Source organism: Pholis gunnellus (genome assembly GCF_910591455.1).
Source record: "Pholis gunnellus genome assembly, chromosome: 2".
Classification (NCBI taxonomy): domain Eukaryota; kingdom Metazoa; phylum Chordata; class Actinopteri; order Perciformes; family Pholidae; genus Pholis; species Pholis gunnellus.
Window position 1 is genome coordinate 23236961 of NC_136536.1, and position 144179 is coordinate 23381139.

Below are 144179 nucleotides of genomic sequence, written 5' to 3' on the forward strand. Positions count from 1 at the left end.
AAGCAGGTTCGGCGCAGAGGTGTGTTCGGTGGACTGCTGTGGTTCTGCAGCTTCCTGAGATGTTCGGCTAGCTGACATCGACTGCCGAGTGCATCAGGAAAAGAGTCCTGCCCTGACACCCCAAAACAGATCATGAATATTGATCCATATGTGATTAAATAACATGATGATATGTAGAATATTTAATCTACAAACAGGATGTAATGAGCTACTATGAAGAACATTCACTTTCTGTGATTTTTGTGGTCCCTGTGCACTAAAGCGGTAGTGTTTCTGAGCACCTTTTATAAAACCTCATTTTACTGCAGCAGTGTCTAACAGTTATGTCATCATGTGTAGTTCAAATGACTTACTTGGTGGACTGAAACACCTCTGCTGTCCAGTTTGCCCTCCTCATCCTCTTGACTGCTGGGGGGTGGAGGTAGGGTGTTGGTGGGGCTGGCAGTTCAGGGATCCAACTGATGGGGGGAGTTTGGTGTTCAGTGGGCTGCCACAGCTTCCTGGATGATGGGTTGGTTGACATCCACCCTCAGGAGACACAGGAGTCCTGGCCTGACATCAAAATCAAGTCAGGAGTATTTAATATCGTATCATCAGCATACAGAATGTAGCGCTAACTGTAGCTTATCACAACTGTATGTCAGCTACGTTGGTCGTCTTAAATAGATGCCTACTTACTTTGTTGACTGAAACACCCCACGCTCTTCGTCTTGTCTCGTCTTCAGTCGTCCTTCTGATCTGGTCGGGTTCTTCTTCTTCGTCCTCGTGGAAAGTCTGGATGAACCGCGGTAACGTTGAGTCTCGGTCTTCCACATTGTCTTCTCTCTCCGGTGGGAGTAGCCTACAAACCTATTACAAATTGAGTAAGATAAATAATTAATAATGCATTAACTACTAATAATTAGACTCTTTTGATAATGTTATTAATGATCTCCATACCTGTATCTCAAGATATCTTCACTTCAGTATAAAAAAAACAAAGAAATCAAAGAACAAAAGAGTGAGTGATCTTTAACTTATGAGTTCTATTAAATGAATAAACAGGTATATCACATGTAAGGTAACTTTTTATCCAAGTCAGAATTTTGTCCTCACCATTTCCCCCAAATGATCTGGGATCAGCAGGAAGCCCACTGAACCTCAGAGCAACATGGCACACATAGAGCCAGTGGAGATATTTCAATCTAATACTTCTACTGGCTCCTATCAACATAAAGGAGCAGTGATACGGATGTAATCAGGCCTGGATCAGGCAGAGCGGTCTCCTCTTACCACCAGACCTAAGAGGAGGGTCCCATCTATCTGCTATATGTATAGTTATAGTATCGTCACCGCACAGGTAGTCCCATTCATATAATGGAAGTCATTGTTCCCTGACCTGTAACCCATCCTAAGTATTAAGGAGTTGTGGGGTGCTGTAAAGCGTTCGGGGAGCCAGTTGTGCTTCAGTGTCTCCCTGCATTCAGGAGCTGGGAATCGCACCGCCAACGACCCGCTCTACACTGAGCCGCAGCCAGAAAGGATGAAAGGTGAGTTGGACTCATCACTCCTCTTGGGTCACCGATCGTCTTCCCTGACAGGCTTTTGTTCAGAAACCAATGAATAGGAAGAATAACTACCATGTGACTGTCAAGTAAATATTATATATATTTCATATTATTAGCAAGCCATTAAATTAAATTAAATTAAATTAAATCAAATCAAATCAAATCAAATCAAATCAAATCAAATCAAATTAAATTAAACCAAACCCGGGGTGGAAGACGCGACCAAGGGTGCTAACAGTAATGCCGGACGCAAAATACGCGGCTGCTACTGTCTCCAGATGGATTGTCAGTACTGCTGCATACAGAGCTAAAATCCTAATCTGAGTCGCTGTCATCGTACCAGTTCGGCCTCCGAGCGACGACCCCCCAGCATCGCTCCCATCTCCAGTTTGCGGAGGATCCGAGGCCAGTCGTTGACGGAGGGGCATCACCGTCTGATGATAGTTTCATCAAAGACGGCCTGGAGTGTGGGATGCTGTCTGACTCATCATTTTCATGGCTCTTTGTGTTAGCCCGGTGATCTGGGCTTTCAGCTGTACACTGAGGTTGCCAAACCAGACGGAGATGCCAAACCGCAGGACGCTCTCAACTATGGCGTGGTAGAAGAGGACCAAGACTTTCTGGTATCATGGTATCATGTAATTGTTCATTAGTGTACAGGGTGAACAGGACTGGTGAACTGACACACCCCTGGGGGGGGCGCCGTTGCTGATGGTCAAGGGTTCAGACGAGGTCCTGTTCACCCTGACCTGTTGGGTACGGTTGGTGAGGAATGAGTGGTACCACTTAGTAGTGAAGGGGTTGACATTCATCAGCTGCAGTGTTTTCAGGAGAACATCAGGCTGTGGGGTGTTAAAGGCTGAACTGAAGTCTACAAACAACAGTCTAGCATAGGCCCTCGGATTCTCAAGGTGTTTAGTCACTATGCACTATGCTGTTGGTTGCATCATCATCAGTGCCTCTCTGATGTGTGTATGTGAATTGTTAGGGATCTAGCTGTGGGCCTATCCAGCCGTAGTTAGCTCATAATAATTACTCATGTTGTTAAAACACAAACAATGCCGTAACGAACTCCACCCTAATGTTTCCTCAGAAGGAGCCGGACTAATAATACTGGTTTCTGTCAGCGGTGAGCGGAGTGAGCAGGTATGTCTACAAAGAGCAACGCTGAAAAGACACACGGTAAACATGTTCCATAACTGTATTGTCACGTGTGACTCCTTCGCGTCAGCTGAGGTGGTTCCGGCATCTAATCAGGATGCCTCCTGGACGCCTCCCACTGGAGGTTTTCCAGGCACGTCCAACTGGGAGGAGACCCCGGGGAAGGCCCAGAACACCCTGGAGGGATTATATCTCCCAGCTGGCCTGGGAACGCCTCGGGATCCCCCAGTATGAGCTGGAAAATGTTGCGGGCGAGAGGGAAGTCTGGGTCAGCCTGCTTGGCCTGCTGCCACCGCGACCCGACCCCGGATAAGCGGAGGAAAATGGATGGATGGATGGTGACCAAAATCACTCCTTGCATCAATGAACTCCTTCTGATTATATATAGACACTTATTTCAGGGAAAAAAACGTGCTTTACATATTTGGTGTTTTTCTTTTCTTTTCCCGAACTTAATTCTTATGCATTGTAGTGTCGCCAAAATCCCTTTACATCAATGGTCTCCTCCTGATTAAAATTTAAAAAACATTAAACCATATTACAATGGTCATATATATACACAGGTATACACATCTGACCTCAGCATTTAACCCATAACCTTTAGGAGCAGTGGGCTCCTCTCAGGGTTCAGTGTTTTGCTCAAGGACACCAAGCAGGAAGCAACATCCGGTTCGGCCAATATGAACATTCAGGCTCCCTCATGTGGCTCAAAAGGTGAACTGCAGATATAAATATTCACTTAAAAGACTGGAAGAAATTGTGCAGATTTATTTGGCGACCCTAATAAATTCTCCTGCGACCCATCAGGTGGGTCCCGACCCAGTCTTTGACAATCACTGCTGTAAACTTTCAGTGTTAAAGCAATGATAACACTTTGATCACAAAAGTGTCACAAAAGTGTCTCTCTGTATCAGTGAAAACTTGAAGTCACATAGAGTCACTGGGCTGTATTAGGAGGGTCTCACCACAAGTCTGATAGCTCTACCTTTTTAAAATGTCACTCACGGCATCCTGAGGAAGCAGCAGAATCTCAGTGTATGACATTGTGTCATCACAGGCTTTATGATAATCACTGACCTGAATTGGTTCTATTTGTTAACAGAGTTGATGGTGGAACAGAACCTCCAGAAGCTTTATATTTATATATATATATATATATATATATATATATATATATATATATATATATACATTTTAATGTTTCAAACCATTTCAGAGATCCAACATTACACCCCTCACACCCCCTAAACTGATGTTGTAGGAATTTATGCCAGGGGAAATATGGTTGGGATGATTCAATAAGCAAATGTTTTGCAAATGTTGGCAGAAATGGTTGACGGGTGTCAAAAGCGTGTCAGCAGGTGATGGAAGAACTATTCAGATCATTCACTTAAAGGCCCTTACCTCCCTGCTCGTAAAGAAGAAGCCTTGACAAACTGTACATTTAAGGATTTTGGTATGATTCAGTGAATGAGTGAATGAGAGGAGAGGCTGGTCTTGGCCCACCTCCGACCGCAGGTGAAGTTCTCACTGGACCCTCTGCAATTTGCATACCAGCCCCATGTGGGAGTGGACGATGCCATAATCTACCTGCTGCAACGAGCTCAGTCACACCTGGATGGAACTCTGGTGGTGTAGAGGGTGGTCAACCCGGATGGTGGATGGTGGCTCTGTGAGAATCACTTTCTTTGATTTCTCCAGTGCATTCAACACCATCCAACCAGTGCTGCTGAGTGAGAAGCTGCGGGTGGTGGGAGTTAACGCGTCACTGACTCACAGGCAGACCACAGTTTGTCCGACTGGGCCGTGTGCTGTCTGATACGGTGGTCAGTGATACTGGAGCTCCACAGGGAACTGTTCTGTCTCCCTTCCTGTTCAGCTTGTACACCACTGACTTCCAGTACAACTCGGGGTCATGCCATCTGCAGAAGTTCTCTGATGACTCTGCAGTGGTCGGGTGTATAAGGGACGGACGGGAGGAGGAGTACAGGGCAGTAGTGGAGGACTTTGTGGAGTGGGCCGGTAGAAATCACCTGCTTCTGAACGTGGCCAAGACCAGAGAGATGGTGGTGGACTTCAGGAGGAAGACGACGGCTCCACAACCGCTGAGAGTTCTGGGAGAGGATGTGGACATGGTGGAGGAGTACAAGTTCCTGGGTGTCTCCGTCGACAACAGACTGAACTGGAAGACCAACATCAACGCTGTGTACAAGAAGGGGATGAGTCGACTCTTTTTCTCGAGGAAACTTCGATCCTTCAGCGTGTGCAGTGAGATGTTGGAGATGTTCTACCAGTCTGTTGTGGCCAGTGCACTGTACTTCTCCGTAGTCTGCTGGGGGAGCAGCATTGGAGCCGGAGACACCAACAGACTCAACAGACTGGTTAAGAAAGCCGACTCCATCATTGGCAGCAAACTGGACACTCTGGAAAAGGTGGTGGAGAGGAGGACACTGAAGAAACTATCCATATTGGATAACCCGGACCACCCTCTCCACCACCTTTCTCCAGCTCTGCTGTCTCAAGGACAGATGCAGGAGAACATTCCTGCCCACTGCAATACGACTTTAAACAATAGTGCAAAGATTTAACCAAACAACAGAGTAACGGTGTTATAGCCGTGTGAGTGATGTGGCCAGAGGTGATTTATTATAGTTAGCTAATTCAATATTATTCTATTTTATTGTATATATAGTGCATTTTTATATTTCATATTTTTACAAAGTAAAGTGTTGCTGATGCTGTAGGTTGCCAGGCAAGTGGAAAAGCTCCCGTCTTTTTGTATCTAAAACAATAATCAAAATATGATCAGCTTCATCTGAATAAAATTAGATTGTGTTTTCAAGCAACGCATTAGTGTCTTAATAATGAACCTTCCATTTATGTATAATTAACAACTCAAATTGGGATTACGGTTTAGTGATTTGAGCAACAATACCTGGCAACCCGGTTGGAGGCGTCGTCATTGTGAGCTCAGTCCGGCACTCTCTCTGACAGACAGCGTGGACAAAAGATGGTGCTCGACTTGGACCTGTTTCGCACCGACAAAGGTGGCGATCCGGAAACCATCCGTGAAACCCAAAGGAAGAGGTTCAAAGATGTAACGCTGGTTGATAAACTGGTCGCCGCAGACACGGAGTGGAGAAAATGTAAGCGCCCTATCAGTTCAGTCATAGTGGCTAACGTTAGCTCGGTGGCTAATGATGCCAGCGTAGCGTGTCTTCCGCTGGAGAGGAGCTCACGCCCAACTCCTTTAAGAAATCTGGCATTTTTATTGTTAGTACAGAAATATAGCTGTCTGTTACATCCTATCTGGGACATTTAAAGATGTCAAGCATTTATAGGACCGAGTCTTCTATTCGGTACCTTGAAATGTATTTAAACGGCTCTAAAAATGTCTTTTTACAACGAATTTGCTTGTTAACTCCACGCTGTGCTACGGCAGTAACGCCGGCTGAAGGCTCGCTCGATGCACTGCAGTGGACTGCGAAACATTTCAGAAAGTAAACTAGTGAACTAGTTAGAGTGCTGCTTGGTGCATTATATTTATGCCGTATTTACCACTGTATACTATTGTAACAGGGTGTAAACGAATGTACCTTGTACAATGAGCGGGTTTTTGTCAGTAGCGTTGGCAACAATTCATAGCCCGATTTGAACGAGGCTTGGCATGATGATACCACAGAGGAAGAGAACAGCACGCAGTGGCGCTAATGCTAGCGCGGCTAGCGGCGTCTACGAATCCAAATGAACCATATGGTTACTCTCCACGGAGCGAACTGTGGTTACTTAATAGCAGGCTTTTAAGAGAGATAACACAGGCTGTAGTTAATCACGCGTTCCCATAAGTTGTATCGGCGGATACGATACAGAAGGTTAGCTAATGCGGGGGTTAGCTTAGCGATGCCGGCTCATAACTTGAGATCTGATGCAATCCCAGCCTGCAACACAAGTCAACCGCGCCCCGCAGTGTGGCTACAAAAAGAGTCATTCTGATCCAGCATGGATCAGCACCAATGGTTTGTATCAGTGCATTGTTGCTGGTGTTTAAGTGACAAAGTTAGATTTTTGTTTTTACATTTTTTTAATCAGTTTTGCTTGCGTGAGGGTGAGTTGCCACAGACAGCCACACCTGTCACCAGGTTACCAGTCCTGCAATTCCAGCTCCCACGCACACACACACACACACACACACACGTAAGCACAGTCCCATGCACTGACTGACTTTTATTTAACCTCCTAACAGGCCGCTTCACTGCAGACAACCTGAACAAAGCTAAGAACCTCTGCAGCAAGAGCATCGGGGAGAAGATGAAGGTACGGAAACATCTGGACATTAAGAAGACACAATGAGTCATTGTTGATGTAGATTTGAGACGGGAGGAATGAAAACCTCTGTCAGTATTATGTGTCCACTAGCCAGTCTTGATGTGGAGTTCTTCTTTAACACCTTTCTCATGTTGTAAATGCAGAGAAAGGAGCCAGTTGGGGAGGATGAGTCTGTACCTGAAGAAGCACAGAACGTGGAGTCCCTAACAGCTGAAATGCTCTCGGTATGACGGGCTTGTGCACTAAGCACCCTCCCCCCCACACACACACACACACACACCTGTGTGGCGGTGCTTTTGCATGTTGTTACACACAAATCTCAACAAAAATAAAAACGCAGACGGAACGCAAACATTTCTTTCCTCTCTCTCTTGTTTGAACATCTACATGTTTATATTTTTTTATGTGTCAGCCCCTGACGGTTACCCAGATCAAGAAGGTGCGTGTGATGGTGGACGAGGCGGTGGAGAAAGGCGACAGCGAGAGGATAAAACTGGAGGCGGAGCGCTTCGAGTACCTGAGGGAGCTCGGCAACCTCCTGCACCCGTCTGTGCCCATCAGCAACGATGAGGTGAGACGCAGTCTGGTTCAAGTAGCGTTCCGTTGCATTGCTCTGATTCAGTCAGACATTTCAAGTAGCTGTTAATCCATTGATTGACGTGGTCTTCGCCAATAAATTGGATTATATAAGAAATGATGCAGCAATCTTCAGGACATATACCTAAATATAAATATGATGAACTATTACAAATAGTGTATTAATAGGAACAAACACTCAACGTTTGCACTCACAGGGAGTTCTCTGGAGCGTTTCTGGGGTTGTTAGAGACTTGAAACGTCTTCGTATGTTTTGTCTGCAGTTCTGCTGGACTCCCACACTCAAGATGCAACACCTCGCCGTGTAAATTACCGACGCCGCTTCACACACGGATCGGTCTTGAAGTATTACTTTTCTCGCACTTCATCCAATCCCCGTGCTTCCTTTTCAGATGTGGATGAATGTATTCTGTCATACGCCGTTAGTTCTAAACGAGAATAATTGCCGGTACCCATCTCTACCGTAACTGTTCTATTTAGCTAGAGAGAGAGAGAGAAATGAAGAGAATCTTGAAATTCAGTTCGTAATTACGTAAAACCAGAAAGGAAGCCGATCCTCACTTTTTAGAAGTTAGAGCCATTGTTGTTGCCATCGCTTTTCAATGAGTGACTCGTTTAATCATCTAAAGTGTCGCAGATTGACTTTCTTCCAGCCGACTAAGTATCTTAGTGTAATACTCGCTGTTGTTGTTTTCTTCCTGACAGGACAAGGACAACAAGGTGGAGCGTACCTGGGGCGACTGCAGCGTCCAGAAGAAGTACTCCCATGTGGACCTGGTGGTCATGATCGATGGCTTTGATGGAGAGAGGGGGGCTGTTGTGGCTGGGAGCAGAGGCTACTTTCTGAAGGTGAGTGCAAAATGTTGCCCCAAGTCCTGCACCTCTATGGAGACCGCAGAGTACTCAACCATGTTGTTTTCTTTCTGCAGTATTAACAAAGTCACCATGCCATAAATCATAAAAAACACAAATGGCAGATTTTTAATGAAAGAAGTAGATGGGTCAACACATGCATGACGCACACAGGACATCGCGGCAGACGGCGCAACAATCCCTCTACTTTTTGAGATTTTTCTCACCACGTAGGAGAAACATTTGCATCCACAGAAGACTCACAACTGCCCTTTTGTGTGCTGCAAATAACGAAAGCCGTTGTTCTTCCTCTCCTCCGTTGTGTTCAGGGCCCCCTGGTGTTCCTGGAGCAGGCCCTGATCACTTACGCCATGAGGATACTCTACAGCAAGAACTACACCATGCTCTACACGCCCTTCTTCATGAGGAAAGAGGTCATGCAGGAAGTCGCCCAGCTCAGCCAGTTTGACGACGAGCTCTACAAGGTACGGAGGCTTTTACTGAGTCCCTGAACTTTCTCCCTCAAAGACGGATGTTCTGTCCCGCAGATGAGCTGACGTTATTTTAAGCAGTTTGGAAATCAACCACCAGCCATTGTTATGGAATGAGATGTTCAGGCATCCACATACTGTTGGTCATGAAGTGCCACCTGGAGGCCCAAAGGGAGCACTGCGCATCGTTAGATAGTACCAGCAGTAGTACATGTTGTACTGTGACCAATAGCTTTCAGCCGCTACAGAAGTTTCTTCTAAAGCTTCAAACAGTTCACTGCATTAACAGTCTATTTGATTATGTTACATGATATATACTTCATACGGTAAAATATTAATATTGTGTCATTTACTGTTAATGGGAGACACTCCAGGTGAATAGTGTAAAAACGTGACAAAGGTCAACAGACCTTTTTAGGAATAAAATGTTTAAATCAGGCTGTGACTGATAAATGAAAACCTTCAGGATAGAGAGGAATGAAAGTGGAGCGTTGGGTGGATGTGGTGCTACGTGGAGATTTCTGACTCCGTCTGAAAAAAACTCAGTTTGAGAAAAAACACCTTTTTATAAATACAATAGCCCAAAATCTAAAAATTGCTCAGTGCATTAAATAAACCCAATGATTTTACCCGTAGTGTTTCCCCTTAAAGGGATAGTTCACCAAAACCAACATGAATGATATTTAGTACACACCTCGAGGCTTTCTGTGATGGTAGAACATGTTTTCTATCGAATAGCGTGAAGAAGAGCAGAGCGCTGACAAATAAAAGCATATCGGTGCGAACAGACCTCGACCAAGGCCGAAAATAACAAAGAAGTTTTCAAAAGGTGTGGATAAAGTTATTGAAATGTCTTGTACAGCATTATCCAGTGTCTTGTCTCCTCTGTGGAAATCCAAACAACCTTTTTTTTGGGTGTGTAGAGAACGGCGTGTGTGTGTGTGTGTGTGTGTAGGTTGAGACACTTCCTGCGTAGTATGCCTTTTAAGGTGTATTCAATTGTTGATGTAAACACATACACAGGTTATTATTAATACTGATAATCATCAAACCATAGTATTTATGAAAAATGTTCTATGACTCTTCCCAAAACATTAGGATTTCACTTTTTCCCCAAATTTACCTGAACCTGAAATAATTCAAATTCAACGAGCGTTTCCAGGTTTCCTGATGGCCGTGAACCTTTCTGTCCGCTGCATTGGTTTTCTCCAGGTCATCGGTAAGGGCAGCGAGAAGTCGGATGACAACTCCATCGACGAGAAGTACCTCATCGCCACCTCCGAGCAGCCCATCGCGGCCTTCCTGAGGGACGAGTGGCTGAAACCCGAGGACCTGCCCATCCGCTACGCCGGCTTCTCCACCTGCTTCAGGCAGGAAGTGGGCTCCCATGGCCGAGACACCCGCGGGATGTTCAGGGTCCACCAGTTTGAGAAGGTCGGTCGTGTTTTCTGTGACGTTTCATCGAAGTACAACATTCAGATAAATAAATGACGGAGGATCTCTTTGCAGATTGAGCAGTTCATCTACGCCTCCCCGCACGACGGCAAATCGTGGGAGATGTTTGACGAGATGATCGGGACGGCAGAAGAGTTCTACCAGACTCTGGGAATTCCTTATCGCATCGTCAACATCGTCTCCGGTAGGTCTTCAGCACGCACTCGTGGACCCTTCTACAGGTTGTGAATGCTGTAGGGGTGGGAGACACCAGTATGTACTGCGGTGATGTTAATTCATCACGGTATTACAAAATAGAAAAGGGATACTCTGCTCAAAACATGATTCTACCAATCTCCACTTTATTGGCAAAGTAAGTGAACACATCTTAAAACCCGCCAGAGGGAAGAAGCATTTCTCCTTCACACAATCGCCAAAACTACACCGTTGATCATCGCCAGAAGCTGTAAAAAACATAATCATCACATTTTCTTCTTTCCCGTGGTCCTTGAACGCATCATGTGTAATGAACGCTGCTGTCAGACAATTCAACTGAACCTCAGTTAAAATTGTGATATTTCATCAAAAACCCTTCTTTTTTTTCTGCACGGCTCATTTAAAATCTCGCCACAAATAAACCGTTTGAAGAAACCACTTTCTGTAAAAATCATTAAATTCTGAGCTCCTCAGCGAAACTATGACGCCATGATTGATTTGTCTGAGACCAACTGTCACGTGACAAAAATCCCGTGAAACTTTGACTGAACTGCTGCTGAACACGGAGCGGATGTGAATAGATTAATACTCATAAACAGCTCGTGGACCCTCTATTTGTTACTACACTGGTAACACTTGTGGGCACTTGGAACAATGTTGCATATATAGATTCCATTGTTTGCCAATTTTTGTAAAATAATATCAAACTAATGAAATGATTATTTATGGCATTGTAACTGTGTTATTGCACAGAAGACAGTTTTGAGTTCTCTCTACTTCTAGTATGATTGTTTCCATCGAGGTGCAGAACTTATAAACTGCAGTGAAAATCAAGACCACAGAGAGGAAGATGTGACGGAGTGAAGAACGCAGCTTTGGGGTTCAGAGGGTTTAGAATGAAAAGAATATTTAAAACCAGATACTGGCTCTAAACAGGAATGATAATGAGGTTTAGACCGACATGTTTCTGGATGAGCCTGCCCCATAATGTGAGTCAGTGGCCTCCGAATGTGACAACGTCAAGCTCCGGGAACTACAAAGTGAAGACGTACTCTAGAAATAGAAGTTTGTAGATCGTACATTGCAGACATCACGTTTGGCTTTAGAAAAGTGTGATCAGCATTATTCACAATTTTCGGACATTTTAGAAACCAAACGGTTAGCGGAGGAAATAATGTGCAGACGAATCCATTCTGAACATATTGTTTACACTCAGGTTTATGTTTGATATAATATATAGTGTTTACCAAAAGCGTTTTCCGTTGAGGCAATGATTTTAATTTGGAACAGCCCGGAGGGTTTTGGTTTGCTCCACGTCTAACATCTCTGCTGCTCTATAATCACTGGAGAGGAATCAGGACTTAATGACCAGCTGCTGTTGGAGCATGAAGATCCTACCGTGATACCGGCTAACTGTCTGCTGCTCTCCGTCTGCACAGGTGCCCTGAATCACGCCGCCAGCAAGAAGCTGGACCTGGAGGCCTGGTTCCCCGGCTCTGGTGCCTTCAGAGAGCTGGTCTCCTGCTCAAACTGCACGGACTACCAGGCCCGGCGCCTCCGCATCCGCTACGGTCAGACCAAGAAGATGATGGACAAGGTGAGGCGCGCTGTTCCAGATCTTTTTTTTTCCCCCGACAACGTGACCTCTGCTGTCGTTGAGCGGAAGGTTTAATTCCAGAATACGGTTCCAGAGGCTTCATCCAGCCTGCAGCCGCTCTAAACACTCCTCTCTGTGCGTCACGCAGGCCGAGTATGTGCACATGCTGAACGCCACCATGTGCGCCACCACTCGTGTGATGTGCGCCATCCTGGAAAATTACCAAACCGAGGAAGGCATCGTTGTTCCAGAGATGCTCCGGCCGTTCATGCCTCCTGGTAAGCGGCGCCCAAGGGTTTCACATCCGGTGTGTGTCGAGTAGAACTATTAACGGATGCTGTGAAGCATTGTGGTCAATGAAGACCTTAAGTGAATAATGAAGGGACTTATTATTATTATTATTATTATTATTATTAGCTTGGCTTGTAGTTCTCTTGGTCAATGTATTAATTAGAGCTACTGATAAATCAGCCAGACCCAAAATGTTAAACTATTCCTTTAAGTGCCGTCACAGTAAAAACTTAATTTGGTGGTGTTTTCCAGGATGTATTTTCAATTTTATTTCTTTCACCTCCAGGTTTGACGGAGATCCTAAAGTTCGTGAAGCCCGCTCCCATCGACCAGGAGATGTCCAAGAAAGCCAAGAAACAGACCGACGGAGGGAAGAAGAAGAAGCAGGGAGGGGGGGGCCAGAACCTTCCCAACGCCATGGAGACCATGTCCGTCGACGACTCGTAGGCCGCGGCGACCCGCCGCTTCACCAGCGCCACGCAGATAGACACGGATGGAACGGGGCGTCCCGGGGGGTCAGCGCTGCTGTTACTGTTGTCCTCTTGAAGGGGAGCTCCGTCACGTCTGTGTCTATCTGAATGTGTGTTCATCTCAGCTGTTTCCCCCCCCCCCCACGTTCCTACTACATCTACTGTTCACTTCCTCACCTCTGCAGCAAACGGACAGATGACGCTACTGGTAAAATTCCAGCTTCACATCATTGCAGTAGTTACGAAAACGTAAACATTACAAGTGAATGTTTTCCTCAGCTTTTTGGGATCTGTAATAGACAATAAAAGGTGATCGGTAACTGAAATCTCCATTCATCCGCTTTTTTTACGAGAACGACTCCTGCATCTCTTCTGTGAAACTTATTTCTTTGAGTCTGAAACGGTTTTAAAGTTGATCTAAATTCTACTCTTTAGAAATCAATCAATGATCGAGTATTTGAACCTGTCTGGTTTAGGCTTCCCTTCGTCTTCTCTGACCACAATCATCATCTTCGACCATTGATGCGCGACGTCATTGTTGACCATAATGCTTTTCCTGGCTTATGATTGAGACATTGTATGAACTCGCTATATAAATAAATTATGATTGAGCATTCAAGAAGTGGCACTTATTGTAAAACAAATAAATAAAAACAGTTGATATGGAAGATATTTTTTGTGTTTTTTTCTCCAGTGTGTCTAGAGTACATGTGGTTTATTTGTGCAGTATGTGTATATTTACAGTGAATTACTTGAAGTATGCATGTACACAAGACAGAACACTAAAATGTGATTCAGCTCCGTGTCAGTGGGAACTCACTGGGTTCATTTACACAACTCTGATGTAGAATCTGTTTCTCAAAGCATCTGATTGCAGGAAATACCAGCTTACCATGTTGGAGTCGGCAACATAGCCTTGTTTTGGCAAAAAGAACCTCAGAATGAACAAATCCAGTCTCCGGTCACCATGGGCCCAATCCCACGCTCCTCACTCACCGACTCAGACTTTGATGCGCTCCCGCAAAGTCCGTGAGGTTTTACTTTACTTTACTGTCCCACTGTCAACTCATCGAGTGTCTGAGTCTCTGGCAGACGTTTTGAGCCCTTTATAAACCCTTTCCATAAGTCAGCATTAGATGCAGACTTTGCCCAAGAGAATTACCCACAATTCATTGCAATGTGACGTTAAACACGGGGTAACCAGTGGATTGACGTAAACAAAGAGGATGGCACAAAAACCGGATCATATGAAATGACCTCATGTGAGGAAAGAGCCTGGAAGACGCTCTAATCAGGGAGTACAAAGTATAAAATACACACAATTGTACATATTTGTTGTCGTTGTCATGGTAACGTGATATGTTGCTGTCCCATTCATATTCGCACCATGTCAAGCCCTTATAGTGTGAGGCCTTGGTCTCAGTGGGAACTCACCATAACCATGTTTTCATTTCAATGTATACAAATCTGAACCTTTTTAATGCAAGAAGTTGCTTCATTAAGACGGTCTAAATGGGCTTATTTTGGTGAAAGAACCCTACATTGTAAAAAGACTTTCTCTAGTGAAAGCTCTGCCCTTTGAAGTCAGACAATTCTGAAACCTTGTAATGTAGAAATGGGTTTCTCACACCGTCGAGCGAGAAATACCAGATCCTTGAACATGCTGTTCCATTCAGGACTCTACGGTGGTTTTTAATCTTCCACGCTGGATCTCTGATGGAAGAGCAATAAGGAAGACGAGAGTTACTCATTAACACCAACAGACTTTACACCCTTAAGTTTGTAGTGCAATAAAAAGCCGATTTCCTCCAGTGAAAGTACATTTGCACACAGGTAAGATGAATTTACAGTATCTGTTTAAAACATTCATGTTTCCATGAATGTCTTCATGTTTCATCTTGACGTCCGCCTCCAGGGTTCAGTTTGACACCAGACGGGTTAAAGATGAGTGACGCCTCGGAGGATGATAATGAAATTTACTTTCCGGTGAAGGTAAATACGGACTTTTGACTGCTCAAAATGGCATTCTGAATGTAGAGAATCGAGTAGCAGGTGAGACACTTGTGATCAATAATGGCGGCTGATCAATAGTGTGTGCGCTTGGTTCCGTTTGGCTTGTATCAGCAGCTTTTCTTCATGTCACTTTAATCTGATAATCAGCCTTCTCTAAAACGTTTCACTTTCATGTGTATTCTCCAAACTGTAGTTTCTTGGGCGAGTCGAGGTGGTCCGCCCCGATGGACTACAGGTCCTGTCTGAAGCGGCTCAGAGCCTAAAGGTCAGCCACTAGCGCTCACATCCAATTGTAGTCGGGTCTCCCCCATTAACAGGGAAACAGACTTTCCCTTTATAGCATTTCCATGTACATCTTAATGCAACTCTCTGACTTGGATGCTGGGATTCTTCTGCACATCAGTAACTTGTATTCTAGTGGAAACTAAGTTTGTATATCATATCATCACTATATCATATCTCTATATGAACGTGTCGGCTCTACAGATGCTGTCACTATAACTAACATGACGTGTAAATCCATCGACTCTCATCCCCAGACGCCAGATCAATTCTCCTCAGAAAAGGCAGCGAAGAAGAGCAAAGTCCATCTCTTCCTGTCGCTGAGTGGAATCGACGTGTTGGAAAACAAAACCAAGGTGTGTGCCAGTTACTCGCACAGGCCCGAGGATGCACAAGATTCGTTTGCACGTTTTCTTTACTGTTGAATTATCGCTTTTAACCTCCTCGTTGTCTCTCCTACCCTCAGTTTTTGTTGTACTCGTGCCCTCTGTCCACCATTTCCTTCTGTGCCGTCCTGCCGTCTTCGCCCAAAGTCTTTGGGTTTGTGGCCAGACACCCTGCAGCAGACATGAACCACTGTTATCTGTTCCAGAGCAAGACGTTTGTGAGTTCATCCAGTGCAGCCATCCATTCCCTACAGGAGCAATTTGGTGGTTTATTGTTTTGTTATTTGAGCGGGAGATCACCGATATTAATATTGGGAAGTATGAATTTTTCAGTCTCACGTGCTGGTCTCAGTTATCGGGGATACCTTCCGAGCCTCAAAAAAGGAGGAGAGCATCAGGGGAGGAAGAGACCTGATCGTGGAGGCCCTCAGACATAAGGTCAGTTCTGCTCTGGATTTGACATTACTATCAGAATTTATTTTTTCAATTCTTGGTTCTCAGTTTACCTTCATTTTTCTCATTATTGTTTTTTCCAGAACAAAATGCTGCAAAGAGAGAATGCTGAGCTGAAGAGGCTGCTTGCAGGACAGACTAACTAACTACAGCTACTAATATATGCTGTTGCACTTATGCACACATACACACTAAAACCTTGTAAAAGATAAACTACTGACCCTGTTATATACTATTTACCCTCATAATTAAAAATAATAATAATAATACATAATAGCATGTTAAAAAATGCTGAAATGCTATTGCATTTTGGTAAAAGTCATAAATAAGCCATAGTCAAATCTAATTAAAAATGTATTGTTACGAACGGTGTGAGAGGCAGGTGTGTTTAGTCCTTGAGCACAACAGTCAAGGACTAATATCAGGTAAAACACAGAAGGATAACCCTGTAAACACTGAGGCCAATATCTACTGCAATGATAGCGGTGACAATCTGTTAAAAAGCATGTGATATAGAAAAACATGTGTGTGTATTTTACACTTTTTTTAGACGTACTATTTGATGTTTATTTTTTGTTCTGTGTGATATTGTAACAAAAATAAGGCAAAGTACACACACAAGAACATTGAATAACTATACTGATCGGAGTGACTAGGAATAATCCAGCCTGGCTGTTAGACGGTCTGGAGCCGGCTAGCTGCACAGAATAGTGGAATCTCTAGGGTCATGTATGTGCCACTGCTTTCATGAACCAGATTCACGGCTAAATGAAACCAGGATAACTAGAAAATCACAGCTTAATCCACCATCTAATGTTTTTGATGCCAGCAACTACTGATTTGCGTCTACACAAGTGGATAATAAATCAAACCTGCATGTCTAACTGTATTTTATAGCTTGAAGCTGGTATTGGAACGTTCATGTGTGAAACTGAAACTGTGGAATATTAAACATTGCAAAAACAAACAAACACTGATTTAATTAGTGAATACTAATGTTATAGTGTCATTGTCCTTGATATTTCCAAGTGCCTTCCTCATTTCAAGTGTTAATCGTGAAAATAAACATTGTGTGGAGGGCAGAAACCCACTTTGAAAGTAACCAACATTGGGAAGGAGTATATCCAGGAGTGATGCATTCAACTGCTGTAAAACCTCAAAGAAGCAGCAGAATGCATGTTTTTACTGATGGATCAGAAGACCCAGCTACAGACAGTTCCTAGTTACAAAATGTCAACGCATATTTTTTTTGCTGTGTATACAGTTGAGTTGTATACATTTTTGTATTTATTTATATGGATTCCAGCTCACACAGGTATCAGAGGAAATGAAAAAGTGGACAAACTAGCTGAACAAGCACTACAGAAAACTAATATGGACATCTGTATCAAGTTATCCAAGGAAGAGGGGAAAGGACAGCGTCAGGAAAACATATGGAAACAACATTGGGACCAGTAGACGAGGGGGAGACCCCTACATTAAATGCAAAATAAAGTGGGCAGTGTAAAACAAATATCCTCCCCTATAACAAGGCTGAGAATAGAACACTGGAATCCTCCAACCGGCCTCAGTGAGCACTGCCCGGTACCAGAAACTGTGCTAACATGCTATCACCACTTACAATAGACATATTTTAAAAAATGAATGTTGGGGGGGGGGGTATGCTGGAGGAAATGCAAAGTCTGGGTATGAGAGGAAGAGAGCTAAAGAATATTCTGGAGTGGGGCTCAAGTAATCTGGGCTCTACCAACTTCTTGCGAGTGGCGGGACTGATGGGAAACGTTTAGCAGGTGGACAAGGTGGAAACTGACTGAGACCGGAAGGTGGCAGTAATGCAACTAATAGGATGCAAGCGGCCGTTCAACACCACAGAAGAAGAAAAAGAAGCAGAAGACGGATGTACGCAGCTGTACGTGAAGGCAGCACATCATGAACGTGGGTATGACGGAGGGAACAGAGTGTTCGCCGGTGTAATCCCAACTTTGGGATGGATACGTTGAGCTGTTTGGTCTAAAATGTAAGTAAAGTTTGTAAGGAAGCTAACTGACGTTACGGATGGCTACAGTCACTGAACTCTAAGAGCTCACTTGTAGAACACGTCTGTTAGAAAACTAGCTAGCAGATAACAACATTGAAGCCCGCTAACATTACATTTTGACTCCGTCAGCTGTATCGTTACTGGCGGACACAGGAGGGGCATTCTGTCGATAACCAGCTGACCTATCGCTCCTGAGTCAATATGCTGGCGTGTGTATTCATGGCTGAACGGCTCGCTCTCATTCCCACGCAGACCGCCCGGGTACTCGTTGGGAAACTGGCTTGACCGTCCGCGCGTTGAGCCCTCTGCCATGGGGACACAGTGGTCTCGCAGCGGCAGCAGCCTGTCGCTCCTCCCGGAGAGGCAGCGCTCCGAGCGGCAAGATGAGGATTCGGACAACGCCTCTCTGGACGGGCTCGTCCGACCGGAGGACATCGCTCAGTTCCCGTACGTGGAGTTCACCGGCAGGGACAGCATAACGTGTCCAACGTGCCAAGGCACCGGACGGATACCCTCAGGTGAGTAGGACCAACGCTAGCGCGAATGAAGCTAAGCACCTCACTGAAGATGGACCCTAACCTGGACAACAATATTGTTATTTAAACCAAGGCCTAAGAAGTGTCGCCTGAATGATAAATACACATGTAATACATATTCAATATCAGGCTAAAAAAAATGTAACTTTGTTGTTGTTTTTTGCTTGATGAACATTTGATAAGCAGACTTTTCTCATAGCATATCATTGAATGCATTGATGCAATCTGAGGCTTCGCCCTGTGTCCCAACCAAATGTACTCGAAGGGGGAGACACTAATTATCAGCATGTTGCATGACCCGCTATCTCCCCTCCCGATAGATCAAGTGAATGAACTGGTCGCATTGATCCCGTACAGCGACCAAAGGCTGCGGCCCCAAAGAACGTGAGTAATCTTACGGCGAGCTGAGCGGGCGAGTCCACAATTAGTGAGAACACTTGTTGTGGTTATGACAGGTCAGCTGCCGTAAACCGGTTTGAATGATTTTTAGTTGAGTCACCTGAGCCATTAGAGCAACCACATTGTACTTTTGTTGTTTCTCATTTATTCGATTTCGTAATGATTTCGACCTTCATCAGAGCACACGTGGTTCAGCTGGAGTGGCAGGTGTAGAGAAGAACAAATCACACCCTAATCACTGGATTCAGGACACCTGTGTGCACCCTGGTGGTAGAGGCTCCGCCTCCTGTTAGCTACAGCTTTAAAGTGCTGAATGTACCACTGAGAGGTTTACAAGTGGATGCCACACTTACTCAACAACAAACAAAGCACAGTGTATACAGACATGCGTATATACAATCATGGAGCACCCTATAGTGTTATCATATCAGTTTATTTCATAGTAAATTGGGCTAGAAAGGGATCAGACCTGAGCCATCGTTAATCAAAAATCCCCAGAGCTATAAGAAAAATAAAAACAAGGTGCTGTGAAGGGTGAAACATGGATCCCAAATTCTAAATTAATTCACTTTATAAAAACAATTTACAGCAGCTGACCTGCCGTGACAACAATAGGTGTTCTCACACATTGTGGCCCCCGGCCGCTCCGCAGCTTCTCCACGGGTGCCGAGCAAGGGGCCACAAGGAGGAGCTCGGCCATGCTGGAGAAAGATGAGAAGCTTTCTGTTGCACGCTGTACATTTTCTGTAGTTCTCAAAGTCAAGTTGTTTTTATTCGTCATTCAAAATGTGTATCCAAGCTTTAGGTGAGAGAGGACCTACTTTTAGTTTGTTGTTGTTGTAGGAAGCTGTACGTGGTCCTGTCGGTGGTGTTGTGCCTCCTTGCTTCCTCGCTCGTGGCCTTCTTCCTCTTCCCTCGCTCCGTGGTGGTGGTGGACGATGGGATACACTCGGTGACCGTGCTCCTCAACCCCTCCGGCATGAACGTCCTCATGAACATGACGGTAGGGTTGTTTCTCATTTCAGAGAATGAAGGTTGTGGCATCACACAGAGCGGTTTCTCCCTCAGTGATTATAAAAACTTCAACTCTCTAAAATCTGATTTGTGTGGTACGTATAATAAATCGTATTTGTTTGCATCCTCACTTTTGGCAGCTGTGGTGAGTGAAAAACATTGTTTTTGTCATAATGACCGTTAACCAAAATGACTTTTTTAAACCTGAATTACAATAGTTTTTTAAAATGTTGACAGAACGATGAATCGATGCATTTAGTGTTGAAAGTAGTTGTTAGTGGCAGCCCTAATCCAAATGTCCCTATAAATGATGAATGTGTCCTGGTTCCTAACTCTTATTCTGTTTCTGTGTAAGTAAATCAAGAGGGATACAAAACGACAGTCTAACTCCTCGTATGGGCACACACGTACTTGTGTGATGAATAAATGTGATTCTGGTCTCACGGAAAACTCTCATTGGAGCAGTTCTCTGCAAATGGAGCCTCTGTTATCATACGAGAGTCTCATTTTTTTTAATCTAATACAGGATCTGCGCAAGACATGTTTCCTTTTGTCAAGCTTCTCTTTTTTTACTTTCTTCTTTCCCTAGAGCACTCTGAACCTCAGCAACCCAAACTTCTTCTCGGTGCTGGTGCAGAGCGTGAGCTGCCAGGTCCTTTACATGAAGACGGTGATCGGGACTCAGCAGCTAGACAGTGTCACCACCATCCTGCCGCTCGGTCACAGTCAGGTAAAACCCACTCATTTACACTGTGTGTGTGTCTATAGCTCACACACACACACACCAACCATCCAGTGGTGATGTTTACTTTGTGCATAATAAACATTATCACTGGTTGCTCCCGGTACAGAGTTCAGTATGCTAACAATCACTTTTTAAGCATAGACGTGTTTACAACATGCGCTAAAGGGTTAAATGCTCCTGAAGACACGAGTGCAACAACACACTGACAGAATGAGGCTGACGTCATTCTTCATTACTGTCAACAACACCAGGGCTGACTCGTCCTGCTCACTGTTGACTAGCACGGAGATGGGAGCTGTAGTTTATAATCATCCAGGAGTACAGCCCTCGCTAATGTGACCATTCTAGAGCTGCAACAATAAGTCAACAGATAACTGATTCAACATTAGTCATTTTTAATATAAATAATGCTGTTTTTAGCCTCCCAAATGTGGAGATCTTTAACGTTTTGAAGACATCGCCTTGGGCTTTGAGAAACCGGACGGACGTTTTTTGTATTTTCTTTATATTATAGACCAAAAGAATAATCTAGGGAATAGTCGGCAGCTTAATAGATAATGAAAGTTAACCGTTAGTTACAGCCGTAGACTAATAAATCCGTGGCGGGGAGAACCAGTACATGTACAAAATGAATCTGTGTCGGTACATCTGCTAAATGCTACAGTACCAGCTGAAACAAATCTCTGGTAGGGATGAATTGCCTCGCTGCTGACAGCCGGAGACAGATTGGGGACGTATTGAGAGAACACATTGTTGGTTTTTGGCCTCATTGGATTTGTTTCCAATAGCAAAGATGTCTAACTTCATCCTTTGACTTTCCCAGCTGCTCCTCACTCCTCACACACTGGAGTATGACGTCGTCCTCGGCTCTAGCGAAAGTTAAGCGTGCTGTGTTTGTGTCTCCTGCAGGTGAACTACACCGTCAGCGTGGAGATCGGTAGCAGCGCGCCCTACGTCTAGTAAGTGTCTCCGCCCAAACCTGCCTAAGCTGCTCAAACTGATTTTTCTAGTGGCTTCATAGAAATACAACTTCTTTTATTCCATATTTGATGATAATCTCCTTTTGAGCTGTTCTCATCGGTTCAAGGGTCACTCTGGTGGTTTCTACATGTAGACTTCCATTAAGTAGGGAGAGAGACAGATTAATGAAAGAATGGTCGAAGTTGAAGCAGCACAGGTTGAGACCCCCCCTCCCCGGCTTTAAGTCCCTAGTGTGGGTCAAGATCTAAACACGGCTGAGCCTACGTTTCCCGCAATGCAACGCGACAGCACCTCCAGTTTGTAGCACAGGCTTTTTTTCTTTTCTTTTTTACTTAAAACACATTCAAGTTTTTTTTGAATTTATTTTTTCTGTGTTGGCAATAAATCCACGTGTAAATGACACAAAGAGAAGACGGGTGGAATAACGTTCCAAGTCAGTATTCCAATCTAAACCTGTTCTGTTTCTTTTCCAGCGCTTTCTGCTCCATGCCCAGCATTAAGGTCCACAACATTGTCGTATATATGCAGTAAGTATCTCTACCTTTCAGGAGTACTTTGATGCTATACTGATACTACTGTGTGAAAGTACTCCGTTACAAGTAGAAGTCCTCTGTTGAAAATGTCACTCAAGTAGAAGCTAAGAAGCACTGGCAGAAAAATACTGTACACTTAATTATCAAAAGTAAAAGTACAGTTCTTGTTCCCTACATTCTACAGTTCTGGGCAAAAACCTCCAAACTGTTACTTCATTCTTTTCTAGTCTTTTTCCTTGGACATGAAAGGATACTGCAGGTTGCAACACACGAATGTCTTTAGAAAATCCTCAACCAACTACAAACATTTGTCTTTTTTTTTTTTTTTAATAGGACTGAAATGACTTGATCGTTGGGAATCATCACATTTTAGAAGCTGAAAATATATTTTGTTAAAAATAAAAGTACAACAGCTGCAAAGTAAGCCCAGCTGTCAGATAACCATAGCTGAGTAACGGGTACTCTATTTCCCTGTGAAACGTAGGAGCATGAACCAGCAGTACTCGAGTGCTTATCAGTCAATAGGCAGCTGGGTGTCACACAAGAGCAACTTCCTCAAAGTCAGTGCTTGTGTGACACTGCGGTGCCAGTACTTCTATAATTGTTGCTTTTGTAGTTCAGACAGAAAAAAGCACTCCGTGTCATCTCCACACTGGAGACTGAAGTGTTCTTTCTGCAGCCTGTCCTCGCTAGTTGTTATGAAATATGACAGCACATAGAGTTATGGTCATTCCTGCTGCCACATCATTGCTCTTTGTGATAACTATTGGAATGCGCTGCTTGTTTCCAGAACCACGGTGAAAACCTCGTACATGGTGCGAACGTCCCAGAACAGCCTGGAGGCCTACCGCTACATAGACTGCGGCTCCAACACCACGCGCTACCGGGCGGCCGGGCAGCACCGGCACCGCTCGCCGCCAGCGCCGCCGCCTCTTCTGCTGTGAGCGGCGAACGGATGGACCCCTTCTCCGTCACCAGCAGGCAAAATACCAGATGGTGCTTTCTATTGAGCTCACTCCGACACAGGGAACCTAAATGTTAACTTGTGCCATGAATGATGAAGTCTGTTTTAAACTGCACATTGGTTTTCATCGGACATCCCAGAATGCAACAGATATAGGGGATTGTCGCGCTTGTTGTTTGGCTTATATTTTTCTTGCCACTTATTTCAGGTGCATTACTGGGGCTGATGATTGCCTGAACTCACCATGTCTACAATACCAGTTCAGACCTGCTGAGTGTTCTACTGGGGAGAATTTGTCACGAGTCATTGCAAACGTATCTTAGTATTGCAACACAGTCTCAGACAGTCCTGCTGACCTTTCTTTAAAAAATGCAAAGACTGCTGGGTTTTTTTTTCTGTTTTTGGATGCGATGCAAAGGAGGGATAATTTAATGGGCGATGTATTTTTTTTTTTTTTTTGGCACCTAAAAATCCAGGACCCACTCTTAAACATATTGCTTTTACGGTGTTATTTAACGACATTCAACGTATCCCAGATGTTTTTAAATGTTATTAAAAATTCTTTCACAGCAGGTCTAAGCTCACTGCTTTTAGATTCGGGGTGTACGCCCATATTCGTGTCATAGAGGGAAACCGCTCACGAGGTATCAGCTGATGCTGAACGGGATCCCACGGACTGAATTACTAGATCAGTGAGGTCTTCATCATTAGCGACTATAATGTGCTTGTTGAGCGTCGGTATACAGCATCGACACCGTTCCGTCCTTTTGCCTCATCTGTGTGTTTCAATCACTCCTCTGGGTGTCAGACCAGGAAGTACGTTTAATACACATCTTAGTGGTGGATTTAACATCACAAAGTATTCTCAACTGAATTCTGTTATAGTGGATGTGTCATAACAAAAAGTGTCAAAGCAATTGTGATTACATTTTTTTTAAAGGGAGTTATTTGTAAATTTGTGAATGGGAATTTTTACCAGGGTTTTTAAAAGAATTGTTTATTTTGTCTTGCAATTAAAGGGACGTGTGAATAAATAAAACTAAATGATGAACTCCAATGCTTGTTTCAGATTCGTTTGTTTTTCAATTTTCCTCGTCTTAAAGTGAATATCTTACCTGTGTAAATTAATAATCAATAGCTGCGGTCCTTACGACCATTAACCCCAAAAAACCACCGACCCAAAAGCACTTCAGGTACCACATCATTTCAGTTTAATTCTTTTCTCTTTTTTGCATACAAAATAGCATAATGTCCTTTTCAAACATACAAATGTTTCCTTTTTTATGTCTCATATGTTGTCCTATAGCTGCATGTGAAAATATATTACTACATAATACAGATCGACAAGACAACAGACAATATATTATCGCTGTAATACAAAGTGTTTTTCTAGTTTTTATTTTATTTATACCAAACAAGGCAACGCACTAAATAAATGCAATAAGTACAAAAATATAGCTGGATATAAAGCTTATTAATACAAGAGTGCTTTGTCTTTGGTTAAGTACATCTGTCTTTAGGCCAGCGCCTCGCTTGTGTTTACCGGTCCTCTCTTTGTTAACTTGTGTGTTTACCGGTCCCCTCTTTGTTAACTTGTGTGTGTTTACCGGTCCTCTCTTTGTTAACTTGTGTGTGTTTACCGGTCCTCTTTAACTTGTGTGTTTACCGGTCCTCTCTTTAACTTGTGTGTTTACCGGTCCTCTCTTTAACTTGTGTGTTTACTGGTCCTCTCTCTGTGTTAACTTGTGTGTGTTTAACGGTCCTCTCTTTGTTAACTTGTGTGTGTTTACCGGTCCTCTTTAACTTGTGTGTTTACCGGTCCTCTCTTTAACTTGTGTGTTTACCGGTCCTCTCTTTAACTTGTGTGTTTACCGGTCCTCTCTTTAACTTGTGTGTTTACCGGTCCTCTTTGTTAACTTGTGTGTTTACCGGTCCTCTCTTTAACTTGTGTGTTTACCGGTCCTCTTTGTTAACTTGTGTGTTTACCGGTCCTCTCTTTAACTTGTGTGTTTACCGGTCCTCTCTCTTTGTTAACTTGTGTGTGTTTACTGGTCCTCTCTCTGTTAACTTGTGTGTTTACTGGTCCTCTCTTTAACTTGTGTGTTTACCGGTCCTCTCTTTAACTTGTGTGTTTACCGGTCCTCTCTTTAACTTGTGTGTTTACCGGTCCTCTCTTTAACTTGTGTGTTTACCGGTCCTCTCTCTGTGTTAACTTGTGTGTGTTAACTTGTGTGTTTACCGGTCCTCTCTTTGTTAACTTGTGTGTGTTTACTGGTCCTCTCTCTGTTAACTTGTGTGTTTACCGGTCCTCTCTTTAACTTGTGTGTTTACCGGTCCTCTCTCTGTGTTAACTTGTGTGTGTTTAACGGTCCTCTCTTTGTTAACTTGTGTGTGAATGTTTTATAATCTGTGGACACCACACATTTCACGGCAAAGGTTTGCTCCAAACACAACGTCCTTTCCCCATCTAGCTCTTTCACATACCTTTCTCTTTAAAAATGGACGTTACTGATTCCCTTACCCGACATTACCTTCCGAAAATACCCTCAACACGCACACACGCCACTCCCTCACACACACACACGCACGCACACACTTGTTAAAAGTTAAAAACCTCACATTCACGTTTGCTTTCATCAGAGACTTTCGTCGCTCGCTCCGATTATTAAGTGTACGTGAGTTGAAAAAAAAAAACATGATTGTCGCTTGTGATTAAACGTGTCACAACTTATAAAAGGTGCTGTCTTAAGGCAAGAGTGGCTGTAAATGCGTCTGATATACCTGAACATCTCTAGATATAGGAACTAAATTACATCGTCAGGGCTTTGGCCACTGTATATTCAAACGAATAAAACAGAAACAGAAACACCTGCTGTGTTTAACGGCAGTTGTGTTGAAGGTTACAGGGCTCCGTGGGCCCTCGAGCAGTGCAGGGAAAGGTCCTCTTTGTAGCCGCTCCACACAGTCTGCATGTGTGCGTCCTTAGAGCTGCCGTTTGGCACTTCTTCTGTCATTCTTCTGTCATTTGTACACTGAGCACCAGTCGGACCCAGATGATAAAAGCTGTGTTTAACCAGGGCGTCTGTGTCACGCAGTGAGTTCAACTTAGTCTGGCACTCTGGATAACCGGTGTCATGAAGCTGTTCCATAAGCAGAAGCATGAGTGAGTGAGACACTTGAGCTGTGTTCCATTGCATACTTTTTCCTTTTAGTACGTACTGTTGGAAGCAGTATGCACTAAATTGGGAACAACTGCTTCCTCATAACATTGGCACCTTGAACTTTGCCCCTCTTGCTCCTCAACATAAAGGATTGTGGGTCAGAACAGCCAGAAAAGCCCGCTGGCTTGCGTATTACAAAATGTGACCGGATGTAGCAGAACATCCTGGTATTTTTGACGTACACTGCATTTGACATACTTTGTATTGAGACGTACTAAATCTTTCTTCTGGCGTTCCAAATAGTTTAGTAGTACGGGTATATGAACGCACAGCGAGGCTTTAATTCACCAGTGACATCAAATATTCAAGACTCATTACTCCATACTCAGTCGAGCAGGAGTATGGAAAGTAAATAGATTAAACATTGGTTTACCATCGTCACATTTTGGTGCGGTTTTGTCTAATGAGTTATGAATTATATGTATTATGAATAAGTGATACTTAAGTACAGACAGTAAAAGAATAAAATGTCTCAAGAAGAGGAATGAATGCTTACTAAGACCAATCTCACCAGAATGTTAGATTTATGATTTACTGAGTTGATCAACGGTGTGCACAATTAGTATGCATCTATACTTGGCATTTATTGTGTCTGTTAATGTGGCGCTAAAAGTCCCGCTTTGACACGTTTCATCTATCTCTTGACATAATTATCAGGCCATCACACGTCACTTTGTTTTGTAGTTTTTGTCCAGGTCAGCATCTTGATCCATGTTGACTCTGAACTGAACCTGCTCTGAAAAGAGAGCCAGCTTCATGACACCAGTAAACCCAGAGTCATGCCCAAAGACAGCTGGATAACCCACTCATTTCCTCCTCATGACACAGGCCCCTGGTAGATGGTTGTTTTTGTTCTTGGAAAGCTTCAGTGGATTTGTCTGAAGCCTCCCTGTCCTTGGAGGAGTTGTAACACTGTACATATTAGAAAACAATTACATGGAGTGTTATAATGTCAACCAACCTTTCAGGAAAAGGTGGACATTTCAGGAGCAGAGAGTGTAAAACTGAACAAATGAAAAAGCATCAGTAGGGAGCATGAACTAAGATTTTCAGCCTTCAAAATGGTCTTCATGCCAACTGGTTGACAAAGACTGCATTAGCGCCACGGCCCGAACAAGCACTGGCACTAGGCCACTTCTGCACAACATAAGCAGTCACTTCTGCCTCCGCTTGTCTGCTCTGAGCTGGCTCTCCTCTCCGTCTCCCTCTACCGGCGCTGTGACAACATGACCTTGTTGATGAAGTTGACGATGGCGGAGGCCGGCTGTTCGGGATCCAACTCGGCAAACAGGTGGCAGACGTTCTCGGCCAAGCTGCCCGGCTTCTTGGCCACGAAACCGAACACCCTGAGAGGGGAGGGGGTCGAAGGAAGAGGAAGAAGGGCGTGAGGATACAAGTTACTGAGCGTGAGAGGAAGTGCCGGTCAGGCTGGAGGAAAATCTAAATGGTGATCCATTTTCTAGGTCTGATCTAAATAGTTTTCTCTTCTGGGGTTTTATTGACTTAAAGGGCCAGTGTGTAGCATTTCAAACAAAACACTGGTTCTAGTGCTACTTTGGAGTTTTTACGTTACCTGACGTTCTCCAGCTCGTTAGTGAAACTGGAATAACGTGAGCCGCATAAAAACGTGGTACCGCCAGCTGCAGTCTGACTTCTGCTGCTCCTAAAGTAGTGTTATTATGGTATGGATGGCCTCTGAGCGGCGATACCGCGGGTTTTTACAGTCAGCATCTCACGTTACCACGGGGAGGAGTGAGCAGCGGGGTGTTCAGCTGGTTGCAATCTGCAACCACTTTGCTAGCTGCCGTTAAATCCTACACACTGTCCCTTTAAGAAAAGGGGAAGCATTTTTTTGCAGGAAAAATCTTGATAAGTTCTTTTTTTCATCTGTGAAAACAGGTGGGGAAAAAGTTTTGATAGTGGAAAATGACATGTTTTGTCAACCAGTGTTTGTTGTTGTAATACTCATTTCAGCCACAGGTGGCTGGAGAGCAACACAAACCCATAAATATACTTCTCACTTTAAGTAGTAGTAGATTTTCTCCTCCCCAAAATTTTAAAAAAACTTTCAGATCTTTTCCTTTGTATGCCACGATATACCATAAAAGATTATTGTTAATTGGAGTAAAAATACAAATCACCAAAGAAACGTCCACAGAGATTCTTTTTGTAAGGAACACAGGAGAGAAAACAGATTAGATCAGAGTTAGATAATGGATCTCCTGCATTTTTCTTTTTCTCACTTGTCTCTCAGGGCTTCCGTAGGGTTGACTTCCATGAAATAATTAGTATTATGTAATATGGGGGTCATGGGAAACTTGATTTCATTGTTCAATCCTGTTTGCGGGAATTCATTTTAGCCAAGGCTCACACGCAATCTGATGCCATGCAGAGGCTCTAATGTCACTTCTCAGCCACGGGGGTTAATCTACACTCCCCTTTTTGTTTGAAACATGCATACACTCCTCCTTTCTCTCCGTCATCAAACACAAACAGAGCACTTACTTAACGGCGGTGTTGTCTGAGTTAGTCCACCTAAGGCCAAGAGAGAGAGAGAGAAACCAGACTCAGACACACACACACACACAGAAACACAGGCAGAGCTGCCAAACAGGCCGATGCAGCCTCAGCCCTGGCCGTCATGCTCGCTAACAAAGACAGACGTAGGGTCCATGCGAAGGCTCATAGCAGCAAATGCAGAGAACAATCACGGGTGCAACGGACTGCGGTGACGAGTCTTTGATTCCTGCTGATTTGAGGTTAGTTATAGCTCAAACTGCAGCGACAGGAATCAAAAGGAGATTATTTATATATATATATATATATTTTTTCATTGCCTACCTCCTGTCCTTAGGGTCGATGCTGCTGAAGGTTACGCTGCTCACTGGGTAATGTCTCCTGAAGAAAACCCTAGAAGAAGAAAGGCACAGATGGAGCAAGACAGGAGAGACATCACTGAAGTGTAATGACAGCACAGCGCGTTAACTCTGTCGCTACAGTGTTGTCCGTTGTTTATTAGGGAATGCCTAGGACTTACCTGCGCTGGCTGTCGGTCAGCGTGATGCCCTGCGACGTCACCTTGAACTGGACCAGAGTGGCGGCGGGACGAGGGTTACGACCCAAGGAAGCGTCCGTCGCCTTGGCGATGGCCTGGGGGCCGGTTAGGGACTCTGTTTCCACTGAGTTCAGGTAGAGGACGTTACAGGCTGAGGGGGCGAGGGGCAGAGAGGAGAGAGAGGTGAGCATGGATGACCACGCCTCAAAAGGTGTTTCTGTGTTTCAGGAAGAGAAGTCACCTGCTCCTTGTTTCAGCAGGTCAGCGGCCGTGCTGACGTTATTCACCGGTTGAACCTCCGGCACCTCTCCTATCAGATCTGAGATAAATAGAATAAGAACGGATCAGATAAAAGAAGATTTCCTGTAAAATACGTGAAAGTTCATCTCCGAACACGTAGAGCTTATCAATGTGAGGTTTAAAGGGTCGATCTGTTCAAATATCTGTTCTCTGTTCTGTAGATCAACAGAAAATTAATCAACCACTATAGTGACAATCTATTCATTGTATGTATTTATAGAGAAAATGATGAATGGAGAAAATAATCTGGAGATGAATCAAAAAGATGATCTTGTTGCAGCCGCTGGAGTACCGACCTTTCTCCGTGATCCTAAGGGCGCAGGGCAAAGAGATGGGCGTGATGGAGTGCTGGTAGACTAATGCAGACAGACTCCCTGTGGATAACAGACAGCAGTAACACATATTTTACATTCCCTAGAAATAACAAGACGTACAAATAAAAATAACGATCTTTCCTGAAGGTGCCCCATTCCTGGGACTAAAAATATTATCCTTGAAACCCAGATGTCAATCCGGAGCAGGAAAACCTACCGAAGTAAGGCTCATTCTGGCACCCTTTAATCTTGACTCCCCGAGGGCCGGTTTCTATCAGGAAGTGTCTGACCAGCTGTTCCAGAGGGTCGCTCACTGTAACAGCAGAGATTCACTGTGAACAAGTGTCATTGCCTACCATTGACAAAGCAACTGCTGAATAAGTCAAATGCTGCATAAAACAGCTGGAGGTCGTCTTTACCCTTGCTGCTGCTGTGGTTGTTGGCATTGGGGGGAGGGGTAGCCACCTTCAGGGCCAGGCCGTAGGCCCCCTGGAAAGAGTTGCTGTCCCTGAACAGGAAGGTCCCCGGCTCTCTCTCCTTCAGAGCAGCGATTGCTGCAGCGAAACACAACCAAGACGTTAGGAAATGTAGTGAAATGCATTTGCAGCAAACATTTTTATTTGTTCAAATTAGAAAAAAAGACACAAAAAAAGAAAGAATGGACTACCTTGCTCTCTGGAGATTCCAGGCTTGTACCAGAACCTTGAACTGTCCTGGACAAACTTCACACTGACCCTGTTCACGTTCTCACTCTCCACAGACGCCACTCCGTCGTTTTTGCCTGCGGGGGGGACAATTTCCCCCACGGTGGGAGAGAACGTGACATGGAGCTGATGCTGGGCGGCGGCGGCGGAGGGAGGCGCGTGGCCCGCCGGCCTCAGAGTTGCCGCCCCGTCGTTGGGCGAGCCCGACTGAACGGGTGGGTGGCGCTTCTCTGGCAGTGGTGGCTGGGGATGAGGAAGGGGGATGGAGATGGTGGAGTAATTGGAGTAGGAGGACGGGTAGAGCTGAGGAGCGTGAGCGGAGTAGCAGGGCCTCTTGTTGGTGTCCGGAGCGGATGTGTGCCCAGCAGCGCTGTGCTCCGTGCCTGGGTAGTGGTGATGCGGGGGTCCGTACTGCTGGATGTGGTTGGGGTGGTGGGGGTCAGGCCCACTCAACATCAGCCTCCTACCCAAAGTGGCAAAGCCAGGAACTGGGGCATCAGAGACCGGGGAGCCCTCCGTACTGCTGGAGGCCAGCTGGGCGGATGAAGATGAAGCTGGGGCGGGAGACGCGGGGGCAGTGGGGGTTATTGCGGGTTTTGCGGCTTCTGGGTGTGGCTCCCTGGTGGGAGAAGATCCGGGGACCTGGGTTTGGGTCTGGCTCTGAGGCTGGGGCACCGCCTGAGCCACAGTGGAAGGCAGAGCGGCAGCCTCGGAGGGATGGGGGGTCTGGAGAGCGAGAGGGCCAGACTGGGAGTGTGCAACTGGTGCAGACGAAGCACGGATCGGGGATGAGGGAGCCCGGCAGATCCGCTGGTTTGATGTGGTCGGCGCTGCAGAATCAAAAGGAGACGCGTTCTGCGTCGCCGAAGCTGACGGTGTATTTGGGCAACAGTGCTGCTGTTGGGGTGCGGTCGGGGTCGGGTCTGTTGGTGCAGTGCAGTGGTTGTGGGGCTCCGTTTGCGCAGGTGTGGTTGTGTGTGGTTGTGCGTCTCTGGCCGACGGCCGCTCCGTGCTGCTTCTTTGGCATTCCGGGGATTCCCTGGCGATGAGATCAGCGCGACAGTGTCCGTCCTGGGGCCCGGAAGTCTCGTAGTCACTGCCGATGATGTCTGTGGTCCGGATCTCATACTCCCTCCCTCCTGGACTGGGGCTTAAAGGGACAGACGTGAGAATTACTGTCACAGAGCTGCTCGTGATCCAGTGAAATGTTTCTAAATGTAAGAATAAATAAATCTTTATTGACATCAATGATAAAGCTGTATCTGGATATCCTATCTAAGGATAAGGAACACCGGATGATGACTGATGTGTAAATGAAGAATGCCATATGATCGGATGAGCCAGATCACATCTGGAGGCGGTCTGGCTCACATTGTGATTAGATCTCTGCCGGGTGTAAATGCGGTCCGATCACATTCTTCCTATATGTGGTCCAAATCAAGATAACAAGTTTGCTTATTAAAGGAGCCCTTCTTTATTTGTTAAAGCCCATGTTTTTGATCTAAGTAACTAATGGGGACAAGCATTTCTTAAAATGGTCCAGTATTGAGTGAGAATGTTGCAGACAGCAGCCGCTAAACGGGCTGCAACGTAATCACTCGGTGCAACAAACAAACAGGCCGGATCAAGCAAAAGGTCAAGAGAAAGGTTTTATTTCTCTGTAGGGTTCTTTCCATAATGTGATAATAACAATCTGAGCCTGTCAGCCTAAAAATGCACTTTTATTGGAGGTACCTTGACGTAAGGAGTTGCCTGATGTGATTACATTGCAGCCCGTTTAGCGGCTGCCAACTGCAGCGTTCTCTCGCAATTCTGGACCAATTAAAAGAATGAATGTCCCCCATTAGTCATTTAAACATAAAAAGAATAAAGAGTCCAGGTTAAAAAATGCCAAAGTTACCCTTTAATACCAGGTATAATGGCCCATGGATCAGATTCCATTATCTAGATACATTCATTCATGTTTCTCTCCACCCTGGTGGTGAGGAGCACCCCGACGCCACCGTCCCTCCTCAGTAAGAGAAAGCGTGGAATACCTTTCCTGTGTGCGTAGAGGGCTGCTGGTGTGGACAGGGGTGGGCGGTCCAGACATGTCGGATGGCGTGGAGCATGCGGCGTGGCCGTCTCTGTGGACCCTCTTAAAGGACCCGTGGGTAATGTGATCCCTCCAGCCCACACTTTCAGCGGAGCTCCGGAGGCCATCTGAAAAGGACGGGACCAAAGGAGAACATAAAGGAAAAAAAGGAAGCTCAGTGGAGATATTATGAGCTTATATGAGGCAAATGTCAAATCAAGAAAAGATGGCGAGAAGACACAATTTGTGAGTAATGTGTAAGGCATCTGTCTGGTTAAGCATTACTGATTCAGTGCATGCTGTTGTTGGTTATGGATAATTAGTATCTGATTCAGTGTGACTCACCAGTGTGTGAGTCAGAGCCGTATGACTGCTGCGAGTCTGGATGGTGATGGTTGTGGTTGTGGTCTGCCGGCCCGTTGCTATGGCTGCAGGGCCCCGTCATGGATGAAGCCGGGGGCAGCGGGGACGTGGACTCAGACTGGTAGCCTGAGGCGTAGCCCCTGCTTTCAGACGGCGAGGGCTGGTACGGTGAGCAGGGGCACACCTGGCGGGGCGTTTGGTAACCGCTGCTGCTGCTGCTGTACTTCAGGTCCAGGTGGGAATGAGCATGGGACCTCGACGCCTCTGGATAAGCCGGGTGACCCGATGGCAAGGGGTCAAACGTGAAGGCCGGAAGATCGTGGCCCTGGGGGCCGTAGGAGGCCACGGTGGCCCTCCTGTGCCAATACTCCGCCTCTCTGTCCCGCTCCCACTGCAGCTCCGCCTCCCTGTCTCTCTCCCAGTGGAGGGACATCTCTCGGCCTCGTCTCAGCGCAGGATCCCTCTCCCAGTGGAGCTCTGACCCTCTGGGTAACTCCGCCTCCCTGGCTCTCCTAAGCCCCACCTCCCTCTGCTGAAGCTCCGCCTCTCTGTCCCAGTGGAAGCCGTCACCTTGGTCCAGTCTCAGGCTGTGATAGGCCGCCGAGTCGTCTCTCCTGATGCTGCAGTCTCTGCAAGGGCAGCCAGGGGGGGGCAGGCCATCCATTTGCATTATATCGTGGTAGGTAGGGCTGGTGGAGGGTTTGGGGTGGTGCGGGTGGGGATGGTGGTGGCTGTGAGGTGGAGGAGGGTGGTGATAGGGGCCGTAGTCGTCCTCTCGACAGCAGAGGCGACCCGGGGCAGACAGGGGGTGGTGAAGCGGGTGGTTGTGAGAGTGAGGGTCTGGCGATGGGTAGGGGCACATAAGTCGAGATGAAGGAGCCTCCGAGCAGGAGCGGTGCAGGTAGTGCGGAGGCCCACTCTGGCGGTCCCACACCAGATCTGGAGGCGGAAGGTTCTGGTGGGAGTGGGGGCTGTAGTGCTGGCACAGATCCATGTGTGATGGAGGAGAAACTGGGTTGGGGCTGGCAGAAGGGGTCGCCCCGTGGTGCCCATTGGTGCCGGGGGCCCGGTCGAGGCAGTAACCATTGGGCATGAGGAGGGTGCGGTCGCAGCCAGGCTCGGCGCAACGCTGGGACCGGTACCCATTCCGGCAGGAGCAGGACCGACTGAGCCTCAGCGTCGCACTTCTCTCGGAGGGCAAAGAATCGCCGTCGTCCAAGATGGCCGTCTCTCGCTCTCCACCCCGGTTTCCCTCTATGCCTCCGAGAAGACGCTCCAGCTCCTCTCTCTCGTGCCTGGTCGGGGGCAGCAGGCGGATGGGATCCTCCTGGCGCTCTGGATGGACGGATGATTGGTTCAAATGGACGGAGTGGCCTGAGAGGGCGGAGTCAGAACCGTGAGCGGTAACATGATCTGGCCTGTCTTCCTCAGGGCCCGCCGCTGGGCTGCTGCCATTGGTTGAGGTGAGGGAACCAGAGCCGGGACCTCGGCGCTTCTTTATCTGAGCGTAGAGACTGCCATCCACTGGACCTCTGGTGTGGGCAATATCTACTGTAAGAGAAAAAAAGAAGACGACGATCAGCTCTCACAATGACAGTAGTCATTGGCATATTGCCATTTATGAACCGGAAATCTACTTGAAGTCTGTTTTTACTGACGTCTGCCAACTTCTTGTACTCATCCCTCTTTAGTAATTACATAAAATCATACTGAGATTGGATCTGAAGAGAACAGTTAGTGTGTTACCCTCCAGGCTGTCCTGGTATCGCTGGTTAAAGTTCTCATAGGAATCCCAGCGGACCACAGGGTCAGCTGTGTTGTAGTCGACTGTGACAGCCGGGTCGTTCTTCTGGTACTCGCGGCCTGGGGAAAGACACATCCACTTTACATTACTTTGGCTATTAGTATTAGTGCAGTGGAGCATTTCATTCAACGTATCTTTCACCCATTTGACAAATATGAACTAAACTTTCAAAGTGGGACAGGTATGAAGGAGGATTTGAAGTAGAGAGAACCCACCTTTCATTTTCTCAGGTCCAGAGGAGAAGACAAACTCAACTGTGGCATCAGATGGAAAACGCTCATCTGGGGAGAAGGGAAGGAGAAACAAAACATAGAGGGATAAATATGTTACAATTCTCAAAGAACATGGCAAACATCCCAATATCCTAACATAAAAATACAGTTTCTCTACACCAGTGCTTTAAAGAAAGGAATCAAACATGGTCTCTGCTCCAATACATCAAACACCTTCCACAGATGTGCTCTGAGTTGTGAACACACAATGGTGCGTTTATGTACATTTGAAAAAGAATAGTTTTATGGATTGAAGACCACACACACACACACACACACACACAACAGACTTTTTTCATTTCAGAGAAAGTGAAACCAAGGAGGAAATGAGGTAATGAGCATATTCATTACAGACTTCAGCATCAGGCCGGTGCTCACTGAGGCTCTTTGCTCTCTCTGAGGGGTAGTTAGAGACACTCCCTCCCTGCACACAGTACAACGCATTCTCGATATATACTCACCTCCAGGGAGCTGTTATTATGTCCAGGATGGAGCTTAAGATACTACTATTATGGGATTTATTCAACCCCAGTAACATGAGGCCATTCTAGGCAGCAAACCACTGTGAACACATTCCCACAAATGGCTGCTGTTAAACAGACCTATTCATCTCAGTAAGCAGTGGGAAGCTGCAGAGTTGTGGGTTCATAACTATGTGTGACCCGTCTCATGTTTAAGTAGTCGTGTGATCCATTGTAAATACTAAAAATATATTATAGATGCTTTAAAGGGATCCTGATAAACTTGTAGCCATTGTACACGCCCCATACTACACAGGATACCTGCTTCCCAAAAGAGGAAAAGTTAATCAAATACTGTAGTACCAAATGCATACAGGTAGAGGATTAAAACATGCTCTATACCACCTAATTAAACGTACCAGTACAAGCTTCGTCCAACTCCCCTTTGCCAAACCAGAGCTGGGATCCGTGGATGGTGCAGGTGTGAAACTGCAACCTGAACACGGTGTCTCTGTCAGCGCTCTGGGCTCGCCTGTGGTAGCATTTGACCTGCAGAGGGCGACGGAGAGGAGGGAAGAGACGCAGCTCAAAATGCATGTGGGATAACGAGGGCAGTAAATCCAAGGCTTTGTGCTCCAAACGGAGCGGCACCTACACTTTCCCAAATGATGGGCAAATTGTGACTCCTCGTTAACAAAGCAACAAAACCTTTTTCCAGACCAACATGTATAATTTAGAGGTGACATATGGCAAAAGTAATTGTCAGTGTATGTTTCATTTATTTAAATATTTCTCCTCTCCGTTGAAGATTAAAAAGCTAATAAGTCATTATTGCGACCCCGTCCACACCATGGGTTCCTCTGTTTGTCGTTTCCTTCCCATGTGAACTCACCATGATGTCACCCTTCAGCAGCAGCGCCGGTTCGATGGTCACACACAGCCGCCGGCCTCCGGTGCCCTGAAGGTCACTGTCGACAACACAGCAGACACAAACAAGCCCGTTAAAAAACTAAAAGATAGAAGGAACGCAAGCAGATAGTGTGGTACCAACTGATTTGCTTGTTTGCGTGTCACAGACATTTCCATCATGTTTTCACTTGACAGTGGCTATATTCACGTGTACCAGCTTGGAGAGGCCTTGACGTAAACAATCAAGTTACAAGATATGAGTTCAAAGCTGGATCGAAGAAGAAAGATGCCCTTTGTGTAATATCCGTCACTCCTATCTCTTTAATCACTCCATGACGGTGTTGAAACCTCAGCTCATGAGCCAAAAACACCCCAGAGCCAACAAGTACGCCCTGATCCGTGCTATCAGTTGGCCATGTGACGGCAAGAGAGACTCACTATATGCCTGAAGTGTAGACCAGCTGCATGGACTGGTAGATCTTCAAGAAGGGGTAGTAACCTAAGAGGAGGAAGAGGAGGAGAGAAATTCAGACTGAGCAATCTTTATCAACATGAAGATAGAGGAATGTGCTGTCTGCCACCCACCCTCCCTCTGGACTCGATCAGCAGATTAAAGATAAACACGAGTGGAATGGTTTGCGTGGGTGGAGGGTGAATGTGACCACTTGTGAGCGCTCTGCAGTCAGCAGAGCAGCATTGCTGTGATTCAGCAGGGAAAGCCTGTCAGAGCGCCGTCACATCACATGTGCATTTAAAGATGCAAGGGAAAAACTAATTGCCTCTTAGGCAAACAAACAAAATGAACTGTGAGGATTCAAAAAGACAATGAGTGTAACCCAGAGACCGTCCCATAAAAGTCTACGGGTGTAACCGGCAAAAAGCCATTAACCAACCTCCACTATGCCGAGGAGGGATTGTAACTCTGTAAACTCATATCTCATATTCATGGACTACTTTATTGCCTTTGTACAAGCTCTGTAAAGAAACAAGTCAAGTATTACATGCATTATAAAGAAACTAAGGTTGAATATCCTGTAAACTATTTGATTTGGCTGCAAAATATTTACTCAAATTAAGATTTGTAAGTACACCTGTTTCTAAAGCATTTAAATATGAATTGGACTTCTTTGTATAATCCCTGCTTTTATAAGTCAACTATTTGTGACAGTCACGTGATCGCACACGCCGCACCATCTTACAAAAAAGTGCACGACCGAAGCCTAAACGCCCCACGCTCAAACGTGATTGGACAATACTACTCGGACTACAAACAAAACCAGAAGGCGTCCGATACCAACATCTTGTCCCGTTGCAGACAGATTCTACATTCACATGTAGATATCTGCTTATTCAAATTGATAGCTTTGTAATGACTTTCTATGCATTGGAGTTTGTATTTGCAATACAATAATGATAATGTGATGTCATTGTTACTACTACTACTACTACTACTACTACTACTACTACTACTACTACTACTACTACTACTACTACTACTACTACTACTACCCCTTACTTAAAATCCACCCACACAAACATTAGTGAGGTCATTCTTACTGTGTTTGCTTTATAACCTGTCAGACCACATTTTGTAAACTGGCTTCTAAATGAACTGCTCAAACCATTTCCACTGGCAGCAATACAATCATTAAACGTATTCATTATTTGCTTCTGATTGCATTGATATTCTGTATGTAAAATTACTATTTAAAACTCTCGGTCCCATCATTTTGAGAAACAATATAGTTGGCTAAATTGGGTATAGAACTGGTGTTTTGGCTAAAAAGACGAAACAAACACACCTCCTTCGCCCTGGAAGTTGGGGAGTGACGGGATAAGAACTTGGTGGAGGAAGAGAGGACTGCTGTTCATCTTGATCGTCCCGGACAGAAGGCCCCCGAAGTAATAGATGTACCTGAAAGAGACAGATTGATGCGATACGAAATGAGTGAGACTAACATGTGGAATAACAATAACAGATGGAGACGTGGATGGAGAAGTGTCTTTACGAGGGAAGAAAAAAGACAAACAGCCCCGGAGCAGACGAAGCTGTTGTCAGAGTAGTTTCTTCAAAGGAGAGAGCGAGGCAGGTAGAAAGACAGGAAAAACATCTTTCTGAGTCTTTTCCTAAAACGATTTGCCCGTTGGTTTAGGGCATATTTCTTGTGTCTGTCACAGTTGAACTGTATTCAGGGATGTTTTTCATTTTATTATCATTATTTAATCATTTTCTTTACTCTCACATTGCTTACTTACATTTATTTTTGACTGTTTTCTGCGCCTATTTCAAAGGAGACATTTTGACTCATAGTAGGACAAACCCATGTGTTACTAACAGCATTAACATTCGGCCTCTGTTCTATTCAAGTGTCCCGGTAAGCCGTGACAGTGAGGCAGCATGCACAATACCAGGACCCTCAAAACTGAGGCAGCTAAATGGAATTTGGCCATGCTAACTGGGGATGCATTTAATAACTTCTGTTATGATGTGGAATCCCATAACCCCCCCCCCCCCCCCCCTCACCCCTTGCCTATTTCCCCTCACCTGTTTTGGGACGGCTGGAGGGAAGAGGACACCTTATCTTCACAGAACTTCCTCATGGCCAGAGTACTGAGAGCCTGGTCCGCCCTGCACACACACACACACACACACACACACACACACACACACACACACACACACACACACACACACACACACACACACACACACACACACACACACACACACACACACACACACACACACACACACTCTTTAAGCCAACAATTTCCATCATGGGACTTGCACCAGACCCTCCAGATGCCAGAGAGTACATGGAGAGGATACAGCTGGCTTTGGCTACAGGATAAACCAGTTTCCACTGTTCCTGCACAAACTCCACTGGGCTTAATTCATCAAACGCCCTATCAACAAAAGCCTGAATGGAAATCATTGTGCTGCGTATACTTGAATTAGAGATCAGCCACTAGATGCACTAGTTTTGAAACACACTTGTGAAGTGTTGACCTTAAATCCAGTGTGTTTTAGCGCGTCAGTTCAAATAACCTTTAATGTGTTCCAAGTGCGGATATTCTGACGAACCACAAAATGTTAAATTGTGGCTTTTGGATGCCTCCACACTCACCCCGCGGAGATCTTGCTGTAGTGCATGTAGGCTGCAATAATCACGCCCGTTTTACCTTTGTGGCCCTGTAGGGAGAGAGAGGGAAGTCATGATGAGCTGGTTTCCACAGCTTGTAATATGTGACATTTTATTTCTGCAGGGGTTAGACAGAGAGAAATGACGGAGATACGCCAGGGACAAGCAGCTTTGAATTCAAATTAAAAAGCTCCCTGTGGTGTTTTTTTTGTGTCACTCCGGGTGCTCCGTACTTCCTGACACATTCCGAAGACATTCCAGCCTCAAGCTGCTAATGCGACCCCTCCAGATACCAATAAGGAGGCTGCACCTCCGCTCAGAGCACAAATTAAAGCTTGTTTTGCTCCGTGTGGAAGATTCTTCATTGACACAAACTTGTGTTTACTCCCGTCCCTGGCGTGATGTGCAGCTGGGGAAGAGTTGCCTGTAGCTGGAATGTTCTGGGAAGTCAGCGGACCACAGAAGCAGTCTGCTTTTAGCATTTAAATTCTCCTGACCAAAACCAATAAATAAAAACGACCAGACAAGCTGTGTGAGCTCGGTCGCTCTCAGTGAGAACAGGAGAAAGTTCATATTGACACTTCTTTCCTTAAGGGTGACGTCAAATGGGAGTTAAACATCGAGTTGACACAGTGTGATGCAGATTGTAGGGTTCGTTTTCTGGCTCATTGGTTACGTGGTGCACTCTGTAATTTTGGTTTTAGTCAAGTTATATTTTCACTGCAATATCTAACTGAATTTATAGCACTTTTACATCAGTAGTGAATGGAGAGATTACGATTGATTGAACGTACAAGCAAGTGAGGTACATTATCACACATGTTCATGTTTATCCATGATGGCAGCTGCTGCAGAATGTAATCATAAAGAAGCATTCAGGTGGTTAGTTGTTTATTTCTGTAACATTGTTCCATACTGTGTTAAGATCCTTTCCAGCTATCTGGCAGAGGTGGAATGCACCTAAGAACATTCAGCATACTTTAGTATCATTTGGGTGTACTTGTACTTGAGTATTCACATGTTATGCTACTTTGAGTATCATTTGGGTGTACTTGTTCCTGGGTAATTCATGCTGCTTTATACCCCACTCCATTTTAAAGGGAAATATTGCACTATAACATTATACACTTCTGGCAGTAATTTAGTTGCTTGTCACTTTGCCGATCAGGATTTTACACACAAAACACAATTTACTTCTAAAGATGACACATTGTTACAGACCATACTGCAAACAGTGTAGTTACACAATTCTGTTGCACAAAGAGATTTACTCTTGACAGCTTCATTACATTTTTCTGATGAGACATCTGTATTACACTTCACATTTTCCACTGTGAAACTTTAAATTGCAGGACCTTTTTTTGTTTGTTAGTTATAACTTAAAACATATATTGAAAATGCTGATGTTGCATAATGAAAAAAATGCTCAAAGTATTCTGTGTACTACAATTCTGCTGTGACACTTCAAAACTTCACTCATCACTACACTTCGATGCTTCTGCCCGTTTCCGAGCCTGGGAAACAGTGTGGACAGGAAAAACCCTGGCGGTCCCCTAAACTCTGACCTTGCAGTGCAGGACCACCACGTGCTGGGGGTCGGAGGTCAGCCACGTCTCCATGGCCTTGCATATGGCACAGATCTTATCCAGCGGTGGGGCGTGGAGGTCGGGCCAGCCGAAGTCATGGACCTGGAGAAGGAGGGGAGAAGATCGTGTGGTTGAAGGAGATTAAACCAAAGGCTGTGAACTGAATTCAGTGACGAGAACTACAAGAAGAAAAACTCAACCTTAGTATTCAGCCGGTTGATGTCGTGGCGCCTCTCGGAGAGGTTCAGGAGCTGAAGGAGAAAAGATGTTTATCACTGTGACCAGTTATTGTCTCAGCTGGTGTATTGTGGGTGTCACAATAAGAAAAACAGACTGCTAATTTGTGGGTTGCTAAGTGTACTTGCTGTGTCAAAACCTATTGTCTCTATTGTGCAACAAGCATCCTCAGCTGAATGAAACTAAGGAGGGAGGTAGAATCTATGCTACAACAAAACACCACAGACAAACTACTACTCCTGTAATTACTGTGCGGCGCATCTCTGCTCCCTCACCAGAAACTTGTCCTGGTGTTTGGACTTGAGCATGGCAGCCACCTCCTTCAGGTTGAGGCGGTACCTCTGCTCCTCCAGCTTCGGGGGGAAGAACACGGAGATGATCCTCTCGGTGATGTAGGTCAGGTCGAAGTCGTAGTGGCGCTCCATCACTCTCTCCATCACGCGGTCCACGCTGAAGCTCCTGGAGGAACGGGGAGGAGAATAAAATGGAAGGGGGAGGGGAGCGTCGCAGACGTGGAAACCCATTGGTGTGATTTGCGTTGAATGTTTTCTGCAGAATGAATAGCTCTTTGGAGCAAAGCGACAGGCACTTCACAAGAAATGAATGAGATGACCTTTACCTCGGCAGGGTGTTTCTCTGTTTGCTATAGGTCAGCGACTTGGTGGACCCCTGTGGGGGAAAAAGATAAGGTTGGTTAATGAGGCCATCCCATAACATAAATACATGGTGCAGTCAAGTTCAAATGCTTTTATTTTATTTCCACATACTGAACCAATACATCAGATCAACCATACAGTATGTGTCTACAGTTACAATCACAAAAACAAGGAGGGAGAAGATGACTAAAGTATTTAAATTGAGTTATCTGGAACTATAATTTAGTTTCAAAGGTTTTCTCTCTGATACAATGTTTTACTTCTCAAAATCATTGATAAAAAAATACAATATTCTATATAGATTTTTGATAATGTCAGATATATAGTTTTATTCTTATCAGACTCATCAGAAAGAAATGTTTTTGTATTAAAAGGTGCTACATTCTAAATTCAGAGCATATCTATGATTGAGGGATTGCCTCCAGACGCTCTCTTGACATGGCGACGACTGAGCCGGCAGCTAGAAGCTAACAGTGTGGCGGCAGGGCTGACCCGAGCTAACGGTCTTATTATACATTTTGACTTGTAAAGCTAAAAATACACGGTAGCTAAGGGATTACAGCGCGTGCCATAGCACCTAAACCTCCCAGGTTCCATTCCGGCCTTGGGACCTTTGTTGCTTATCATACCCCTCTCCACACAAAAACATGCCCTCAAATATTTGCCCTCGATCAATATATGCCAAAACATTATTCCATTCCATTTATTATTTAAACAATGACGTCAGTATTCACATCCCCAAGGATTGAATTCTAATGTTTTTGGTGACCCCCTGACCTTCCTTCTAGCGCCACCACCAGGCCAGATCATCCACTCTGACACAACACATCAGCTCTGGTGGGCTGATTGCCATGAAAGTCACAAGGATGCAACATTTCCTCTTGCCTAAGATATCAGCTCTAACATGTCTCGTCATCTAGTCGGCAGATTGCCATCAAATCTGCTGAGCACATTCAACATCACCTTTTGACTTGAGTGACTTTAACTCGAGCGCAACCCTCAGAACAAACGTGTCGGACACTTTCCTATTAATTATTTCAGCAAATTGAGCAGGTCTATGTGTTAAATCAAATTCAATGAAGCCACAAATGGGTTTTTCTCTGACAGGTTTGAACATTTTTCAAGATGGATAGCATGACACTGGGGGGAAGAAAAAGGGAAGATGCAGAGAAAAAAGTGTGCGGGTTAGGAGGACAAGGGATAGAATGGGAGGTGTGCTCACCAGGTGCTGGATGTGTCGGGACGGAGCGGTCCCTCTACGCTGCTGGATGCGTGGAAGGAGCGGTGACAGGACGAGGGAGAAGAGAAAGAGGAGGATGGTGGGAAGGAAGTAGGGCAAAAGGAGGAGGTTGAACGGAGTTGAGAGAGAGGAAGAAAAGAGGAGAGAAGGGAGCGAAAAAGAGGGGGGCATCAGAGGAAGGAAAGGAGAGTTAATTAAACAAACAGACTCTCTAATGGATAAACATTACTACTTCCTGTAGCAACATCAACAATTTTCTTTTTCTTTTTTCGAGACAGGAATCCTCCAGTGCTCCAGGAATGAACCCGAGTTCCAACTACGTTGAGGGCTCGGCTTCCCAAAAGGAATTCAGCCGGAGGAAACCATTCGTGGTTTTTGTGAAGCCATACCTTGAAATAAGACCAGACGAAGAGGGAAAACTCGTCGTTGTAAACAGAATGCTATTGAGGAAATGAAAAGGAAACTCACCAGATCATTGGCAGGGACCGGGATGCACGCCGAGGTCACCTGGAACACACAGAGACAGACAGACACATGTGAATGCAGAGGGAATGAGTCAGAGTTGGTAGATGATGAAGAGCAAATGCTTCCTCAGACAAAAAAATTAAGATGGAAAAATCCACAAATAAAACTTAAAGCTCATGTTATAGGAGTAGGGAAATATGCTTATTCACTTTCTTGCTTAGAGTTGATGAGAATATTCATATCTCCACTGAATATGATGCCGGAGCCAGGAGACGGTTAGCCTCACTCAATTAGGCTATGCTGTTCGCTTTGCTAACGAAATATTAGCAGTTCGTGCCGAACGGATAATTATGAAACTGAAGCGTTTCAGTGAGAGAGCACTTTAAAATAAAAATGGTAAAAATGCAACTGCCTCACAGTAATGTTAGCTTCCTGCAATGTTAGCTTGTAACGTTAACTTTACTAGCTTAGCTAGACTGGCTACGAAAATAAAGTTCCAGCACCTAAACTCCAACTTACTGTTTTTATGTTCCTTTTTTTGTACAGGATTTAACAAAAAGAGACATAATGTGTAAATGTTATAGGTGTTGGTAGGTGTATTATTTTTAACTTCAAAGCAGACAGAGCCAGGCTTGCCGTTTCTCCCTTCTAGTCTTTGTGCTTAGCTAAGCTAACTGTCTCCTCACACCATATTTAGCCTAACTGACTGACAGGAGAGTGGTATCAATCCTCTCATTCAACATTTGGCAAGGAATTAAATGGATATTTCTTAAAATGTCAAACAAAAATTTTAAAGCCATAACTTTTGTCGCTCAAGCAAGGCAGGGGACCAAACCTAGGGAAGAAATAAATAATTTACAATAGACAATAGACAGTAACTGTCTCTGTATTAACATGTAATTACACCAAACAAAAAGAATCCTGTCATTTTTACATTGTATCTCAATTTGTCAACCGCCACCGGGAACGCTGCCCAATCTAAGATCAAGATAGTATTTCACCACTTACAGCTCAGCAGTGCAACTTGTTGAGGCCAGGCTGTGGGAGGGCATACACGACATTTTTAAGAGCTACATGACGGTGAACGGAACCCAAACACTGTCTGTAAAGCTACTTAGACGCACTTAAGAGCCGGTTAAATACAAGTGCAGCTGATGTTTGAGGGCATGTCTGTAAAATGTAAAGCATACTGAGGCCAAATACACAGCTGGAGGAGCACCGGAACAGAAACACAGAGTCCAACTCCCATGTCTGTTATGGGCCGACAGGTTAGTGAACTGTGACCAAAAGAAGCAGGAGCCGAACAGCAGCCCTAATGAAGGGCCGCAGTCATGCTTACGTAACACACACACACACGCACACACACACACACACACACACACACACACACACACACACACACACACACACACACACACACACACACACACACACACACACACACACACACACACACACACAAAGCAGTGTTCCCGCAACATAGCCCTTTTTTGGACTGTTTATTTGGATACAGGAAAAGGGCAAGGGCTTGTGTATATCTCATTGTGCACAAAGGGGAAGTTGCACAGGCCCTGAACCTGCGGGTGTGTCACCACAGTGTGTGTGTGTGTGTGTGTTGTACAGTTAATCTTTCTTTCTTCAGTCTTTCTCAAGCAATCTAGCCCAGTCTCCTACCGATGCTCGTACGTAGCTACAGACATCAACAGGAAGCCAGAGGAACAGATAATGAGCTAAATCCAGACTCGTCTCGTTTTGACAGAAGTCGCAGGAAACAGGGTTCAGGTCCGGCCATCAAACAACTAGTTGGACAATGTTCCTGTGTGACTCACTCGCAGAATTAATGTTTTTTTTCCATCTCTGTCAGGAATTGAATCTCAAATCGTATCCTGTGTTGTGGTTATTATTCTTTCTTTTTAATTCCCTGCTTGAACCAAATTCACAACCAGATAGTTTGGAGCCGGGCCGGGCTCTAATTTCTTAGTTCCCTCTGGCTGATGCAGATCAGTTTCATTCTATTCACTTTCTTTCTTTCTTAAATCAGAGCATGTGAAACAATGCATTGTGTTTAGATAGCACAGTGGGCTTGACTCTGCAGCGACATGTGAAACTCATCTGCCATGACATGACACAAATGTGCTTTTCCATCGGGTCTGTGTTCTTTAGATACCGCAGGGCCGGGCTTGATTTCTGGGCTCTTTGCATGCTGTGCCCTGCTCCTGTCATTCTTGTAAACTAAACATCCAACTGCCATCATAAGCAAGCAATTACCCTACTTCCTGTCCCGGTCAAATGTCTCTTTACAGATAGCAGCACTGGTATTTTGCATAACACATGTCCACAGTTGGATGCAGGGTTGAATATTCCCCTTTCCCGGCATGAATTCCCGTGGGATCCTGAGATTTTTTTCAATGTATTTGCTTGTTTGTTTGTGTGTGCCTGCATTTACTAAAACACAGGCGCCTTCTCCAGAACTCATTGACACTTTTGCGCAACTGCGGGACGGTCTGACCTCAAAGAGCAAGTTTTTTAGAACAGCTGTGTGGCATAAAAAAACGTTTGGAGTGCAGAATGTGATGACAGTTCAACATTTCTTCGTCTCCCAGAGCACGGCATCACGTTATCAATCAGAAATGGATGTGTACTCTAGGGCCTCAGAAAGCCATGACGATGGTGAAATGTATTGTTCTATGAGTATTTTTCTACCAAGCGAGGACGATGTAAATTGGGAAAGTCCTCAGAAATCGGAGAGGTTCGGCGAGTACTGCACGTCACCGGGTCAGCGAACGCATCATTTCCCGCTTTGCCAGACATTCGATGAAAGCCACGGCGCAAAAGTCATGATGAAATCTGGTGGTATTGTTGGAAAATTCCAAGCAAATCAGCATTTAAACTCCTCGCGAGACAAATAAAAACCTTCTGGAATCATCTACTGGTTCCAGTTTCTCCTTAATCCTGGAAGTAGTTCACATCACTTCAAATTTAAACTTGTTATGACAAGAGTTTTAAACCCTTAACTGCTTTTATTTCTGATTACAGCGTGAATCAGGCGACACCTGGGTTGCTATATCTCGTTCTAATGTCTCCCTCCTCTCCTCCATTCGTTCCTCTGTTCATCCCTCTCTCCCCGCACCCAGTGAAGGGGCCAGCTGAGGGGCGGTCGCTAAGCCAGAGCAAACACACCGAGACAGATTCCATCTCCCTGGGCCAACGCTTACGCACAAACTTCCTGCTAACAGACCTCCACCCATCTCAACTCGTCCAGCTCCAGTTTTCATCCCTGTTCACATCCCTCTTTGCTTGGGCTTTTTGCTCTGTCGTGTTTCTGCAACTTCAGCTCTTCAAAATCTTGTAGTTTCATTTTCTCTCTTTTCCTGCCATTTTTTCTTTCCCTCTATCTTTTCATTCTCTCTCCAATTTCTCCTAGCCTTCCTCTCTCCTCCTTTGTTCATCCTCTCCACTTTCCCTTCCCTCGATCTCAACACTTCCTCCCCCCTTTCTTTTCTCCTCTAATTGATTTTCCAACAAACACCTTCCCATTTGTCTTCACCTTGACAAGCTCGTTCCCTGCGCCTCCCTTTTTGAACCTCCACTGTTGTTCTTGCATCTTTGTTGAAACTAGGAGATCACACAGGTTTGAAACCAAATACCCTTGAAAAAGACAAAAGACCCACGCCTAGCTTGTTCTGACTTGCTCCGGATTCAAACTGCCCGTTACATGTCTAAAATGTTCTTAACAAATAGAAAAGTAAACACTGGAGCAGCCCCCCCCCCCCCTCCTTCCTCCATCCCTTTCCCTGCCCTCTTCCTTCCTCATGTCCGTCCGACCAGCCCTCTGTCCTCTTCCTCCGTGTCACGTTTATTTTCGCTCTGCCACAGCGGCTCTGGCTGCTCCAGCTCTTTGACACGCTCTTTGATCCATCAAAGTCAGAAGCAGCATGGCTAATGGATAATGCACAGCTCTCTGCTCTCAACGCATGGCTTAAGAGCTGTGGGCTCTGGGAGGGATAACTAGGGGGTGAGGTAGCAGCCTTGGTATGTTATTAGTGTGAGAAACGGGTGCGTTTGGAAGGGGCCCGCCAGTTTGAGAGCGATTCAGTGTACATGTGTGAAGAATAACATATATTTACTATGTTATTCATTTTAATGCTTCCATTGGGGAAGTTGCAGTTTGATATTATTCAATTCCCGGATTAGAACATCTCAATTTTCATTTTAAAGTCACTACTAAAAATGTTTCTGTTAAGACCTGCTTGAAATTCAAATTTCACACTGTAGAAGTGTCACTACCTTCGTTCCTAGAATACGCTGTCCACAGTCATGGGCATCCCTGTTCAGTCCCTCTTTGCTTGGGCTTTTGCGATGTTGTGTTTCTGCAACTTCAGCTCTTCCAAATCGTGTACTTTCTGTTTCCCCCCTTTCATTTTTTGCCCTCTCTTTTCACCTCTATCTTTCTTTCCCCCCCCATCTCTTTTTTTCTCATCCTCTCTCTTCCTTTCTTCATCCTCTCCCCTTTCCCTCCTCTTGATCTCAACACTCCCTTCCCTTTTTCTTTTCTCCTCTAATCGATTTCGAGCCATTTGCTCTCCTCATGTCTGACTTCTGCACTTCACACATCGCTCTCGTTCCCGACGCAAACATTAGGGGAACTTCATTGTTTAAGGCCAGCCGGCGTACATTCATCACGTGATCATTTTATCCTGTCAGACATTTGTGTGAAATTGTCGTAATTAGCAGGTGAATTCTTGCATTATGGCCAATAAACATGTTTTGTGAGAGCGCAGTGACCTTTGACCTTTTCACCATCAAATCCAGGGGGATGGAAGTTGAAGAAATGCCGCCCAGGTGTTCCTGTGATATCGCTTTCAGAAGAATGGACTGGACGGACAGACAACCCTAAAACATTCACCGATTACCGACATGCTAATTCCGGGTTAATGTACCGAAGAAGCTAACCACATACCGAAACAGAGCCCTGTGCCTTCAAGGCTATATTGCTCAAGCTGGTCATGAGTTTGAGCAATATGGTATGTCTCACTGTCTTACACCTGTTTCCTGTAATAGCTCGAATTCCAAACAGGTGAACGGTAAAAGGAATGCATGTAAAGAAAAAAGTGGTCTGAACCAATTCAAATCATTTTAAACAGGAGGAAAATACATAACAAGGAATGATAATGTGTGTGTGTGTGTGTGTGTGTGTGTGTGTGTGTGTGTGTGTGTGTGTGTGTGTGTGTGTGTTGGACTAGGTTGGTAATCACATGCTCTATTTTTGGACATTTCCACGTGTGATATCCACCTGTTAACTAAAGCCCTTATGGTTTTCCTTTGCTCTTGCTCCACTCTGTGTAGCATTCTGTGTCGCTTAAAACCTAAACGTTGCCCTGTGGGCTACACGTGCAAGCACAGAGTCACCTGGCTCGGCTTCACGACTACCCGTCAAATGCACCCCACATGTCTAACGCCCCTTAATCGTGACAAGGTGGGCTTCGGGAGGAAAGCACCCAGCCTATAGCGCGAGGGGACTTCAAGGGCCACGGGTGAGCAAAAACAACACCTCTGGGTTAAACACTTCTATCCTCTGGACTCTGTATGTTATCCGTGTTTTCTTTCCTTCTTTGTATTTTTCAGCACGTGTTTCCTGCTCTCTCACTCGTTCGTCCCTCATTCCCACACTTTCCTTTGACCCCCAGGAGGAAAGAGTCTCGGTCTGGAGCCGTTTCGGTTCTTGCTCCGAGCAGCTGAGAGGGAGGCCGAAGACATCGCAGGTCACGTGGGTTCCCCGCGGTGGAGTTTTTTAATGACCAAGGGGGACGCAATTCCCTGTTATGGAGCTTGGTCAACACTTTACACACATGCGCAGATATACTCCTAAAGATATGCAGAAGTCCGCCCATCTTTACCCTCCAAACACGGGCTGGAAGCCCTGAGCCGGATGAAAATAAACGCGGGTAAATAAACAAAGCAGGAAGTGGTTCGGGTTGAGATTGTCGGAGAGGTTGACAATGGGAAAGCCTCCTGTGCACCGACGAACACGGGGCTTTATTACAGATCAGGCCTTCCCTCGCTCCGCGGTTGAGCTTCGCCTCAACTGCGTCTCTGTCATTTATCCTGTTAAAGAGAATGAATGCTATTCCCCAGAGCGTAACTTCCCCTCCTCTGCAGCCTCAGTGTTTACCACAAAAAACGCATTCAGACAGACATTGCGCACAGTTGCTTCGATCTCTGCTGGAGCCTGTGGCTCATAAACAGGCCGGCTCCGTCGTCTTTATTGTCTCCCTGTGATTACGTTTTTTCATCTTCCGAGGAGTCGAATTTAGAAAGACAGTGAGACATTTTCTATCGCTAAAATCTGTGACTCGTGTCCCGCACCAGGAGGCGTGGGCGTCAATGGTTGATTTGTCCCCGGCAACGTAGACATCCAAATGGGTCTCTTCCCCCGATTCATGAAGGGCCGTTCCCACCAGCCAGTGGCGGGCCGTGCATTTTATACCTGGGCCTTCAGTGCTGTCCTGCAGCTGAAACAAAACCTAATAATCTCATTATGTCGCAAGCTATGGTTATTTGTTTCTAGGGGTGTAACAATACACGTATTTGTATTAAACCATTCGGTACGAGGCTTACGAACCGAACAATACGTTTGAATAATACTAGCGCATTTGGAAAATACAGAAGCTTAAATTGTGGGTAATATAATGTTTTTGGTGGACTGCGCTCACGTAGGAGACAACAAACTTTGTGACCTCTGAACCCGGAACAAAAAAAAAAGAAAAAAAAAGACCGCTGAGGCACCGCACTTCTGGGAGGCTACGCTAAACTAGCTTAACAAACAATAACTCTGTGCATGACGGTATGCTTCGTAATTAACGGACAATCCATATAGTTCAAATCTATATAATTAACACAATGACAATTAACAACAAACTCACAAGAACCAGTCACATATATTACAACAAAGCATGACAAATCAATCCAGCAGACCTGCAGCAACACGCATTCTGCTACACACTCGAGGGCTATTCAGATATTAGATGTAAAAAAACAAACGCAGTTGACTTACCAAATGCTGTTCACTTAAAGACAAACTCCAAATGCGAAAAATGTCCTAATTTCTTCCATATCTTTCAATTTGACTAAGCCTCTGATGGCTACTTTAAGTTTCGTTTCACAATAGTCACGTGCTCGCCCACTGACCAATCACAGCACACGGTGCACCTCACTGCAGTGCTGCACCTTAAAACTGAGCTGCCCGTTAATGCTGACGTACTTGTAGGCCAGCTAGCAGCTCTGGCACGTCAAAGAATACGCCCAACATGTCAAACTAAAGATCTGATTGGTTGAAGACTATGACAATCAACAATATCGTCCCCATTCGCTTAAACTTCAAAGGGATTCACCTGTGAATCTGAAGGCCTCGGGCCTCTCTTCTTACCTAGAGACACAGAGGTGAAATCTGATTGGATAAAAGCTCTACTTAAAACAAGCTGCACTGGAAGCAGAGCAACTGAGGAAGACAGGAGCTGTGCAATGAGAAAATAAGATATTTTTAAAAATAAAAATATTTTTTGAAATTATAATACATGTAGTGTATTTAAGAAAAAATATGAAATTATAAAATAGCTCTAACTTTTTGATTCTGTTTAGGCCAGCAGAGAAGGCCTTGCTGGCCCTGACGGCCCACCACTGCCACCAGCCAATTAGTATGTTGGCCGGGTCCCAACTCGGCGGACTTAGCTTAGTCATGCTTATGGTTTTAACTCTCATCAACGTCGCTCACGGCTCTAACTCGAAACACGCCGGCCTATCTCGGCAATTACCAAGGCCGTCTCTGACAAGGTGGCGGCTCCTGTAGTCATGGCCTTTGTGATGTCAAAGCGATACAGTTGGATCCTGTTATCCCGAGTGACTCACGCTGATTAACAGGAGTATCTGGTGAAGTGCAGAGCCTGCAGGAGGGAAACCAGAGGCCCTGGAGCTCAAGGCCACAAAACTCCAACCAGAGATTACTCACGTATTGATGTCACTCAGATCCCCCCCTCCTCCACCGCCTATTGAATTGATTCAGAAGGTTGCTTACAGTAAACTGTTTCAATGCATGGTTCAATACCTTAACTTGCAGCCTTGGCACTGAAAACCACTAAACGCTAATCTGACAGGAAGTCTGTCGGGTGAGGGTCAGCTGTGATGTTTGAGCTGTGCGTTGGGTGGAAAACACAGTGGTCTTTTTCTGACAATACCGCCATCATTCAGTCTCCTCATCGCTTCCTTTGTTTCTGTTTCTGTTAGAAAAATATAAATAAATGGGGAATGGCTCCAGCTAAGACAGAACGGGGCTGAAACAGTAAGTTCAGTTAGCAGACTGCAGACCCCCCCCCCCCCCCCCCCATGCTGCTGCCCTCTACATGTTCTTTACTAAAAATAAAGAGGGGCTGAGGAGGGAGCGGGACTCCAAACCGCATCTGTCCCTTTATGTCGGAGAAACATCAAAAGTTGTTGCTCTTCCTCTCATCCCTGCATCCTCCCCCACTTCCGCACCATCTAGCTGTACTTGATTGGACATCCTCTTCTTGTAAAGAGGAGCAGTTCTCAGCTCGGTCTCATGTCAAATGTTTTTTTTGTACGTGTTCTGCGGATAAGGACGAGAGACGAGGGCGGATCCTGATGCGCAGAAGGGAAGCAGGGATTGTAATTACAGTGATACACGGCTCTGCCAACATGCACCATCTGTAGGATGGTTTATCAGTCAGTCAGTCAGAGTTTGAGTCTGTTAGTCGCATTTGTGAAGAATCGCACAAATGTCGATGGTTATGGTAAATCGCACCATTCTGTTATATCATTCTTATTGATTGATGTCAAGTACACCAGGAATGTAACATCTTAGCAAATGTGAGCTAAATGGGTCCATTTTTCTACAGAGAACTAGGCAAACAAACAGCGATTCTTTATCTTTCACCCAGGAGACCGCTGATCGCTCCCCGTGTGAAACGGGTCAATGCTTATTTATTTGTCACGTAACTTACGTAATGTAGTTACGGCACTAACGTGATTTATTGTAATCCATACGATGATATTTCCTAAACCTAACTAAGTAGTTTTGTTGCCTAAACCTAACTGAGTAGCGTTAGTTTCCTGTGAAGACGGAACTTTATTTTGAAAAGACCGTAAGCATGTAACGTGTGGAAATTGACACGTGTTGCTGGCTTGCGTAGGGACTTTTTGTAAGATATCATACATGTTGTCTTAAGATACGTTGATGTAGAATATAGAAGATACGTTTGTGATAATGCTAAGGTACTCACAGATTGTTTAATACTATACTTTGTAGGCTTGTAGTTTCATTCATAGAAAATGATCACTATTTACAGTATACTACAGTAGCAATATTGAAAATTGCAATTAGAAATTTTGCTCATTGTTCAGTCTTAGTAAACACCATGAGCGATGTTAAACAAACTAAGAATTTGGTCAAAGCGCCATTACTTGGTGATTCGATTAAGCGGGTCTCACCGGAAAAATGTTACGTTTGTTGTTAGATGGCGACCTCTAGGGGCCTCCGTAATTATGACAGGAGCAAAGGAGGAAGTCAGCTGATGTAGTGTGAAGAGCGAAAAAGTCTGCGTGGGGAGAAGGTTGGGTCAAACAAACAGAGGACATCAAACAAACAGGACTTTCACCCAGAACACCGCTGTTCGTGTCCCACGTAAAACCAGAAGTCAACACGTTGAGTCATTTAAAGTTACGTAACTAAACAATCCACAATCTTTTCAGAAACCATACCAAGTAGTTTTGTAGCCTAAACCTAGCCAAGTAGTTCTGTTCCACAACATTAACCACGTGCTTAAAACTGTGACCGTTTCACAAACGTTAAAAACAACAGTCATACATGTCGTTTTGGGAATCAGCGGCAAACAACTTGTTCTGTCATTTAGGTATCGTCTCATAAAGAAACTCAAAGTGGTCACACGCAGTCTGCTTAGGCATAACGGTCAGACGATCGCCAAATACTTTGAGTGAGTCCATGTCAATTTCTAGTCTACTCATGAGCCAGCCAATAAGAGTCCTCGGTTTTCGGCTATGCAGTCATTCAGTGAACCATTTCTCCTGGGTCTCTCTGTCTTTTTCCCCCTGACCAGCGGAAATGCCTCTTCTTGCCTAATTAGGCCGGCATGCCAGTCAACTCGTCACGGGCTGCATTTCACTAATTCTAATCCTTCTTCCTCCCACTGTTACACCTCCCCCCCCTCCCCATGTCTTTCCCAAACTTCAAGTCCTTGCGGACTAGATTTTCCACTTGGGATCAAAGATAAGGAGGAACGGTTTATCTGAGAGAAGAACATGCTGGGGTAAAGCTGTTGATGACCTTCTGTTCTAGAGTCTGTGTGTGTGTGTTTCTAATAGAACAGAGATGAGTCAGCTGGAGGCTGTTGTGGCCAAAGATCAGGGAACACAGTGACAGAAGAGAAGAAGAAAACATAGACTTCACATCATTACCAATCGTTCTCTCTCTAGGAGGGGAGTTTCACAATTAAGTGAAGGGGTTTTTCCATAGAACTGGAGCAGACGCACTAATGGCGTACCGGACGGTGTGGTACTAAAATGATTTGTCACCGAAGTTACGGCAACCCCATGCCGGGCGGAAATGTAAATAGAAGCCTGGGGAGAGCGGGATGGTTTACAGATGACAGATCTCCACGGTGAATACGCTCGTGGAGGAGGGTGAAGGGGGAATGATTCGTACGCAAGGTTATTGGTAATAACTGCCAAATGTGAATGAGGTGCAAGCGAGGGGAAACACCTTGAACTAATAAGGGCATGTAAGAAAAATGCTCTCTGGAGAAGGAGGTCTAAAGCTAATCAGCTTGGCAGGCAGACCGCTGGGATCTGCTATTGACATATAGGAATGTCTCCATCGTTGCAAAATAATCCCGATTTTTAGAAACCCAACAGATTGATGGCGTCCCAGCTCTGTCCTGCCTCAGATCTCCCCCTACATGCCATGTTAGATAACAGCTTAGATGGACACAGCAGCCTGCCTTATCAGACCTCTCCCTTCCTGGGCAGCAGCGATGGAAATCACTGTCTTAACAACCAGTCAACAACCAGACGTCAGGCGGTCACAGTAAACAACAACCCGCTCCTTTCTGTAGAGCGATACATTTCTTTGCTTAATTTGCTGTTTCAGCTTTTCTGCCTCTGATATTCATGTTCTGTGTGGAGTACCTATGACAGAAATAGTTGGAAAAAATATATTAAAGTTCAAATTAATGGCGAAAGAATTAAAATTTCCGGTGTGTTCAGACCGTAACTCTGCAAGTTAGTAAATAGGCACATTTCCCATAATGCCACTCAAAAACAAAAGAAAAACTTGCCCAGAAGCAAACCAACTTGTAAACCCTAGTCAAGGACAAAAGCATACATCACAAGTTGTCGTGAAAAGCGTGATTTCAAAGCTTTCGTTTCTGAACTCATCCTCAGTGCTCGGCTCTCCTCAAATAGAAGACGAGAGGACGGAGTGACGCTCGAGGAATGAGGACCGTCTTTGCCACATGCCTTCGCCCCTGGCCGTCTCTCCTTCGCCCAGCTGGCTCGCTGCCTCAGCCTCTATACCCCCCTCTTCATCACTTTGGCCCCGGCTGGCATTCTCCCCCTCTGCATCCCTCTGTCTATTCATGGCGCCATCCCCCTCCGTCAATGATCCTTTCACAGGGGCAGCAGCGTGGGGTCGGAGCGCGGCTCGCAGCTCTTTCTGAGGAATGCGAACCGAGCGGCCTTCATATGAGCAGAGATGTCCAGACTCCTGCCCCTCGTAGGGCCACTGTCGTGCGCCATTTTTCACACCTCACTGGCATAACAATCAACTAAACAGCTCAGAAACACATTCACATGTTGTTCCTTGACACGGGTGGCTATCTCCCAGAGGGCCTGTCCCAGGAAGATTAGTGGATCAGCATCTGGCCTTAACCTTGAATTAGTGGGGTCATTCAACCTGCTACAGAGAAGGTTGTGTCAAAACTGATGACTTCAAATAGTTTATCATACTACAGTGATCAATACTGATTGATTTACTTAATATCAAGCTGTATTGATTTCATGGAATTATATCTAATTTACAGTGTACCGGAATTATTACCGGAAATCTGTCACCAATGCTTATTTATATGACCTATATTTAAAGATGTAATCCTTCTATGGCTTACAAGTAGCATTGCCTTTCACATTTATGTTCTATTTTTCTTCATCCGTTTATTACTTGAGTGTTTTGACCTTGTTTCATGTGACATCTCTCAGGTTGAATCCATTTCATTTGGCGGAGCTCGACAGTCGTCATTTTTCCGTCCAAACGTGGAGCACATTTGAACCAAGTTTACAGGAAAAAAAAGGCAAAAGCAAATACAAATGAATGTCTCCTTTTTCCATTGCACTAAGTCGCTGTCAATTTTTTCACCACAGCTAAGCATAAAATTTGCAATATTTCAGCGTTTTCCTCTCTAACGTTGCGTTGTTTCTGCTTCGTTTTCTTTAATGCGCATATTGAAAAACAAATAAATAAAAATGACAGTGGATGAAAGCGCACACGGGAACAACCAACTGCTCAGTGGAGAATAAAGGTAAGAATTTGGGTTGATAAAAAAATAATGATATCCTCTGTCCCGGCTGATTACAGCACATTCAATACTGTCCATGAGTGTATCACAACTGATGATACACTGATTATTCTGAGGCCGTGCTATGAAAGCGTGTGTGTGAGGTGGATCCTTACCTTGGCCTCACACTTCCTGTGGGTGGCTGTCTTGCATACTAAGAGGAGTGAGAGTAGAGAAGGAGGGAGGGGGAAAAAAGAAAGACGACAAAATGAGTATATAGTATGAGTTTAGTCTACATATGAAGTAATGAGGTCAACCCGCTTTGTATTTGTCAGAAACGCAACTACAATCTTTGTTTAGTTGCATGACAAATTCTACAGCGAGTAAAGATCACCCAAGTAAAGATCTTGACATCATCCTGCTGTATTACCATACAATACATAATCTCTGCATGCTGAACAGAAACACACGGCAAGATTATGAGACGTGTCAAAACACCTTTTTTTTGGATATGCTCTTACAATATAGACGCATCAGGATATGTAACTGTCCTACTTTGCGTCGACTCGTGATGAAACTCTAGAAACCAGGCGGAAACCTCAGAGTGCCTTCAACCTGCATTCTTTCTAATGGCCATCAGGGGGCGACTCCTCTGGTTACAAAAAGAAATCTGATTTTAAGAAAGACTGAGAAAATGACTCTACTTTTCACTTCATTTACTACCTCAGCAAACATTGTGAACATGAGTTTATGTTCAAGTCTTCTTCAACACAGCATGATGTTAATTTAGTAAATTATGGTCCATTTAAAGTCAAATTGACTGAATTGAGTCGTTTCATTCGCTCACCAGATTTGGCATCCGTACTCGTATTTTGTCCGAATGTCAAAGTCCGGTATGAGCGACAGGCATCGACAGGGTGCAACGTGACACAGCTGGTGTGTGCGCTGCCCTTCATTCATTCATACGCGACACATCCTACATCCTGCAGCCTGCCATGATGACGCTTAGCACGTTTCCTCTTGGTGTTTCAGACTCACTTGGTCCCGAGTGACCAAACTGCTCTACCACCAACAAGTACACATTGCTAGCAACATTTACCTCTGCAGAAGGAGCCGGCGTTGTCCACGTTCTGGCGGCACACGCTGCACTGCCGCTTCTTCTTGAAGGTCTTTTCCTTGAAGACGTGGGGCTCTCCCTTCCCCCCCTGCTCTCACACACACACACACACACACACGCACAGGAAAACGAAATTCAGGCAGAGTTAGAAACCCGATACAGCACAGAACCAGACGTGGCAACGCAGTCTGTGGAGCTGCCTACCCTCGGAAACAAATGCAAGAATCCTTGTTTGACCTTCATCCAAGAGTTTAACCCTCTATCCTCTTCCATCTGACAGGATGAAACCAAGAAAGAAATTGAACACTCCCAACTTTTTTCATAAAAGGAGAGGAAGAAAGCAGAGTAATGGTGTGTGAGTTAGCGGACTGTAATAATGACAGGAGCTCAGGACTGTCAGCTTTAACCTGTGTGTAAGACAGACATGGGTGCATAGTATGTATGTGCATAATATGACTACATCCATTCTCTACTCCCTTTGCCTCTTGAACTCCTGTACTGGTTGTGTAACTGTCTTCCAGTAATAATCCTTGTGGTTCCCGCCCATACCACACTATAATCCTTAGAGAGTGTGTGTGTGTGTGTGTGTGTGTGTGTGTGTGTGTGTGTAGGTTCGGGAAAGAGAAAAAGGAGGAAATGTGTTGGTCTAATTCTTCATCGCAATTCTTTCTGATGTCCATATTTGTCACAATGTCTGTGTTTATACCTCAGTCTGTGTGTGTTTGAGTGTTTGTACGTCTGTCTTTGAATGTAGACCAATTTGAATGTAGACATTTTGGCTGATCCTCACACCTTCAGAGGGCCTGTTTGAGGGTTCAGACTTTGTTTTAATGTTTGGGTTGGAATTAGGTCACGGTCAGGGTGAGGCATTTAGTCGTGATGGTCAAGGTTAGGATAAGGGGCTTGAGAAAGCAGTATTTCAATGAGGGTCCTCACAAATATAAAAATAAAGGGACGTGTGTGTTTGAGGTATTCCCGCCCAGAGCCTCTTTGTTACCCAACATGGGATTACGTCTACAGATGACTGGGCCTGACGTGACTCTGTGGGGGCTTTGAACATGAGAACTCTAACAACTCAGGGCTAAGTATGGGGATTGCTTAGCATGTTTTCTTGCATGGCTGAATGACGGCGGGAGAAAAGTAAGTGTAGGGGGGTGGGCCTGTGAACTAACAGTGTGTGCAATGTAATGCTGAGGGGAAGCATGCGTATTCTGGAAACTGGCAGGAATCCAGTCAAATGTGTAGGACTTGTGGCAGAAAGTGTTTTATCCGTTCACTCCTCTGAGAGCAAATGACAGTTGTTGCGTTGGGTAAAGGTCTTCGATACAACCTAAAGAGCTGGACCAGATATCAGCGAGTACGTGGGTGCATGCACTGATTGGATATCACGTCATGTCATATCATTTATCAGCTCAGTTAAGCTACACAGGAACAACAACACACGTCACTGGCTATCCAATCCGTACATCGTGCCAGATCCGGACTGCACAAGTGCAAACTGATGATGATAATGCACTGTGAACAACACATCTGCGTTGAAATAAGCAGCAGGAGGAGAGCTAGTTAAGGTTAGCAGCCGGTGGCCTGCTTGGCTAAATAGCGGAGCTAACAGCTAACGTTAACGGAGGATGCAAGCTCTTTTCAGGAAAAATGGGCAAAAAGGTCAATTATGACGCTATCATGACGTGTTCAAATGTAATCTTGAAAAATGTAGGTTTTGGCAAGAAACTTGAATAAATCCAGTTGTTTGAAAATTTCACAGGAATATTAAATAGATACTAGATGGGGAATTGAAGTTCCTAACACTAGCTCTAAGCAGGTCATATTACATCATTAAAACTATGTATGCCATATTTTTTTCTCTTTGGCATTTAATTCAACCAAATATTTAAATACAAATACAGTCATTTATTTCCTAATCATTTGAATGGTGTTTATATGCAATATACAGCTCGGTATCTGAACATCTCTAGAGCAAATATGAGCAAACACATCATCAACATCATCACCATGAGAAACCAGCTTTCATGCTACAAAACCTACTCAGTGTCTGTAGCTTTGGATAATTAACCGGATACACATGAACCTTCTTTTTGTTTGGTTTCCTCTGTGCGTGCGATTCCTCCTTGGTAACAAAGAAAGGGTGCTGTTTACACACTCCTTTTCCATTATCCTGGCGCTCTTGGCTCTGTTCTAGGGGCTGGACAGTGTTTGGACAGCTGCCTGCCTGGCATCACCCTCTGCCCGCCGTGTGAAGCGGCGGCTGGCCCTGCTGCAGTACAAGTGTACCACAGCCACAGCACGGATGGTGGAAGTGGAACCGGGTGGGCGGCTCAGGGGCTGTTATGGTGTGGTCATGGGGATTTTAAAACTGTGTCGTCATTACTTTGTGGAAAATCGCACATTTCTTATGGTTTCATTAATCTCTATTTGACTCGGTGTGACTCAGCCTATTCTCATTTACACTTTTCTAGCAGCAACAAACTCCACACAGACTTCATGAAAGTTCTCGTCTCATCTCGATCCTGTTTTGATGAATCCTTGATTTATCTCTCCTTCCTTGCTCCAAGTCCACCCTTTCCTGAACCCTAAACATGACAAATGCTGCTTCGCCTCACGACCAATTCAACAACGTCACGTATGCCTCGCTCATTATCTCTGCCTTGACTTTTATGCCTGCTGCTGACCACACGTGTTGGATATACACTTTGACCCATTGTCACAAAACACCCAAAATTATTCTTGTCTTTTTGTAGATTTAGTCTGTAGCATGCCCTCCTATTCTGTGAACGTGTGCAATAACCTTGTGAAGTGTGTGTGTGTGTGTGTGTGTGTGTGTGTGTGTGTGTGTGTGTGTGTGTGTGTGTGTGTGTGTGTGTGTGTGTGTGTGTGGATAGGCACGCATGAGTCTATAGACTGTGAGTTTAAAAAAGCAACCAGTTACTGTCAGTTAAACCACAGCGGTGATGTGGGCTGAGAGATAAACACACAGATGAGAGGTTGGCAGCATTCTTCCTGTTACAGACCCAATCAAGACCACTATATAGTGCAGCCACAGGCACTCACGGTCAGACAGTGACACTGGATGCTGCGCTACTGGATGCTGTATAAAGTCTGGTGTGGATAAGCTGCCATACTCTGGTTCATGCCATGAACTGGATTTTGAGTATAAAAGGCATGACGTGCTGAAAGAAACAAAGATCTTCCAAATGTTACGTTTGGGAGAGCAGCTTTTCTGTGTCAAATGCAACGTGATATGTTAGCCAACTTTTTTCCAAAAAGGCTGCAGGTTTGAACTCCGCAACTAATATTCAGAGAAAGTAGTTGTTTGCTGCTGTATTAATGCTCAGAATTTCGAATTTAGCAACTTTAACATTAACATATTATGCTAAGAAAGAACAAACAAATATTTCCAATGCATCATCACCTCAAAATAAGGAAAGCAAACTTGGTTCGCTACCAAATCTCTCAAAACAAAGCTTCACAACTCGGGAGTCCGGCCAGAGGAAACCTCCGTGAGGGAGGTTTACAACTTTAAGGAGGACTTCAACAGAGGAAGCAGACAACAGCTGGAAGAGTGTAGAGTGAATAAGGACAAAACAACCTGTGATGCTGAGCCCGGTCCCCAGGATAGTAATTTCCGTGACCACTGTAATGGATAAAGAACATCTTCCCCTGATAACAACATGTGTTATTTGTCACTGGGTGGGCTAATAAAGACACCGGGTTAGATCATTTCTGCTGCCGGAGAGAAAAGAGCTGAACAACAGAATGAAACGTTCAAAACAAGAGCACAATTATCATCTACTTAGCAGGAAATGAACATGTAAATCCATTCACTCGTGCTGTAGCTGCACGCAGGTGAACCAGACTGGGACCATCTGCCTTCACAGACAATAACATCAGCACATGTGACCATCTGAGCAACCAGCTGGGAAACTGCCCACATTTCCACAGAAGTGACTCGCTTAGTAAACAGCTACCTGAGACCACAGGACGAAAAACTCACGTGCAGACGTGTATCCCTCCAAGACAGTCCGGTGGACACAGACAGCCTTCCCCTTTGCTCTTTTCTGTCCCCCACCTCCCCCCCTTGAGCCAGGACAGACCCCACCTCTCCTACGCACAAGGAGGTCCTTTTTCTAATATTTGTAGCTTTTTTGGCAAAAAAAAAAGAAAAGGAACCAGAGGTTTACTGGAGTCAAAGAAACGCTTTCTAACCAGAGACCCCCCCCCCCCCCCCCCCCTTTCCTCGCTGAACGTCTGCCACCCGTCACAGAACAGTAGCTGGATTGAGGGAGGGAGGGGTCGGACACTCGTACACACACACACACACACAGACATTTATGCGTACGAATGTAAAAAACAAGATACACAGAAGCTATTTGTGCACACACACACACACGCACATCCCTGGAAACTCTCTCGCTCCTTTTCTCTCTAAAAATAGTCTTGATATTTACACAATGATGGGCATTGTGTGGGACTGGTACATTACTGACTACCGGCCTGTGACCTCAGCTTCAGCTGCAGATGGTCAGTGAGGGCACACATTGAAGGAAGCCTTGAGGGGAAAGTCTTCCTACTGATTTTGTCATTAGAAGAACTCTGTGAATGTACCTTTTGTCTTCAGATCATTTTTTTTCAGTAGCCTTGCTTCGGGTCAGTTGTACTCAAACCACAGGTCTGCTCATTTGATCCCGCTGACCTGTTTTCTATGTGACGCACTTGAATGTCTCTGATAACCACCAGGTCAAAACTGCATGAAAACGTTCTCATCATTTCATCACTGACATGGCTCGCCCACTCACTGACAACTGCAAATAACAATAGTTTTCTTTAATAAATAAAGATGATGATTACTCTGCTGATTAACTTCTGGATTAAAAGAGCACTCCTCCGATTTAGCTTTACTCATGTTGTCGGATGGATACGTTTTTTTTATTCTACGCATTCTTCATTCTTGTGAGAAACCTGGCACCTACTACATTAGACACAATGCAATGCGACTCCATTCACTGAACTGTACAGATTTGGGTGGGTTATTCTAGTATTACGGCTAATGTAGCCTCTAGCCTCAAGCAGGGAGGTTGGGGAAGCTAACTTCTTTCTAACTCCACGCTCCCAGAGTTTGTAATTTGCAAACTTGCAGCCTTTAAATTCATTTTCATGTAAACCACTTAGTAGGCAATACTATCTTTATTTCAGAATATGGGCAAAACCCAGAATGCTTTGTGCATATAAACGTAGTCAATGGCTCAAGTGACATCATGGAAGTACATTTATCAGACTTTGTGCCGCTCCCTCTGCAGCCACAAAAGACTTTATACAAACTATTTGTTATGCAGTAGTGCTCTGCAACACCTGGAGTTCCAGGTTAATCATTTGGTCTCCAAATCCAGAACGTCTTGGAAAAACTGACATCATAATATCCATCTTTTTAAGTAACATGTTGAAATTGCTTGTTTAGTCTGACTCTAGATTGTGTATTCAAGTGGCAAAGCTAAATTCTTTGGCACATCTTCAAGAAATGTGTTGTTCTATTAGCTTGCTGACGTAGGGATGACAGCGGCAACATGCTAGCACTAGTCAGTGACAAAAGCTCTCTGGGTTTCTTTCTGTTTTCACTGTACTGGACTGTTTACTCTCCTCCCTGGTATTTGTTCTCAGGGCATCATTTCATTCAACATAGAGTCAATGAAGGGTAAAATGCTCTCCCCTCCTCACTGATAGTTAGCAAGCTTGTTAGCTCTGTTGCTAACATGTATCAACCTCCAGATCTGAAAAGTGAATCCAATGCAGAAGTGACCTAAACTTGCATTCTCTCTAACGGCCTTCAGGGGTGACTCCTCTGGTTGCAAAAATAAGTCTGATTGTATTGAAGTCTATGAGAAAATGACTCTACTTCTCTCTTGATTTATTACCTCAGTAAACATTGTAAACATGAGTTTATGGTCTCAATCTGGTTTCAAGTCTTCTTCAATACAGCATGATGTTCATTTAGTAAATGATGGTCCATTTACGAAAGGGCGAGGCCTCAAATTTGGCAGTCCCAAAACCAAGGGGTGACGTCATGGTGACTTAAGGTGTGTTCACACCAAACGCGATGAACGCGGCGCGAATCGCATTCATCGCGTCCATCGCGCCGCCGGCATCGCCGGGGACTATTTGTGTTCATTCGCGTGCATCGCGCTGGACGCGCCGAAAATGGGGCGTGGCTTATCGGCCTGAAAGCTGTTCAACTGTCCGCCATCAACCGTAGAAAAATAGCCTCTATTTCTGCTCAGTACGTGTTGTGGAAGTCCCAGATATCACGGGGAACTAAACGCCGTCATGTCTGGTTCATAACATAGTCCGGAGGAGCTCCGTGGATTTCATCGAGCTCACTGTGTCTAGCGAGCCACACGTCGGCTGTTTACTACAGCTGTATGAACACACAATAAACTGACTTGGCTGTGATTTAACGGCAATAAACCGACAAAAAGGGACTCCGAAATAACTACGTAATGATGCCGATTTGTACTTGTTTTATCAATGAAGCTCGGATCGATCGGTGCTAGGCTATGCTAACATTGTAGCAGCTCCATCAACACTCACGATAACGTCATATAGACGTAAATACGGCAGCGTCTATTCATTGTTTGTACCATATGGTTTACACACACACATGTCTACACATAGTTTGGTCCGGTCTCTACTGATATGAGGGATCGTAGAGCTCTGGGTGAACATGGCGGCTACAGCATTTATTTTCTGATTTAGCAACGGCAGGACTTCACTGATGACTGGGAGAGCAACTCAACGCTGATTGGCTATCGCGCTGGAGAGTCACGCGATTTTTTCGCAGAAGTTCAAATATTTCAACTTCTGCGTTTGGGGCGTTTCGGCAAATGCGCCGCGTTCATCGCGTCTGTACATAGACTTTGTATGTAATCGCGCCGCGTTCATCGCGTTTGGTGTGAACACACCTTAAGTCCACTTTACAGTGTATGGTTGCTAATAGGACAACTATTTCACAAAGATTATTCAAGAGATGTATTTGTTACAGTCCAAACCTTTAAAGATAATTACTTTAATATCGTATAGACGAAGACGGGCAGCGACAGTTTTGCTGATGAGTTGATGACTAATCAACTATCAAAAGCAATGCTGATTATTATTCTGTCAGAAGACGAATCAATTAGTAGTTTGAGCCGTTTGCCACATCAAACTGCATCATGGTTGGCAAACGTTTGAGTGCAAAGCAGGTTTTCCCACTGAAAGTCACATACCTAGTCTACTAAAATAAGAGGGAATAATCTAAAGAAATGAACAGACTTGACCCTCATTTTCAATGGAAAATAACCTGAGTCTCCTTTTCTGTGAAAGGAATGTTCATTAGAAATGGACAACAAGCCAGATCTTTGTAATGTCTGCTTATTAAAGTATGTTTTATGCACTACAACTCAAACAGCCATTCAATTCAGTAGTGTGTTTATGACTCCTCGCATACTTAAACCCCACCCTCCATTGAGAGCGTCTCACATGGGTCTGGGCATCCGAGTTCCTGCCTCATTCTGTTGGGCATCAAGGCCAGCATGTGTGTTAATAAAATGTGTGTCAATTCACTCGTATACGAGTGTGCACGGGTGGGTGTGTGTGTCCAAAAGGGTGGGACAGGCTGTGGAGGGAACAGAGACTGCCTGTTCCCGAGGTGAGGTCAGCGTGATGCACTTCCGTTCACTAGGACTCCTGCTGCTAACACACAGAAACAAACAAACACTCACACACACACACACACACACACACACACACACACACACACACACACACACACACACACACACACACACACACACACACACACACACACACACACACACACACACACACACACAGCGGCATCCAAAAACACTCTGACGCCGTCTACCGGGGTTAATAATTAGCAGGACATCTCTGAAGCCGACGGTGGAATCAGCTGCTAATCTGTTCTCAACTCTTTTGCCTGGCTGGTCCATGGAGGAAGAAGAGGTTGCTCCTCCTCTTTTTTTACCAAATCTCAGGATTGATTAAAAAAAACATTTTTCTCTCTCATTTGCTATGAATATAAAAAATCATTGAAATTGTAACTGAAATGCTTTGTAATGAGACGTCTCTATTCCAGATGTCATGGCATATTGGAATCGGTTTGCAAATTATATATAGATTATTGGGAAAAAGATGCTTCCTCATGAATACTTAATTGTGAATAAGGTTAAGGAAATGTTATTCTGATGAGCCAACTGTCTTCCAGTTGTTGGTCCAGTTGGATGCTCCGGGTGTACTGTCCATGACCCTTGGCCCTCTCTCTCTGGCGAGTCTTGGTTTCATTGGTCTCTGACTCCAGGTTTGGAGTTTGAAGGCTGTGAGTTGTTAAAATCCTGAGCATGGACTTAAACACGCACACAAGTCTCCTCTTGGCTACATTTTTTTTTAAATTAAAATCACCAGAGGTTTTTAGACATCATTTTGGCATGATTTAAAGTATGACCAACTGGGGACTTCCAAAATATCCCCTGTTGGTGAATGTGTATTGAGGCCGAAGTCCACTGTTGGATAGGAAGGTACACACGCACGATGGCCTTATTGCTCCAGCAGCACCACCACCAGTCTGCTGCAGTTATTGATATTTACTGGCAGAACACAACATCTGTTTTCCCTCAAAATGTTACCCATGTATTGTAAAGGGGTGTCAGTAAGTTGATGACATCATCCAGTGGTGATGATTAAGTGAAGGTTGAGGATTTTAATTAGCACCAGATCTGATCAGGTTGATGTCACCCACTGGTTTGTGGAATACGATTTTGAAGCCTTGAGTTCCGCATTTTGGCCAGTGCCATATTAGTTTTTGGATGTCGCCATCTTGTTTTATTGCAACCAGAAGTGACACAAGAGGGTGGAGCTAAGTACAACTGAACACTGAATGAGACATTTTTAGGTGACCAAAATGTTACAATAAACTTTCATGAACAGAAAACACACTTTGAAAGGCAAATACACAGACAAATACACAGACAACACCAAGCTGCTGTGGTAGTGACCTGTCAATCACAAGTTAGCCCCGCCCTAAAGCATACTCTGCTTCATGGTCTGTTTGACTCTAAATGGACCATCATTTACTAAATAAACATCATGCTGTATTGAAGAAGACTTGAAACTAGAGATTCAGACCATAAACTCATGTTTACAATGTTTACTGAGGTAATAAATCAAGAGAGAAGTAGAGTCATTTTCTCATAGACTTCTATACAATCAGACTTCTTTTTGCAACCAGAGGAGTCGCCCCCTGCTGGTCACTAGAGAGAATGCACGTTTTGAGGAACTTGAGTATCGGCTCCACTTTTCAGACCTTGACTCGCAGAAGTTCTGTTTCAAGGAAACCTGTAGCTGCTCCTGATGGACTAAAACGTGAATCACTTGGAACCATTGTGTTTTATTCCTGCAGGATTTTTCCAGGTGAGACTGAATGGCCACCACTGTAGATTGGAACTCAGCGTAACTGCATCCGGCAAGAGGGAATGTGAACCAGACTCTGTTTCAGCCTCTCAGCTTGGCAGTGAACAGGGGGCCCAAGTAAACCCAGCCATCATGGGCCATTTCTGGACCATCAAACCTCTTAGTTACACCCAATAATTACAAATACAGAATACCAACTGCACACCGGGTACAACATCAGTATTGTGCTGCTGCTTACTCCAGCGGAGCACTCCTGTGTTTTGCTCCAAGGCAACAGTGTTTGTTGTTGCCCAGGTGGCAAGAAAAGTTAATATTTCTTTTTTTTCTTCTTTTTTAAATAAAAGCTCCTTTTTCAATCCGATCATAATGCTGACTGACCACATTACATACGGTCCACACAGGAGAAAAAAGTGCTAATGACCACACCGTTATCGGCAGAGGAAAGCTTGGAGAGGTTGGACAATGTTATCTTGTTGTTACGTAGCCACTTTCCTCATGTCGCAAAGGCAGGATGGGAACTCTGACAAGGGATCCTGATACGGAGCCAACACTAATTGAGGGGTGTGCGAACCGCCATTAACAGGCATTAATCAGTGCAGCCATGCGTACATTCACGCACCTACAGTAAAGTGTGGTCATGCACACAACAATGAAAAAATGCGTGTGTTGAAAGCATCCTTTTAGTGAACTCGTGCTCTTGGTGTGGCCTTCGGAAAATTGTGGATTACACGCATTTGTGTAACTCAAGTCTGCTTTTTCTTTGACAAGGCACTACTTTTTTGACCAAAATTGCCGTGTAACTCAACTATCTGGGCACGTTTCTTTCCCATCGCAGTACAAAATGGTTAGTTAGCAGTGTGAGTAAGAGAAACAAGGTAAGGAGCTCTTGTCCTTGGCTGTAACATTTTACTGATCCATACTTAACAGTAAAGTTATTCCAAATACTGTAAGATTGGCTGCTTTCAACTTAAACATCCTAAAAAAAAATCCTAGTCATTTTCGGTTAAAACCTTGCTCGCACACACGCGCTCATGAGAAACATCCCCCCCCAAACATGACTTTGCGACATTAACAATAACTGACTGGCGCTGACGTAACTGAGGGGCTCGCGGAGGGGGCGCTAAACGCATCATATGACTCTGTTCAGAACACTTCTATGTCAGTTTAATGAAGTGCGACGCCTCAGAGAACAAGTCCACTTTAGTCACCATGTTTTTTCAAAAATGTTTGCAGTGAAATAACAGGCAACACATTAATAAGCATATCCTACTATAACACAGGGTTATCAATAAGAGAATATAGCTTGAGTAAACACGCCGTCAGGTCACATTAAATCTCTCTATTGAACAAGCTCAAACTATTTGCTCATAATGGAGCCGCCTGCGAAAAATAACCAGCAAGCAGACAGCTCATACGGGGCAAAGCGGCAACAAGAAGACACATTCACCCGAGAGCGCAACTGCGCAGCCAACACATGGAAACTCAGCATCACACGGACATCCAAAAATCCTCCATGCTGACTTTTAGGTCACTGGAACTCAACCAGACCCTCACTTTGCCTCTCCGCGGGCTCACAGACTGTACGGTCTTACCTTGTTCATTTTCCCGCTAATCATATCCCCTGGTTTTCAAGAGCTGCCCCTCATTCTCAGTGGAGACCCTCAATAACATGGCCTGCCACTGAGATAACTTGTTTTCTTTTGCCCCGGTCCAGCCCCTCCGTACAGGGGCTGCTGGGCGGAGCTACACGCGGCTGAAAAAGCATGTGTGGAGTACAATTACTGGGATTTCAAGCCCCCTCCAACCTGATTGGCCACTTTCTGGAGGGGAGCGTAAGGATACTGGATCTGGATTGGCTGAATTACACACTGTGATATTCCCTGGAATTAAAACCTCTGGTGTGATTTAGGTCATTACCGGATCATCCCCTTCATAGTATTTTAAAAAATGTTCACATCATATCACATACATTTACAGTATTTTTTTTTATTGAAACTTTATTTATACAGGTGGTCACATTAAAACGCCAGGTATTCTCAAGAGAGAATTGTGCAACAGCGATACCACACAAAGTTACAGAGAGACAGCAACAAGTGATGAAGTGCCAAAGTGATAGTAATACATGAGTGATATGGCCGTGCAATATTATGGTCATAGGAAGTTCAAAATATACAAATATAAATAACTGTTAACCATAGAATCAACCCCTTTTCCTTCATAACAAGGTCAACACGGTGGTAGTGGATCTGGGTGTGACTCGGTCATAAAATAGGCCTTAGCATGTAAACAAACATGTATCCAGCTCACGCACGCACACACACGCACACACACACACACACACACACACACACACACACACACACACACACACACACACACACACTCACGCACACACACACATTTTGAGGCGTTTTTTAAATTACGGGCCTTGTGGCTCTGGGGCCTCCTCCTCTCCTCCTACAGTATAACACCACCATTATTACATGTGTAACAGACATGTTCATGTCAACAAATAATGCATGAACTTAATGCAGTCCGAACGAAAGGTGTTTTAGTCAAGACACTCCAGCTCAGTATTTCTCAACTCTTTTTTTGCCCGACGTCTCCCCACTGCACAAGGAGCTCCTCATCACTCTACTTCTCACTTGATTTATTACCTCAGTAAACATTGTAAACATGAGTTTATGGTCTCAATCTCTAGTTTCAAGTCTTCTTCAATACAGCATGATGTTTATTTAGTCATTTACGGTCCATTTAGAGTCAAATAGACCATAAAGCAGGGTGAGCTTTAGGGCGGGCTTATTGCTTATTGTGGTTGACAGGTCGCTGCCGCTACCAGAGCCGTATACGGCGTCTCTATGTCACACCTCCGCATTCTAAATATGGTAACTTTTGTTCATTGGTTGTAAAAAAACAACACGGCCGTGATCCAAGAAGGCGATGGTAAAATTGTCGAACTCGAGGCTTCAAAACGGCAGTCCATAAAGCAATGGGTGACGTCTCAATGACTACGTCCACTTGTTATACAGTCTATAGCAGGGGTCTTCAATTAAAATACCGAAAGGTCCAGATTGAGAAAATCTCATCGTGCAAAGGTCCGGAACATTACAATAATATCTAACTTGCGCTATTTAGTGCAATATATATATTCAAGAAGCCTAGTAGTAGTAACAACGTATCTGTGTAGTCAACAACTGTGAAATCAAATAAAGAAAGTACACATCAATTACATTTTAAAATATAATATATAATTACGTTTTAAAATTTAACTGGATGGATTAAAAATAATACATGTCTATGTGCAAATCTCACTCGGCTCACGATGCGTTTCAGAATAAAGATATTTGATTGGTTGAGTAGCGTCACGTGAGATGATTTTACAACGTATGTGATTGGTCGGTGTATTTCCTGGACTGCTGAACGAGTGCCGTAAAGGCTGGAAAAGCTGTGCAGGTTAAAATAGAAGCGCTCCGCCAAAATGTATAATTCTCAATTATCCATCAGTTACACGTCCGGGTCCGGATAGGACAGCGTCTGGGTCCGGATCCGGACCGCGGTCCGCCTATTGGCGACCCCTGGTCTATAGGTAAAACCCAGCCCAGTGTCACCAACTCTTTTCCAATGAAGGTAGCTAGCAGCAAAATGACCACAACGAACCAACATGGCTATAGAGTCCCGCAGGGATGTGTTTTTGAAGGCCCACCCCTGAAGTTAGCATCACACTGGTTCCCTCGACAAAAAAAGACAATGGGATTTTTCCATTTGATTTTGGATTATGTTGGAAAATAATCTCCGTGGCAAACACACATTTATTATACTTACACGTTTTGTTCAGCAAGATACATTTTCAAAAAAGAACACCACTTTTATGATTTTTATGAAATAAAATGCTAACGCCAGGCTATAAACCATCTACATCATGGTTGGGCTTACAGTCCTGCAATGTCCGCAGATACCAGATTTTATTTTATTTTATTTTGTCAGAGCATTTCATTTATTGATCGCTGTCGGGATGTAAAGAGAATTCCGACAAAAAATGTCCAACCCTACCTATCTGTAAAAATGGATATTATTACCATATTGCTTTGTATTTGCACTGCTACCAGTTTGTAAATTCTTTAAACAAATATATAGCTTTAATGTTTCAAATAAACTCGACCAGATCTACTCTACAATTTGACCCCGTAAAACCCTGCTAACTGATGGTTGGGAGTCCTTGTTCAAAAGTCCCTCCTTCATCTTGGACGCTGTCAGCACCCCTGTTCTCTCACATCATGCCCCCCAACACACACACACACACACACACACACACACACACACACACACACACACACACACACACACACAGATGTGCCTTGATCAACATGCGTGGACACTGCTGGGTAGTGACTAGTGTGCTAGTAGCAGCACCAAGTGGTGGAATAAGAGAAATGCACCAAGTGAGGTATGGTCTTGACAGTTTAAACATGCCTTCTCTGTAGCTCGTGAGTGTCATCAGAAAATGTTCAAATCTTTCCTCACCTACAAATATCTAATAATGCAGTGATAGATGTTTGAAATTAGCTTGAAAACACTAATAAAGCAACTCTGCTTTTCTTTCTTTTTATTTCAAAGACAAAACCAGTCTGAGATTGATGATATACATCTTTGCGTCCTTACCAACCTTTCTGTACATGCTAACTGCTAACAGCTGTGTTTACACTCCACATCTAGGCCAATGTGTGTGTGTGGACATTCATTCCCGTTGAGAAATGTTTGTTAGCCCGTGATATTCCCCAGCTTCAGACTCGCTAATGCACAGAGCATTACTTCTGTCTGCTGCCTCAATCCCCAAGTCGCTTCCATATGTGTTGGATCAACGTGCAGGTACAGCACATGTGAAACATGACTGTAAGTCATGGCGTATGCGGCGACCCCCTACCATCCCCCTTAAACAACACGTGCAGTAATGCAGTCCATTCCTTTCGCTCATAACCCGAGAATTTCCAGCTCATGACAGAAAAAAGGGGAGGGGTTGGGGAGTTTAATTGTTTCTGGAATTCTTTTGCTCCCTTTTCTTTTGGATTGTTACAGGGTGAGGGGAGGGGGGGGGGGGGGGTAAAGAGGGGGCAGGGATGGATTAAGAAGCAAAGTAGCAAGGTGGTAGAAGGTTATGGGGAGGGCCATGGAGGCCACATGAAAAAATACAGAGAGACAGGAAACCGGTACATGGGATTGGAATGAGTAAAGTGGGGGAGGGTCGTGTTGGAAGAAAGATGAAGATGAGGAAAGCGGGAGGGGGACGTTTTAGCAGAAACACGGAGCGAATCCGGAATCAAGCTTCCTCTTCGGAAGTCCTATTCGCTGGGATGCCAGGTGCCTGGAATGGAGAATTTGGGAAGTGGAAGGACTTGGCTCATGCATGGAGATAAATGAGAAAGAGGTGGATGGACTGGGAGACGGGGCGAGAGGAAATGAGGGGAGGAGGAGGCCAGAAAAAAGGGGGGGCCGCGTGGCTCGATGAAGGATCGTGTGGGACAGCGCAACGCCAAACACTGATAAGGTGCAGCTGTTGAAGGAGCGAAAGAGCGAGAAAAGCAGTTTGGCGAGACGCTGACGTCACAGTTTGTGCCAATTAGGTCAACAGAAATCCTTTCTGTAGGCCCAAAAGACATTTCTCAAAACTGGGGCAAACGTCAAGTCATTTTTGAGTGTAAGAGAAAAAAATATCCCGTGCATAGTTTGCCGCGAGGTGTTGCTTTTAAGGGCGGTGCTGGGATTTGTTGTTTTTTTTCTTCCCCAGACTGACCAAGAGAGGAAATGATTTATGTCTTTCCCTTTTCCCTTGATCAGCTTTCATCTGCTCGCCCGCTACACACAACAACAAGCACTCCTTTAAAAATCCTGTTCAATTTGTGGTCTGATCATTGTTTTCAATCTAGTCGGCCACCCGCCGAGTCCGGAGTTTACATGGGAATTCATCTTTCTTTGTGTGTGTGAGAATTACCTCTATATTTAACCCGAACCGGTCAGTGCTCCTTCCTGTGTTGGGTGTGTGTTTGTCATGAATGCCTGTGGCTCAAGGCCTCAGTATTGGTCACGGGCAATCTAAACTTTGTTGCTCATGAGAAATTACAGGGAAGCTGGACAAATACACATAAAACCACTGTCACAACGCCAGTTCTCTATGTATTTCTAGAGTCAACAACACAAAAAGAAAACAGAACTAGTGGGATTGCAACATTTTACTATCGTATTCTCAGTGGTACAAACAGCGTGTTGAAAGAATGAACTTAAACTTGTATATCATTAGCATAATAAATAAGCAACGTTAGAAGCCATAACACTTCCTGTAGAGTTAGGAACAAAAGCAGTATAACTTTACAGAAAAATAAATCAACATATCACCCCTGAACTTAAGACTAAAGCCACACTTCCACCGCCTGGTGCGGCACGGCTCAACCCGACTCGACATCCTGTTTATTGGTTTGCCATTAGCAAAAACTGTGGACCATAGCACCTGGTCTGGTACTTTTTTCTAGTGCCACCTCTGTCCCACTGGTCAGAGAGAATCCTATTTCCCACACGAGACATCCCAAACAAGCACGCCATTTCTAAATCGGCAAGCTACCGTCAATAACTCAACGTCGCTGTGGTGACCAGCATAGAATCCCGCCCACACTGAGAGGGTACTAATCGCAGTGAAAAAACGAAATATAGAAAAAGGACCTGGCACCAAAAGTCAGTTGAGTCAAGTCGGAGTCCATCCAATAGGTATTTCAGTCAAAACCAAAAGTGTCAACCTTACGGTTGCACGAGAGGAAAAGTCTTTGGATCACCAAAGTCATTAGGACATATCTTCTGAATAAAATCTTCATAGCAATCCATCCTTTAGTTGATATTTTAGTCTGGACCAACGTGGTGGACCGGCTGACAATGCTATCTGCTAGCGTGGCTAAAAATACCCTGCCATTTCACAGCAATGGAGGCAGTGTGAGAGTATGTTTTATATTAGAATTCAACTGCCGAGTGATTCCATTAGTGACTCTCAGACTTGAGCCACACTTGGCCGTGACGTGGGGGAAGATATTCATACTTAACTTTCAATGCCAAAGTGATCTATTTGTGATCATAACAGACACAAAAACATAAAAAAATCTGCATCATTGGACACGGATTGGCACTCGTGTCCAACCAACAGAAACTGTTTATTTCAGGAACCCATTTTTAGAAAGTTGTTTATTTATGCTCAGCTCTACTCTCTGTCAACAGCTGTCCAAGAAGCATTGGACGGTGAGGTATTGAGGCCTATTCTAAGGGCATAGAATGAAATTTAAAAAAAGAAAGAAAATAATATTGCTGGCGAAAACAATTAATGACACTGGAGGATGTGTTTGGACCCCACCCTGCAAACTGCAAACATATATACAGCTCTTACGCACAAAAAACATCCCTTTCCCATGTTCCTGATATAACATCATAACATTATGTAATCACACTGAGAGCAGCGTGTTGATCATTTCTGTTGCCAAGTGTTTCCAGCAAGTACTTGACATGAGTTATGTGTGTTTATGGCGTAAACCCGGACATAGAGACATTTAAGTCAAGTCACATTCTGGTGTCACAACTACGTTTGTCTGCAGCTCCACGGAAAACAACCAAAAAGTCATAAAAAAGAGTTGGAAAAGAACTAGTTAATGAAAACAAATGAGCATAAATAGATGAGAAGACGTCTACTCCTCTAGGATGATCGGTGGGATCCGACTGGTTCCCACACCCCTGTAGCGGGGTCAGTCATCGCGGGATGACGTCGTCCAGAGGGCTCCACATTCCCACGCTGCTCGGCATGTGATATGGAGCCACTGGGACTGTGGTGTGGTGCAACCCGAGCATGCACACACACATTTAGAAAAATGCACGCAAACACATTTAGATAATTCACACATCTGGATGCAAAAGCCACAGAGACTCATGTGTCCGTATGTGCTTCCATGTGATGTAAACTGGTAGACCTGAGTGAGCCTGAGTCAAGTATCGCATTGTCCTCTTGGTGGCTAATGGCAATTTTACGATGACTCCGGCCAGCTAGCATACATGCCTCTGTTTACACAGCGGTAATTCCCCGGCAGATGCCGAAGGCCGCCACAACAGTGCCATTGTGTCTGCACAGATGTGAGCTCAGCTCGGAGACGCCGTCGTCATCCGCATCGTCTTGTAAATCAAGGGGTCGAACAAAACACACACACTCCTTGTAAAGAGATAAACAATCCCTCTTCAAACTTCAGATGTCCCACACATGTCCATGTAATGTAAATAACATTGCATTGAACTTTGATATACCCAGTTCTTCACTACTGATTCCCACTTCATTTTGGTTCCATAAAAGTGCGAAGCATCATTTTGTTTCAAAACCCAATCAACTAAGGCGAAAACAAAATACTGAAATGTGCCTGCTCATCTGTTAACAAGGGGTACGTTGTCATTACTTCACCTTCAGTGATTTATGGCTGGGGAATTCAAAACCTTCACCACAAACATGTATTCTTGGAGATCTGCACGATTATCAATTAAAATAAAACTTATTTTTCAAAATAAAAAAACACATTATTAAATATCATTGGATTGACTTCAATACACCAACCTTCAACATTGTATCAAAAGAGAACTCCACTGATTTAGCATTGGTTGGATTTACAATCAGCACTTTGACAAAAGTATCTATGCAGCAGAGCCAGAGATATAGTCTTTTATTATTCCAAGTATTCTTATTCCTTGTCGCCTACATTACCCACAATTCAGCTTGCCGAGAGTTTGGTCGCAAATTTGCTATGCTAGTAGCGCCTGATGTAGCCTCTAGCTCAGGCATGTCCAAAGTCCGGCCCGCGGGCCAATCACGGCCCGAGGTCAGATTTTATACGGCCCGCGCCTTCTGTCTTAAAATGCATTATTTATGGCCCGCCAGCACAGTCAAAACGGAATGAATAAATCATACAAATTCAACATGCAATTCCTCTTTTCGCCTCATGGTGGCAGCACCACTCTGTAACTGTCTGGCTTTTTTTAATTGTCTCTGACCCTTCAACTGTCATGGCTACGGCAAGTAAAATAAGGAAAGTCGATACCGAGGGCCGCCGCTTTCATATTTTTTCACCGAAAACCGAAACAACTGTGTCTGCCTAGTTTGTCATGAGACTGTTGCCTTGTTTAAGTGATATAATGTAAGGAGACACTACGAGAAAAAACATGCTAATACTTCAACAAGCTATCAGAGAGCGACCGTGGTAGAAAAGTGAAGCAACTCCAAGATAACTTGGCCACACAGCAGCGGTCTTTTTCGCGGGCCCACGAGTCAAATGCATACCTGCAAACTTGTTGCTTTTCAGCGAAATTAGCCGTTTTGAATGAAAATATATCATCCACGTGATCCGTAGATGTTTTCTCTTTAGGGGGGGGGTCATCTGGCCAGCCAGCGTTTCTCAGATTGGATTGAGACGAGGAAAAAAGGTGATGACGTGATCTTCGCAATAAAACATCTTTGATGTGTCGAGTCTTGGCCAATCAGCGTTAAGATGTCTACACCGTCTTTCCCTCCGTTACAGTTCAGACTTGCTCGGTTAAGGATAACGTCCACTGCATGCGGAACTTTGTTTGTTAACATTCGTCATTATCGCGATTTAGGAGGAAAAAAAACGTAACGCAATGAAACATGCCCGGTTCAGTTCACGCGGTCACTCGTTAACGTTAAACCGGAACACCGGCGGATTTGCTGGCAGGTTGTTTTTTTTAACTCAAAGTAGAATGAGGATGATTTCGTGGTGACAATAACTTTTAAGACCACGATGATGAGGCCCAGATACTGATGAGATGATGAGGTCAAAGAGCTTCAGGGAGAGGAGGCTGTTTGTGTAGCGCAGCTTGATGCAGGGCTGAGATGTGAAGGAGCTGGGCCTGGATAAAGGTGGAGCTGGGCCTGGATAAAGGTGGAGCTGGGCCTGGATAAAGGTGGAGCTGGGCCTGGATAAAGGTGGAGGTCTACTCTAAACAGACGTGAGTACAGCTTCCTGCTGTCGCAGTGTTTTAGAAATATTGATACGGTAGGGTATGCTAAATGCTGCCTCTGCTCCAAGGAGATGAACTACAGTAACAAGGGCTCACGTGCGCTCTCATCACACTCCCAGACACTGTTCACTGTGATGACCACAGCCAGGGTACTTCCGGTCCCAACAGGGCCCTGAAGTAATGATAGAGAGGGTTAAGGTGCCTGTATCTTCATTTCAGCGGGTTGCTAATGCAGAGGTGTGTATAGATCACAGCTATTACTTTACTCTTCATTCTAATTTAAATAATTGAACTGGATTGAATGCATATTATTTGCAATTAGAAGATAGGCCACAATTCTAACAGCTTTACAGTAACAGTGGAAGTTAATACAGTAACGGGGTTCAATGAAAACTAATCACTTTATTTGTACAGGCGATGGTTCTCGCTACTCTTGCTATCTTTGTTTTTAAATGACAAACTTTTGAAAATGAGACCTCGTTCTCAATGGATTTTGTCTACATAAAAGGTTAATAATAATAATAGATTGAAAAAAACTATCCAGCTGTTCAACCAGAGCTGAAATACTGATTAATAACTGAATAATAAATTAGTTTTTTGCTTAAAGTAAATGTCTTATCACTTAATTTTCTTCTCAGAGTACACCAGAATGCTACATTTTAAAGATCATATTTAAAATAAAATTATCCCTGCTGTGTCATTGAAAATATAATTATTAAATAATAGTGTATGTATAGGCAACTTGTATTGTTTAAAATAATGTCAGCAGGGACTGTTGGCCCTTGGGCATCTTCACATTATCAAATCTGGCCCTCTTTGAAAAAAGTTTGGACACCCCTGCTCTAGCTGCTAGCCACGAGCTGCTCCACATCCTCACTTTTTTCTTTTCAATTTATCAATTTCACACGACACAGTCGGCAGACATTTTTTTGGCATCGGACATTTCTGCAAACAACATTTATGAACCAAAACAGCGTTTCAAAAATACGTTTCAAATCAGCCTCACATCACGCCTGCAAAAACACACAATTCCACGTGGTTAACGTGAAACGATTGGTTGGGTTTAGGCAACAAAACTGCTACGTTGAAGTTAGAAAAAGGATTGTGTTCAAATATAACCAAACAAGAGTAAAAATGTAACTACCATAAATAAACAACCGTCCGTAGTGGACTTTCTTACGTCACGTTGCGTAACAAATGTAACAATGTTATGTAAAAAAACGTAAAATCACTGCTTGTATTTGGTTTAACACGGGACACGAACAGCAGTCTCCCAGATCATAGTCCTGTGTTTGTTTACACCCTGTTTCTTTCAATCACAGTTGCTCAGTATACTGCGTCACTTGCTGTGACCGAGTGCAAAACACATGTGCACTACTACTCCCCAACACCTGTAAACAGACTCATCTATTTCCCCTTAAATGTACCTTTGATCAAGAAATAGCACCCTGTGCCATGCGATGTCCAACAGCACTGACTACAAACGCCCAATCATTGTGGACATGTTTATCTAGAACGCCATCACACACTCACGTGAACCCCGCATGCACACTGACCTTCGTCAGCCTCATCCTGCCGCTCTCGCTCCTCTCCAGACTCCTTCTCTTCAGGGACGAATTTCTAACCGCCACCAGTTGTTGCGCCTCGTCCTCCCCGCACCAGTCCGAACTCAGGACGCAACCCATGTAGATGGACGGGGGTCCTGGACTCTGGACCCGTTTTTTTCCTCCTCCTCTCTGTCCTCTAAGCAGGCTCCAGCTCCGGGGCAGCTGTTTTTGTCAGCTGGAGTTGGAGGACAGGGAGGTCCGTCCCCCTTTTCCTGGCTCTTGTTCAGCCCCGCTGCGGGGACAGAGGGAAGGATACACGCTCTCGATCACCCGCCACCCTTCTCTTTTTCTACACACACTTAGAAAAACACCTCTCTCTCCAACTCCGTCCTGCTGCAGTCACATGTGGACTCCTCAATTTCTTTCTGCCTCCACCCCCCCCTTCTCTCACGGTGCTTTCTTTGTTTCACACACTTAAGCTCCCTACTTTACTTTCTCTCTCTCTTTTTGTTGTTGTTGTTGTCAGTCGATTGCACTCACTACATCCCCCGGGACAGAGGCGCATGACCCTCGACTCGAGAATGTCAACGCTCAAGGATCCTGCGTCGCTCTCCTCCTTCGCCCTTTTCTCTCACTCTCCCCCTCCTGTTGCTCCTCTTCCTCTCTCCCAGTCCTCCCATCCCGAGAACACGCGTCTCTCCCCTTTCCTCCTCTCTCTCTCTCTCTCTCTCTCTCTCTCTCTCTCTCTCTCTCTCTCTCTCTCTCTCTCTCTCTCTCTCTCTCTCTCCCCCTCTCTCCCCTAGGGTTGCCTCACTCTTACATATACAATTACCTCTCTGTTCTCACCCCCACCCACCTCTCCTTCTCAGCGGTTTCCTGCCCCCCACTACCCTACCCCCAGACACAGGCAGAGTCTCCTTTTAGCTCGGGCGTACACATTGTTGGTATTGTCCAGAAAGCAAACCAAGAAAACCAAACAGTGAGGGCAGCTGTTGGGATGCTGGGCAAACCAGTGATTCAGAGCGGGCCGGGCCCTTCGCTGGCCCGAGCCTCCCCATTGTTTACCATGCTGCGAGCGTGAAACAAGCTCTCTTTCACCCCAGAATGCGTGCACCTAACATATTACAAAGGATGCTAGAAGTTGTACCAAGGCATGTCAGAGGCATCCTTGTCTTTTGTTTTTGATGATTTCTGCCCGAATAACGGAGAGGGATTCCAAGCACAAAGAGGCCCTGTGGATGTTTAATATTGCTAAAAGTGTAAGAAACATTAGCGTCGCTCAAGTTTCTCCTCCTCGCCGGCCTCTTTGCTGTTGTTTATTTCTTCTCCCTAGAGTGTTTTTTGGCCGCTGTGCCAGAGCTCACGAGGCCTGGACGAGTGAGACTGTACCCCTTAAAAGGCAAATTCTTGATGCGGCTCCAAAGGCCCCCCCCTTCTTTGTGTTTCTCCTCCTTTCCCCTCTGTGTCTCCCTCGTTCCTTTATTTTCCTCTCCTCAGACAGAAAGCAGCAGCGAGGCGGTCTTGTTGTTGCAGGCACTTTGCCCCAGACAGGCCTTCCAGGTGTTCTTCCTTTTACTCCCTTCCTATAGCCTACCATCCATCCATCCATCCCTCCCTCCTCCCACTCACCCTCTGCCTCAGTCCTGTTTCCTCCAAGGCCCCCCCTCCAGTTGACCTCAGCCCCACCTTTTCCTTTGCCCCTCCCCCCCCCTATGTTTATGTCTTTGAGGCGTCTCAGACATGAGCTCAGGCTGCAGACTGCCTCCCCCCCCCCCACACACACACACTGGTTTTACATGCCATGAAATTAACTCCTTCTAATCAACAATAATCCTGCTTTTGCATCTGGAAAGTATAGAGAAAGACGGGAGAGCCATTATCTAGGCCTACTGCCAAATAAGATTTGATTAGGAAATATGGTACTAATACGAAGTCTTTTTGGGCAAAGATATGGCTGCATTCCGTTGCAGCATATTTGGCCCCCGTTAGGAGTCTTGGCAGAAACCAGTTTCAATCTGGATCAGTGAAGATTAAGGAGAGTTTTCCAGGAGTTTTATTTTTGATACGGAGGAAAGGAGGGAGAGAAAGTATGTCATCTTAGAAGACTTTAGAGAGACAAGATAAACCAAGTCCAAATATGGAGAACACAGAGCAGTGTCGCAAGGCAGTCACCATGGGTCACAGTGCACACTAGTTACCAGTCAAGAAGCACACAGTTTATGTAGAATAAGCAAATAATCGCTACTTACTATTTTACCAAAACAATAAGAGCTAGAGGAAAACGGACAAATACCAAGATTGCGATGGCCAAAAACAAAAATGGCAACGGACAAAAAACAAAAACAAGATGGGGACGCTAGAAACCGAGATGGCGATGGCCAAGAACCAAGATGGCATCGGCCAAAATGCCAAAATCCAGACTTTAAAACTGCATTCCTCTGTGACTATGCACTTCTTATACACAGTCTATGGTTCGTCTTCGTATACAGACATATTTATGGGGTGGAAACTGGAATCACTCTCATTAGCTCGTTCTTCTTTCAACACATTGTCGGATGGGCCCCGATGCATCTGCCTTAGCCTGTGATACAGAAAGAAAGAGAAGGGATTGTGCAATCTGAAGACACAAAGGAGTACAGAAATAGTTGTGACGATGTCGGGGATGACGCTACCCAAACAGTCTGCATATGTCAGAACATCTTTGACTGAAGATTTTTTTCAAGTTGATGATTTCCATCATCTCCGATGACACCTTCCCGAAGTTGTAAAATAGTCGTGTGGTGTGCCCACGTTAACGTCTCCTCATGCCAATCAACCCTCTCGCACCCTCAAGACGTACTCAATTTGTCCGCATCATCGAAGGTTGCAGCTGCTGATAGTTTTAGGAGTCAGAAGAGAACATAGATCAGGAGGCAGTACGTGTGATATGGCCTCATACAGAACAAGTACCAATGTTCCACAAACCAACCTTGTCATACAAACTGCATTGATGTGTGCATAGACCTGAATCAAAGACAAATCATAGAGCAGCAGGATTTAATGAAATTTAACATTTTCAAAGACGATGAACCGGGATACATATATGATATCAACATAATCGATTGCTGATAGAATTGTCGCTTGAATTACATTTTTCTGTAAGACCCTCGATATGATGTATAATACATGAGAGCTGTGTTTTTCTGTGTTTGTCTTGGAGTTGGTCTGCCCTTAGTGGGAAATAATAACTTAATGCAGATTCAACATGTAAAGGATAAGGGTGGTGATATCCTTCTTGTAGTCAACAAATCCCACCAAAAGACCAGAACCACTGACCACTGAGTATCCAACGCCTGATATATCTTCTTCCTCTGTGCCGTACAGCTCCACTGATGTCCAAAAGCTGTTGAAACACATCAGAGAGACCCAACTTTTACATGCAACTAGTACAACAACTGTGTATTCAAGGAAATTATAAAAGAAGGAAGCATCATTCCGTCACTGTGTAACGTGTCAACATTGGTGCCGAGCATATTGCCAAAACTTGAACACATTTTTTGCACAAAATTTGAGAGAGATAAGCCTTTTGTGGGCATAGAAAAAGTCTCATTTCAACTTGTACAACATGGGAGCAAAAACAAAGGATGTGCCTTAATGGTTTTGTTCAGTGCATATGAGGGCGGCAACGTTTTTGCTCATATGCGGCAAGGTCAGGGACATTTGCCTCCATCTTTGTGACTGACGTCAGATTTGACACGGAGCACTCAGCGACTACAAAAGCCGGAAACAGAGTGTTGAGATCTGAAAGGCTTCTGCCTTAGTCAGCACGGAAAATATGAGGGGGAAACTGAAATATAAGAGCTAAGCTAGGCTACAAATCCATCCAAATCCTCTGGCTGATAGGGTCCGCCGCTGCATTCTCTTGTCTCAGAGAATAAAGGATGCCAAGAAAAAAACCCTCTTCCAGTAAATGTGCACTGTAACTCTCCAGCAGGTTACAGTACCATTCTGAAGGAGGTTGACTGCCTTGTTTAAAAAAACGTATAAAGCTTTCAGTTAAGCTCAAACCTCTGGTACTCATTGTCAGTTTGAACATAAAGAAGTTGCTTGGCCCATTGGTCTTTCATCAAGTAAACTTCCAGTGCTCACACGCAACGCCTGCACCCCCATCTTACAGACGGTGCTGTCTCCAATGGCTCACGTAAACTGGTTACCCAGGGAGAACCGAACGGCACTAATGTCAGTACGGCATGAAGCAGCAGACATCCCAGCAGGTGTAACACGGCAGTGTGATCTCTTGGTAAGCGGTATGAATAGCGCGCCACTTTCAAGACACTTAACCCCAACACTACGGTGTGTGAATGAGTTAGTCTGATAGGCAGGTGGCACTTCGCTGCCATCAGTGTGTGAATGGGTGAATGGTGACAAGTAGTGTGAAAGCGCTTTGAGTGTGCGGAAAGACTAGAAGAGCGCTATACAAGTACAGTCCATTTACCATTTGTTGAGGGAACCAGTGTGATGCTAACTACGTCATCCCTGCAGCACTTGGCGTGAAATGACAAATTCAATATTGTTAATACGCTAAATGAATTTCTGTGTCATTCATCCATCATTTGGTGAGACCAGGCCGAAGTTTACATTATCTGAGGACGATTGCAGCGCTTTTGCGTGTTTCTGAACATTGTACGATGAGCATGCTTTTGCATGCAGGTCCTTTTTTTTTCAACCGACTCTCCAAGGCCATGTGTGGAGTTTCAGATTCCTGCATTAGCTTAGGATGCGGTGTGAAGATTACCCATCACAATGAACTTCATCTTCCAGTCACAATAACAATCCCGCAAACTATCCGCGTTCCTCCGAGACAAGAATGTGGCCACTGTGCAGGAGTCTACATCAATGGACAATTTCTGGGAAACAAATTGTGGATTAAGTCCACAACGAGGGACACAGAGAGAAAAGACGGTGGAAATCTTTAAGTGCAGGCAGTCGGTCAATGAAAGAACAACATTTTCCTCTCATCAGGCTTTCCAGCACTCGAACAAGGATTCGCCCCAGGAGTTGATACTCTGCTGTCACATCGCCTTTTACTGCTGCTTGGCGATTTAACACGTACCGAATATCTCAGTATCGTGGAAATGGAAGCACATACTTTCCCTCCACTGCTGCTCAGTGTGGAAACACAGTCCCAAGGAAACATTAAAGATGGAGATTTGTTCTGTAGACTGAGTTCTGCCCGGTATGTGTTTGTGTGGCCGGTCCTCTCTCCAGGTTCCATGGTGGGGGAGGACGTCTCCAGGCTCAGACTCGATAACCTGAGGCCTGTACTACGAAGCAGGATTCGGGGTTAGCGAGGTAACTTCAGGGTTAACTCTAAGGTTAACTGTTAGTATCGTCCCTGTAGACATTTGTGTCCATTATTTTTAAGAAGATGAGGTCTTCCATTGATGTAGCCAGTTTGTTGTCATGCTGAGTTCGACTGAACACTGTCTCACCCAGCATCCTCTTTGTTATCTTGTCAGGCCTGTTAACGTTCTGCTATGTCTCCTTGACATGCATGAAGTTTGTGCAGGAGAATTGAATTGAATGACGCCCACGGTCCAGCACGTTGGTTTTGAACGTGTTGACTGTTGGCTTGTGTGCATTACCCAGGCACACCTCTCCTATTACCCAACCCAGGTCCAGACGTTGAACAAAGGGTGGCGTTGTGTGGTCCGTTGACTTGCTGCCTGACCTTGTGTGCTTGAAGGAACATCTCTTCCGAGTAGAAGGAGTATGTGTGCTTCTGGATCCAGTTGTGGTATGTGCTTGGCATGTGATGGAGATGGGGCTGATGGAGAACGGCGCTTGGTGTTGGAATCTCAGACCGATTGTTTGGTATTTCATGGCACTTAATGAGTGGTGGGAGAGAGATGAGATCCTTTCAGTCCTATGACGTAGGATCACTTCTTACCGGGATAGATCACCATGGTAACTTATGCTCCGGAGCAGGTTATGTTGGAGATAAGATAACTCGTATAAAAGCACCAACTACTGAGGAAATAAAAAAAGAAGTTGAATATATTCTCTTATCATACATTCATAATATATATGAACTTTCATGTGTCAGCTTCTTGAGCCGTGTGTTGCAGTGTGACCTGTTGGAGTCGTGTCTTACAGTCACAGACTGGATGCAGTGTTACATTGCTCCGGTTACAGTGGGTGATATTATAAATTATGCAAGGAAACCTTCTTACCTCGATTAATATGTTTTTATATATTTTTTTATTTGACCCTGAGTCTGTATCACACCGCTGGAGTTGCAGCTGAAAGAATAAGAATACATCCAATCATGTGGATCTTAATTGAACATGTGTAGTTATAGTCAGATCTATCATGCAGTGTTATCATGAATCTGTTTTACGCATTCATACAGTTGGTGATTTCTTCCATCTGTCATTTAGCAGTTTCAACGTTCTTACTTTCAGCCTGAATAATGTGTTTAGATTGTTCGTATTTGTCTGATTTTATAGTTTTCTCTCTCTTTTTTAAAAAAATGCGCCGCTCTGCTTACAGCAGCCTTGTCCATGTGTGTGATTGGTCATATGCTGCAAACCCCGCCCCTTTATGGGAACACGCTCATAGCCAGATAGAGAAACCTTGGGTTGATTTACCGAGTTGATAAGCAGCTTCGTAGGACCGCTCATCTGTCATTCGGGTTACGTTAAACCAGATAACCAAAAGACATGTGGAACTAGCCTCGTAGTTCAAGGCCCCTGGTTGACATCTTTCCGGATCCATTTTCATCATAAAATCACATTTGATGTATATGTGGGTTATTCTGTACACAAGATATCTATTGCACCTATGTACGACCAGGGAGAAGGATTCCCTCCTCGGTTGCGCTTCCTGAGGTTTCTTCCATTCTTGCCTCGTTAAAAAATGTCTCCTTATCCGAAGCGAGGGTCAAAGAACAGAAGTCGCCGTATGCTGAGATTGTGAATTGATCGATTTGTGGTATTAAGATATATATATATCAAATGGACCTGGCTTGATTTGAACTGCTAAAGCCTCATACGTCGCATTTTTGCACAGAAAGAGGACTGTGGATTTTGTCCCCTGTGATTGAAAGCGACATCTTCATGGTCAGAGTGAACAGGTGGAATGATTACAGCAGTAACTGTTTCAATATGTACACATCAGGTAAGTATTGAATTAAGACAGATTTGAAAAAAAGTGAACTTATCCTTTAATGTAAAGATTTGAATGCTGTTACCCCCTCACAGCAAATGCACATCAGATGCAATTTGACAAGGCAAATGTTTGGAGTAAGTGAGGAGCTCATTGCAGATGGTGGAGGACGCGTTGTGTTCAATGACTAACAAGTCCCATCTATTATTGTTTTGTTTTGCATTCTGATGCTGCTGCCTACATCTCCTAATGTGAAAGTCCAAGTAGAGTAAAGTCATTAACCCACATGCTTCTATTCCTGACAGCAGAACTATTCTGTATGGAAAGAGCACCACCATGTGGTAGAAGGGTGTCTCTACATACTTCACACAGCAGCACTGCACTGCAATCCTTGACATACTTAGTAGACACCAGGCCTAATGGCAGAGTTTGAACTTATCTCATTGGCTTTGAGAGACAGCTGTGATGTATGAAACAAACTCAGATGATGGAAACACGCTTTCTTCTGTAACAGGCCACCAACATAAATGACTAAGTAGCAGACGTGCTGAACAGCTAATCAGCCTGACAGTCATGCAACATTGCGCAAACAAATACATCAAATCTTTTTGTGTATATCTTAGTCATAACAAATGAAAACAACACGTCAACTATGAAATGCATCTCGGGTTTCTGGAGTCATACAATGGTCATGGTGACCATTTAATCCCAATGATTTTTCCAAAACTATTTTGAAATCTGTCCACATCGCCCAGGCGGCAACCTCCAGTTCTGAAAAGTGAAGTGCCTTAAACTTGCATTCTCTCTACTGACCAGCAGGGGGCGACTCCTCCGCTTGCAAAAAGAAGTCCGATTGTATAGAAGTCTATGAGAAAATGACTCTACTTCTCTCTTGATTTATTACCTCAGTAAACCTTGTAAACATGAGTTTATGGTCTCAATCTCTAGTTTCAAGTCTTCTTCAATACAACATGATGTTCATTTAGTAGATTATGGTCCATTTAGAGTCAAATAGACCATAAAGCAGAGTATGATTTAGGGCGGGGCTACTTTATGATTGACAGGTTACTTCCACGGAGTTGTCCGGCAGGTCTGTCTCCGCGGGCTCACAGACTGTACGGTCTTACCTTGTTCATTTTCCCGCTAATCATATCCCCTGGTTTTCAAGAGCTGCCCCTCATTCTCAGTGGAGACCCTCAATAACATGGCCTGCCACTGAGATAACTTGTTTTCTTTTGCCCCGGTCCAGCCCCTCCGTACAGGGGCTGCTGGGCGGAGCTACACGCGGCTGAAAAAGCATGTGTGGAGTACAATTACTGGGATTTCAAGCCCCCTCCAACCTGATTGGCCACTTTCTGGAGGGGAGCGTAAGGATACTGGATCTGGATTGGCTGAATTACACACTGTGATATTCCCTGGAATTAAAACCTCTGGTGTGATTTAGGTCATTACCGGATCATCCCCTTCATAGTATTTTAAAAAATGTTCACATCATATCACATACCTTTACAGTATTTTTTTTTATTGAAACTTTATTTATACAGGTGGTCACATTAAAACGCCAGGTATTCTCAAGAGAGAATTGTGCAACAGCGATACCACACAAAGTTACAGAGAGACAGCAACAAGTGATGAAGTGCCAAAGTGATAGTAATACATGACTGATATGGCCGTGCAATATTATGGTCATAGGAAGTTCAAAATATACAAATATAAAAAACTGTTAACCACAGAATCAACCCCTTTTCCTTCATAACAAGGTCAACACTGTGGTAGTGGATCTGGGTGTGACTCGGTCATAAAATAGGCCTTAGCATGTAAACAAACATGTATCCAGCTCACACACACACACACACGCACACACACACACACACACACACACACACACTCACGCACACACACACATATTGAGGCGTTTTTTATATTACGGGCCTTGTGGCTCTGGGGCCTCCTCCTCTCCTCCTACAGTATAACACCACCATTATTACATGTGTAACAGACATGTTCATGTCAACAAATAATGCATGAACTTAATGCAGTCCGAACGAAAGGTGTTTTAGTCAAGACACTCCAGCTCAGTATTTCTCAACTCTTTTTTTGCCCGACGTCTCCCCACTGCACAAGGAGCTCCTCATCACTCTACTTCTCACTTGATTTATTACCTCAGTAAACATTGTAAACATGAGTTTATGGTCTCAATCTCTAGTTTCAAGTCTTCTTCAATACAACATGATGTTCATTTAGTAGATTATGGTCCATTTAGAGTCAAATAGACCATAAAGCAGAGTATGATTTAGGGCGGGGCTACTTTATGATTGACAGGTTACTTCCACGGAGTTGTCCGGCAGGTCTGTCCCATATGTTCAAACCTATGTTCTGGGGGACCTCAGTCAAAAGCACCCAATGCAGTTTTTACACACAATTCCCCATGTGCTCTGTCTTCAGTTTTACACAATATGCAACTTAACTGTAACTTTGCTAAAATATTAATAATAGTCTTTTTTTTCCTTAGATGACATAATTACATAACAAATAATGCTTTGAGAATAAATAAGTTAAGATTTGGCTGTGCTGGTTGTTTGTCACAGTAGTCCTAGTATGTTCAATGTGTTGGTAAGATGAGGGATAAGATAGAGTAATTGTAAAAACCAACATTGGCCTCAAGTAACAAACACTGGTATGGTTTATTCTCAAGAGTAAGAATGATCCCCCTTGCACAGACAGCTTGCACAGAATGTAAACCAGAGCAGCTCTGTCTTGTAATATATTGAAGGACCCGTTTTAGACTTGTTGGTTGGGAACAAATTAGTGTCCACAGTGTGATTTCAAAGCAGATACATTCGGCATCATGTCTGAGCGTGGTGAGTCGGTCTTACCTGACACACCAAAGGAATCTGAGCTCCACGATGACATTCATTAAAAGTCAAATCTTCTCAGTTTAGTGTTTCCAAGGTTGAGAATGAACCTTCAAGCTTGAATCTTTTCAGATTCAGAACGTATGACTGTCTTTCTACGCTTGTCTCAAATATGTTTCTATTTCTCTCAGTGCAAAGGGAGAAATGACCAAATTCCAACATCGACCATCACTTCTACAACTTTACCCCTAATGATGTCATAAGGACATAAAAACATGGATGACCTGCAACTTCCTGATGTTAATCTCAGACAAAACTGAAGTTATTCAACGAGGCCCAGAACACCTCTGACATCAGTTATCTAATGATATAGTTTCTCTAGATGGCATTGTGCTGGCATCCAGCAGCACCGTATAGAATCTTGGAGTTATCTTTGATCAGGATATGTCCTTTAACTCCTACATAAAACATACTTCAAGCACTGCCTTTTTTCACCTACGTAACATTTAAAAAATCAGGCACATCCTGCCTCAAAGCGATGCAGAGAAATGAGCTCATGCATTTGTTACCTCTAGACTAGATTACTGCAATTCCTTATTATCAGGCTCCTCTAATAAGTCTCTTAAATCGCTCCAGCTGATTCAGAATGCTGCAGCTCGTGTACTAACAAAAACTAAGAAAAGAGATCATATTACTCCTGGATTAGCTTCTCTGTCTCCCTGTAAAATCTAGAATAGAATTTAAAATCCATCTCCTCACCTACAAAGCCCTAATTGGTCAGACACATATCTTAAAGAGCTTATAGTACCACATTACCCTACTAGAGAGCTGCGCTCCCTACATTCAGGGTTACTAGTGGTTCCTAGTCTTAAAATGTAGGATGGGAACCAGAACCTTCATTTATCAAGCTCCTCTTCTGTGGAACCAGCTTCCCGTTTCAGTCCAGAGGGCAGACACACTCACCACATTTAAGAGTAGGCTTAAGACTTTCCTTTTTGATAACGCTTATAGTTAGGGCCGGCTCAGGTTTATAGTTAGGGCCGGCTCAGGTTTATAGTTAGGGCCGGCTCAGGTCTATAGTTAGGGCCGGCTCAGGTTTATAGTTAGGGCTGGCTCAGGTTTATAGTTAGGGCCGGCTCAGGTTTATAGTTAGGGCCGGCTCAGGTTTATAGTTAGGGCTGGCTCAGGTTTATAGTTAGGGCCGGCTCAGGTTTATAGTTAGGGCCGGCTCAGGTTTATAGTTAGGGCCGGCTCAGGTCTATAGTTAGGGCCGGCTCAGGTTTATAGTTAGGGCAGGCTCAGGTTTATAGTTAGGGCTGGCTCAGGTTTATAGTTAGGGCCGGCTCAGGTCTATAGTTAGGGCTGGCTCAGGTTTATAGTTAGGGCCGGCTCAGGTTTATAGTTAGGGCCGGCTCAGGTTTATAGTTAGGGCTGACTCAGGTTTATAGTTAGGGCCGGCTCAGGTTTATAGTTAGGGCCGGCTCAGGTTTATAGTTAAAGCCGGCTCAGGTTTATAGTTAGGGCCGGCTCAGGTTTATGGTTAGGGCCGGCTCAGGTTTATAGTTAGGGCCGGCTCAGGTTTAGAGTTAGGACTAACTCAGGTTTATAGTTAGGGCTGGCTCAGGTTTATAGTTAGGGCTGGCTCAGGTTTATAGTTAGGGCTGGCTCAGGTTTATAGTTAGGGCTGGCTCAGGTTTAGAGTTAGGACTAACTCAGGTTTATAGTTTGGGCTGGCTCAGGTTTATAGTTAGGGCTGGCTCAGGTTTATAGTTAGGGCTGACTCAGGTTTGCCTTGGTCCAGCCCGAGATAAGCTCCTATAGGCCTAGACTGCCGGGGGACTTCCTAGGATAAACTGAGCTCGTCTCTCCTCTTCTCTCTCCACAATGGGACTCAATTCATGTCCCATTAATGCACATTACTAACTTTGCTTCTTTGTGAGAATACTGAGCATACTGTAACAAATGTATCTATCTATCTATCTATCTATCTATCTATCTATCTATCTATCTATCTATCTATCTATCTATCTATCTATCTATCTGTCTATTTGTCTATCTATCTATCTATCTAACAGTGGCATCTTGGTCAAACTATAAAAAGAAAAACCCTCCACGTTCTTCCACTCAAACATCACCAGGGAGCAGTGCAGGCCAAGAAATCAGAAGGGTCACTCTTCTCCTGCTTCCAATTTAAGTTCCATTTCTCGGTTTACTGCCGTCACTGCATGAGTTTCATTATTCCACAAGGAATTTTTTGTGTCTGAAATATGTGGAGCTGAACCATCCAATGGGCTCTGGGCTTTGCACTTGAGGGGAGGATCAGTGAATGGGAGAGAAAAAGTAGTGTATCTAAAACAGATCCCATAGAGTCGAATTTGACTTTTCCCACTTCCCCAGAGGCAAACCTTAGGACAGACCTTTTATGATGTATTTGGTGTAGTGTGAAACAATATACGGCTCAATTGTTGGGTGTCTATGTTATCAAATGACACACAAAAGCTCAGATTCTTATTTCTGTAGGAAAAAAAGAACATTTCAAAGTGTTGTGGCTTGAAAGTAGCATATGACTGAAGGGACAGTGGACTGAGGTGACACCAGCTGCTGAGGCAACGTGTCACAGGGTTGTCATGTTCATCTCCTTTCACTGCCACACACGTGTAATAGATTCATCGCGCCACCGTTTCATGTGCCACTGTCACACATTCATCGCCACGTCCAGCTGCTTCTACCACTGCTCCGTTTTGCCCCAAAACACAACCGTTCTCTACTTGGCATCCGTTGCAATTTTTTCTGAAAGACTAAGTGTGTTCACGTCCGTCTGGGTAACATGTCCTCGTGCAACAGTTTGTGTGATATCTTACCGAATAGTTATTTTGTAATTCTTCATGCATTATTTCCAGAAATGTTCAGCAATACAAGCGACCAGCGCGCCAAATTAGTCAATTTTGGGTTGAAATAACTACGGAAGTGGCTTTACTTCAGCACCTACGTAAGTAACGTGACAAATGAGTCAATATTGGGTTAGAATAACAATGAAAAAGGCGTTTCTTAAGTAAACATGTTATGTTGACTTCTGGTTTTACCCGGGACACAAACACCAGTCCTGTGTTTTCTAGACCAACCCGACCTCCTCTGTATGCAAACTTTGTCGCTCTTTATATTACATCACCTGTCGGGCTCACGATTACAGAGATTAGTTATACAATTGATTACATGAGTTATAAACAAATTATAGTGCATTACTCATAGGTATAGCTGCAAACAGTGTATGAGAACAGCCTGGTCTGAATGGGGAAGTCTACAAAAGTGTGTTTATAGGGCCCATATAATCTGTGTGAGCATGAGCGTGAACCTGAAGGAAGATGCCGCCCACAGAGAGAGAGAGAGAGAGAGACACAGAGAGAGAGAGAGAGAGACAGAGAGAGAGAGAGAGAGAAATAGAGAGAGAGACAGACACACAGAGAGAGAGAGAGAGACAGAGAGACAGACACACAGAGAGAGAGAGAGAGAGAGAGAGAGAGACAGAGAGAGAGTGAGAGAGAACAAAAGAACAGCAGCTCAGGACGTTTTTTCTTTCTCCTCAGATTTTTTTCCTGCTGGTCATCAAAAAACCGAATCCTGAAAGTCTGAGTTTCTCCCAAACAGTTCAGTCCTTGTTTTGACAACAGTGACTCCCCCACACATTCCAGCAGTAGCTGCTGGACCTGAACTAGCCTACTGTAGACAGTTTGATATGGTTTTCATTAATGTACCACCAAGGACGAATGCTTGTCTTTTTTAGTTGTTGGACATCACAGCTTCTGTCTGGCTCATCATACACCAGCAAAGAAAAAGAAAGAGAACAAAAAGGGACCTTGAATTTGAAAAAGAAAATGTGACTGTACTGAGAAAGAAAACCATTATTCACCCAGTTAACTCAAATGCTTTTGCAACTGCAGTCGGGACAGTCACATGGTGCACTTCCCATTCATTTTTTAAATTGTCATGACAACGCTGGAGAGCATAAACGCACACCAGAGTTCCCCGTCAGCAACCGACAGGAAATGAGATCTATTATTAGTGTGAATGAGACATACAGTCAGTTAGGAGGGAGGGAGAGCTTTGACACTCATACAGATGACAGTGTGCTTTGATAGATCAGGACAAACTCATTAATTAGCCTGTAACTCTGCGGTTCACGCTGCACAGAGGGAGAGTTTGTCAAGTGTGATGGCTCTTTAAACACAGCTTTGGTCCCGTGTGTGTGTGTGTGTGGGGAGCCTTTGTCAGCGAGATAAGACACTTTCTCCAATGCTGCGATGACTAAAGAGACAGTCGGACGTTGGCGTTTTAACCCTCCGTACACCCCGCCGCTCGTGAAAGTCAACCACACACACACCACACACATAACTGTGTTGATGTGTGTGGTGCGGTTTGGTTGGTCTCAAAATCTTCATTAATTACAGGGATGATCTTTTTTTGTGTCTTCCCCTGCCAGAAAGCTGTCCAACCCCCCAAAAACACACATGGAGACATAAATTATTGTACTATGAATAGACCGTGTGTGTGTGTGTGTGTGAGTGTTTGTGGAGGCGATGTGTCTACTTTTTTGCGTGGAAAACTTTCCCAGTGTGGTTTTGACTCTGTCATTTTTTCCCCTGTGCTCTTTTTTCTTTTTCTTTTCCCAGCAGAGGCCTGTCTTGTAGTAATACGTGTCCCAAAACTTCATTGAGATCAACCCAGACTAAACTAAACACTAAAAGCTCCTCTAAGGGAGTACTGGTGTTATTGACAAAGCTTCAGTCATCACCTCCTCATTGAATTTTAGTCCGACATTGTCAACAGCAGCTCGTAGTTAATGAAACCTGTGATGAAGCTGATGATGGGAATAAAGAAATAATGACGTGCTGATCTGTGTTCGAGGTTACGGCGGCAGAAAGGCGCCACAGCTCTCCTCCCACAATGCAACCTCTGGTCTGTGTACTCCTGGTAAACACACTAAAGCTGCACTAACAATAGTTTTTTTCACTGGATCATATGATTACATTTTATGTGAGAGGATTAGCTCCTTGTGATGAACTCAAAAACATTTATCAACCGAATCTGTAGCCTCAAAGTACATTTTGAATATGTCCGTTCCGCACAACGTGATTGGTCGATGACTTTGTTTAAAGCTCATAAAAATCGACCCTATTTAAAAATTAAAAATAAATAAAATTACATACATTTTTCACGGCTTATTCGCGGCGTAATATTCAGTGTTAAAGTACTCATGACAAACACAATAAATAAACCACAATTAATGCACCGTCACGGTTAAGACATCTAAAACACTTGGTTAAGCTCGGGGAAGGATGGTTGTGGTTCTCTGCACACTCAGAACTACTTCCCGCATTGGCACAAAGCAGTGGCATACAGGACTGACTGCAGTGATTAAACCCTCCGGAGTGAAAACATGGCTTGATTTGAGTCAGACCTCTGTGTGGCTCCTGGCAGAAACGTCTCTCTAGATTCCTCAGCGTGAAGATGCTTCAGAAAGACTCTTTACAGAGCTTGAACTGAAGGGCTTTCAGGCATTTCAACCACATTACCCCCTCCCCGCTTTTCAATCTCGCTCTCTGGTCAAGCAGTGAAAGAACGACATTGTCCGTATCCTTTTTACTGCCTGAAGAACAAATGAATCAGCCAAACTGTTCCAAAGGTTTCATAGAATATCTTGGTCTTAGAGTTTGGTTGGAAGCATACAGTGTGGTCTTTGTGTTGTTTGATTTGTGGAGTCAAGCACTGTGGAAGTCTTTTAAGGCCATGTTCGTAATCATGCAATCACACTAACTGTTCTGACAAGATCACAGACAAAATGATGAAGGTCATGTCTGGGCTGTTGCACAATCGAAGGAGATGATCTTGTATTTGATCTGCAACACATACGCTAACATTGGGTTAAATGAGGATACAATGCTGAGGACGGCTGCTTGAAATAATGCCCTTGTGCTCATTTCTTGTTGATGGGAATAGTTCGACGTTTGGGGAAATATGCTGTTTTGTCTTTTGTGTAACCAGGTGGCAACTTCTGGAGAGTGATGCCAAAGCGGAAGTGTCTTAAACTTGCATTCTCTCTACTGACCAGCAGGGGGCGACTCCTCCGGTTGCAAAAAGAAGTCTGATTGTATAGAAGTCTATGAGAAAATGACTCTACTTCTCTCTTGATTTATTACCTCAGTAAACCTTGTAAACATGAGTTTATGGTCTCAATCTCTAGTTTCAAGTCTTCTTCAATACAGCATGATGTTCATTTAGTAGATTATGGTCCATTTAGAGTCAAACAGACCATAAAGCAGGGGATGCTTTAGGGCGGGGCTGACTGTGATTGATAGGTCGCTACCTGAGCCTTATACAGCATCTCTACATCAATCCTAAAAAATGTTTAATTAAATTTAAAATTAAATTAAAAAATATATTATGAATCCACATGCCTTGATGATGTCTTCTTCGCATAGCCTGTCTATCAAGTGTTTTTAAGCTCAGTAAACACTGTTAATATGTGACTGTAACTCTGTGCGGGACATTGAAGTCTACCAGGGGCCAGCACCAATAGACATCCTGGATAAATAAAGGTTCAAATGAAGACATGGTCATCTTTTAGGACACAGGGTGGAACTGGTGGATATGAGAGTGGTGTCCAACTCGTCACCATGACTCCCAGCAGAAAGGCAAAGCGTCCTCACATGCGTGTAATCTCCCACATGCTCTGACGACGTCGCCATGTTGCTGAGTGGCTTCACGGCGAATCCCTGCAGAGATAACAACGTGTTTGCCTGTTCATCGTGCATCATCGGAGGCCGTTCAAGTGAAAGGCTTACCGTGGCTCTAAGTCACTTTAATTGACTGCTGCCACATTTATATCTTGCCTTATCTCAACACTTTCTCTATCTCTCTCGCTTTCTCTATCTCTTGCCTTCCACTCCTAAACCTCTTTCTCTGCTTTTTTTTTTTCCCCTCACAAACTTGGCACGCAAAAACAGGTCTCATGATGTGTTCCGGAGGTCTGGCTCATAGCTGGGTTCATATTCTGCTTGGAAGTGAAGAAAGACATGAATCAGAGAGAGTAGGAATTAGACGTCCCCTTTATAGCCTCCCGTTTATTTATCCCTGATTTGACTCTAATACCGACTGTTTCTGACTATACCTTGAAAAATGCTTTTACAGCTGCCATGTTGGTGGTTACATCACCTGTGGACACAGAGGTGGCGTGTGAACCCCTCCGGTCAAGGAAAGCCGGTGGGATTATAGTATCACACAGTGATGCCATTCTGGGTTATACAAACTGACATCACCACTTTGGAAAGATTTCCCAAACATTCTTGCTATCGTTTCATTAAGTGTCAAGCTAACGCTCTCTTTGAGACAGGTGTTTTTTTTTCTGTTGCCAGGAGTCCAAGCTGATTTTAGTTTCTTGCAATCCCTGGTGTTTTTGACACGTGGGCCTGTTGTCGTCCGACATGCCCGGGCTTTGGACAGGGCTTCTCCTCTGCTGTTTGGAGACAGAAGACGGTGATCTCATCTTTAATTTGGGTCCCATTGTTGTGTGTGTGTGTCTTTGGTTTAAATAAATGTCTTTTTTGTCTCGACAATTCACGGGATAAAGGAAAAGCTGTGAGAGTACCAATTTTGGGATTTAAGGGGGTTTTTCAATGTAGTGTGGAGACCGGTTTGAAAAGAAATGTTCCCAGGACAATCCTGTCCAGTGACGGAGATGAATGAGAGAAAAGCCAGACATGGTGGTAATACCTGGAGCATAATTAACGACAGACACAAGCAGCCAAATAAAAGGTTTAAGTGGCTCCTCGCCCTAAAACTAATGTTCAAGTAAAGACAGCAAACAGAGAAAGAGATCCAGTAGCAGCTCAATGTGAGTGGGGCAAAACAAAAAAATGTGATCTGATTTGGAAGGTGTCACTTAGAGGTTTGAATTGCGCATTACGTTCCTGTTAATTGGTTTGAACATTTCTTCTAATCTATATTAGTGACTATCTGGCAAACATAGTGTAGCATTTAGCGTGTAAAGAGTTAGATATGTCCTTCAGCAGTTGGTGGAGACCAAAGAAGTTTTTTTCTGGTGACCCGCTTTTTAAATATGACAAACCATTGCGGAACAATTCAAAACCGTCCTTAACCATAAATCCAGAGAAGAGAGAAATTGTGCCTGAATGAACCTTCCCGACCATTTTACGGCCATCTCCACATCGCCTTATGTTATCTTGAATAGGTAAACCAGTCGTTTAGAAGACATATACGTTCGATAAAATGTTTGTTTAATGCATGTATAATTGAAAAGATATACACGTTATAAATCTGACTAAATAAATGCAATTTAGTCAAGTTAACAGGCTCTTGTTTTCTTCCCTCTCTTTAGTAAAACAAACATAATTCAATGTTATAAGTCGGCTACAAGTATCAGAACAATACGAACATTCAGGCTCCCTCATGGGGCCAAAACGTGAACTGGCGATCCAAATAAAATCTCCTGTGACCCAACCCTGGGTCCCGACCCAGTCTTTAGAAATGACCATAGCCTACATAGAGGGACAGTCACGTCTCCACTTCCTCCCTGTACAAAAGTGAAGTTTCAAAAATCCCTGATACAGGAGCTGCCATCTTGTGCTCGACGTCGTGGAGACAGCGGCTGACAAACACTCGCTCGGACCAATCGCGAGCCGAGCACGGCCACGCCAGTCCTGACATCACACCTTCTTTTTTTTAATGCATCAAATAATTAATTAACACTTGAACATACATCAGCATGATAATAACTACCTAAACTGACACAAACATTTGTTGGGAAAATTGTATTTGATGTGTAGCATGATTTTGTTTTTGTTTGGCCCATGTCCCATCTGCTAACATGGAGGGAGCGGGACTCATGCTCAATATTGCAGCCAGCCACCAGGGGGCGATCGAGATGTTTTGGCTTTATTTTTGGGGAGTTGTCCACAGATGTTTACAGAGAAATGGAGACAGTGTTGGAGGCGAGCTCCTGTTCATTCCTATGAAAGTTGCTCAGTGGTGCAACGGCTCGACATCTGAGTTATAAAATGACCCAGATCTTTGGCTGTTCTTCCTCCCATGGGCCCATAGAACAAGAGCACCGCTTAACCCCGCCTCCAAGCCCTTGTTATCGGACTCATTCACATGAACAGCAGCAAAAAATGTACTCTGGATTTGGCCTTTTTGTGCATTTTACAACTTTTGGGAGCTGATTTAAATAGGGGCTACTCAAGTGTTCGTACTGGGAATCTGATTGAGAAAAATTATCCACTGAGTTACAGACGTCTCTTTCCCAATGTAGGTCAATGGGAAAAATATGTACTTTTCTTCTGCACTGTCTGTTTTTGCATCACCCAGCTTTGTTGGCTTGAACACAAAGTGGGCATCAAACCCAAAAGTTTAAATGTCAACACTGCCATATTTGTTTCACGCTTGGAGTCACATGTTTTGTGTCAGTAGCGAGCCGAACACGAGGTTATTCCTTTCATGCTCTCCCCAGTAGGGAAGCTGCACTCTCCTGTCTGCTCTTATAAGGAAGGTTTGTTGATCACTAAATTGAGCACAGACCAGGATGTGATGATCTGCGGGTATGCAGAGGTGAGGCCAACGCTCCAGAGGCCTCGGTGAAGTCAGGACAAATGAGATCACTGCAGGAGTCACCCCTTACATAGTCCTTTATGTGTCCAGAAGCACAAAGTGTGCCCCAAAGACCACAGGAAGACCAGAGCGCTATTCAGTCTGCTTACGTAACAACACAGCGCTTGAGCCAAGACTTAAACAAATGTATGCTGCGATCAAGCTGTCCGCTGCAATTCAAATTAATTTCTTCACACTCGTATGAAGTTTCTCCTCATTACTGTAAGGATTTGTTTGCACAGTGTGATTAGAGGGAGCATTGGCCAGAGGAGAATATCAGCGCTTGTTTCTTGGCGTAACCCCAGTTAAGCACGTAAAGCTGTCATGTGGTAATCTCCCAGGCCGTGAATGTTTGTCTGGACAGATAAAATAACCCGTTCCTGCACTCCCTGTACCGTATCAGGTGGACTAGTTAATAAGTACACGCACTGTGTTGAAGAGGACCGAAAGGTCTCGCTGTTTACCTGCTTTCAAAGGTCACAGGCTCATGTGCAGTGTGCTCAAATGCTAAACCGCTGCTACCTTCCTGTCTCTCTCGTTCGTTCTTACCAAAACCCCCCCCGCCCCCCTTGTTGACCTTCGAGCAGAATTTTAGAACAGTCCGACTCCATGTGGGTGAGTGAAGAAGGACCGGGTTCCCAGTAGCAGCGAGAGGCCTTTTTTGGTCATATCCCAGTAATCAGGAGGGCTGAATAAGCCAGCTGGAAGAAGTCTGTGGACTCAGCACGGAGCTGCGTTACTGCTGCTTGACCTACCGCTGGCAAAATTGATCGGCATGCACTGAGTGCCTGAGAAAGGGCTGTTTCGGAGATCAAGGAAATAGTTATGACCCCGGTGATTAAATTCAGATTCAGAAAACAGAGGATGTTCCCCCCCCCCCCCAGGGAAAGGCATCCTAAGAATTTGATTTGCTTCGTTGTGTCTTGTGATTAGGCTTTTGTGCTTCTCCACAGGGGGGAGTGAAGTGCTAATATTTGCAGCTGATGAATAGATGTAGACACTAGCTATTATTCACATATTACTTGTGCATCATGTGTGTCAGAAACGAAAGTCACGTCAGAGAGAAGAGGGTGCTTCCCTGTAGCATTTGCTGAAATCCAGCAGCACATCCTGTACAGTGAGTTTACAAACTGTGGCACTTCCTGTCTGTTAGTCATCCCTAAAAGGGGCTCCCTCGGGGACGGCGCTTCCAGTGGGGAGGATGTGCTAAAGAGAAGGGGAAAGGGTGGACATTTACCGCAAGTTGTTGCTTGATGTTAATGCTTGACCCGGCTGGGGGGAGTCCCACGCAGATCACACAAATCTAAAGCACGATTCCAACATCAAGCTTTTAACATAATAAGCAGAAGCTAGAATTTGGGACTCTAAGAACAAAAGTTAAAGGGCCGTTGGTGGGTGTGTGTGTGTGTTTTTGGGTGTGTGTGTCTACTTCAGGAGTTAAGAAGCTCTCTTGCATGACTGGTCCGCAGAGGACTGTCATGGTTTAGTCATGGTCACGCATCCTTGTGAGGTCACAAGGGAGGTGTCGCTGCGATGACAGACACTGGCTGGCCTCTGTTAACACTGTAGGTGGACCGATACGCGCAATTGGACTCAAATGCAGACACAAAAAGACAAGCTAGGACACACACATGCACTTAAATTGATCCAGTTACATATCCAAGATGCAATCGGTATAGACACTAAACAATAAATATGGATTGCATGATTCTAGAGAGCATCATTATCCACTATTCACTTCTCCTGCCTGCTGATTCTTTCTCTTCTCTGCAAAAACTAACCGCAAAAGTCTGCTGCTGGAGCCATTGAACTAAAATAGTAGTAGGACGGACATCAAGCTGTTTTCCATGGTTGTTTACTTGTGCAAAATGAAATGGCGATTGTTGTTAGTTGTTATGGTGAGAGCACACATTAGTAAAGTGTTGCATCTCATCAGGGAAGAGAGCGGACGCAGCTATGGAGACGGATGGCTGGTTGGCTAGCTAGCCTGTCTTTCTTTGAGGCGGAGAGACGGTTGCCCCGCTGTTTGTCTCATTTTCCGCAACCAGTGTAGCTTGCTTGCTAATTTCACCATGCTTTACTGCTGCACTGGTCACAGAAAATGAGCTGGACAAAGTTGGCACTGATCTGGCGATAGCGATGGGCTTTCCTATGCTGTGACAAGAGTGTGAGGACCCATTTACTTTTATCGTGTCGTAAGGTTACTACTCCACTGCAGGTTTTTTGTCGTTACCGCACAACCTCACCTCAGTGAGCCCTTAAGTCGGTTTAGTTTATACGCAAGTTAGCCCACTACAACGGTCCCAATGGCAACAGTACACATTAAAAATGGCCGCCGCTCTGACCATCCTGCTTTGTCCATTTGAATGGGAATGTCCTTTCTACTCCGACTCTGTTGCTATGGCTGCAGCACACAATCTGACAGTATCTCACTGTATCACCGTGGCAACCGAGTAAACAGAGAGCAACAGTATCCCTGAATGGCCCTAACCTTTGCCCCACAACTGTACAACCGGCAGCAAGTAAGATGAATTGCTATTAGTTTTCTTTCCGGGTCTTTGAGCTTGTTCCCACTCAGTAGACACCCAAGTACCCCGCAAAACATCCTGGGTACACAATGATAGAGGGGGGTGGGGGGGTAGGGGGGTCTTTTCTTTCCTGAGAATATATGAGCAAGTAAAAGGTTTGAAAAGAGATACTTCTTCATGAGAGGAATGCGAGGCGAGACCAAGGACTTTTACTAAGAACAACAAACAATGAACTGCTCAGAGTGTTTTAATGCAACAACCTACTCTCAAATCTCTCTAGACCACCACCAACAGCAACGCCTCATAATGTTGCTCAGGTCTACTGTGTGTGCTTTGTCACACTGACATGGGAACCGATTTGGGATTTTTCCGTTGGGTAACTGGGTGCATATCATCCCTGTATTTAGAGCTAGAGTTGGTTATTTTCTTCAAAACCATTTTATTGGTAATGTTTGTTAAAATTACCTTTGCATCCCGACAGCATTAGATAAAATCAAATGCTCTGGCCCAAAAGAAAAGCAAAATGATCTGTTTCTATGGTTGGGTAGTCAGTGTTGCTGAGGTCAAGTCTTGCCCATCATTGAATCATCTAATAAAAAGGTCATTGATCCCCTTCTTTTTAATCTTTAAACAACATGTTCGTCCGAGATACTTGTGTCTATCTTTTAGCTGTTGCCTCACAATAATTGACAACCTGTTTGCTGTGCGTTCGTGTGGGCTGTCCGTATTACTGAAACCAAGGCCATGTCCACACGATCTCTATTGACTATTGACTATTCACGTACACTGGGCATCCGGGTGGGTGTCGATGTAAACAGGAAGTAGATTGGTTGCTTAGTTAAATACGACAGAGTAATAAAGTAGTCTTTAATAATGAAAGGTCGTGTTTGATAGTTAAGTACTTCTCTAAAATCTTCTTCTATGAACTCAAACAGACAAAGTTCGTGGAAAGTTTTAGAAGTTTTATTTTTCAGACTTAACATTAGTTACAGCGCTGCGGGTCTTGCTGTCTCTCTCTCTCTCTCTCTCTCTCTCTCTCACACACACACATAAAGGTTTACTAGATTATGGGTCCATAAATGTGGTCAACACACGTCTCTCACTTGTTCCCTCTTGGTTTTGTTGTTGTCTGTTCTCACTCGTAGCCCTGCTGGTGGCTTAACTATCTGTCCTACTGGAGAGCAATTACTGCTTTTGTTCCTTTTACATTTTATCTGCGGACTTCACAATAGTTGTGCAGAACAAAATAAGCATTAATAAGGACAGGAAAGTCCTCCGTTTTGTGTTCATCACCCTCCCTAAAGCCGCTAATCGTGACTTCAGACGGCCGCTCCGTGATAACGCCGCTGGACACGCCGCTCACTAATCGCTCCAATAACAGCTGCTTCCTGCCTCCAAGTAGGTTGGTCGGTCCACCACTTTAGTCCAGACTGAAATACCTCAACAGCTATTGGATGGATTGCCATGAAATTTGCACACACATTCATAGTCCCCTGACTGAAGTGAAATGTCTCCACAACTACTCGGTGGATTGCCATGAAATGTGGAACATGTTTCCCTCGGGTTTGTTCAAACTTTGGGGATCTTTTGATTTCATCTAGCGCCATCATCAGGGGAAAATTCTTTGTTTGTTAACTTGAAAACCAACGACATTCCCATCAGACTAAGATGTACTTTGATATTGATTTGCAAATGTCAGCATGCAAACATGCACACTAAGATGCATGAACAAGGTCAACGTTATACCAGCTAAACATAAGCATGGTAGCGATGCATAGCATAGAAAGACAAACTCACAGAAATACATCTTATCAAATTGTTTGGGCTAACGAGTATGCAAATCACCACCTACTTAAACATAAAGATCAGCATGATCTTACAAGGCCACCTGGACAATGTAAGTTCAATATTCACTCTCCATGTGGCTCTGGGTTGGTTTTCAAATATAAAATAAAATATTGCTCTCTTGCCTGCTAACGCTCAACTTAAACAGGAGCCAATCTGTTTTGCGTAGTGCAGGTAGTGTTCACATCGTTGGTCTGACCTTGTTTGCTAGAAATCGCTGGATATGTGCAGGCTGGAGAACCAAAGCATTGAGCTAAAACCGGTTATAGACTGTGGATTTGGTAGTTAATTCTTAGTTTTAAGCAAATAAGCACATACAATTATATCGCTACTGCATTAGGAATTTTACAATTTACAGTACTTCTCTTTGGATACTTGATGGGCCAATCAGTGCATAGATTAAGTTATTTAGTGCTTATCCATTCTCATTTGTAATGACACATGCTGCGTGAAGACAGAATGGGGCTGAATATGACATGTTCCCATGCAACTAAACTGCATTCTCAATTAAGTTTTGTGGGAAATTGTATTTTCTCAGGGATTACGGTCACAGTTTTAAAGACGCGGTTAAAGAAAAACAAGCAAAACTACTTGGTTAGGTTTAGTTAAAAAAAAGAAAACAGGTTTGGATTAAAATAAGTTTGTTACAGCTGTGTCCTGGGTGAAAGTCCTGTGTTTGTTTGATCCATCCATCCACCCCAACATGTGGGCTTTCACAGAGAAAACAGATTTGTCATAAACAAAAGCAATCCAGTGGAACATTTTTAGGAGATCAGGGTGGACATAAATATACTAACAAAAAAAAGTTGGAAAAGTTTAGTTCCAAAAGTCACACCCCTTGTGTTCCTCATTCTCACTCTCTGCCTCATTTACTAAGATTTAGATTTCACGTGGGGAAACAAGCTAAAGCTTCGTCAAGGTTATGTTACACTGGCCTTTTGTATCCCAGCTCAGGGCATGAAGATAAAGCATGCAGGTGTGCCGGTGTGTGTCTCTAAACTGTGTGTATGTGTGCGTATTTGTGCCCATGCGTCACCCCTCGTGGGCATGCTGGAATGACAGAGGGTCATTCCAACCTTTGCAGCTCTTTGTACACAGACTCTCCCTTCCTGTGATGGAAATTCTTCCCGTCAAAAAAATATTCTCCCAAACCATCTCTATAATTAGAGCTCCCTCTTGGACCGCATCCTGCAGTAAGTGGATTAACTGGGGTCTGTACAAATGGCCATGGCTGTTATGAAAAAAGTGATAGTGGTTTTAATTTATTTTATTTTTAGTTCCTACCGTGGAAAAGACTAATTCTATTTTTTATCATTTGTATTTATTTTAGAGAGGACATGAGAGAGGGTCAGGGGTGCATATAGGGACATGTCCCAACCAATATTTTGGGAGCAAAGAATTGTCGCTACCAATATTTAAGCGGACTCATTGTCATTGCAGTGAAGATCATTTTGACATGCCCTGAGGGGTTAGTCCTTTAACTTTATGGATTGCATAATATGCCCCTGAAAGCTGTAAAAGGAAGCCACCTAATATTGAAATTAAAGACAGATGTGTGTGCTTGACACACAGATATTTTTAAAATATCTAAAAGAAACAATATCATTTCAAAACAAGAAATGGCAGAGAACCAAGGAAGGAAAGTAAATAAAAACCAGGTTTACAAAAGCACTGCTTTCATGCACTGTATCATAGCTCATTTACAGAGTGCTGGACTCCATCAAGAGAAGTTGTTTAAGAGCTTTTCTAAAAGAATCTGAAATAAGCTATGTTTTAAGATATTTCTAAAGCTGTGTTTCCATTCAATTGTCAAGTGAATCTATTAGGCAAGGAATTAAGCATGTGTCCATCAACTGGTTTAGAGCGAATCAACTCGGCTACGTCACAGTTTTATTAAAAGTTGGAGTTGAAAAGTTGGTTTGTTTCAATCAGGCAGGTTTTAATTGTACTTTCATGTTAGCTTGTATTGACCATGTCTCATGCTGTCCAGAGACAAAAACAAGCGTTCACACCTTATGGGAACATCCCAACAGAAACAGCTGATCGGTCGTGTGTGATAAATGTTCGCTACGTCAGACTTTAGTCGACAAAGGCGTTTCCATGAATCCATTTAGCACATCAACTCCTCATCAAAACCACTACAAGCGAGCGTAAGAACTGTGTGGGAACAATTGTGGAAGTTTGATCGATTTATGTAACCTACGTACTTAACCGCGTATGTAAGCTACCAAATGTACTCATTTGAACTTAAACCAGGATGTTTTCCTAAACCTAGTAGTTTAGTTGCCCAAACAGGTTCTACACTGAAGGGGTTCTATTTTTACTTAGTTGACTTTTTATTTTCTTCTTATTATAATTTTCATTTTTGAGTCTCAGTTTGGTTATGTTTAGGGAACAAAAGAAAAACATACATAACCTATAGGCTACATTTACACATGCAGTGTCTAATGTGTGCCTGGGTCGGTTGCAAATAGCATATTTGGCTATGCACACCTGGGTGCTTGTTTCTGCCATCGGTACACCCGGGTGTAAATAGCCACATTGGCTATTCCGCCCAGATGTAAATAGTACAGTTGGCAGTTCCTCTGTCCTTTTTCGCCTTTGTCCACAGTATCATGAAAGTGTGACGTAGCATACTCTCGTGGTATCCTGTATGGATAGTGTGCCCCGATCAGCATGACAGCTGAACAGAACTCTGTTATTACACTGTGTCCTCAAAACTTCCCTGTCACTTCACAGAGCAGCACACACTTGCAGTTTTAATCATTTACCCTTTGCTCTGGAATGTGAGTTAGTTACTCATTACTCAAAGCCAAGGTTAATGAAACAGCTTTGGATAACCAGAATTCGAAAAAGGCAGCTTGTCTGAAAGGGAAAGCAGAACGCTGCTCTCTCCCGAAGATGAATCATTTAACTCGTTGAACTCAGCATCGGCATATTCTTTCTGCAGTAGTTGTTTCAGGCCTGGTTCATCGCACCGCTGTATTTTTAGCAGAGCCATAGCCGGTAATCATCTCGCTCCTTATGGGTGTACGGCCTGCAGCTTTCTGGTCACAGAGTTCTTTTTCGGTTAGTTTCCACAGAAAACCAGACGAATGAGTCATTCGCCGGGTTCAGCCAACTCAGGTTCAGTTTGGGTTTGGATTTCCATCTCTCTCTCTCTCTCTCTCTCTCTCTCTCTCTCTCTCTCTCTCTCTCTCTCTCTCTCTCTCTCTCTCTCTCTCTCTGCCCACTCTACAGGACTGGAAAATGAAAATGGGGGGAGAAACCAGTGGCTGGATGGCACACTGCCCAGTTCTGTTCCTACTTAATCTGCCCCCAGCGCCTCCTCCTCTTCTTCCACATCTCATGCTCTCCCACACTCCTGGTTTGCCACTTTTCATCTATCACTCTTTTTCAATTTCTTCCTTTCCCCTTCACATTCACTTCCCCACTTACCCCCACATTCACCTCTCCACTGCCCGGGACCTCCACCCCTCTTACGCACAATGGTAGCTCCAAATAAAGGCGAGACTTCCAGTAACTGTACAAAAAGAAAGTTTTGTGTTCCCAGAAGTCATTTCGGGTGAAATCTTTAGTATCTTTACTAATCTGTCATGTTCTGTGAACAGGCCAAAGATCTCATTTTGATGAGTTGAGATAATTTACTTGCACCCTTTGGCTTTTGATTGCTGCCTTTGATTGGGAACACTTCCTGTGGGTGAGTGTTTATTCTGCCAATCAGAGTGAATCTCCTGCAGCTTTTTTTAGTTATTTGATTTTTCCTCCTCTCCCTTCACTGCCTCCATTTCTCTCCGCCAACTTTACCCTTATTTTATCCCGCCCTTCGGTCTGGGTGTCCTCGCGTCTCCCAAACTTGTCCTTAGACACACAAACACACACACCACACCCTTCTCCATCCACCACTGCTCCCTCAACCCCCCCCACCCCCCCTCCCTGAGGAGGCCCAAGCGAGTTGGGAGCACTGGTCTGACTCACACCCGACACACCTAACAGATGTGTGGAGTAGAGGGAAACATCAAGAATGTGTGTTCACGTGGACGGAGAGAGAGAGTGAGAGATGATTCACGGTTTATCTATGCTCAGCCTGTAAAATATTTTACTGGGGAAGAAGGGAGAATGAGATGAAACAGTGGCCTCGGACTCAGTTCTGAACGAGCTCCTACGCTCCAGCTGAAACTGTTTATCTATACTCATGATAGCTGCTGATAAACCTTCACAGGCCTCTTCTTGTTAAAGTTAAATAAAAGGATCTAAATTTGAAAAAGGAGGCGGTTCGGGTGATGCTATGCGCCTGCAACACTTGGTATGTGGAGTTTATCTTTAACATGTCCCGTGTGAAACCAAGTCAACATTGACTTAGTTTAGTTTAATTTTGTATAATTTTGTCACGTAACTTACGTAATGCTGTTTACGTAACACCGTAACAAACGTACTTATTTTTATACAAACAAGTAAACCTACGTTCAAATTTCATTTTGAAAAGAGAGACTGTATGTGTGTAAAACCTGCACGCCGTCCCTGCAACGTCCAAAACTGGAGTGCTACCTAGAGGGTCATAGTTTGAAGCGTAGTGTCACTGATCAAAAGTCGGTAATTTCTGAGTTGGGAGTGAAAACGTATTTGCCAATAAGCCATAACGAAAGTGCTGAGTGAACTGGAGCTGGAGCTGTTTTTAGCCTCGTTGCAGCATCCAGGTTTACTTGGGTTGCTTCGATTCTTTGGTGATTAATGACAAAAGCAAAGTGAATCCTCAGAGGGCCTCCTCTCTCCATGCAGAGAGAAAGGTGTTGTTCTCTGTGGGGCCTGGGGAATTACAGGCTTAAACAGAGACATGCACTGGTGTCCTCTGTCCTATCTCATCTATCTCCTGTATCCATCCGTCCAGTCCACTTCTTTTCTATTCTGTCTCTGGAATTCCCTGTCTCTCTGGTCTAGTCTGCCCAGCCTCTGTCTGGCTGAAGGGGGTGGCAGAGCCAAAGCTGCAACAAAGGCTCAGAGTGTTAGGGAAGACAGCTTCACGACTTCACCCACAATAACTGACAGTGAGACTGACACGAGGAGCTACACACACACACACACACACACACACACACACACACACACACACACACACACACACACACACACACACACACACACACACACACACACACACACACACATACTTTACATAACAGCCGTAGGGAAATTGGCACAAATTAGGAAACTTTTACTTGTTGTTAAATGCAGTTGGGAAACCAGTTTTGAAACACATCTGGCAGAATGATTAATGAGGCTGTCTGTGGAATGTTGCAATTGAATATTTCCAAAAAAACATGACATTGTGACGATGAATAGTGGATTGATTGTTAAAGGTTGAGGTCAAGCACATAAACTGTCCAAAAATGTCCCAGCTAATTACCCAAAGCTGTTGCTCCCCACAACATATGATTAAGTTATGCAGCGATTCATCCGAGACCAAAAGAGGCTGTATCGCACAGGAACCAGACTGACTAATGTGAACATAAATAAACAGAAAACAGAGGCACAGCACTGCTTGGACAAGGCATGGGAATAGGGGCCTTCTGCCTTTTACGGGACAGGGCTTAAGAACTGCAGGTCGGAATGTACATTTCTCAGAAGCTGGAAGAATGTCCTGCACAAACAGCAGACTTGTGTGTGTGTGTGTGTGTGTGTGTGTGTGTGTGTGTGTGTGTGTGTAGGTGTGTGTGTATGTGTGTATGATTCAAAATGCAGTTGCTCGGTGTTTTGTTTACAAATTCAAAGAGACAAGATCACATTTCTCATATCTTGCCTCTATTGATTGGTTGCCGCTCAGTTTTAAGGTTGATTGATTTTTATATTTTTCTGATGATGTTTAAAACATCTACAGGGAATTTCTGCTCCCCTACATACTAACACACTGTTGCCTCAGAGGCAGGACTCTCTGGCTGCTCCTAAATCCTGGATCGAGACCACAGTCCAGGGTCTCAGCAGTCAGGGCCTCTCAGCTCTGGAGCTCCCTGCTTGAAGATCTGAGTATTTTAAATCACACTTTTACATGAACCCCATGTTTTATTGGTTTCCTGCTCTATAGTGTCTTATCCATTTTGTTTGTTGAGTTCTCATTTTTTATTTATTTTTTTTGTAGTTTTTTTAGTAATTCCCTGAACTTATTTTAAAATATAATCATGTTTTGATCATGATTATTGTGTAAAGCTCCTTGTACCTTTGCTTTGAAAGATCTTTTTTAAGGCTTTTTTGCCTTTATTTGACCGTACAGCTGAAACACTCTATGTGTCCTTTATCTACAAATCCTGATTCACTTATAATTTATTTTTTCAAGCTCATTGCTGTCAATATTATTTATTCGTATACCATATGTCTTTCACTATAATGGAGGAAAGAGCTTGAAAGTTCATTTAAAAGTCAAATTTATTTTCATTGTTCAGTGTTAAATATCACATTATAGACTGAATAATTTGGCCCAGCCCAAGCTCTCTAAGAAAACGAGGAAAAACTCCCCAAAATCCTGATTGCAGGAAAATGAGAAGAAACCTCGGGAAAGGCAATTCAGAGAGAGATCCCCTCTCCTCGGACGGCTGGGTGTGCTACAAGATCTGCAAAAGCAGGAGTTCCTCACGTTCTCCTTCCTGTCAAAGAGAGAGAGCAGCATTAGTATTTGAATCACACTTATACATGACATTAAATAATATTAATATAATAATTCCAAATTTGGATGACAAGTTTGGGTTGGTGTGCGTGTGTGTGTGTCTGTGTGTAGTGTTAGGTTTTTTTTAGCCGTGGGTGAATTCTGAGCTGCTCCAGGGTAGGACGCTGATTGGGGTCTTTGGTAAAACATCTTCTCAAGAAATCCTGGCAATCTGGAGAGAAAGAAGGAGAAGAAAGGTGAGGGCGATGTCTACAGTGATCCATCAGAATGTCAACAGATATGTTTCTGCTGACATGTTCGTGAGTATGTTTTTCTTACTCATCCTCATCCTCACCGTCTTATTATGTCTGTATATTCTAGCATAACCCTGTCCTGCAGAATGACGATGAAGGAGTTCCTCAGGTTCTCCTTCCTGTCAAAAAGGCAGAGCAGTGTTAGAATTTGGATGACAAATTTGGGTTGGTGTGCATGTGTGTGTGTCTGTGTGTAGTGTTCTGACATGTTCGTGAGTATGTTTTTCTTACTTTTGGACAGGGTCTCGCTGATTCTCACACGGGTTCTCAAGAACTCGGTGGTCTCAAAATCTACATCACTGTAGAGTGTTTCAAATAGGACCACGCCCATTTGCCACACTGTGTTGGGTCCGGCTCTGTATCTACAACGACAAAACCACTCTGGGGGGATGAAAGCAGGAGTACCTAGAATATACAGACATAATAAGATGGTGAGGATGAGGATGAGTATAATAATTCCAATTACTAACAGGATGTTCTTTTGTAGCATAACCTTGTCCTGCAGAATGATGAGGAAGGAGTTCATCACGTTCTCCTTCCTGTCAAAGAGGCAGAGCGATGACAGTGATGCACCAGAATCTCAACTGAAATCAACAGATATGTTTCTGCTGACATGTTCGTGAGTATGTTTGTCTTACTTTTGGACAGCGTCTCGCTGATTCTCACACGGGTTCTCAGGAACTTGGTGGTCTCAAAATCTACATCACTGTAGAGTGTTTCAAATAGGACCACGCCCATCTGCCACACTGTGGTGGGTCCGGCTCTGTATCTCCAACGACAAAACCACTCTGGGGGGATGAAAGTACCTAGAATATACAGACATAATAAGACGGTGAGGATGAGGATGAGTATAATAATTCGAATTACTAACAGGATGTTCTTTTGTCGCATAACCTTGTCCTGCAGAATGATGAGGAAGGAGTTCATCACGTTCTCCTTCCTGTCAAAGAGGCAGAGCAGGGTTAAAATTTGGATGACAAGTTTGGGTTGGTGTCCGTGTGTCTGTGTGTAGTGTTCGGTTTATTTTAGCCATGGGTGAATTCTGAGCTGCTCCAGGGTAGGACGCTGTTTGGGGTCTTCGGTGAAACATCCTCTCAAGAAATCCTGGCAATCTGGAGAGAAAGAAGGAGAAGAAAGGTGAGGGCGATGGCTACAGTGATCCATCAGAATGTCAACAGATATGTTTCTGCTGACATGTTCATGAGTATGTTTTTCTTACTTTTGGACAGCGTCTCGCTGATTCTCACACGGTTGCTCAAGAACTCGGTGGTCTGAAAATCTGCATCACTGTGGAGTGTTTCAAAGAGGACCACTCCCATCTGCCACACTGTGGTGGGTCCGGCTGTGTATCTATGATGATAAAACCACTCTGGGGGGATGAAAGCAGGAGTACCTAGAATATACAGACATAATAAGACGGTGAGGATGAGGATGAGGAGCTGTGGCTAAATGTAAAAGTTACAGATGGGTAAGTTATTGAAGAGCAGGTGTAAAGCCAGACATCTTACCGTAGAAGACGCGATAACAGGCTCTTCTCTTGACGAAGCAGCTCAGACCAAAGTCAATGAGGCGAACTCGCGGGACGTCCGAGCTTGTCTCAATCAAGATGTTTTCAACCTTAATGTCCCGGTGGAAAATCTTTTGCTTCTCTAGGTCAATTGCTGCATCTATCAGCTGTTTCAGTATGATCTGACAGACAAAAAGAGAGAGATGAGGGATCACAGAGGAGGATGGTTTGACATGTTTTCATGGCTGTGACTCTGAGCTGACTACAAATACAAAACACAAAGTTTCTAAAAGCATCTTTAAGCCATAGAAATTGAAATGCACGAGAGATTTTCAGTAGATTGGGTAAAAACCTCATCTGTTTATTTTCCCTTCCAAATAACTTTAGTTGACCTGGAGCTTTGTCTACAACCTGTTTGACTGCCTCCACTACTGTTTCTTGATCCATCAGAACAATTGCTTTGGTGAATACAATGTTACCATGATCAACAGAAACAATGATCTAAAGACTAGGAAAATAAACCTTAAATTAAAAAAACAAAACCTTTAGGTAGTCTCCCAGTTCCTGTAAAAAGTTAAAGACACACAAGGATCCTTCAGCAGCTTACCTTGGCCTCCTGCTCTTGTAAGGAGCCTCCGTTGCCGTTGATGTAGGCGAGTAGGTCCTTGGCGGGGATCGGTCTCTCCATTACCAGGATCAGCTCCTGGTTCAGATCGTACCAGTCCAATAGAGACACGGGTGCTGACATCCCCACTGATCTACTTGTTTTGTCCGCCAGTTTCAACATGACGGCAACCTCCACGGACAGCTGCTTCCCAGTTTTATTCTGAAACATCACAACAGAGTGGAGGATGAGAGAGAACCATGATTCATCCATAATACATTCAGAAACAGAGTGCAGTGTTGAATACAGAAGATTTTAACAGCAGCAGGTGTTGCTCACTCACCACGTGTTTGCAGTAAATGTTGTCCTTGGGAATGTGTTTGATGGCAACCTATGAGATACAAACAAGACTTGTGTTAGCACTCCCTGACCATATTGTGTGTGTGTGTGTGTGTGCAAGATTGTGTGTGTGTGTGTGTAACACTTACAGGTATGTTATCTGCTTTGCGATAGCCAGCAAACACAGTTCCACATCCACCTTCACCAAGCTGATCCTGCTGTTTGTATTTGGCCTCAAATTCAGCTGAACAGACCAACACATATTATGTTTTAATATAGTTGTGAGTAACACCAATTATATGCTACCTAAGCACTAATATGAATCCCTCCTCTGTTATACTTATAAATCCTAATCTTACACTAAAATGAGGTCAAACCTTACATTTAATAATAATAACGTTATTTATATAGCACCTTTAAAAGCAAAGTTTACAAAGTGCTTTGACAGACAAAGAAGCAAAAGCGAGGCAATAGTAACAACACTATACTGACCTCTTAAGACATCTACAGACGGTCTGGTCTTCTTCAGGTATGGCCTCCTTTTACTTTTTGTCTTTGGTCCACCATCGGCGGCGGCCTTCCTCTCACCGACTCTCACATCCTCCACAGATGTATTGCAGTGTTCTACAGAGGAGAAAAACACCCAGAGGAACATCAGCTTGACCATCATAGGCACTAACGTGGACAATAGACATCCTCCATACGAAATGACAAAATGGGCAGATTCAAAAATAGTTTGCCTGCCAAAACCTCAATAAAAATAACATTTCTCACTGTCCTCCAGTGGAATCCATCCAAGCGGGTCATTTTATTTGTCCATTTTTTGACATATCTGTCTCCAGCTCAATACAATTAAGGTGAATGCAATTTAGTTTGTGGTGCTCACAGCAATGAAACATTTAACAGCAACATCTATTTCCAAAAACAGGCTCCTTGTGACTCTGGATAATCTACAAGCCTCACTGTGATCAGTATCTATTGGACCAATCTTCTACCAAAGAAATAGTCCAAATGAAACTATAGTGTGTTCGATAGATTATCCATCCAGGGCACCTTTTTGGAAAGAGATGTTGCTTTTGAATTTTAAAATGTCAATTGTTGATGCTGTGAGCACCAAAAATGAAATTCCTCTTTCACACCTGAGTGAAATCAAAAATCTCAGACACAGATCTTTTAAAACCTGAGGAAACCTGGGAGAAATTATCCAAACTATCTGCATAAATAGATACCATTAGAGGGAAGGGATAATTTGTTTTCTTTGTAATCTAGGTGAACTGAAGTCTATTTAGATCAATCTACCAACACCCCAGTTGATGTACATTTCTGTAAGAGATCTGAGTACATCTTCCACCACTGTCTGAACCCCGTGTTTAGTAAACTGATGATTGGATACACTCCCAACAGCAGATTCACATGATCAGCTTACCTTTCCCAGACTCCACTGAGGAGGATGCCGACTCCTTGCCAAACAGGTTGAGGTCAAGTCTTCCCTTTTTCTCCTTCTTCTTCATTGGTTCTCCCTCCAAAGGTTCTGTGGTGTTCCTCTTCACTCCTCTCGCACTGAAGTATTCCTCAGAGGTGGTTGAGTCGTCACTTTCTGAAAGCCTTGTCCTTTTGAAAAGGGGTTCACTTTCCGGACTGGTCTTTCTTTTAACCCCTCTAGTCGTGTCATCCTCTCCGGGAGCTGAACTTTTTGCTGATATATATGCTAAGCTCATGCTGATATAGTTGTGAACTATTTATATATATAGGTATACGCGATAACTTCAGAGCAACGAGTGTGTCGAATCAATGCTTGAACTGAATGAATTTGACAATGTGTGTGTTCTTAATATGTGGTGAATAGAATGTGGAACACAATGAGTTGTTCTGTATCATGAGGTCATGATAGAACAACCGTACCGTCAAATTTCCTTAATATGCAAATTAGTGTTTAGTGCATTATTTGAATTGTGTGTATATTTGTATAGGTGGCACTGAAACAATTCATACAATGCATAAAATACACAAGCATACAATGCTTGATATTGACTCCCTCTCAGTCAACTGGATGATTTTACCTATTGAAATGCCCTTAGGTTGTTTTTATGAACTATTCATATTGATCTAAAGTCAAACATTTTAAGGAATAAATGCAAAACTATTCTTTGCTTTCTGGTTGGCAATGTTGTTCTGTCTGTCAAGCCACCATTTTGGTCCAGACTGAAATATCTCAACAACTGTTGGATGGATTGAACTTTGGTCCTATCTATCCTACTGACTTTAGGTGATCACCTCATTTTTATCTAGCAACGCCATGCGGTTGACATTTGTGGTTTTTGCATGTGAAGAAATACACATTCCTGCCAATGTTATAACGTCGTTCCACTGATCATGAGATAACAGTAATATGCCCAACACATTATAATGCTGCACTGTGCCAGCAAAAGGCAGGGAAGAACACAGTTAGAAAGTGAAAATGGAGAAACATTAACAATGCATTTTTTTAAATAAATTAAAAAAAACATTGCCAAGAGGAACGTGGAAGGCCAGGACATGCTCTACCAGTCCCTCAAGCTAACCAACGGCATCTGGATCTTAGCTGAGCTCCGCATTCAGCCCGGCAACCCCAACTACACGGTAGAGGATTATTACACTATTGGGCCTTCAGCTGTGCTTCATGCTTGTTTGATGAATATCTGTGTCCAGGTGACATCTACAAGGTTTAATGTAGAATTCCAATGCAGCTCAGTTGGTAAGAAAGGGAAAGAAAATAACAAAGAATTTCAAGTTTTTGTTGTTGTTATTTTTATTGATCACAATTAAACCTGGACAAACATGTTTGAGTGATACCAGGTTGTATTTGGTGAAGTGCCTGCATGTAGTAGATTATAGCTGCGTCTCTGATAGGTAGTGAAACAGGTTTTTAGGTTTTATATACATATATGTGTTGTTTTATGTTTTATGGCTTTTTAATGTAAAGTAGATTGAGTTCACTTGTGCTATATAATGAGAAGAATTGGAACCAGAATTTATTCCACAAAGGACTACAACAAACATTTATTTATTTAATTTTCGATTTATTTATCAATGCTGTTTTTGATTAATAGGTTGTTAGTCTATAAAACAACAGAAAGTAGTCAAAATTAATATTCACTCTCTATTTCACTCTCTGGGATGTGAATAATAATGTGTTAGCAGCTGGTTAGCGTAGCTTAGTAGACTGGAAGCAGGGGAAACAGCTATCTTGACTGAAGTGGTTTTGTTACATTTTGTGACATTTTGTAATGATTGTTTGCTCCTTAACACAAAGCTTTAAAAAAAACAACCAGTCAGACAGAATGGTATTCTTCGTATTGTTTATTTTATTTTTGTTACGAAGGGGTCCCCCCAAATCAGTTTTTAATTATCAGCAACCTTTTCACTGGATTTGACGTCCTTGCTCTCTGACACCACTTTGCCGTCCACCAGAGTCTGAGTGACTGTCACCACTTTGGTCTGGACCATCTTTGGATCAACTGCATCCTCCAGACTGTAAGAGTGAACAACACAGCAAAATCAATACAAGGTTGTTTATTTGTAATGCGTAAAACTAAACGTAGTACTCGTAATTAGATCCTTCATGAGACTATTTTTGTATCAAATATATACTGGTTCTTTAACTTATCTGGTATATCCACATACAATTTAGCAGTTGAAATTAAAGCCATGGGAAGAGTATTGAGGGATGAACTACTACTTTCCATATCAGCGTCCCTTCATGTTTGCATGCAGCTAATTTGAATCAAATTTGCAAAAGCTTCCCCGAGATGACCAAAGTCGTAATATCCTTCAGCTCACAATGCAGAACAATGCATGTTTGGCTTTCAGCAAAGGTATGAACGAGCAGTTCCTCGTTTCTTCCTCATACTCACACAAAGTCCGACTCGCCGTCCAGCAGCCTCCTGTACTCGGCGATCTCGGCCTCCAGTTTCACCTTGATGTTGAGCAGGTGCTCGTACTCCCTTGTGTCGTGCTGGATGTCGGTGCGGATGCGAGTGAGCTCCTCCTGCAGCCTCAGGATGATCGCGTTGTACTTCTCCACCTCCATGTTGTAGCGCATCTCGATGTCACGCAGGGTGGCCTCCAGGGACGCTTTCTGTCAAGAGGCGAAGAAAAAGCATGTTCGATTAATGCATGTTTGGTGACTGGTCTTGGCTTTCTTGAAAACATTGATACCAGTCATGTCTGTACGAAAAATGTTCCACAAATGTTCTTACCAGACTAAGTGCGGACTGCATTTCAATGTCCAGTGCCTGATACCTCCTCCTAGAATCTGACATCATAGTCGTAGCTTCCTTCAGAGCTGTTGAGCTCTCAGTCACTTGGAACTGCACCTCTGTGATCTGGACACAAGATAAAATACTAATAGTACATAGAATAGGTACTTAACAAACAGAGCTTGTTAACCCAAAGACAAATCTTGGCATTGACGAATTACCTGAGAATCATGCCATAGTTTGAGCTCCTCCTGGTTCTTCAGGGCTATCTTCTCATACTTGGCCCTCATCTCCTCCATGATCTTGGCCAGGTCCTGTCCTTTAGGAGCGTCAACATCCACACGGACGCCAACCTGGGTGATCTGGGCACGCAATTCAGCAACATCCTGTAGAGGGGGGTAAATAGTCAGGCAGTGCTTTCCTGAACAAGGTTAGTGGGGTTATCCGGGGCAAGGAGGTTAAAGGAAAAGAAAAGATTGCCATAATTTTGAGTAATTATGGTCTAGTATTGGGATTACTTTTTTCTTTGAATTGCTATTCCAACGTTTAGTTGGATTAGGCCAAATGCAGTTTTCGTCAACACAAATAATTTCTGACCAGTGTCCCTCACCTCCTTGTGGTTCTTCCTCAGGTTGATCAACTCTTCCTTCAGAGACTCGATGTCGCTCTCTAGGTGCAGGCGAATAACGTTGGTGTCATCCAGAAGCTTCCTCAGTCTGGTCACATCGGCCTCCACCGTCTGACGCATGGCCATCTCGTACTCCATCCTGACAAATCAAACCACATACGTTCAGATACGTTCACACCAGATGGAAAGCTTGTTTAATTTTGGATGGAAAGCTGAACACTCACTTCATTCTGAAGTCTTCGGAAGCCAGGCTTGCGTTGTCGACAGCGATAGCAAGATGCGCGTTGCCCTTGTTCATGTCAAATATCTGGAAGAAATGAAATTGCTTCTTGAATTTTCAGTGTGTAAAATGCAAACAAACAGTGTCACTCTATCCTCCCACAGCCAATTCGACTGCAAACTGTAACTTTCACTTTGATATATTGTGCATATTAAAGATTTGCCTTTGATAGCATGCTGTAAGTCATAAATGAACAAAAGGGGTTATCGCTCATAGCTTGACACAGAGGTTAAGATAAGAGTGTGACTAGATGTAATAAATGTTGCGAAATCAGTCAGAGGGATCCATAAACTCTCAATGCCAAACCCATCATGTATGATAATAAAAAAGTGCCTCAGGCTGGAATGGCTTTTGCTCCAACATCATGTGACGATTTCAAGGGAGCAAGTGGACATAGCATTGAGATCTTGGATAATTAAAAGTTCCAGCACTTACACATAGATTGTGGGCACCAGTGTGAAATGACCAGAACACCTCAAGAGACCCAGATTTATCTCTGGCACGATGTGGTGAGGTAGAATATAAAGAAACCTTTTTGCTTTCAATTAATGATTCGCAACAAGTATCATTAAAGATTGACTCACCTTGGCCCTCAGCTCCATGATGATTGCGTTGTACCTGCTGAAGTCCCTCCCCTCCATGGGGCCTTTCTTCTCGATGGTCTCCCTGATCTTGATCTCTAGAATGCCGTTGGCCTTCTCCAGACTCCTCACCGTCTCCAGGTAGCTGGCCAGCCGGTCGTTCAAGTGCTGCATGGTGGTCTTCTCGTTCGTGATGGCCAGGGTTCCAGAGGTGGACCCAGAGGACAAGGACTGGTAGTCATACCCACCCCCCCCGAAGCTGCTGCCAACCCGATTGCCGTACGCCGAGGAGATCCTGATCCCATGGCCGCCCGCCCCGCCGCTGACACTGTGGGCGTAGGACCTGTCCATCTGTAGGGATCTGGGAGTGGATGACGAATGGCCACCAAGAATTTGAGAAGCCTGGCGTCTGATCATGGGCTCCATCGCTAAAAGAAGTGTGCTGATTAATCAGAGGGAGAAGCCGTGCGTCCTGGCACAAAGGGGTTTGGCAGCTGAGAGGACGGAGGCAAATCTTCGGGTCTTATATATCACTCTGAGAGGCAATATTCCTTCCTGCCACTCCTCCCCTATCTATATTACATTTGTACCTTTAGTCCTCTTGCTTAGACTTTGTCCCCAAAACACCCACTGAAGGGAAAACAGTCCACTGACATTTTCATGTCAATAGTGTGTAGTAATTCAGCTGTATCTATAGTAACCATGATATCAACAGCAGCTTAAAGTATAAGGCTGACCACACTAAATATGGATCTTATTGTTAGCAGATTCCATGAAAAGACTAATCCTACTGTATAACAAGTATTGTCTGTGCATTAAAAGCCTGATATGTCTTATTCCTCTATGCCATAGAGCTCCATTGTTTTCCAAAAACTTTTAAAAACACATCAATGAGCCACACTGGGTAACGTGTTCCTTCATTGTACTGACTGTCTTTTTTAAATATAATATATAAATATATATAAGTAAATCATACAGCATTGTGATGCTGTTAATACTCACCTGGGTCTTCATTACAGAAAAATATCTTAACTGCTTGTCTTTTCTTAACATACGTTTCATAGATAGGAAAAGTCCTATTTTCTTGTTACAGAATAAATTCATAAAGTCAAGGCTGTGTCCTATCTCAGACCTCTTATCTTATCTTAAGAAATCAAAACTATAGCTGCAAAGGCCATTCTTCAATTGGCACACATCCTGTCATGCCTGTATTAGGATATTCATCCGTTCGCCTGTATCTTTGATCAGAATGGACTGGTGAGCTACTCCAGATGGACAAGCAATAATACCGACGGCTCTAGACACAAAGAAGTCAGGTGTTTCATTTTAGATAGTGTCGGAGGCACTAAATGTGTCGGTGGAGGAGAGGAAACCCCACTTCTTTTTAAGTAATTAATAGTCTTGTTAGTCAATATACTGTATATATCCATTAATGCATGGTCTGGAAAATGAAAAGTGTTACATGGTTTAAGTAGCCTTCCAATCATTATATTTTGGTGTTCATGTTGTTCTCATTTACATTGTCTTTGCCATACAGACCTAACAACAGTGCTCCTGCTATAGGCAGCTATTTTGAATTCAGGACAGGCTCAATGATATCCTAATTTAGGAAACATGTTAGAAAGTATTGAGGGACGGACTGGTTTTTTTTCATGGAATTTATGGATAATAAGTGAAGTTAGGATTCCTAACTTATTCTACGATAAGAGAGGATTTTTCCTAGATGCAGCTAGTACCAACCAATTTCAACCAATGATATACCATCCATCCATCAACCAATCTGCAACATTTAGCGTCAAGGGAGGTGTGTGTGGTGCAGCAGTCCTCTGTAGCTCCGTGTCGCACTACATTCTAAGCCCGCCCACTTTTTAGTGGTTCAATCAAACGCAAAGGTTTTGATATAAATCGCTGTTTTAACTGTATACATATCTCAAACATTTCACAGAGGAATACGTCCCAGTACAGAAGCTAAAAACACTCCAACTTCCTTTTCACTGGGATTTCAAATCTGAGACAAAATCAAGCCCCAGAGTTCATGTAGACAGTTGTACTGCTACTTTTTACAACCACTGTACCAAAATCATCAAAGGATACCTTACTGCTGGGTTCAGAGCAACATTAACACCCTGTGTCAATGAGAACGCTGCTTTGCCAGGATGGGAAAGAGTGCAAATTTGGGATCACCGCGTACACCCAAGTGCACATTCCTGGTGGATTATTTTGTAACCTGACCGGGGTAATCCTGCTGCTTATACCGAGATAGATCGTAGAGATGAAGGAGATGAAATGATTGTTGCCCTGACAACTTTCAAGGGTTGTAAAATACATTCTCATACTATCATACACCGCTGCACAATCATTTTACAGGCCTTATTTATTACTGCTGTTACTCTTTGGAAATAGTATGTACCAATGTAACCCATTCAGTTAAAGGTTCAGGCCGGTGTAATTCTATACTTACGTAAGCACACGTCATATTTCATATATGACTGGATTTATACAATAAATACTTTGGTTGTTTTGTATGCATATATTATTAAATAGGTGCACAATATGACAGGGGATGTGATCTAAAAGGGTTTAAAAGACATTTTCTATTTGTTTGCCATTTATTGAAGCTAATTAGAGTAATTTCGGGAGCAGGACCACACCTCTAATACGCCTCTTCCGGTATTCCTATAAATACCTCCCTAACCCACTCTTCCTGTCCCGTTTACGCATTCCAAACCCCACCCTCCCAACCCCTCTTTCCTCTTCCTCTCTTCCTCCTCTCTTTCTATCTTTTTCGTAGGGTCCTGAAGGGGTTCGTCGTGCCCGATCGCCACGGCGGATCCTCTGACATAGCTCCCCACAACCCATCCGACTGACCGACGGAATCAACGAATGATCCTCTTTCATTCATGTCTCACAAATAAAATAAACGCATTCAGTTGATGGTGTGATCCTTGCTAGTGAATTTGTAGTTTAGACACCAGCCAAGAGTTCAGTGTTTTTACACATTTTATTCACATATTGCTATTGGGAGTAAATGCTGTAATCACTCCTGTCACTATCTTCTGTCTTGATATGTTAGATGTATTTGTGTTAAAGACATGTCACAACTCATTTTGAGTTTCAAACAACAACACCATGTTCACACCAAGATAAATTTCTCAAATGGACTTTATTGATATGTGGGAACATCACAGCGTAACAGGCAGATTTAACTGGACAGAAAGAAAACCAAAGATGATGACATGTAAAGCATATTTGGACTATTTCATTACTTTGAAATATTCAATCACTTCAATTAGTTTCGCTCTGGGAGAATAAAAAAAAAGCTCAAAGCTCTCCAATTCTGAACTTCTGTTAAGCATCTGCGGGTGAAGACACAAACTCATAAATAAATCATGATGAAATAAATTAAAGATGATTCAGTTTTCCTCTGATCCAGTTTTATTTCATCGGCCTGTGGAACAGCTGTACACCCATGAAGTCAAACAAATTGCAGCGTCAGCGCTTAGTGCTCTGAGACTAAGACGAAAGGAGATCAAATTTGGCCAATCATATGTGAGTGTTAGGATGCGGTGACGGCGATTGATGGGAGTGTCAGGCGGTTGCTTCCGGGATTCAAAGGTTCTTGGTTTCTGTGCTGGAGGACACCACCTTGCCGTCCACCACGGTCTGTGTGACGGTCATCACTTTGGTCTTCACTGTCTTCTGGTTCTCCAGAGCGTCCTGGAGCCTGAACGAAAACATCAAGAACAAAATTGTCAGGTAGTTCCTGCAGACAGATTCAATAGTTTGCCTTCTGAAGGGTTGGTTTTGACAACTCTGTCATAAGATTCATTACGTACGAGAAGTCTTCCCCGTCCAGCAGCCGTCTGTACTGGGCGATCTCAGCCTCCAGCTTCATCTTGAGGTTGAGCAGACTCTCGTACTCCTGCGTCTGCTGCTGGATGTTGTTGCGCAGCTGCGTGAGCTCGGACTCCAGGCCCAGGAGGATGGAGTTGAGGGCCTCGATCTCCATGTTGTAGCGCATCTCTGTGTCCCTCAGCGTGCCCTCCAGAGAGGATTTCTGTGAGAATAGACAAGGGGAAAGGAAAGAAGGGGTTAAAGTGATTCACAGTGAACACAACTCGCTGAAGACATCTCCATAGCGTGGAGTCACCGGAGTGTAAAGCTTGTGTCAACAGAGTCGTTGTGAGAGCCTTCAAGTGAGAGTGCTGAGTTGGCCGTTGCGGCGTGCGTTGGGGTAAATGAACTGTGTGCTGACTGAGTGCTTCTCACCATGTTCCTCTGTGACTCCAGCTCGATCTCCATGGTTTGCACCTGTCTGCGCAGGTCGTTCACCTCTGTCTGGGCCCCCTTCAGGGCCTCTGTGTTCTGGCTGACCTGGGTCTGCACTTCCGTTATCTGAAATAAGGATTGAGATTAAAGAAATACGTACAATTTTATGACCACATTAATGGCACTTTGCACTTGATAGTTCCCTTGTTAATCGTTTACCTGAGATTCATGCCATGTTTTGAGTTCCGCCTGGTTCTGCAGAGCCATCTTCTCGTACTTGGCCCTTATTTCTTTCATGAGCTCAGACAGGTTGTGTCCTTTAGCGACGTCGACATCCACGTGGACTCCGGACTGAGAGATCTGGTTGCGAATCTCCATGACTTCCTACAGAAATAAATGTGGATAGGGGAGTTTAAAGACAAAATCACAGATCTAGTGCACTCACTCCCAACTCAAGTACGGCAGCTTTTTCAGTGGTCCTACTCGTCAAACTATGGCGCTCTACGTGGTCATTGTTATAGCCAGAGTAAAGGAGGAAGTCAGGTCACGTAGTATTGAGAGCGACAAAGTAGGAGTTTCACCCAGGAGACTGCTACTAAAAGTCTATGTTCTTTTAAGTTATGCAACAACACTACATCCTGTACATAATTTGGCCTATTTAAGTGTGTTACATATGTTACGTGCGTGTGTGAATCAAGACTTGTTTTTATTGAGCTGTGACCCAGCCTCTTCCAACCATAATCACGTTATGGTGAGGTAAATATACAGGGGGTGTATCTTAACCTCAGTCTGGGGTCATACAGTAATTCCTTCAGTAAACTAATGGTTGTGTTTTGGCTTATGCACTTAAATGATAGTTATTTGAATTCTTTGGTGTTCTCTTCGTTGCCAAATATGGACGGGAACCATTATTTTTTACGATGAGGCTTCCCACAAAATTCACATAAAAGACATTTCAGATTTCTTAATGAACCTCCCTCTGCCCACTGTCGTTTACTCCAGCTTGCATTCAGGAGCACCCTGAGGCTGAGTACGTGTCGGCTGCAGTCGTGGCGTCACACACAGTGATGATGTTTGAGGGGATTATGAAGAAGTAAGCAAATATTTATTCAAGCCTTTTGAAAGGTGTGGCTGCTTGCTGAAATGATGTCCAGAGGTCTTTCTGGCTTTTGTTTGGATTTCATTAGACTTTGTTGAATGCAGCACTTAAAATGTCAACATCGAAGGCAGCATGAATACAGCTTTGACTTTCACTGATAAAATGTACGAAGCCACAGCTTAAGTTTCTGTCAAAGGACCTTGAAACCTTCATCAGGTTGCTATTTTTAGAACCGTTTAGTTTTTTTTCAGAGATTTCTGCATTTTCACTGGTTTTAAGTGGGCAGCTGGAAAAACACGAGTTAATGTGAGCAGTAACAATAGCCATGTTTGTTGTTTATAATGATCATTTGGGGGAGTGGCTTTAGAATGAGGCCTGAAGAGAAGGGCTGTCAGTGTTTGCCTTCTAGATGTCGTGACCTTTTGAGCCAGTGCTGCGAGCTGCTTTCATTGGAAAAGAGTTGACCACACTGGGCTGGGTTTTTTAAGGGTTAAATAATTCTTTAAATCTTGCTCACTCTTGTTAGTTTTCAAAGATTACCAACACTGTCTTTAAAGTTTAGCCACATTTGAATCAACATGTGACAACAGCTGTAGGGCTGTTTGCCATCATACTCACATTTTCGTGGTTCTTCTTGAGGTGGATGAGCTCCTCCTTCAGGGTTTCGATCTCGCTCTCCAGGTTCATGCGGCTCATGTTGGTGTCGTCGATGAGCTTCCTCAGGCCGACGATGTCGGCCTCCACGGACTGGCGGATGGCCAGCTCGGACTCAAATCTATGGCAGGGCAGTGAGGGTACAGTCAAAGCCTGGTACAGGTGCTCCTATTCACCTCGTTAAACTTTGTTAACTGAATAACATAATGACCAAAGCTACTGAATGGACCTACACTTGGTCGCCAACGATCTTTTTTTAAGGTATATTTCCATGTTTAAATATTTGTGCTGAGTATTTGCTCAACATACAATATTCAGCACAGCTGTGTTTGCCGTGACATTTAAATTACGACACAACTGAAAGGGCTCCGCCGGCCATGATGCAAAGGTGATGAGTTATGAACGGGACACCGTGCTTGGTGTGCCCCGCAGCTCTCTGGCTTCATGCTTTACAGTCGGCGGTTGGAACTTACTTCACCCTGAAGTCATCGGCCGCCAGGCGAGCGTTGTCGATGTTGAGAACCAGACGGGCGTTGTCGGTGGTGGCGTCAAACACCTAAAACATGGTTGACAAAAGATAGGGAGGGGGGGTATTTTAGGTTTGCAAACTGAGGACGGGCAGCACAGACAACCAACAGTACAGAGCTTACTGTTCCTTTGAGTAAAGTCAACCAGCTTCTTGGAAATATTCTGTGAATGACATAAGAAACAAATGCTATTTAAACTGCTATTTACACATTTGTACTAACTGGCTTTTATGTGACGTCGTTTTTTTACTGCTTTATTTTATTATTTTAATTATTATTTTATTTATTTATTTTTTAAATAAATATCCTTTCTTTGTTTATCTTTATCGTATCGATTGTTTTATCGGTTCATCTATTGTTCTGTTTTATCACGGTTAGAATCTGACCTTAGCTTGTCTTGCTTTGTTAGGCCTCTCTATTGAGCTTTATATTATTTAATTACCCTGCTTTGTCTGTCAAAGCACTTTGTAAACTCTGTTTGTAAAGTCGCTACATAAATAAAGTTAATATTATTACTACTTGGTTAAATGTCTTTATTGATATACTGTAAGTAGTAATAGGTTTAGCATGAGAGGAAAGAGTGCCAAAGTCTGTGTAGATGAGGACAAGCGCGAGAGGGCTCCTTCAGAGAACCAGATGGCTGCAGTATTTGCTTTAACTGTCACGGTACGGCAGATAAGGGCCGGTGAGTGGGTGTCATCCAGGTGACAAAGTCCACGAGCCAATCCACGGCTGCCAGGCAGCAACTGTCCTGTCTCTGCCGTGGAACAGGATCTATCCTGTCAGCAGGGCCGAGGCAGGGGATTTGCATGAGGAAGCTGATGATGGTGGTTGTGTGTGTCCGCGCATGGGTGTGTGTGTTCGCGCATGCGCGGTCATGTGAGAACATGTGTGTGTGTTTGCATGGGTAGTTGACTGTGTGTGCTTTGAGTCTGTGTTTTCTCAGATGAGGTCTGAGTGATTTTCGCATCACTCCAAAAGAGAAAACAAATATGAGGCAATTTGAACCCAGGGCTGTTCTTCTGCCCATTTCGTCTGTGTCATCATTTTCAAAAGGAAGGTTTGACGTCAACTCTTTTAAATCTATGCAGCTCCCACAAGGAAACGGTTCAGAACCCCCCCCCCCCCCCCCCCCTCCCCTCACACACACACAGTATTTAGGTGTTGCTACAGTTGGCCCCACTGGAATGTTCCATTTGGAAACTGCACTTAATTTTAATGTAATGTTGAATAAAAAGCATCAGCAGGACGAGGCTCACACAGACCAGTTCTCTGTCAGTCAATACTGTTTTTTTTTAATCTTCTTGCACTCAGCGGGGGAAAAACCTGACGTAAATAATTAACTAATTTTCCCGGGGTCGTATAATGTCTTCACTTACTTTCACCTAAAAAAATCTTTTGTGCGTATTTGGGGTGTGACAGGTAAGTGTGAAGTTAATTACGCTATCAGATAAATTGCTCATTAAAGAAATTCAAGAAAAGCTCCACCTTGGACTATTTGATTCACATTAAGTGAGTTGAGTTTTTCTCCCTCCCTTCCCTTATCACCTTCTATTTAATGTACACACAGCAGCAGGGACTGTACTGAGTGCCATTGTCCCACCAACGACACACAGGGTTTGTGCTGCGCTAAACAAAGTGGAAACAGGTAGTTCAAAGTTGTGACGTATGTGTGGCCCTTTCAAGTCCCTGGACTCTCTTGTATTTCTCCCCGCTTTCCTGTTTCTCTGACCCCCCTCTGATGCTCCAACATTCCTCCACCATACTGTTTCCGGTCCCACCCCTCGCCCCCTTGACCCCAAACCCCCCCCCACCCCCGGAGTGGGCAGGCACTGGGCCAAGCAGCACCGATGGGGTTGTGTTTGGGTTGGTGGGAACAGAACGTTTGTGGTGTAAACACCGTCATGACGTGTTGTGTCTGTTTTACACATTTCTTGCTCAACCCTACTTGCATCACATCCTTTCAAAACATTCATCGTCCCATAAGTCAGCCTGGGTCTCATCTTTCAATTCCCTCACTCCAGTCGACACTTAACTAAATCAACACATGCCTGCTCTCTCCCGTCTGCTCCCGCCCCCCTCACCTTCTTCCTCAGGTCGTCCAGGACGACCTGGTACTTGCTGTAGTCCCTGAAGTCGGGCCCGCTCTTCTCCAGGGCCTCCTTGATCTTGATCTCTAGCTTGAGGTTGGCCTGCTCCAGGGTCCTCACCGTCTCCAGGTAGCTGGCCAGCCGGTCGTTCAGGTTCTGCATGGCGAACTTCTCGTTGCCCATGATGTCGGCGCTGTTCCCGGACACCTGCACGCTGCTGGAGAAGCCACCAGCCCCGGAACCCGCCGCCCCCATACCGGCTCCCAGCCTGCTGCGGCTGCTGGAGGAGATGCTGATGCGGGACCCACCGGCCCCGCCGTGGATGGTGGGGGCCCCGTAGACAGGGCCGGAGGCACGCTGGAATGACATGGCGGGAGTCTTGCTGCTGGTGGAGGAGCGCACAGAGTATGTGCTTTGCCTGGAGGTTTTCATTGTGGCTGGAGAATGTGGGACTCAGTGAGAGAGGCTGTGAGTAAGAGCGAGAGAGAGAGAGAACGGCTGGGTAGGCAGAGACAGGAGCTCACAGACACAAGGCAGGAGGAGAGTGGAAGCTGTTACACTATATAAACCTTGTGGGCCCTCAGGTCCGCCCCTAAGAACACTCCCCCTCACCCTGAGTCACCTCCCTTTTTTCCACCGGCCTAAACCACGGAACTGCGGACAGCATGCCTTTGTCCTTCACAAGCTTCCAAGAGCACAATTCTGAGCACTCAATGGAGTTCAATAACTTGGAGATAGACATTTTTATTGGACATGAATAGTGAATATTGCTAGGACTTTACCGATAGGACAGAAAAGTACCAAAACATCATTTTATCTGTTTCAGCAATTCCCTCGAAGATGTTAAAAAACAAGAATACATTTTTTCTTGGTTTTTGGACGACAATGGAGTTGTGTGACAATGAAGCGTTTAATTATATTAGCACTCAGCAGAGTACAGATCTCCCCACAATAGCCCTACATCCAGACCGCAAGGGTATCAACAGCAACAGATACGCTTTATATATTATATATATATATAATCTCTGTGTAGCTGAACTGCTGTTGGCTGCGTCACACTTCACATTGACTGTTTAACGCTTCCTCTGAACAAAATCTGTTCAGTCCTGCTAAGTGTTAAGAATAACGAGGAGTCAGCGGATAGCCACGATATGTAAAAGTCAGTCAAATATGTTGTCAATACAACGTGATTTTCAAAACGCGTTGACTGACTTCAACCGCGAGAGGCCCACGAGCGTACGGTCGTAAATGAGCACAGAGAATATTAAACTGATGGGTCCAGCAGGACGTGAGATCAGCCGTGGACAGACACACGCGACCGAAAACATAATCTCCTGGTTGAGATAATAAAAGTTAGAAGGATGAATTCATTTTCAGTTTTAGTCTCTTCAGGGGAATTGTTTTTGATAAAAAGATGAAATAATGGCAGCCATAATCTTTGAAGATTGTTACCTGGATATGAAGCTATACGGGGGGGGTTGTTACATATGTGCAAGGTATCCCACAATCAAATATTTCAAATTGTGTCACCCACATTAGACTCATCAAAACACGTTACTGGTTGTGTCACACTCCCCGCCCTAAAAAACAGCTATACATTCATCACCTTTCGACAATGTCTTGCAATCGGCTCAGTATGTTACCGCAAAGGATTTCATCAACGTCTGGGAGGGTGAAATCAGGCCGGGTCACACCTGGAGAAGTGAGACGTCTCATTCGACTCCAGACACTTGATGAAAACATTTCAAATTATACAGTAAGTGCGTCAAATTTGTCATGAAAAACAAATCCACTTTGTAGATACACATTGTGGAAAAGGAAACATCTGCACTCACGTGTAATGGCTTTAATGGTCCATACGTGTTTTATCCCAGTAACTAGAAATCACCCATAATGTACTTTTCATCAACAACAACAACAACTGTGTAACTGTAAATTTGAAGTTTTTTTTTTATTGTGTAATATGAAAATCTGTCCGGAGATGAATGGAAACTAATGGCTTCGAACTCTAGGAAAAAGTACATCTAAAGATCTAAAACAGCATGTATTTTAAAAGAAACAAAAAAAGATCAGCACACATGTAAAGTACATGGTTTGTAGAAAAACACCGATGGTATGGTCCCTTTAAAGCCTTGATGTGTGATACACCTGGAGTTCAATCAGATAAAGGTTTTTATTAAGGTGTTAGGTGGCTGCAGATGTTATGCACAGTACAGTATGTTATCTATCCTACATAGCCGGATGTGTGTCTGATTGTCCCCCTCCCATGAAGGATATGGTCAAACAAAAGAACAATTCCTCAGTCTCCTTAGTAGGTATGTAGGAACAATGACTTTTCTAAACCGGTAAACATATTCCAGAAGCCCCCTTGCTGTTTTTTAACACAAGTACATTCCACACACGGCACGTGTACTTATTACCGGCTTATAACAAGGACAGAAAACATCTTTCTTTTGGGTTCTTTGTAGTTTCATGTTTACTTTCGTTGGTCATTTAAAGTTAGGGGGAAAAAAAGCATGGGAGTTTGTGTCACCAAAGCTTACATTTTTTTTTTTTTCAGGGTTAAAACCATTAAGCAACGACAACTATCTGGATATCATATTTATCTGTGTCTGCATCACTTGTTTTCGTGTTTGTCTGTAGTCGTGTTCGGTCCCATCCTTGTCTACTCGACTCCTCTGTTTGTTTTTCAGGAAGGAACACGCGGCAGGATATTAAAGAATAAAGAGCTCCTGATGAAAAAACAACACTTGGACTGTTATAGAGCACGCAAACAAAAGGGATTCCTGCTGACCATAGCAATACAGTGGCTCTGAAAGAGGTAACATGTGTTATAATAATGATGGTACAAATGCCAATTATTAAATCCAAGGCAATTTGTAAGCTCTTGTCGAAAAGGCGGAAAAAAGCTGGGTTTATCTAGACAAAGAGAAAGCAACAGGGAAAGGGGGAGACAGAGAAGCAGAGACAAAAAGAAGAATTTTTCATCAACGGATATACATCAGACATCCTGAGTCTTTTTTTCCCCAGAAGTGAGTAATCCCAAATACAGACAGAACCAGCATCCGTTACGAAGGGTCTTTTCTCTGGTGAAGAGGGTTTTCGTTTGTCTAGGGTTGTGAGTGATGACTGCAGTGTTTTGTCTGGTCCCGATGGCTGCCACGCCCGGCACAGAAAACAAGATTAAGGTACAGAAATGATCGCCCGTATAGAGCAGATAAAGGTGTTGAGTTTCAAACCCGAGAGTAAGATAAATGATGGGGATTACTGCAGGGTTCAGTATCAGTGCTTTTCCCAACAACAAAGAGTTTTTTTTTTTTTTTACAAGGTTATTTAATGGAAGAGGCCATTTAGTTCAACAGTTTGGGAAAATTAAGAGAAGAAGATAGATACCGCTCTCATGTCTGTGTGGTAAGTACGGAGCTGGAGCCCGGACATGGTTAGCTTAGCTTAGCATTAAGACAGGAGGCAGGTGGAAAAAGCTAGCCTGGCTCCTTCCAATGTGGAACGATATGCCTATCAACATCTCTGAAGGTCATTATTTCATTTTAATTAAGTTTTTTTTAAGTTTGTTTGACCTGTATGGGAGATCGGGCATGGATGTTATTTGGGGTAGTTGTAACACTTTACATTTCCCCAACTAGGAAAAGGTTACAAATCACCTGATTTACTCTGCACATGCTCAGTTTAGTCCTAGTAAAGTATAGCAACCTGTGGCAGACACACCAGTTAATAAGGAAACATTTAGATAGCATTGCCTACTTCTACAGTTCGATTTTGCCATGTTGCAACCATCTCCGGTGTCCCCTATACAAACAGAAATGTACAAACAATGTCGTCACAGTGAGGTTGCCAGGTATAGTCTCATAACGCCTGTAAAGAGTCCTATACTTAAATATGTGCTCATCAAATACAGCTGGAAACCAGCTGTTCTTTAAATTCATGGGCTTTGGCTGTGTTGGTTGGCACATTCTTTAACTCTGAATAAAGTCATGCTAGCTGTTTCGCCATGCTTCCGGTTGTTAATGCTAATTGCTAAGCTAATCCTATTCCCACTCCAGCTCAGTGCTTAACGCAGCTATGACGTGGCTATCTATCTTTTGGGAAAACAAAGGAAAAATAGAGAAAAAAAGTATTTCACAGATCAAATTTCTTTCTTTGTTCCAGGTTTTACAGGTTTACAGGTTCAATAACATCAAGAACACCTTTCATCCAGGTGTGTGAAGTACAGTAATGTTTTTTCTCTTCGTTCATATTTCATCTTGGCAGGACTTCAAAGTTATTGCATGTCAGATGTCGGTAAAACATTAATGGTCACAGCGTTGGGAAAACCACCCATGTTATGACAAGCACGTTGTATTTTTTTTCAACCTTTTAACTTGATTTCTACAAAATAGAGGGCTGACCATTAATTACGAATGGTTGTATCTAACTACCATCTCCTCTCAACTGACAGAGATCTTTTGATTTCTTCAACTGACTCTTGATGGGCTTTAAACTCCATATTTCTGTAAAGATTTAAAAAATATGAAAGGGATAAATGTCAGGTTTTGCAGACATGTTTGATGTGTTATGTCCCTTGTCACAAGTCTTGGCAGGTAGCAACGCCACCTAAGACTTACTTCAAAGGTTCTGGCCAATCATCAAGAATTTTTGTCTGTCATGACTGTGATATTCATCACCCACCATGAACGGTTCCCCTCCCAGCTACTCTAATCTCTGTTCCTGAACACAGTTTGTTCCCGTACATATTAACAAACTATGGACTGCTTCAGATTTCTTGTGTTTTGAAGTTGTTATTATGTTTGATTGATTCTTTATGAATGTACAAAATGAGTAAAAAAATACGTTAACCATTACAAGTCTTTTTTTCAAACTCACTTTGGGGGACTGTCGGTAATAGTCAGCAGTCCATTTTAATTTTCTCAGCTGTCTTCACTCCAAGAGCACCTTTATTTCTTGTAAACTATGATGAACAGCAGGAAACATAGTATAGGCAGAAATAATACACACATACAATAGATGAAATCTGAAAAGACTGAAGCATAGGTCTTAAATGTTCACATAAACAAAGTAGAAAGGTGCACTCAGTAGAGTGCAGATCGAGGCCAGGTGTGTCTTTAACGACCACTGCTGAATTGTATGATTGAATGAATACAACCCACAATTGTTGTCTAGATGGGGGGACAGGGTGTCTACACACTAATGGGCTGTCAGGCATCGTAAAACACATTCCCTTCAAACTCAAGAACAAGCGGCGATGTATGCAGGCAATGGGCTCAACGTCATCATATAAAACACGTCATGCAATCTTGCCAAAAACAAAATTAAACTCACTAATGTACTCAGCAGTGTGTGTACTGATGGTTCCGTTAGCTGTTAGCCAAAAACACAGTCCAAAACAATAAAAGTGAGCCAACTGTTTTCCCCCACTGTGGGCTAGGAGCAGTGTCTGGAGGTCGGCGATGTACTCAGCTGTGTTATCACTAGGGGTCCCTAGTAGTGAGTGAGGAGTCAGCAGGCAGGCAGCAGCAGGCAGTATAGAACATGCTAAAAAAATGTGTTTTATCATAACTGGGCAACCAAAAATATTATTTAGTTTGCTGCATCAGAATGCAAAATTAGCCGTGAACAGACACAGACGTAAACACTCCTGGCAGAGACAATAATAATAATAAAACCAAGTTATAATCAAGGGTATGCTTTTAAAAATGAAAAACTGTGAATGTTTAATTAAATTTCTGTTTTCTAGACACATGGATTTTTATATGGAAGAGCACCTTTAACACCAATAGGCGTCCCAGTGCTAGGTATGGGAGGGGCAATGTTAAGCCTTTGTTTAACACTACCCCACCACCCTTATCAACCTTGTGTAATAATGCCATTGACGCTGAGTCTGGGAAGTCACAAGACAGTCACACCTGCTGTGCGACAAATGCTCCGCCAGGCAATGCTCTCACTTTGGCTCGATATGTGGGCGGGTGAAAGAGCCAAATGTGTACGTCTATATATGGTATTTATAATGTCCGTGTGAAAGCCACCTCCATTTTTCACTGTTTGGACAGTGCTCTGTTTGGTTACAAGGGTTGTGTTTGTTGTTAATGCTGAGGTAATACACTCATGAGTTTGACTCATGATCATCTGATTTTGTGTTGAAACTGGAAAAAAAAAGAGCTTAGTTTTGTCTGGGTCGAGCTGCTCACACAGACCGTTAGTTTTTGTTCAGTGTGACCATCCTTGCTCTGTTCTGACCTTAGGGGTCAGAACACCCACAAAAATGGCAAAATTCCGCCCTGACAGAAGCAGAGTAGTCTCATTTATGGGATGGCCAAGGGATTGTCCAGTAACTGACCTTGGGTCAGATACTGACCAAGCCCTTGGTTATTTATCACTCATTCAGTAGGAGGACAAAACACCATAGATGATTTCAGTGGAACTCCCATGAAGACTCCAACTGACACAAAGGCCTACAGTCACAGCGTATTCACTCACTTACTGTCAGTGTAAATATATCATCTGACAGCATTGTACCTATGTGACACCTCTGACTGAATGTGAGAATACGCGGCACTCTCCCGAATACTCAGGATGCCATTGTGCGATAGTAACATCATAAAGAAGCTCATAATGACCCACCAGGGTCACCCAGATGGAAAACACTTGGCGTGCAGACAGTTTACAGGTGTGTGGAACATTCCTACCAGGTGCAGTGGCCCACTGCAGATGACGCTGAATCACTGGTCTGGTATGAGACAGATCTGGTGTCGGGAAATGTTTGTGTTCCTGTTGTGTGTGCGTGAGAAACACAAAAAATGTGAGAAACACAAAATCACCCTCTGTCATGTCAGAGGGTGATTTTCTTCTGTGCCTGTAAAACCGAAATAATGTATGCTGCACAGAATTAAAGGAATGACTGCTGCTCGAGTCCAAGAAGCCAGACATTTTATGAGGGTTTTAATCAAAGGTATTGTGTTTGAAATTAGCACAATGGTTCCAAAGGTGGGGGTGGGGCCAGGGGTTACACAGCACACTGACACACTTAAATTAACAGAGTCAGAAGCTGGTAGTTGTCTTGTTAGTTTCATGGATGGATTCCTGAATAGCTACTGGTGCAGGCCCAGGGCCCTGGACCAATCCTCTCTCAGAAGAGACTGTTAACATTTTATGTTGGGACATTCAATGAAATGTAAACCACGTAAAAAAAAATACATACAAGGGATGCGAAACAACTACGTAGAGAAGCAAAACAACCACAAAGAAAAGCATGGACAGAGTGAAAAGAGTGGACAGATACAGAGATGGAAGGTGAGGCCAGAGGTGGCCGGGGTGGGCAGAAATACAAAATTGTGTATGTGGTCTTCATGGTGGAGCACTGGAAAAAATAACAAAGGAAAGGTGCAAGTAGGGTGTCATAGGTTGTGTGTAACAAGGTTGTATTGCAAATAGTGTTATAAAGTAAATAAAGAAAAAAAACATAAAAAATCTAGTCTAGGTCTAGTCTAGGTTTAACAACAGGATTTAACATAAAAAATAAATGAAATCGGAAAAGGTGGGAATTTCATCTGAATTAAAGGCTGAAGGTTATGACTCAAGACTTGGCTTGGAACAGGATACTCTATCAGGAAGAGCGTTATGAAAATGAATCCCTTGCGTTTTTTCTGCCGACAAAAACATATTATGTTTTCTGCAACTGACCTGTGCTCACAGAGACGAAAAAGCGAGGGAACATTTCATGAATACTTTGTATTGATCGAAGGCAAACAGGTAATACGGAGACTTTGTGTTTGGTGAAAATGAAAAAGTAAACACTTCCTGTCTGAGCTTCAAGCCAGCGTTGATTCTTCAAATATTTTTCCTTATCCTCAACTAAGTGCTGTAAACAAAACTACAATTATGAATCATGCGTTCGTTACCACGAGCAGATACTGTATGAAAACAAATGAAATATGTTGTCCATGAATGTTTTGCAGACACCTTCAGTATGGACACACTACAGATACTTTCATCAATCCTTGTTATGTTGATAAAAAAACAAACTGGAAGGCATTATGTTTCATCTCACAAATAAACAGTATATAAACATCTTAAGCATATTTGTGTGTCCTCTCCCTTATATATTTGACAATATCAAAACAAAATATTTCACAAAGGACAGAAATTAAATGTTAAGTCAGCATGTATGAACATACAGTGTGTTGTATTACGAACAACCCAAGGTTGAGAGTTGGGGCTTGCACAATGTATTTGAGGTCAGATAAGTTCAGGGCCGATACCGGGGGAGTGGGGGGGATGAAGACGTCAAGCATCACAGTGTGTTGAGGAGCTGGGAAGATGTTCTACAGAGGTGATTCATGTGGAGGATACTGGGCAGAGAAGTATGTAACTGTAAAGAAGGAGGAGTTCTGAACAGGAACTTTATGTGTTTCTTGGAGAAGATCTTGTGAGGACGATGCAGGAAAGGTGTGTCAACTCTCGGGAAAGCTCTATTGGGCGGAGGTCAGCTCAGTGTTGATGATTGTTCTATATGAGCATTCAGAGAGCTCTGGATGGGAGTAGTTTGTAATAAGGGAAAGGCCTGGATGCCATACATACCATTGGTGGGCCGTCAGGGCCAGCAAAACCTTCTCTGCTGGCCTAAACAGAATCACAAAATGATCGCTATTTTATAATTTAATAATTTTACCTCTCTGTCTCTCGGTAAGAAGAGAGGCCCGAGGCCTGCTAGGTAAACTTTGCAGATTCAAGTGAATGGGGACGATATTGTTGATTGTCAGTGTCCAACCAATCAGATCTTTAGTTTGACATGTTGGGCGTATTCTTTGAGATACAAGAGCTACCGAGGTAGCCCACAAGTATGTCAGCAATAACGTGCGCCGTGATTGGTCAGTGGGCTAGCGTGACTGTTCTGACGCTGAAGCAGCTATCAGAAGTTAGTAGTAAGAGTTCTAGTTGAAAGATATGTAAGAAGTTATGACATTGACATGACATTTTTAGCGTTTTGCTTGGTGTAGATTCTTTGTTTTTTACCTAGCTTTGTTGTTTTAACACTCAATGGCTGAAGGAGGAGAAAAGGACATTTACAGAAAAACTGGACATCGTAAAAAGGGTCGGCCAACTCCACAGCTGGCAGCCCTGACCCAGCCAGGAAAAGGATTTGTACGAACGGTATTTCTGGCTGACAGCGTCGGGGAAGCGTTGCACATGTTATGGCTGGAATGCGTTTTAATTGCAACTGAGCGTCTTGGTGTTTGGAGCTACGCTACGCTAACCTGAGTCGACAAACCAAGGCAGCAACACAACACAACTGCGTCATTGAACTCTTTATTAACAAAGAAAGGAGGATGGACTTTGTTTTTCAGTGAACAGCAGCTTTGGTAAGTGAAGTGCTTTTGTTATTTTACATCTGCAGTAGCGTTACTACTGTGTTAATTTGTCTATGGTGTCGTTTTTATGATATGGTTAATATTGTTCCCTCTGATGTGAATAATATTTCAACCGTAGCTGTGGCGTTATAATGAGGTTATTAGGAGGTGGTTTAACTGTAGGACAGCACTGAAAGCCCAGGTATAAAATGCATGGCCCGCCACTGATACATACAACTTCATTTGTCTGACAGTAAGCTAGAAAATGTAATTTCTCACACACAGTAGTGAACACACACGCTGTCTAAATCACTTTCTTTTCAGCTCCACTTCAATACACTCAGACATTCTTAGCCGCTCTGTCTCCTCCTCCTCTTCCCCATCGCAACCCAGATTCCCGCTTGGTAATTTGCTCCCAGAATCCCTCCCTCTGACGCAGAGCAAGGAAAAGAAAGTTCCAAACTTTGCCACGTTACCTTGGAGACGAGAAACAGATTCGCACAGTTCATTTTGGGGAAATTGCCACGCTCAGCTCAGGCTGTTTGTTTTACAACCCCCCCCCGGCGCTGTTCCTGCACGGTGGGCCATGCATAGACACTACTTGGCAAATCCCCGGCGGAGTCGACAGCATTTGACGAGCGAGTGCGAGGAACGCAGCAGCCGGGATCCAGTTTTTCATAGCTGCCCCCCCCCCCCCCCCACCCCCACCCCCTGCTCCCCTCTGCGTCCGACCTACTGCGCTGGATGTTTTCAACCACAATGGGTTCATTTGAGTAGACGGGCACAGTGTGGAAAATAAAGTCCTCCATAGTGGTCCGAGAGTCCCAGTCAAGGATAAAAAAAAAAATATGAAAAGAGTGAAAGAATAAGCACTGTCTGGTCTCAAAGAATGTTAGAACTAGCCAAGTTTGGCTCTCAGAAGAATCAGCCATTGATTGAGATGTGTGTGTGTATGTGAGCATCAAGTGTTCCTGTTCACAGCACATGCTTTTGATGTGAATCCAGTTACATGCTTTTATCCATGCTGGACAACCTGGGGTTATCCTACACATGTAAATGATGGTTTAAAGTGAGACTATGTAACACACCCTTCCTCTTACAAATTAAAAGTTGAATTCAAACGCAATAAAACAAACCTGTGCTTAATATAATACACTCAGGGGTTTCACTTGGTCTGGTATGACCAGTAGCTTATGGCGGCAAACGTTAGCAAACATTAGGTAGATAATGCTGTATAACTAGCAATGCGGAGTCAGATTGCGGTCTTTTTTTTGTCTTCCCTACTTGCTGTGCTGATACATTGTATTCTAGCTACAACTACACTACTAGCATGTCGACATAGCCTGTGTAGCGAAAACAGCATGTTAGCTTAGCGTTTGTAGCAACTTCAGACCTCTGTTATGGGGTATGTTTGGATCCGGGGTTTCACGATAAAACAGTATTGATCAAGGGATATCTAAAAAAATAAAAAGAAAACATGTTAATCATATCATGTAAATGATCCAGCGCCTATTAAATACTTTTTTTTAAATACAGTTGAATGAATTTGACAGAGAGCATCATTTATTAAACAAAACACACAGGGTGGATGTGCCCAAAAGTGAATTTCATATTCTTTCCATATTTGTGTTAAAATTGTATCATTTTACTTTGTTCCTGAGTTATTTTAAGCTTAACCATGATGTTTGTCCTAAACCCATAGACTATATTAAAGAAGTTGACGTAGTCACCGTGACGTCATTCGTTGGTTTGTTGACTGCCGTTTTGAAGCCTCAAGTTTGGCGTTATCTTGGATCTTGGATTACAGCCATCTTGGCTTTTTGCAACCAGTGAACGGAAGTTACCATATTTGGACTGCACAGTAGTGACGTAGAGACAACGTATACGACTCTAGTAGTGGCAGCGACCTGTCAATCAAAAGGTAACCCTGCTCTAAACCATAGCCTGCTTTATGGTCTATTTGACTCTAAATGGACCATAATCTACTAAATGAACATCATTGAAGAAGACTTTAAACTAGAGATTGAGACCATAAACTCATGTTTACAAGGTTTACTGAGGGAATAAATCAAGTGAGAAGTAGAGTCATTTTCTCTTAGACTTCTATACAACCTGACTTCTTTTGGCAACTACAGGAGTCGCAAATTTACAATATTTCTGGAGGTTACTGCCTGCCTAATCCTTACATAGTGCTTTTGTTGCCCAAACCTAAGCAAGTGTTTTTGTTTGAACTCAACCAAGTGTTTAGTAGAGCGTCATAGTTTGACGCGCTGGGCTACCCATTGTGTTAGAAGGTGACTCTAAAGTGACCAGGTGGCAAGAATTGGATCATAGTGAATGCTAAAATAAAGGTTATCAGTAGCTAAAGTACAGGAGAGTCTTAAAACCAGCGGAATTACTCAGTAATATAGTTTACATAGCAATACCTACCTAAAGTTTACAATTATTACCCACTAAGCTACTGGTCATACCAGACCAAGAAAGGTCATTTGAAAGAGATATTATGCATTATTGTTTATGGTTTATTGGAAATTGGTATAATGTGCTATATCACCTGCATACGTTATATTGGCTTTCTTTGTCTAGAAATTAATTAAAACATTACTGCTTGAAGTTAATATCAGCAATTATTTTCAATTAAACCATTCTGTAAAGGTCAAAACAGCTCATTCGTGAGACAGAAACAGACACCCTCGGGGGAACAGGTTCACCCTTATTTTTCTCCTGGCTGTTATCTGTTCTCAAAGCCAGCAGTTATATTTGTCTCATCTCTTCCCGGCTTTTTGCAAGCTGTATATATATATATATATATATATATATATATCGGTACGAAGGCTGACTCATTCCTCCTACCTAATTACCTCCCGCCTGAAAATGTGGCGCATGGCCTATTGTAGGGTAAATGGATTTCCAGCAAGGGAGGCCACTTCAGGGAAATCCCTCTAAAAAGGGGATATCCCCATCCCAAGGAAACCCTCTACATCCCGTCCTCCCCCTCCTCATCAGACGACCATATGAAACCATTCGACCTTCCTACAGCTTTCCACTCCTCTCGTCAGTCTTTCCATCCTTTTTGTTCCATGCCACGCAGCTGTGGCCGGCTGGCTGCATATGGTTTAAATTCCCTCCAAATGGCGGGAAAGAGTATTGCTTTCTTTTCCCTCACTATTCCTCTTGCTGTGGCCTTTTGTGACTTCTATAATGTACCAGGCAAAAACTTTGCAGTGCACACATAGATGGGCGGTGGGAGGAAAAGAGGGAGCAGAGGAGAGAAACAAAGCTGGAGTGAGAAAGAGAGGAAGAGTCGATCGGGGGAGTTGACAAATATTGCATATGTTCACGAGTTGCAGCATATGCGTATGAAAATGAAAAATTACAATCTGCAGCCACCTCAGTGCCCCTCGGGTGGTGCTGATGTCTGGTCTTTGGGTAATTTGTCTGTCTGGCAGCCATATGTTGGCATGTTGGGAAGTCAGCCATTCGCTGACCTTTTGAGTCGTCCTCCCAGCACGTGATGGAAAACGCTTTGTGGCTTGATAACACGTGTTTGCATCCTCGAATCCTCAATATTTCATGCGAAATGATAGAAGAGCAATGCTTTAATCTCAGTTGTCTTTAAAGTGCATATTTTTTCTTCTTTCTTGATTAAGTTTTTGTTTCACTTGGAAATTGGAAACTAGTTAGCTTAAGTTGCTAATGTTGCTCATGACTACGGTTACTGTGATCAACCGCTTGTTCTGATCAAAAAGCTTGGGACAGAATCATACAAATGCTGTTTAAATCATTTGCTACTATTAATAAAACAGAGATGTGGACTCAAGTCACGTGACTTGGACTCGAGTTGAACTTGAGTCACAAAATTAATGACTTTCGATTCGACCTTCAAAATCAAAGCAACGTTCAACTCAACTTGGACTTTAGCACCAGTGCCTCATGAATTCACTAGGACTTGAGCCTTTTGCTTTAAAAATAGTTGATACATTCCCTCAAGCCCAAAGATTGAAATGTATGTTATTATAAAAAAAAGTGCCTGAATCAACTAACGTTAACGCTATTCGAGCAGCAAGATTCCCCAGGTCCATTTTGTTGAATCAATCGATCAAGTTGAAGGACAATACTGTGAAGAACGTAACATACCGTTACTCAGCGCCAGTTGACTTTGTGGTTCTCAAAAAAAAAAAAAATTGCAGTATGCAAAACCTGCAGATCTAAAAGTTACTGACAGAGATACAAGTGGCATTACATTTGGAGAAGAGCACATTGTTACTTGTTTAGGACTCAAAGCTTAGGACTTGACTCAAGATTTACTTGGGACTTACAAAAACAATGACTTGGTCCCTCCTCTGGTAAGAAAGTAGTCAATGGTAACCCATCAATGGTAACCCGTCTGCTTTGTGACTTGCTACAGGAGGCTGGTGCTGCGTGCACCCGAAACCATGACAGGAAAAAAAAATAAAATACTAACGCATTAGAGTAATGTGATTATAATTTGAAATTCAGTAATTAGAATACAACAATTCCAAACCTAAAAAGAAAATGTTCACCTCCTATGCTCGCTGAAGTTTGACCGTGGGATAATTTGTGTTTATTTGCGTACATCGAGCAAGAAACGCCGGAGAGCAGGGGAGGCTTACCTCCATGTAGATACCAACAACGTTCCATAAACCTTGGATGAAGGAACCCCTGCTGCTGCTTTGCGCCTGTTATGGAAGTCCCAGACATGATGAAGAACCAAAACGCCTAAGTGTCTGGATTCATAACATCATCAGGAGCTGCTCTGGCAATTTCACCAAGCTGAAATCACTGTAAGCACACATGTCGACTGGTTCACTGCATCGGAATGAACCCAAAATAGACAGACCTTTTTAAAACACACAGAATACACGACTTGTGTCAGTGGAGGATTTGGACTTTGTTAATATAAGCTGTCTGTAATATAAGCCGGCTTCAAATAAATGCCTGGTACCCTCAGTCAAATAAATATGAATTTACTTCCATGGAATAACTAACGTGCAGATTCACAGAGCAATGGGGACAATTCACAAATGGGGCAAAGCAACAGATAACAGTTAGTCCCTGGCTCGACTCCACTGCTGCCGTTGGAATTAAAGTGATTTCATGAAATATTCAATGCCCGCCCACCTAGGCCTTGCATCATCTAAATTACAGCACCGAGAAAACATCTCGCCCTCCTGAGGAGCAGCAATGTAGCAGATGCTGTCACTGCAGAAAGACAAATAAAACTTGAATTTCCTCTTTTTGGTATTTACTGTTTTGGTCATAAAAAATATTCACAAATCAGAGCAAACACCAAAGAGATATGTTTATCAAAAATAACAATAATTTAAAGGACTTTCATACATCTCACATATTCTGTTTGCCTCAACCTCATGACCCACATATTCTTGTTCAGTTCAGTGTACTGAATGTACAACTTGAGTACTTGCCTGCGTACCTGTGTGTGTGTGTATGTGTCTGGGTGCTTGTGAGTGTGTGTGTGCTTCGCTGTCATCATGCATTTATGATCCTCCCCGCATGTGTGTTTGTTAATTATTTTTTTTGTGCGCGTATGCGCCTATGAGTCTTGTTCTACTGTCTGATTGCACGTGTCACTTCTTGTCATTTCTCTTGACCTTTGACCTGGGAGTGGCCTGAGACCGCGTGGAAGAATGCAGAAGTCTGGCATCCACTCCTCCCTTTCCGTCCTGAAACGGTCTCACTTCCCAAATGCTTGAAACTCTCTTTTTTTTTTTGAGACGTTGTGTATTCTTCGGTCTTCTAATTTCTGTGCTCTTTCATCTACTAGAGGTAATTCTACCCTCTTATCCGTCCTCGGTCTTAATTGCTCCCGACCTACTATCTCCTGTCCGTTAATATTTTCTCCTTCACTTCCATCAAGCTACAACTTCATATTCAACTTTGCTGTTATATTCTGTCTACGCTCCCTTTTTTTCCCTCCTATGGCCATCTGTCTCTCAACCACCACCCTGTCTGTTACTCTCTTCCTCCCCCTTCATCCCAACCACATCTTATGTGCAGCATTCTGAGTCCTCTAATCATTTCCTTGCTCTTAATGTTTTCTTTTTCCCCCTCTTCGTCCTCTTATTCTTTTACCTCCCCCCTCTTCTTCCAGCTTCCCCCCCCGACCTTCCAGCCGTGGAGCTGTGCTCGGATCCCTCTCTGCACGCCCGTCTCTCCCACAGGAATGTGCTGTTTGTACATAAACATTACAAGAGGAGTGATAAGGTGTCTGTACAAGGACAGCATTCTGATCTCTGTATCGCGCACGCCGGAGTTCCTCCCCAATCCGTGTGTGCACACCTCCTCCAGCGGATGTGGTGGAGATGCAACAGTCGCCCTCCCGCATTTGATTTATTGATTGCTGTCGGAATATTAAGAGAATTTCAACAACCAACTCAATGTTGTGTTGGTGCTGCACTGACCCAAGTTTTGGTGTGTAGCTGTTTTGTATGTGGATCATTATTGCAACATTGATGCACAAACTAAAGTGATAAGATAGTAGATTGTAGAAAGTAATAATGTCAGTAATATGACGGACGTACATTAATCTGCTTTGTCGGCACAACCCTTACCCTTTTAATGGTTTACTGAGTAACCAACAGAGAGACCTTGAGTCAGACTGAGCAGCCGCTGAATGCAGCTACTTAGTCACAGATGCCTGCACCAATCTTCTGTGATACAACAGTTGGGGATGCTCCGGTCTCTGTGGAAACAAGGACGTAGCAACTGACTCATTGACCGAAATGGATGAACCTTCAACTTCCCTTCACAGTAGGATCAACATCCAGCCTATTCTCTTGACAACAGACTTTAACGTCTCCGGGATTCTCGTTCCTCCGATGCAGAGATCTCCCAAGCAGGGCATTTCATAACGGTGTCGAATTACATTCAAACACACATGCGGCTACACAATGGCTGCATTTTCTTTTGCCACTGTGCTGAACAGACAGCTGGCCGTCGCCATGCCAGGAAACAATGTATGAATGTTTTACTGAAATCTTATTCTTAATCTTATTTTCAAGGTTCAAGGAAAGCGTTTGCATGAAAATAACTTCAGGGTTTCCACTTTTTCAGTGCACGCCTCCATATTTTACGAGAGCGGCTGCAGCAGAAGGGGGCAGTATAGTGCAGGTGTTTGGAGCACAGGTAGAGCGTCAGGTGAGCCACATGATATATTCCAGATTTTTGCACTCCCCCCCCCCCCAGTGAGACCAATATCTGTCCTTTATTGTGTAATGTTGCTCATGCGATGTGGGTTAGTTTCGGGTTATTGAAACTTTGTTTGTGTGTGTGTGTGTGTGTCTGTGGGAGAAAGAAAGAGAGAGAGACATCCATTGGAGGACAAAAAGTAGGCTTATTGGAATTCGAAAGCGTGGGCGTGGGGGTGTGCTCGGAATCAGCGTTCTTATCAGCAGAGGGAGCAACATTAAAGGTTCTGTGACTGGTTTCCAAAACAATTCCTCATAGAGAAAATAAACCCCGGACTGTTATCTCAACACAGCATACTGACTGGGTAGGAAATAACAGGTCTGCGCCCCTCCCTGCCCTGTTGTTACCTTCCCCTCACTTGGCCTTGATTGAGCTTTCTGATTTTACCCCTTCACATCCCTTTGTCTCACTCTCTTTTCTCTCCCATCGGCTCGACTTTAATTCACTTGTCTTTCCCTGCTCCAGAGAGCAGCTCTCCCTTTCAGCAGCACCTTTCCTCCCCCTCTTGAGACCACAACCAATGCTATTAACCCCGTCTGCCCGGTTTACATTTTTTTCGTCCAAACTGCATGTGCAGTGGCTGTGGCCTTGCAGAGTCTTTTCTTTTTTTTAGGTGGAGTTGGCAGAGGTGGAGTTAATCGTAGAAAAGCAAGCTGGAGAAAGTTTAACAGGCCGCGAAGAGAGTCAAGGCCAACTTCTGTGAAGGGAAAACTGGAGGAGCAGAGTCACAAAAACACAAATGATAGTACAACAGGCCACATAACTGTTTAAGGACAAATGTGTCCCTTTTGGAGAATTTACATTTTATAGGACACTCAAATTTGTACGTATAATTATTTCCTACGTATCTGAATATTCATATATAATCTACTAATATAACAGTAAGTACAATAACAAAATCTTTG

At 43.8% G+C, this 144179-nt stretch overlaps 5 protein-coding genes across 8 annotated transcripts; 3 read left to right on the top strand and 2 right to left on the bottom strand.

Annotated features, from left to right (window-relative positions):
* The first annotated feature begins 5695 nt into the window (after nt 1-5695).
* sars1 (seryl-tRNA synthetase 1) lies at nt 5696-13590 on the top strand. The gene is made up of 11 exons (XM_079177481.1): nt 5696-5854; nt 6952-7022; nt 7178-7258; nt 7447-7605; nt 8337-8480; nt 8813-8968; nt 10187-10408; nt 10484-10613; nt 12064-12221; nt 12370-12499; nt 12799-13590. Exons 1-11 carry the CDS (start codon nt 5719-5721, stop codon nt 12957-12959), a joined length of 1548 nt encoding a protein of 515 aa, XP_079033607.1. The 5' UTR covers nt 5696-5718; the 3' UTR covers nt 12960-13590.
* A 1175-nt stretch (nt 13591-14765) lies between these two features.
* LOC306704379 (PTB domain-containing engulfment adapter protein 1) lies at nt 14766-17106 on the top strand. The gene is made up of 7 exons (XM_079170699.1): nt 14766-14815; nt 14898-14974; nt 15189-15260; nt 15535-15633; nt 15744-15881; nt 15997-16101; nt 16200-17106. Exons 2-7 carry the CDS (start codon nt 14927-14929, stop codon nt 16260-16262), a joined length of 525 nt encoding a protein of 174 aa, XP_079026825.1. The 5' UTR covers nt 14766-14815; nt 14898-14926; the 3' UTR covers nt 16263-17106.
* A 904-nt stretch (nt 17107-18010) lies between these two features.
* On the top strand, nt 18011-24383 carry tmem106c (transmembrane protein 106C). The gene is made up of 8 exons (XM_079173265.1): nt 18011-18133; nt 18407-18672; nt 19011-19074; nt 19933-20092; nt 20693-20833; nt 21758-21807; nt 22303-22356; nt 23153-24383. The coding sequence occupies exons 2-8, from the start codon at nt 18465-18467 to the stop codon at nt 23304-23306; spliced, it is 831 nt and encodes a 276-aa protein (XP_079029391.1). The 5' UTR covers nt 18011-18133; nt 18407-18464; the 3' UTR covers nt 23307-24383.
* Nucleotides 24384-24520: 137 nt separating this feature from the next.
* Nucleotides 24521-79022, bottom strand: tns2a (tensin 2a; the record flags this gene model as incomplete). 4 transcript variants are annotated; one of them, XM_079174364.1, is made up of 28 exons in its annotated part: nt 24521-27893; nt 29053-29082; nt 29389-29457; nt 29585-29753; nt 29844-29921; nt 30199-30276; nt 30434-30529; nt 30636-30770; nt 30884-32070; nt 32957-33122; nt 33340-34908; nt 35104-35220; nt 35377-35442; nt 36314-36443; nt 36787-36862; nt 37242-37302; nt 38606-38718; nt 39349-39432; nt 39932-39996; nt 41512-41634; nt 41733-41783; nt 42045-42228; nt 42389-42438; nt 43648-43689; nt 44134-44172; nt 56885-56922; nt 57808-57913; nt 78894-79022. In XM_079174364.1, the coding sequence occupies 28 exons, from the start codon at nt 79020-79022 to the stop codon at nt 27755-27757; spliced, it is 5190 nt and encodes a 1729-aa protein (XP_079030490.1). In that variant the 3' UTR covers nt 24521-27754. The 4 variants fall into 4 exon arrangements, 2 of the variants coding, with proteins under 2 accessions (XP_079030490.1, XP_079030489.1); XR_013767410.1 differs by lacking the exons at nt 44134-44172; nt 56885-56922; nt 57808-57913; nt 78894-79022 and having other exon boundaries at nt 24521-25393; nt 25554-27893; nt 43648-43702; XR_013767411.1 differs by lacking the exons at nt 44134-44172; nt 56885-56922; nt 57808-57913; nt 78894-79022 and having other exon boundaries at nt 24521-25380; nt 25540-27893; nt 43648-43702.
* Nucleotides 79023-115640: 36618 nt separating this feature from the next.
* LOC306708983 (uncharacterized protein) lies at nt 115641-127195 on the bottom strand. Its single transcript, XM_079176976.1, has 14 exons — nt 126677-127195; nt 124539-124621; nt 124030-124186; nt 122532-122696; nt 122313-122438; nt 121880-122100; nt 121654-121767; nt 118047-118485; nt 117407-117489; nt 117165-117321; nt 116776-116940; nt 116555-116680; nt 116210-116433; nt 115641-115827 (listed from the first exon to the last, which is right to left on the bottom strand). The coding sequence occupies exons 1-14, from the start codon at nt 127112-127114 to the stop codon at nt 115698-115700; spliced, it is 2628 nt and encodes an 875-aa protein (XP_079033102.1). The 5' UTR covers nt 127115-127195; the 3' UTR covers nt 115641-115697.
* Between the last annotated feature and the right edge of the window lie 16984 nt (nt 127196-144179).

Bases quoted from the DNA above. Each gene is read 5' to 3' on its own strand.
- sars1 (XM_079177481.1), top strand. From the start codon at position 5,719: ATGGTGCTCGACTTGGACCTGTTTCGCACCGACAAAGGTGGCGATCCG. The intron at 7,259-7,446 runs GTATGACGGGCT...TTTATGTGTCAG, and splicing joins TAACAGCTGAAATGCTCTCG to CCCCTGACGGTTACCCAGAT. The intron at 12,222-12,369 runs GTGAGGCGCGCT...TGCGTCACGCAG, and splicing joins CCAAGAAGATGATGGACAAG to GCCGAGTATGTGCACATGCT.
- LOC306704379 (XM_079170699.1), top strand. From the start codon at position 14,927: ATGAGTGACGCCTCGGAGGATGATAATGAAATTTACTTTCCGGTGAAG. The intron at 14,975-15,188 runs GTAAATACGGAC...TCCAAACTGTAG, and splicing joins AAATTTACTTTCCGGTGAAG to TTTCTTGGGCGAGTCGAGGT. The intron at 15,261-15,534 runs GTCAGCCACTAG...TCTCATCCCCAG, and splicing joins AAGCGGCTCAGAGCCTAAAG to ACGCCAGATCAATTCTCCTC.
- tmem106c (XM_079173265.1), top strand. From the start codon at position 18,465: ATGGGGACACAGTGGTCTCGCAGCGGCAGCAGCCTGTCGCTCCTCCCG. The intron at 20,834-21,757 runs GTAAAACCCACT...TGTCTCCTGCAG, and splicing joins TGCCGCTCGGTCACAGTCAG to GTGAACTACACCGTCAGCGT. The intron at 21,808-22,302 runs GTAAGTGTCTCC...TTTCTTTTCCAG, and splicing joins AGCAGCGCGCCCTACGTCTA to CGCTTTCTGCTCCATGCCCA.
- LOC306708983 (XM_079176976.1), bottom strand. From the start codon at position 127,114: ATGAAAACCTCCAGGCAAAGCACATACTCTGTGCGCTCCTCCACCAGC. The intron at 117,322-117,406 runs GTGAGTGTTCAG...TTGATTTGTCAG, and splicing joins TCCGAAGACTTCAGAATGAA to GATGGAGTACGAGATGGCCA. The intron at 115,828-116,209 runs GTGAGTATGAGG...TCACTCTTACAG, and splicing joins GACGGCGAGTCGGACTTTGT to TCTGGAGGATGCAGTTGATC.